The sequence below is a fragment of the Melozone crissalis genome, unplaced genomic scaffold, assembly GCF_028551555.1.
Source record: "Melozone crissalis strain CALT ecotype California unplaced genomic scaffold, PUWL_Pcris_2 ptg000019l_1, whole genome shotgun sequence".
Lineage (NCBI taxonomy): Eukaryota > Metazoa > Chordata > Aves > Passeriformes > Passerellidae > Melozone > Melozone crissalis.
Window position 1 is genome coordinate 28496890 of NW_026535797.1, and position 125252 is coordinate 28622141.

General features: G+C 40.4%; 2 protein-coding genes across 3 annotated transcripts in view; both read left to right on the forward strand.

Annotated features, from left to right (window-relative positions):
• LOC128937370 (protein NDNF-like) overlaps nucleotides 1–6721 on the forward strand; it is a 7437-nt gene extending 716 nt beyond the window's left edge. The window contains exons 2-4 of the mRNA XM_054277009.1: nucleotides 1473–1668; nucleotides 3355–3479; nucleotides 4454–6721. Coding sequence (XP_054132984.1) covers nucleotides 1481–1668; nucleotides 3355–3479; nucleotides 4454–5805 — 1665 coding nt within the window. The 5' untranslated portion in view covers nucleotides 1473–1480 and the 3' untranslated portion in view covers nucleotides 5806–6721. The remainder of the gene's footprint in view (nucleotides 1–1472; nucleotides 1669–3354; nucleotides 3480–4453) is intronic.
• A 20999-nt stretch (nucleotides 6722–27720) lies between these two features.
• BICC1 (BicC family RNA binding protein 1) lies at nucleotides 27721–117501 on the forward strand. 2 transcript variants are annotated; one of them, XM_054277315.1, is made up of 21 exons: nucleotides 27721–27922; nucleotides 60558–60604; nucleotides 72585–72654; nucleotides 94319–94398; nucleotides 95557–95715; nucleotides 96661–96714; nucleotides 97529–97723; nucleotides 98642–98893; nucleotides 100079–100210; nucleotides 101107–101293; nucleotides 102699–102857; nucleotides 103229–103425; nucleotides 103716–103857; nucleotides 104902–105058; nucleotides 106806–106971; nucleotides 108159–108198; nucleotides 108865–109019; nucleotides 110721–110874; nucleotides 112786–112946; nucleotides 113377–113476; nucleotides 114569–117501. In XM_054277315.1, exons 1-21 carry the CDS (start codon nucleotides 27721–27723, stop codon nucleotides 114697–114699), a joined length of 2940 nt encoding a protein of 979 aa, XP_054133290.1. In that variant the 3' UTR covers nucleotides 114700–117501. The 2 variants fall into 2 exon arrangements, with proteins under 2 accessions (XP_054133290.1, XP_054133291.1); XM_054277316.1 differs by lacking the exons at nucleotides 27721–27922; nucleotides 60558–60604 and adding an exon at nucleotides 88466–88666 and having other exon boundaries at nucleotides 72591–72654.
• The last annotated feature ends 7751 nt before the right edge of the window (nucleotides 117502–125252 follow it).

The window sequence follows — 125252 nt, forward strand, 5'->3', positions numbered from 1 at the left end:
GATCTGGTAACCATAATTTCCATAATCATCTCACTGATACTAAAGATGTGCTAAACTATGGGAATTACAGATTTTGTACATAAAAACCTAAAGATTTATTCAATGGCTATATTTAAATTCTGTTGGAAATGGATTTTAAAAGAAAGGGGTCCTTTTATAAAGTCACTTTAACTGCAATGGACAGAGGGTGTGCTGAACTGGAGATTTGACTGCCTAACATCTTCCACACTTGTACAGGCACTGTGGGGAAAGAGCTGATCTCAGAAAGAAATGAAAATCATAAAGAACTGAGCCTTTGTCTTGCATGTTTTCTCCCCTCCCCAGCCAATGATCAGATTTAACCAGGATCTTTACTCCTTGCTGCTTGTAAGATGCAATAGGCTGCTTTTCCCTCAAAAAAGGGATCTTGCACACAGAGCTCCCTCTGCTTTCCAAATCCCTGAGCTACAGCTGGCACCTGTATTGAATGTCTCTGCCCCTTCCACGTTGATACTTTCTGAAACTGACCATGGCAGACAAAGGAGCTGTAAGTTATAATCAATAACTGCACTGCCAAAGTTTCCTGTGCTAACTGGAGCTTCCTCCTCTGTGCAGCTCTGGGCAATGCACACAGCAGTTTAAATAATGTCTGTATTTGCTGGGGACTGGTGTAGTACTTTTTTTTCATAGAGTCCAAGCTGATAATAAAGCCTGTTGAAAAATAAGTGATTTTTTTAAAATTTCTTGCCCTACAAGACAGTTGTTATAGCTCCAGTGAGCAGAAAATGCTGACACAGGCTGGAAGTGATGTAGGTATGAGAATAATAAGCAACACAAAAAATCTAAGAACAAGATTATTGCCCTACAGTGATAAAGCTTTCTTCCAAATGAGATCCACAGAGCTTAAGATCTAAGCACCAGTTCAGGGATTCTTATCCAAGATTCTCCACCTTTGACCAAACAGCATCTTGCGCATCTCTGGATAAGTTACAGCAATCCTCTTGTCTACACATGCCTACTGTCCCAGTGGGCAAAACAAAAATTCAGTGATCTCTGACAGACCAGCAGAAGCAGGGTTTGGGACATAGGGACCTCCTGAAAGTTTTAAAGGGACAGTTCCATTACAAATAGCTCAGCCTTGAAATTTAGTAACTGAACATCACAAACCAGAAAAAAATCTTTTAAATGTGATTTTCTACTCATTCTGACAGCAGTAAAAAGATTTTTTTTAATAATTGTCATGGTGCGCTTGTGCTGCATTGACTACAATTTTCCCCCCCTCTAATCAAAGACTCCATAGCAATTTCTGCAATTAAATATTTGCTGAGAGATCCTCTGAGGAATATTTCTGTGAATTTTAAAGAATTCAGCAAAATGGAGACTTGCACTATTTGAATGCCTGGCTTGCTGGGATTATAACAAATACCAGGAAAGGCACAGAAAGAGAGGGTCACGTTACTTTCTCTGTTCACTTTTGTTATCTCACTTTGCAGTACTGAAGATGTCCTGGCTCTGGCTTTATCTTCCTCTCCATCTTCTCATGGCAACTTGTTTGTGCCATTCTATAAAAGCACCCACCAGCAGCTCCCAACAGAGCTTCAAGAGCAACCTCTTCAATTTCTACCACTCCCTGATACTTGCAGATGGTAAGGAAACTACAATTCACCTGCTGAAGGATATCCCCAAAAGGTAAGAGCAAATCAGCCCCTCCTATTCTCAGAGACATCCCCGTGTCACTGGGAATTGCACACTACCAGGATAAGCCAAGAGCCCCTGTGTACCTGCAGGGCTCTAGCAGTGCACACTGAAGTGCCAGAAAAATGCCCCACTCCTCAAGGGTCATTACACTGCCCAGAATCTGAAATGAAATTTAGATTGCTGTACACATTTCAGCAGCTTTCTGAGCTGTCAGAGCAGCAGCAGAATTGATACAGGGTGGGTGGGCTCCAGCAGCAAACAGCTGTGTGACAAGCAGCCCAATTTCAGCTCTGCAAACTGCAGCCATCCTACATTCATGGTGAGATACAAACATTTTACCTAGCAAATCCACTACCCAAAATCAACAGAATACCTGCACAGACATCTTATCAGGAAATCTGCCACTGCCCTGCACACTAAAAGTGGTTTTGCTGAATGGCACTACAACCTGCTAAGATCAAAAGTGCTTTGCATGTGAAAATTCCAAATTCTTCACCTTCCCAAAATATGTGAAAAGTCTTCTGCCATACCCAGATATGGAGGTGATCTAGATATTACAACTGGCACTGCATCTGGGTAGCAAAGATCAATCTGTTTGGGAAGAGATGCACTTTGGACAGAGCCCAGCAAACACAGATTTTGACACACAGCCGAGTGGCCATGGAGCAGAGGGTGAGCCAGATTGCTGAGCCTCCATGTGCACTGCACAGAAAAACTGGAATGTGGCACATGTTACATAACGTGACCATGCTCACAAGAGCAGGACTAGGGGCTCTCCTAGTTCAAGAAAAGGGGTGTTGAAACAATGAAAAGGGAATTTTTCTATGCTCTTGTGGCATAACACTGAGATGGCAATTAGGAAGTGGTTTAGCATGATCAGGAAGGTTCTTCAGAACTCCAGTCACCCAAAAGGGAAGACAAGCAAGGACAAGTTTTGGCTGAGAGTAAAAGACTCAAGAATGTGGAACTGATTCCAGGGAAGCTCCACTCTGGCACAGGAGCCATGCCCTGAAAGTAAGCCACATTTCCAGGCTGACAGGGTCTATCCATAGGGACTGTGCTTGTCTCACTGGTGAGCAACAAAAAAAACCCTTGGATTGCCAATTGCCTTCATTAAAGTGCAGAGCAAGGCACCCAAATCCAAACATTTTATGGCCAAATCCAAACATTGTACAGCCTCAAAAAAAAAAAAGAAAAAAAAACCACAAAAAAACCAGAGCAAGGCAGGAGGTTGGGCTTTTTAAAGGCAGGAATCAAAATCTGACCAAAGGGACTGATGACACTTTGTGGTACTCATGCATAGCAGCCTCTGACACAAAGGCAATCAAGACACAACTGGCAACAGGCAAATCGCATCCATCATCCAAAATAACCACCTAAGGATGAGATACAATGTTCACCTAAAGCATGGAAAAAAAACTCAGAGGGAAAAATATTGCCTTAAGTGGATAAAATTTCAGCAAATACATGTGGATTAAAAATAAACACCCCTCAGCCTGTTTTCTTGCCACAGCTGAAGACTGCAGACACTCATCATCCCCTTGTGTGGATGCACCTCAGAGAACAGTCATTTCTACCCAGAGCAAAGTGACCCATGTCAGAATGGCTGACTACAAGGAGTTTTGGGCAAACCTGAGCTCCCTGATGCATTGCCTCTATTTCTGTTCACATTCACAGGTACTACTTTGTTTTGGAAGAGGGCAGGGCCCTTGCCCCTTTCTCCATAACAGTGACTCCCTGTGATGTTCCCATTGAGTGGAGCATACTTGTGTACAAGCCTCCACCAGGAAAAGCAGCACCAGGTAAGGCCTTCAGGCTGCCCAAGCAGAGGCAGAGAAAACACAAGTTACTCATAAACAACTGTGTTACAGGAAATTTCCCACAAACCTATACACTTTTTGGTTCCCTTCTTTAAATTGCCATGTACTGACCCAGTCTCCATGGGTAAAACATGGACACCCATCAGATCCTGCCCTCAACACAAATAAATTAAGGATTAGATATTAAAATGTCTCCATCTAAAGTTAATATTTGGGAAAAACTGCAGGTCTTCCAGGCTGCACAAACAGAGCAACTTCATAAGCTCTTGGTACTGAGCCGAATTTCTCTCTGCTGCCTCAGTTATTTTTCTGTGGCTTAGGTCACTTGGGACAACTATTTGCTCTCCACATGAAGCAGACAAGATTTAGCCATTTATTCTTGGCACATCTGCCATGGCAGTGGCTACTACATTGCCTTAAAGGCAATTCCTTTCTCTTGCATGATTTTTCACATTAATTTTTCAAACTAAAAATCTAAAGGCTGCCATTAACAAGTTCTGACCCGTCAAGCAGGTACACCTGACATAGGAGTTCAAATTACACTCCTTTGAATTGTTAAGTTTTCCCTCTTCATGAGAAAATGGGCTAAAACTAACCCAAAGAAAAAAGCCTAGCATAGAAATAATGAGTCTCCTTAAAGTACCCTCAGAGATAGCAAATAGAAGAAAATTGTAGGGGCATCAGGCATGATACAAGCCAAGCTTTTGCAAGTTGTGGTTTTATAATTACAGTATTTTTGAAAACATAATTCTACAGCTGCACTGCTAAAATAAAAGCTTCTCAAATTTTAATTTAATAAATTGCCAGTAGCAACATATTTTAACTAAAACATATTTTTAGTTATAATTGCTGCTTTCAAGAAGAAAACGTAATGTTCCCTAACAGTGAAACTTGCATGATGTGCTTTATTTCACATCTTTTAAAGCAGAAGTTACAAGTCTGCCTTTTGCCTGCAGGTGACCATGATACACAAGAGGTCTCCAAATCTCACAAGGCTTCAAGCCTGGTGTCCACTATCTTCAACTACAAGGGAAATTCTGTAGAGACCTACATGGGAATGTCTTCCCATTCTGCCCTGTACCTGCTGGAGTTCCTGTCCACGGAGAGGGACACACACATCACTGTGTACCTAACAAGTGACACCACGTCTGGGCACCTGTACCCAGAGCTCCCAGGGGATCCACGCATCGATGTCATCGGCATCGGGCACACAACGGTGACCCTGGCCTGGAAACACAGCCCCTCTGTCCTGCAGCACAGCGAGGGCATCCAGTACTGCCTCCTGGTCAATGAAAAGCACAACTACAAGAGCTTGTGTGCTGCTGAGACGGCCATCAGATCCTCTGGAATGAAGCTGCCACCCACGGTAGCTCTGTCCCTCTCTCCATATCTTCTGGAGCCACAGCAAGTGATGATATTGTCCAACAGTGAACTGAGCATCATCAACAAAGTGAGCAGTGGGGAAGTCAGGCAGGTGTGCATGGGCACCAAGAACACCTACACAGTGCCCAACCTCAGCCCCAACACTCAGTATTACTTTGATGTTTTTATTGTCAACCTCCTCACAAACGCCAGCGCCGCGTACACCGGGACATTCGCCAGGACCCTGGAAGAACCTGAGCCCAAGGTGACAGAGCTGAAAGATGGCAAAGTGGTTCATGTGGTCCTGGATGGGAAAAAGCAGAAATTCTACAGTCTGCAGTACCAGGCAAGGCACAAGAAAATCCACTTCACCTTTCAGTTGTGTCGGGGCCAAATACGGGTTCACATCACAAGGAATGGCAAAACAGTGGCATCAGAAAACCTCTCTGGGCTGAGGTATTTCTCCCTGAAGGGAAAGCTGCTGGACATCTATTCAGTGCAGCTGAGGTCCACAGAGGAGTCTAACTCTTCTGTGAAGGTATTGGCATCCCCCCATTTCCACAAGCCCTTATTCCCACTTCTTCCAGAGAGCTTAAAGATCAAATCCTTCAGTAAACTGAGAACATGCAGGTCTGTGACCATTGCCTGGCTGGGAACACAAGAGGAGAGCAAGTACTGTGTGTACAGGAAAAGGATTGAGGAGGATCAGATCTGGAGGGAGCTGCAGAGCGCAGACAGGTGCTCTGGGCCTGAATCTCGGCACAAATCAGAGAAAGTGCTGTGCAAGTACTTCTATGACCTGAACCTCCAGCGAGCGGTCACCACAGAGACCATCAAAGGGCTGGAGCCAGGGACACTCTACTTGTTTGATGTTTATCTCTTTGGGCCGTCTGGCATCCCTGTCAGATATCACAGCAAAGTTGTGAAGACCAGGAAAAAGTGTTGAAAGTTTTGAATGAAAGTTTTGAAGTGAGTGAATGCAGGTAGTATCAAAATGTACTCCAATCCACATCAGAGCCCCTGCAGTTTGAACTGTGCTGACAAACAAAAAATTTAAAGCTAAAAGATTCTACAGCAAAACACATCTTAGGTGATTATACATCTTCTCTCCTGTGTAAGGTGGGGTGCATTTTTTCTTTCCTTGTCTCATTCAAACATTAAAAACAGAGTTGTGAAACACTCACACACATGGAAATAAAATAACCCAAGAGAACTCATGAGAAATAGACTGGTTACCTAAAATGTTTCTGAAATCCAGCAGAGAAGTGATGGGGAAATGCCTCACATGAAGCACATATCATTTCCCAAGTTCCAGAGAGTTTTCCACTTTCTGTAACTCATGCAGCTAATGAGGAACTGAGAGACCTCACAAATCAGACTGCTCTTGAGAAACAGATTCCTCACTGCTTGAACAAGAAAGGAAACAAAAAGAAATTGGAAAAAGCAGTGGAACTGATGTATAGCTCCACACATTGAGTAAAGCAGGCTGAACTACATCTTTCCCTATTACCTGCATGCTTGCTTGGTTTCATTCCTGCAGAGAAACTGTGCTTGGTTAGAAACAGACAAAATTCAGGCCAGGAACTGGCTCTGGATCTGGCTTTTCTCAGGAGTGGACAAATACACTGCTGTGCTACTGCCCACAGAGGAAAGCAGCAATTGAGGAATCTTGCCATGGAAAGATTCATCATTTACAGCCTCTGATATCAAGCCCATGTCTGTGACTCTGTGATTCCTGACTGTAATATATCCATTCTTTGCATCCTTAAGCCAGCCTATATCAATGAATGCATTGCTTTGAGAAAAATTTGATGTGGTTTTCCTACTAAACATCATGGAAGGAAAATATTTGTAGTAAAAATTCTGACAAACACATTTTGGTTGTCTTGTTTCCTTGATTACCTTCCATATATGACATGAGACAGTGTAAAAAAAAAAAAAAAAAAAAGACAATTAAGTCTTCATGAACTCCCTTAGGTTCATTTCCAGTTATCAGTAGAAAGTATTTTGTATGTAGGCTCTTGGCAGGCCTGGAATTTACATATAAACAGATACAACAGCTTCACTAACCAAGAGGGTGCCAGAGAAATCTTGCCTGTATTAATTCTTTTTCTTCTACAATTACACCAAACACATACATAAATGATTAAATCCATTATTGTGTATTTGAGTCATTCTCTTGCAATTCAGGGTCACTAAAGTCCCAGTTTAGTCCCAGTTTACTCTGAGCATTTATTCCAACCAAGTGTGTTTGGAGGTTCTTGGTAAGGACAGAATCAGTCCCATGGGCAGGACGAGGGTTGTATCTCCTGCTCCAAAGACTCTGCCCCTGTGCACCCTGTCCAGAGCACTCTGTGCCTGCTCAGCCCCAGATGAGGGGCTCAGGGCTCCCCAGGGACCAGCTGCAGTGTCTGGGCTTGGCTGGGCTTTGCATTGCTGCAGGCACTGCTCCGGACTGAGCAGGGCCACAGCAGGAGCCACGTGCTCTGCAGCCTCCTGCCCACACTCCACAGCCTTTTGGCTAATCACAGGGGCTGGCAGCTGCTCTGCCTTCATTCCAAGGCAGGCCCTCGCTTCATTTGCCTCCTGCCAAAAATAGTCTGAGCTCAGAGAGCAACAGAGGTCATCTCTACTTGGAAATCTCAGTGTTTTCTGCCTTCCTTCTCAATTTCAGGCACTTATATTGTGGATGAATTTCACTCAGATGCCCTACAACTGACTGTAATAACAACCATAACTATAATAGAGGAACAGCAAGATCTGTCTAACTGCAGATTCAATACATTCTTAATCCCCTGCCCTCAGTCTGGCAGAGCATTAACCCTTGCTTTTACCCTCTATGCAGAAATGCCACAAAAAATGTCTTTTGGAAGAAGATACATTGGCACCTTGACCAGCACCAGTGTTTCTACTAAAGCAGTTTTTTTACAATGGAACTGGCCTTGGGCTTCTCAGCAATATCCTGGTTTAAGGCTGTAGTCAAGAGATGTGAGGAAGGGATAGAGGGAGAGCCTGAAATAGGGCAGAGAGCTGAGCAGTCAGAGGTGGCACAGAAGCAAAGGCTCAGAGTTGCACCAAGTGCAACAGTTAAGAACCTGTAAGGAAGGAGTTCAGGTTGAGAGGACAGCAGCTATTTCAGAGGGACTTGGAAAAGAGCCAGGAGAGTCTCTTCTTCCCAGATTCACCATTTGCTCTGTACTCCTCCTCCCCCTGGCCACTGCCCCATGCAGAGGACTGGCTGAGGCAGAGCCCAGTGGGAAGCTCTGCAGAGAACTGGTCCTGCAGCCCAGGCTGGGAGCCGGGCAGGGAGCACTGGTGCTGCTGGGAGGGCTGATGCCATCCCTTACTCACAGGAGGGGCTTCCTCCCACACTCACCAGCCCCTCCATCAGCCGAGGCCCCCTCTGAGCACTCAGCAGAGAGCTGGGCTGCAGAGAGGAACATGCTGTTCTGTCACAGCAGAGCAGGTACCTGCCCTCCAGGCAGAGCCCACTTTGCTCAGGTGGGCAGCCAGCCATGCTGTGTAACAGAGCCCAGGAGCAGCAAGGCATGTTCCTCTCCACTGATCTTTCCACTGTGATTGCACCAGGCTGAAAACCTGTATTCAGTTCACTCACGCCTAGACCCTGCTCCTGAGTCGCCTCTGGGTGCACTGGTTTGAGCTGGGGCTCAGTGCTGTCCTGAAATTTTCAAAGGCTCTTCCACAGCAAAACCAAAGGTGCTGCATTAACCCTTGGTGCTCTTCCCTCCCCTACATAGCCAGCTGTTTGTGTGCACAGTTCCCTATCTTCAGCACCCACAAGTCCTTTTATTTCAAAGCTCTTTAGCATCTTTCCTTTTCCCCTCCTTCCATTTTGACTAGTCCTGGCCCACTAGGCCATATCTGACCATAAGAATTCCCCAAGCTACCTCCTTTGTCTTCATGCTTTCTGCAGTCCTTCCTGCTCAATTTTTTAGATGCTCAATGCCTTCAGCTCAGCCTGTCCTAAGCTGCCATCAGCTCTTCCCATCCCTGCTCAATGTGAGTCACACCAGAAGCACAGACACGTCTCTTCATGGAGAAGATTTTGGAACAATATCTTGTTCTTGTGGATCATTTAAAGCAAGCCATCAGCATTATTATCAGGCCAAAGTATTTCCCTGGCTAATGTAAGTCAAGTCCTGTCACAGCTGAGATCAAAGGCCATGCTTCTCCCAGCATTTTTACAGAATTGCTCCACTGCCATGACACCCCCTGCACGTGGGAAGTGAGGGTCAGGGTACCAAAAGCACAGCAGGAAAATAAGAGAGAACAGGTTTAGCTCCACATCCACTTTCCCTGTGGGCTCAGCCTCACAAAGGAAACTAGAATTGGCAAAATTAAGTGCTGGTATGGGAAACAGTGAGCCTAAGTTTACCACTGTGTTGTTGCAGCTGGGCACAAACCAGAACAATGAGGGGCTCTTCAGCATCACCTTTCATAGAACTGCTACTGATAGGAACCTTGAAATGTGACCCAAGTCAGTAACAATTGCTTGTTTAATTGATACACTTTGAAAGATACTGCTGTCCAAAAGCAGTGTAGAGGTTTCAGACACTGAGTTCATGGACTAATGTCATTTATGAGTTAATATTTAACTGACAACAAAAATCTTCTATATTGTTCATTCCTTTCTTATTTCCTGCATTTAACAGCCCATTTATTTATTCCCTGTTACTTTGTGTTTGCTAATAAATTTAAATAGCCTCCCAAGTGGACCTGATAGTTTAGTAAATTGTTCCCTATCTGCCCACATTCAGGGATGCATTCACAGCTTTAAAAGAAAAAAAAAAAAAAAAAAAAGCTTAATTTCAACTTTGTATCTTGCAATTTCTTTTTCTGGCTGATGCTTTCCCACTTGGAAGACTCCCTTCCAGCTTAAACAACATGTTAAAACATTCTTCCTACTTTGGCCTGTGGTGCAGAGGCAGAATCCTGCCCATTATTTGCTTTGAAAGACACAGAGCTCAAGTGTTGGTTTACACGCACACACACCACCCTCATTTTGGGCTTCCTTACTATTCCCTGTTGGGTTTTGTGGGTTAAGAATTTATGAGCCATGGACACTGCAGTTAAACATCCTGGCCACATGCAGCTTTGCACAAGGCATAAAATCTAATATTGAAAATCAAACAGCATTAGCACTGACAGCAAGTACAGACCAGTGACCCCAAAATGCCAAAGGCTTTCAGGTGCTGTTAGAGCAGATGAAGCTCTCTGGCATTTAGAGAAAAATGGATGACTGAGTAGTCATTCAGCAAAACAACCAGCCAGGCAAAACAAAATAGAGGGTGGCTTTGGGGGCAGAAGGGGAACAAAATATGTGAGGCTGCTCATCAGTGTTCCCTCTTCTGCACATGCAGGGCTGAGACACCAACAGTGTAACAGAGCCAGGCCAGTGTGCTTCTCTTGTATAGCAACAGGGATTTCATGGACAAGCCTGCCAGGGAATACTAAACAACAGCAATGCGAAAAAGGAGATCAGTGTACTAGCAGAGGCAAACAACGAGTGTGTCTCGCTGCTGCAATGCATGCCTCTGCCCAGAAATGCCACGTAAGTCAAGGATGGGTCTGGAGCATCCTGGGCTGCCAGCAGAGCATCCCGGGCAGCACCCGCTGCCACCAGAACTGCAAACACCAGAGGGCACTCCCCGGCTGCAGAAGGAGCTCAGAGTGTGCTCGATAAGGCTTATCAGCAACAAATACCTCAGCAAATTTAACAAGTCAAGCATCTTTCTAGTAAGATTATTAAGAGGAACAGATAGAAGAAAAAAATCCAAAGAGCACACATTTTATTTTCTTTTAGTCTTTTATGTCTTCCAAGCTTGAGGGATTTTTGTTAAAATAAACTGTGGAATAGTAAGAGACAAGCACTTGCTAGAAGGACCAAAACACCAGTAACTCCCACTGCCTCTGAGATGTCAAATCAATCACTAATGGGCTAAAACTCATATAAAACAAACACTGTGGTACTGAGGACAGTCAGATTTCATCATGCTCAGGTGGGGAGGCTTACTTCAGGCACAATCTGCTCAGCAAGTTCCTATCCCAGGGTCCCCATCTCTTCTCCTGTAGCACCCTTATACTGAGGGACCTTTCCTGGAATAATATTTCCCTGACTCACCAACATTTCAAGACTTAACCTGTCACTGGAGCTGGATGTCCCACGTATACTCTGGGACACAGGAAACAGACTGCAGTTTGTCAGGGCCCTTTTCTGGAGGGAATTTGGTCACTGACCTTGTGGCCTCTATAGAAGACCAAGGATTTGCTTACAGGGGCCAGGAGCCATTCCCAAAAAACTGCAGACCCAGCAGTTATAGTTTTCTATACTGCTTTTGCATTGAGGAAAGCTCTCTGAAATTCTGCTTTTCCACCTCAAGTTTACAAAAGCATGTGAACAAGGATAGGGCTGACAGCAGAGGGAACCAAGGATCTAAGAGCCAGAGATGCTGTTTGTTTTTGCAGACGTTGGTATCAGAGACACAACGGGGGCTTTGAGAAAGTGGCCCAGAAGCTCAAATTGTCTCAGACTCCCACTGTAACTGGCTCTGAAAGCAGAACTCAGTAGGAAGGGATAGGAAGGGAGACCTCCAAGAGCCAGGGTGAAAGGAGAAAACCATGAAGAATCTGAAAGTAATGAGGTAAAATTCAAATTTGTTAGAAGCTTCTAAGGAAACAAAGGGCCAAACCTGGATCCACATTTTGCATCCACCTCACATTTTTATAAGTTGCCTGCTATGGACAGGAAGCCAATTTGCCTGGACAGATTTGCCTGGACAGATATTCATTTTCAGAAGGGCTCTGCAGGAGCCTTGATAAGGGCTGCCAGTGGGATACATCAGTCCTGGCCCTTCCCACAGCATTTTCCAGACACCAGCACCATGGCGGTAACTGATACCAGCAATCTTTTCATTCTCCTTCCAGCAGCAAGAAGATTACATTTGATTGAGCTTCACTACTGATTAATTTCTGTCTCCAGGGTTCTCTGCCAGCACACAAACCCACTAAGCCCCTAGTTCTCCTTTAGCCTGTGACTCACAGGAGAGCCCAGCATGCAGTTTTTCTGGTCCAAGACCATGATCCTAAGGAAATACTCAATCTGATTCTCCTTTAGAGGCCTCTGAAAATAACCACACACAGTCCACTGTCAAGGTAACGTGCTGTTAGACCTGGATCTCACATCTGACATATCTGCTACATGAAAAACACCACAAAACCCAAACAGGGCCTCAAAGCAAATTGCCAAAATCTAGCTGCCCTACTTTTCATTTTCCTCTGGGACATACAGTTCAGAAATAAGCCCAGCAACACCCAAAGTGGTAGTAGCCAGCACAGCTAAGGTGGTACTAGTGTTAAGAACAACTTCAGTTTTAAAGGTAGGAAATGCCAGTGCTGTGTCCCACACTTTTTGTCCAGGCAGGTGATGGTTTTAAAGAGATTAAATGCAGCTCCATTCTGAGCTTAGGGCATGATCTGTCTCACCCAAGGCTGCAAACACAACCAGAGAGTCAGAGCAGAACTGTTGCTATTGACTGCAGTGCTGACAAGTGCTCATCTCCTGAGGCTTCACCCTCTCAACTCCCACAATCAGGGAGTTAATTCCTTCTTTCCATTCCCCATTCCTGACACACAGAAAGTGATCCTAAGCATCAGCTACTTGGCTTAACAGTACCTCAGTGTCATGACTTGGGGCCAGGTTCATGACTCTTAAGCATTTGGAGTTGACAGATACCCATGACTAGGGCTTATGAGCTGCAGATCATGAAAGCAAGAGCAGTTTGCTTACAGTGACAAACAGGAAGGATTAAGATGTTTCCTGTACATGGTGGAAAGCTTTAACTTGAATTCTTTGGCCTTTTTTCCTCTAGAAGAATCCCAGCCAAAGAGGGAGCCAATATTAAGCACTACAGTCAGTGACAAGTCCCTTTGAGGACAGAACCATCCACCCACAGAAAAGGATTTTTTTCTCCATCTACAACTCAGGGAAAGAAACACAATTTTATTATTTGGTTGGCCTGAAAAATAAAAAGAAAGTACTTCTATTCAGGCAGTTAGTTTCATAGTGGGCCAAACCCTCTGCTTTTGTAACATGGTACAGTCCTCAAAGCCAGATTTTCAAAAACAGAGTGCCAGCTTCTCAGCTCAGACTGAGAACCCACAAATTGGCCAGACCATCAGCAGTGTTTTGCACATATTATCTCCTATTGGGACAAAATCTTTTCAAATCTGCCTGTAACTCAATGAAACCACAACAGTTACATCTGCAAACAATTTGGCCCACAATATTTTCCTCTCTAGTCATGCTTATGCAAAGGGAAAAAATGCCACTTTCATAGTGACTACTTTATCCACATTATTCACATGTACTAATGCCCAATAGCAATGTTTTCTAGAATAGCCAGGAGAAAGCAGAAAGGTGTTTTATTTTATTCCTCCCAAAAGAGAATTTCCACAAAGAAGCAGTCATTTCTAACTCCAAAACACAACTAATCTATAGCTAAGCAGCGGAACAACTCACTTGGAAATGAAACTTCTCCAAAAGCAATATCACAACTCCCACTCATGCAAATGGTTTTCATTTGCAAGGGCGGTTGTTCTTGAAGAAAGGACTCCACAATGGAATGGAAAGGTGATGCAGAACTCTAAGTCTGGTGCTAGAAAGGGCATTAGAGTAGAAATCTGCAGCTCACATTGTGTTGGGCACAGACAGTTCTGACTAGAATAACTGACAATTACATTATTCAATAGCCTTTTGAGTCTTAGAAATTGGCAGCAAACCTAACATTTCAGCTATTTGGATAGAACTGTTTCTTGTCTCTAGGGTATTGCTGTTTATTTGCCTCAACTCTATTAATTCCATCTAAACCAGGTATTCAGAAAATGTGTGATAGCAGAATTGATCAGTCAAAACATTCCGAACATTCTTTTCCAGAGGATTGTGAAATAGCTCATTTAAGTGTTTTTTTGCAACATCTTTTGGCTACACTGTCCCTCCCACCAGCTTCTTATAAGAATCATTGAATTACATCTATTATTGCCTCACTACAGTTTTTTTCTACTTGAGATAAATTAACACAGAGTATTCTGAAAACACCCACAAGGATTATTAAGTCCAACCCTTCAGTGAATGGCCCATACAGAGATGGAGCACACAGCCTTGCCATCATTAGCACCAGGCTCAAACCAACTGAGCTAAGTATTCACAGGCATTTGTACTTTATTTGGAGCAGGAAGTTGCTACTTCTTCCCTGACAGAACAGTTCCCCACCCACTTCAAGAAAAGAAAGTAAACTGTCATAGCAAGGCCCCAGGTAGAACTGTAAGTGTGCTCACTTCTCACTGCTAGAGCATAATTAAATGAAAATAAGATAATGGAAAGACTAAATTTTCAAAGGAAAACTAGAAAGCTACCTACAGCCTGCAGACAGGAAGGAGCCAGATCCACGTGCCATAAAGGTTACTTTGGGCAGGTAAAGAGACTGGCCTTCTGCACAGGAGTGCTCCCTCCAGTCATCCACAACACCCAGGGGCTAAGGAAAGGGTGACAATGAGAGGCCTTGTTCACTTCTATCCCTACTGCATATCCCACAGCCAGAGAGGCATCTCCCCATTTCCTGGAAACTGCAGCATTGTGGCTAGAATATAGAAAAAAAAAAAATAAAAACAAAGCTATATCACAAATCTGAACGTTGGATTCCCAGTACAATAAGGGTGAACAGCATTTGGCTTTTAGGAAATTATGGGTTACTGTCAGAAGACAGCTTTGATTTAAACTCTAGTTGGTTTGGTTCAGGCTTGTGTCCAAACCTTTTAAAAACCAGTTCAGTTCGAACAGTTAAAGGAAGTACTATAGGGTTTACTGCACTTTTTCCTTTAGCAGTGAAATGTTTTGACTGGAAGCAATTAGGGTCAGAAGCCTTTTTTTTATGACATGCATATTCAGGCCACAACACTGATCCCAACGGGCCTAAGTGCAGCAATAAATGTGGTGGGCACCCATTGTTTATTCTCACTCCAGAGTAACTGGACAATTTTACCATTAGGTGGCACCAGAGAATATTTGAACATTACCAGGAAGGACCATTGGAACTGGGATAGTCTTAATTAAACATAGTCCTCTTTGCTATGCATATGAGCTCTTTAATTACTAACTAGAAGTGATACACAGCTCATCAGAACCCAAGTTGCAGCTACAGCCATGATTTACTAGCAAGTGGCTTTTAATCATACACGAGAAGTATTTAACATGAAATTGCCATACAGTTGGATTTAACTGAGATGAACGGCTTTGTGGGGTTTTATTTGTCTTACTGAAAAGAAAAATATATTTCTGCCCAGACAATTCCAAATGTGGGCTGTTAAAAGAGACCCTTTCAAGAATCCCTGTGCATATCTGGTACAATTCCAGCAAGGTCTATGAATAATTTACTAGCTAATGAGCTCTCTTCTGTTTATGAAATAATACTCTTAAGAATAATAAGGCAGGACATAAGCAGTAGCCATATGTTTCTTCTCAAGTTCTAGCCAGACAAATGACCTGAAAATTGCTGTTGCAAGAGCTTCTAAAGCATATGGCTAAGTACAGGGAATTTGTTAACTTCTTGTGTCAGATCCAAGAGTTTCTAATTATCAACAAAAGATGGCATACCAACCCAATTACTCCTGATATATTCCAGTCAAAGACGGATTCCAAGTAACCATAGCTGTGTGGGTGTATGTGGTTTGAAATAACAGGAATCACTGCAAATTTAGTGTAAATAAAAAAAAGTAGACCCAGAGATCACATCCAGACAAATGTGTCCCAGTGTGCTGAATGTACTTTCAACAGGAAGCAGGAATTTTTAGGCATTCTACCAACACTGATTCCGAGCCACCATAAACTATTAGAGGTACATTTACTTTCCAGCTCTACAGAAAACTCCAGCAACAGCTTATTTCATTTGTCAGAGAGGAAAAGAACTGCATCTTTCTTACATAACAAAACAAAAATATACCAAATAGTTGACAATTTTTTAACTATTAAATGCAGATTGCTTTTTAAAACAACATCCTGGTCCAGCTGGATAAACACCAGGACACTGGTACATTATGCATATTGCTGATACATCTGACTAAGCAATTGAGCCCAGTGCCATGTTCTTACTCACAGGAATCCTTACCCCAAAGCCCCGGACACAATGTGTTTTCATACCATGCCTGAATCATAGAATCTCCAGCCATTCTACTTGACAGCAAGATGGAAAAGCAATGATATATTCACAACAATGGAGCAGAAGTCATAAAACCTCTAGGGGAAAAACATGAGGAACCCATTTGTACATTAAACAATATTTCATATTCATACTGAAATTTATTACATCATCTTAAGAGCCATATAAACTGTCAGGGATTATTCCCACTGTACTGGGTCAGTGTGTCAATCCAGGTCAGCAACAGCATATTCTTCATTAAGTTAAGAATGTTTCTGGGTTAATTTTTGTTTTAATCACACATCTTGCAAGGAAGGTGAAGGTCCACAGGTCATTTCATGCTGTGTTTATGCTTGAATTCAGCATGTTGAAAGTCACTGCTTAGGTCCTTTTTTATTTAGCTTCCAGTGACTGACTGTCCAAGGTTTGTGGCAATAAACATACAAAATGCCAATTATCCATAGACAAGCCAATGGCTGGGATGCTTTCCTCCCCACAGCCCTGCAGGCACTTCTCAGACCTGGCTTCTCTTGGGTTGAGCTGCTCAGTCCAGAGCAGATTCCATTCCCTACACTGCAGAGCTCTGGCTTGCTCTAGGGGGGAGTAAAGCCTGAGTAGAGGCTGCTGGAGAATCCCTAACAGGCTACTGGCTGAGCAAAAAACCTGAAAGAAACCATGACACTGGTGAAGAGAGTAAAAATTCTACAAATCCCCAGAACCACCTCCTCTTCCTCAGGATTTCTAGCCAGACTGGTCCATTCCAACAAAAGTAAGCAAAATCCGTGGAAAACGATCCCCAAATACTAAGAACAGACTAAACATTAGAGTAACTGCATGGGCAAAAGATGTGTAAGAGTCTAGAAATGCAATCTTTTCCTAATGGCTCAAGTTTCACTTGCATGGAAGTGAAAAGTCACCAATTTAACTAATCCTTCCTTTATTATACTGTTTTTAAGAGTAGTACCTGAGCTATAAGTGTAAAAATAGGCTGTTTTTAAAAACACAACCCTGATCTAGTTAATGCAAAGAAAACAACAAGTGAAAATTCACATTTTGGACCTGCCTAAATTTCTACAACTACAGTAGAAAAAGATCCCAAAAAATGCAAAAAGTAATTCTGAAATTTGCTCTGTCCATGCTATCTGAGTGTACATGACTGATATATTTCCCCCAAACACAAGATTAAAACTAAACTGTTGTTCCTTATCACAGCAAATAATACCTGGCACTGTTCATAGGCATTTCCAATATTAACCCACCTGTAAACCAAAGAAAACATTTTCTCATAGCTCAGGAATCACAGTGCCACAGCAGCTCATTTCTAAGACCCAGGAATGCTGCCTGTGAAACTTAACCTAGGGTGAGCACATGGAAGCTTTTCAATGATTAGCTATTGTTTTATCAGCTCCATGAGAGAAAAAGACGAGTTTTCACCAGAATTGTAATGATACCTGACTCACAAAGTTGCCTCAAAACCAGAACAAATATAGAGAAAAATACTACAAACATAGAGAAAAATACTAACAAATAGTATTAGTAGCCCACAGGTTTTCCTAACTGCCATCATACAACTTTTTCCTACTAAAGTGTGGGAAAAGTGTTCAAATGCCTGTGCCCCCAATTAAAACACCTACTTATAAGCAGGCAGCAATCCACCTTCCAAAACCCTATTCCTCACTGTATGTTATGTTCCACTTGTCATGCTTTGTCTCTTTCAGGCTTGTGTATAATAGTCAAATACAAATTTTTATCTCCTTCTCATGCCACATTTTTGGGGATCATGCTTTACTCCTGAAGTGCATTGTTTCACATACCACAGCTGGAAGCAGCACTCCCTTCCAGCAGGAATTAAGCAGACACATGAATTCAGTCAATTAAGCCCATTGATTTGGGTGATTTTGTTTGTACACACAAAGCCAGGTTTAAGCACCATAGTGAACAATGCCTTAATCATCCCCACAGTGTCCACAATCATCCAGCTATGCTAATATCAAGGCATGAATGTACAATCAGTCAGCCTGAGCTACTTCACAACAGTTGTGGCCATAGAAAAATACTAATGAATATATTTATATAATAATATATAAATGTTATATAGATAATATATATGAAAATACTAATAAATATATGTGTCCATAGTTTTGTGGTATTAGCCAAACCCAGGTATCTGAACCCTGCTCTCCCTCACCTCCTGAGGCACAGGACATTGCAGGTGTGTCTCTGGACCACTACACTCTGCAGGGAGTTCTGGAAGTCTCTTCCCTACATCAGTGCTCAGCATCACTGCAGTAGTTGTTCAACCACTGGGGGAGGATTGTCTGTTGTACAGTATTTTTTTTTTTTAATACACAATGATTAAGTGCCTTTCATCTTCCCTCACCTCAAGTCCTGTACGTCCTTTGCCACTCCAGCACTTTGCAGTTTGTTACAGAAAACGGGTTCAGGAGAGGCACAGATTAGTTAAGGGAGCATCATTTGGAACACAGCACCTGTGCAGAACCCCTTGGGCTGCAATATTCTCAGATACACCTCATAACTGAGAGCCCTCACCTCCCCGCTCTTACATCACCCTGCAAAAATCACAATGCTCTTCCCAAACTCCAGCAGCTCCTCAGGCATGATGGCTGTGTGGAAGAGCATTGCTCTTATCAGTTGAAATCCCTGCTGCACCTGTTTGGATTGATGTAGCTCAATGCTCTCAGCCAGTGCTTTTGCACTACATTCAAAAGATTTCTTTTAAATGTCCCAACAGAGTCAGATAAGACACACTCAGCCCATTTCAGCGTAAAATGCAAAACATTCTTAGAGCAAAACGTGCAAAGCTCCCACAACTATTTAAGTTAATAATTAAAAGGCCTTCCCCTAGGGTTAACCAAGTCAAGTTAGTTATTCCTCTCATTTAAAGTGCATGTACTAGGACCAAAAAGGAAGACTGTTGGATGATTTTGCATTTCATCCATGCAGAGCTGTGCATTATAACCACATACAGAAATGCAATATGCTTTCAGAAAAGCACAGTATTGCTCCATACCTTGGTATTTGTGACATTGTGCAGCAAGCCACATACCTTGAAGCCATCCAAGCCTCTCAGATTGCTATAGAAGACATACCTGCATAACTGAAACTGCCCTGGTGACTGCCCCAGCTTACACAGCATGGCATTCACACAGAATGTAGGCAAGCTGCACATATAACAATGCATTTACAACCTTACTTGCACTTCACACCTGCTGTATAGACACCTTGATAGCTCACACCTATGGGGACTTGTGACCAGCAGTCCCAGCCAGCCACTTCTCCAAACAATGCTTTAAAAAAGCAAATTTACTTTAATCCCAGTGTTGGCCCCAGCTTTGCAGGAAGACTAAACCATAGCAGAAGGTAACACTCTTCCTGTATAAGGGCTACAGTAAATGACCACCCTTAAGTGACCATATTCTGAATAAAATCCATTCAGGACTGTATGCTATCCTGTGCCCACTACCATCATCCTGTTATCACCGGACTCCTTTTTTGGAAAAAAAACAAAAAAACAAGCTCTCAGTCAGGCAGCCCTTCTATCTTGGCACACTGCTGAAGGCAACAACAATTATTCCAGAAAAACATCATTAAAATAAGTGCTTAATTTTAGAAATTTACACTACATTACAGCATAGGTATTTCAGATGATTCTAAAATGTAACAGAATCTTCTGAAATCTCAGGCTTTTCTTTGTTCTTTGTAGCCTATTCATGCATAGGATAGAGAGCATTCCTACATAATTAATCTTGCTAAAAAACACATTTAGAGGCACCCTCTATTTTATTAAGGGCAGTATAAACATATGCCCAAAAATAAATACAGCACAGGTTTTTTTGGTTTTTTTTTTTTTTTTTTTTTGGCAGCAACTCTTTAAAAATTAGCATACTAGCATTTTGAGACTCAGGTATTTATTAGGCAAACTGAAGCACACGCTTGATGGCATTATCAAAGAGCATCCACTACACTGAGATGTCTGGATCAAATATTTATCTGTTTCATGTCCAAAGCCATTTACTCCAATATATGTGTGTAAAAATCCAAGAGCAAAATGTATTCCTACATGTCCACTGGAGTTCTTGGACATTTACAGTCACTGACCTGACAAAACACTATTACAGACTTGTTTTAGGAATGTTATTCAGTCCTTTCAGTGCTTCCTGTCTCTGCCTCTGTGGACTAGTAAACTTGACTTGAACAGTTTGGTTACTTTAACCTAGCTTTCCTTGCCATTACTATGATATTTTTCTTTCTTGTGAGTACTGTGAGTCATTTCCTTAAATCTTTGCTGGTTTGGCTGCAGCCTGCAGGATAGTAGGAACTGCCAATGCTCCTCTTCTGCTCCTGGTGTTAATTGTGCTGCGTGCAGGAACCATTGCTCTATTAGAGTAGATTTATCTGTCTCGTTGAAACAATTACATTTTTGCCTAATGCAAACCACTGAAGTTCAGTTGTCATCATAAACTCCTCAAAGCCATATGAAGTTCCAGGTGTGGACAGTCTGAACCCAGTGTTTTGTGACTATTCTGACAAAACCCCTCCAGATGAGCAGCAAGACTTTATAAACATGGCTATACCACTGTATCCTATCATGACTTTATTTAAATAGAACAAAGTCTTTACACCTAATTATATAAAGTCTACCAATGCAGTCGTATGCTCAAATACTCCTCTGTATATTCCTAGGCCTTGGGCAGAGGAAAACACACACACACACAAAAATGAACAAGAAAACTCAATGGGTGAAACATCCATCCAGGGAGATTCTGTGGTTGTAACAAGAGGCAGGATAGAAAACCACCTACCTGTAAGCCCAGAATCAACATCCAACTCTCCAAGGCAGGAACAGAGCAAGAGCCCAAGAGCCAGGGAAGATCAAACCAGGACTGAGCTCTGGGCCAAGCTTAAATGGAGCTCCTGAGCTCATGGGTAGAGGGTGTGGTGGGATCCAGCCCAGGTGGGGCTGATCAGGGCAATGAAAGCCTGGTAATTAAAGCCCTGGCACTGCAGCAGAGGGGCTTCCCAGCCTTCAAGGATGAGTAGCTGTGAGAAATAAAACCAACCGTGTTCTAAGTGCTAAATATATCCAGGTGCTTTTTACAGACTAGGGACTCACCAAGTGCAAACAATTTTATAATAATGAAGCCACATATGAAACCTCTATGAAAGAAACAAAGTAAAACAAGCAATCCTCCAATCCCATATTTTGTTCCGTTTCTGATAGATAGCCCAAGCCAATCTGAGCAGCTATCAGCCTTTATTACTGAAAGGGAAGTACATTAATTACTTCAGCCATTATATACAATATAAAGTCTTGAGAGACTGAAGGAGTCTCTGCAGTGTAAAGGAGAGTTTTTTCTTAGTTGAGGGACTACTCTAATAATTAAATCTTATCTGTTGAGACAAAAAGAAGAACAGATTTTTTGAAATGTATCACTGTTAAATGCAGCATTTTAGCTATGCAGGATGCTAAGAAGGATGTACACTCCATCGTACCCCAGTAAAAGGAAAGAAAAATAACCAGAATATTCCTAATAAAGAAGGTTGATCCATTTGGAATCTGAATCCAGAAAACACTTTTACCTATCTGTAATTTTATTTCCATTAGTTTTGGAAGAAACAGAGAAAAACTGATTCAGTATATATTTATTTTAAATCAAAGTATTGACTCCAATTGTAAACTTATATCAGAATTTAGTTCAGATGCCCTCTCCTTCAATAAAACCACTTTTTCCTGTTTGACACTTTATGTGAGTGGAATAGAAAGAATGTAAAACACCTAAAAATCACCTATGAAGATTACAGTGTAAAGAGGCAGTTTCAAAACAGGAATATTTTTTCTTAATCCAGGAGAGCTTTTTTCTAGAGGCTTCTAAAGACAAGAGAGAACTTTTCTTGTTTTTAATTAAGGAGAGAACATGGTTATCAGGTTCAGGATTTAGATTAGAAACCAATTTTTCCTTATTTATAGATTAGTAATGCAGTTCCTTTGACAGCAATGCAGGATGTTGACATTTGACATGACAAGGAGATTGCCAGTGCAGGATCATTGCTCTCATCCTTTTGGTTCTTTAGAGTGCCATACTCAATTCTAATTCATGCCCTTCTTCATCAGTTACTCTCCTTACAAATATCAGTTTTCTTTCTCTAATTGGTAATATTTAAACCTCTCATTATAGTGTTTTCTAATTAGATTTAGAGTGTGAACTATGGCTTTGCTTCTGAGAGCCAAAACAGACAGGTTTTGCCCTTGCCAGAAAGAGCCCGTGCCATTTCCAAGAGTGAAAATTCCTGGACTTCTGAGCCTTGTACATTTGTTTCCAATTCTCCTAACATTTCTGAAAAGACAAGGTTCACATAATCCATCTGTTAAAAAATCTTCCAGAGATTAAGATGTTTAAAACTGCATAGCTCTAATAAATAACAGTGCATATATAAGGTTATACAGCACATTGAATGTTACCAAATGTTAACACCTCATGTGTGATCAGTCAGACTTTTAAGCTGAGATCCAATGGTTTTCTGCAAGGTTCACCAAGGCTGTATTTATTTCCCTGCTCATTCTCACAACCATTAATGACTCTCTTTAAAATCCTTTGGTGAGGGGTGAGGTACCAGAAAACAGAAGAAGGTCAAATGTGGTGACTGTCTGTAAAAAAGGCAGGAAAGGAACCAATAAATTCTAGACTAGTCAGTTTAACTTCTTCCCACAGAAATATTCTGGAGTAAAAAACGTAATTGGAACAGGTAATTGGAATAGGTAACCTAATAACAAGAGTCACACACAGCAAGTATGGCTGTGACAAGAATAAATCCAACTAGACTAATGTGCTACTGTAACAAACCAGGAATGTCTCTAGCATGGCCATAACTCCGGACTTCAGCAGAGTTTAAATCCTATTTCCTGTAACATTCCCATAAAATACAGCAGAAGTTGTCAATGAAACAAAATGTGCAATAAGCATCCCCACACAGGACTGTTGTGACCATTAGGATGGAAGGATGTATTAAAATAGATATTCTATCCTGGGCCCACTGTGTTCTGTGTTTCACTGATGGTTCTGTGAGAAAACTGAAAGGATGCTCTGAGGGGTGTAAAAACTGAAGCTGCAGAAGTACAGCATTAGTGCAAATAGATGTCAAAAGCCAAGAACACAATCTTTCAGAAAAACCAGGATCAAATTCATTTGGGACAAGACCAGGAGACCATGCTGAGCAGCAGAACTCAACACCAAAATGCACCAAAGAACAAATAGCTGGACAATGGTATTTTCAGAAAAGGACCAGGGGGTTACAAGCCAGTAATGCCATGCAGACAGGATAAGTACTGGACAAAAATGAATATTCAGGAGTACAGGTTGTGAGGCAGCTGGTAAGATCATGCAGTTCTGTCCAGGCCTCAGCTGGGGTACTCCCTTCAGTTTTGTGCTTGTATTTCAAGAAGGATGTAGCTTACTAGGGGAAGAGTTTGTTGCAGACCAACACGCATCATGACCTCTGAGAATGAGTATCTAGCTTAATGAAGGTAACTATTAAAGATTAATCAATGCTTGATAAAAGTATTTATAAGCACCAAAGTCTGATAGAAAGAAGAAATAATTCATTCAATGTGTCCATGTTGGACAGGACAAAAACTAATAGCTTTAAGTTGCAGGAAGAATAATCCAAGTTACTTATTAAAGGGAGAAAATACTTCTTGATGGTAAGTGAAACACAGGAATTTCCTGGATAGGTTATGAAGACCTCATCATGAGAAATTGCAAAGGAGTGAATAAACAAATATCTATCAGAAATGAATTCAGCATACTTAGGAGATGAACGAGATAACATTTTTTGTTATCTCTTTCAATCTTTTTGTTTTATGGTTCCATAATTCTGTATCACTAAAAAGATGATTCAGAATCTCTCTGCCCTTTCAGTTAGAATTTATCTGGGGAATTTCTAGGAGTGGAAAAGTTTCTGTAATGGCTGTGGAAGACATTTTATTTATTTTCTGGTGGGTGCACACTACTTTAGAACAGAGTAAGACGCATTATATTATTCTGAGAAATTTAAGTTAATGGGACTTGTTTGGGGAATATGGTATAACATCATGAAAAGACAAAATATTATAGGCTCTTACTTCTGTAAAATAGTGAATGCAATAAAGCCTTTCAAAACACCACCAGCATTAATTTTCACTAGCAATAACCTCTCCCAAATAACAAACCCCAACTTTAGTACTCCTCCTAGAAAAGCATTTCTAGATACTACAGATGATGAAAGAATCTGTGTGCCACCTTCTCTTTCCCCACCCTCACTTTGCAGCTTTCCAAACCACCCTTTCTGCACCCACCTCAGGGAGTTACAGAAAAGAGCACTTTGCTTCATCCTGGTGCTGTGAAGTAGAGAAATTTGAGATGAAGAACAATAAATATATGCAAGCTCTGCAATACAGACTGTGCTGTATTAAGGGTCAGTTACACTGTCAGACTCTTTGTTTATATTTCACTTCTCCCTCCTGGGCAGACACACCCAGCCATCAGCACGATGCACTGGAGCTGAGCACATCCAGTGATGATCTCCGCATGGTGACTCTAATTTCCAATCCCCAGGGCCAAGGACAGAGCCACACCATTCCCAGGAGAGATCCTGCACTGCTCTTGGTCTGGGGACTTTGTGCAGCCCCAAACATGTAGGACTTATTACAGTGGATCACCCAGTTCATGAAGTTCCTTTAAATTCCAGGATTTCACCCCAATGAAGGTGGGCTCTGCACAGAGGCTGAGTGTGACAGTGAAACATTCTCCCGTTCAGTTATGCTTCTTCTGAGATTTGCAGATATTATGTGTGAGTGTGTGAGGTGAGGGAAAGAGACCAGGAGGAAAAAAGAAGGCACAGAATGTAGCAAAATAGACATGGTACACCAGAATGAAAAAGATCCTGTTATTCTTTTCTTTGATCAAGCTATTGGCCCCAGAAAAAATGTCCAACATAAATTATATATGCCAAAGTCAACTTCAGCTGATGTTCTTTCTAGCCATTTGATTTTGTATCTGCCAACTTCCACCCATTTCCCCAATTTTATCCACATGTAATAGTATGTAGCCATTAAAAATGTGTTTTTCTACTTTAGTTCAAGTTTTCTGTGTAACAGGCATTTTATTCTTCCCCTGCAATATACTAGGAAAATAAAATGTCATTTATTCAATTGAAGTGGTAGAGTACTGAATTGTAGAGTAGTCAGTAGTAGAGTAGAGTACTGACTACCAATAATAATCCCTAATGACTGTATCCTTTTAAAAGCATTCATATGGATTTCAGGAGGAAATCAAAGAGTTTACTTCTTATTTTTTAATCTTCAAGCACATTAAGAAAGGGTTCCTTTCAGCAAATAAAAACTAAACTGCGGACAAAATTATTTTTAAGAGGTCTTTGAATGATTATATTATTTTTATGGCTACTAAAAAAAAGATTACTTTTGGGTTCAAATAACTGATTTGAAAGGTTTCTGTGGCTGTATTGAAGGAATGGATAAACACAAGGAAAGGGACCTCCTACACTGAGAATTTCTGACTGTAAATCTCACTAATTCATGAGTGGAAAATACCCAAATAATTGTTTTGCTCAGAGGAGCTGAGCACCTGTAGCTGTTGTGGATTGTACCTGGTGCTGTCAACACTCACCACTTGTGAATATTTGGATTGTGCAACTGACAGGTCCTGGCATCCAGAAGACACACAACTCCAGCTGGTGTTGCTCTGGGGCAAGGCAGCACACTTCGCTGAATTTCAAGTTGTTTTGATAAGAACAATGTTCACTTTCCCATCTACCAGAAAAAAAAAAATAAGTGCTTGATGACTATAAACTTCTCTGTCTTTCCTAAGACTGCCCCACACACCTACAGTGAGATCACACAACAAGAAAATATTAAGAAAAAGGGAGATTGCACTGTTTTCAAGACCTACATTCATATTTGGTTCTATGTTTTTCACTTTAGATACTTTATTTCCTGGGGCCATGGGAAGTATCAGAGGACCTTGTGAGCAGTGTGTGGTTACCTGCAAGATGCTGGCTAGCATCCACAGAGGCTGAGAATGCCTCACTCCATGCACGTAATGCACGACTGGAATCCTGGGTGTTGTAGAATTCATACTGTCATGGAACTAAGTGGGAAATATGTGAAAACTTGGAAATCCCAAACTGGAACTTGGTAAAAATGAGTGCATGTTGAGACTGGGCACAGTGCAGGTCCCTGGATCTACCTGGAATGCCAGCAAATCTCCTCACAAATGTTAGCATGGTCCTTCAGGCTGATGTTATCAACGAGGTGAGTTCACTGTCACACCAGCTGTAAGTTTGTATTGGCATCCAGAGTGCATCCTGGTTTGGCCACCAGAAATGCATGGATGCTGCAGATCTGGAGGAGAGAGGCATCTACAGCAGTGTAGGATACCTTGAGGGATTCCAGACCCAATGCTGCTGGATCATCTTCTATCTAACAGACTGGAAACCAGCAGAAAACAGTGATCAATTGAAGCAGAAAGCTTTTCTTGGAGCGTGTGGTGTGTAACTTTTTGTGTCAGAAAGAATTTCTCTGATTCAGTAGAAACAAAGCAGACCCAAAGAGAGTGGGATGTCCGTGCTTCACTCTTTGTCCAGGTGCTTTGGACAGTCACACTTGGGCAGTGATGGGCCTCTGGGCAGCGTCTGGCTGAGGGAACAGCAAAATGCCACTACTGCCACCAGGCCAGTGTGACAGCTCATGCTGACTCCTCTCCACCACTGCGTGCTTGTGGGCTCAATCTGTTTGCAAAGCGGCATGAACTGTGCCGGAGTACACCCAGCTGGGATTCTGGATAAACGCAGTTCTGTTGGAAGGTGAGGGATGTGTAACCCAGTCTCTTGAGGTGCAGCAGCACAAGGCACTGCTCCTTCAGGAGAATTCATGCAGCGAAACGCCCGAGCGGGGATTCGGGGCCCTGCCCGGCGAGAGGGGATGTGCCAGCCGCGGCCCCACGGCCGGCTGGTCCCTGCCGCCCTCACGGGCGCGATTCGGAATAGGCTCTGGGCACGGTGCGGCTCAGGACCGCCACCCGCCAGCCCTGTGTGTCACCCGGCACCGCACGGTCACTGCCGACCCGCTCTCAGGGTCGGGGGTCGCCGGCTGGCAGGGTGATCCCGGCTGGCAGGGTGATCCCGGCTGGCAGAATGCCCCCGGCCGGCACAGCCCCCGGCCGGCACAGCCCCCCGCCTAGCGCCCGCATGCGGGGCGGTGACGCTGGGGGCGGTGGCATCTCCCCTCTCCTCCCCTCTCCTCCCCTGCCCTCTCTCCGCCCTCCCCGCCCTCCTGCGGGGCCGCGGCGCTGCCCCCTCCCGCCGGGGATATCCCCGGCCCCTCCCCGGCGGGCGGCGGCCCAATGGAGGTGGGGATGCTGTATGGGCTGCGGGCGGGCTGGGGGCGCCGCCGAGCCGCGGACGCCGCCGGGCCGGGGCCGCGCTCACTCGGCGGGGAGCCGCGGGCAGAGGCGGGCGGCGTCGGGGCTCGGTGCGGCGGCGGCTGGGATGCGCCGGCCGGGCGGCTCTGGGGGCAGATAGCGTCCCGCGGCGAGGCGGCCGAGTGGGGCCCGGGGCGGCGGCCGCCGGGCAGCGCCATGGCGGCGCAGTGCGACCCGCTGAGCGGGTACCTGCCCCAGCCGCTCTCCGACCCGGGCTCCAACAGCGAGCGCAGCGCCGACTCGCCCGCGCCCGGCTCCGAGGAGGACTCGGCCGGGCCGCCGCGGCCCCTGCACAGCCCCGAGTGGGGCGAGGAGCGATTCCGGGTGGACAGGAAGAAACTGGAGGCCATGCTCCAAGGTGAGGGCGGGAGCGGCGGCCGTGCCCGGGGGGCGCCGGGCGGTGGCGGCGGCCGGGAGTGGCGAGAGGGGCCCCGGTCCCCGCCGTGCCGTGTCCCGGCTCCCCTTTCCCCGCCGGAACGGGATTCCCGTCCTGTCAGCCCCTTCCCCGGTGCTGGACGCGGGCCCGGGTCGGCGGGAGCCCCGTGGGCCGGTCCGTGCTCCGAGCGCTGCCGTGGCCTCTCGGCCGGGGGAAGCGGCTCCCTGTGCCCCGGAGCGGAGCCGAGCGCCCCGGGCCCAGCCCGGACAGCCAGATGCCGCTTGGGGCCGGCCCTGGTCGTGATAATGCCGCTGCCCGGCCCCGCGGGGCTCGGAGCGTCCCGGTCCCTCAGAGTTCCGTCCGTCGGTGAGGAGGGGACGTCCCGCCCGGGTAGGCGCTGCGGGCTCTCGGCTTTCAAGGAACGGCCCAACTCCCAAGGAGCCGCCGGAGCCCGGCGTCCCGGCCGGAGCAGCGGGGATGGATCCGCAGGGCTGACAGCGGCCGTGGGACCGGCTCGGCCCTTGGCTCCGCTGTCTGGGTTTTTTTGAAGGTTTTTTTCTTTCCTTGAGGCTACATATTTTGTCCCAGTATGTTTTGAATTATCTGCTCTCAGTGGAAGTTACGTAGGCAGCCTTTGACAAAACAGGAGTAGTAATTGCTGGGTTTGTTGCTAAAGAGCACATGAGTGGGTTTGAACCAGCTAAGGATGCTCTGAGCGGGGTGATTCCCTCGGGCTGTTCCCGGCTGTCTGCTCTGAGGAGCCCGTGAGAACCGAGATGAGTTTCAGGCCTTAGAGTGTCAAATCTCAGGGTGTGTCTGGATCTACGAGAAGAGACGGTGGTGGCTTCGAGAGGGCGCTTTTCCCTTTGGAACTAGTGTTTTGTAAACATTTAATGTTACACTAACACGGTAACTCACATATTTGTGTACACTTTCAGAAGAAACCCTTGACAAATGTTTTACCTGGCCTGTCACAACGAAGGCGTTCTGGTCACTTACTGGAAGCTTTAGGTGCTCCCCACATGAACATCCCCTGTCAGGGACCTGCCTTCTCCCTTGCTGCAGTGCGAGGGAGGATGTGGGAGCGAACAGGAGAGCAGCAGCTGGTGAGCTGGGTTGGTCACTGAAGAGCTGCGGCTTGACTTGGTGACTACAATGATTGGAATTTTTTTAATTGAGATGGTCTCTCCTGGGGGTGAGTTAATCTTTAATCAGTTAATACTTTAGCGCTAGTAGAAAAATCTCATTATGTAATGCAGTAAAGAGAAAGGCATTTGGAGAAACAGAGCAGCAACAACTATTTATAAAGATGTGCTCATCAAAAGTGTCTGAAAACCAAAACCACATGGGTATTTCTGTGTAAGAAGTGGTAGAGAAGGGTCAAAAGTTTGAGTTCTGTAAGAAGATGAAGGTTGCCTTAACTTTTTCCTCTAATAGCCAAATAAATTTCTATTATCTCATCCCTCACACAGTCCTTTCTTCTACTGCCTGAGGTAGTAAGCCTGAAGGGGTAAACAAACTCCCAAGCAGAAGACAAATACTCTGTAGGTTGTGTGACCCAGTAGTAGCCAGTGTCAAAATGTAAGATTTTTCTTTTCTCCTTTTTCAAATTTTATTGCTTACCTTTGTAAGAAAAATAAAGTAGTAAAAAGTATATGAATGATAGAGCATAGTGAGTAAATACAAGCAGAGTACTGCCTGGTTTTTGATGTGAGATTTCTGTATGCTCTGTCTAGAATACACATTCTTCTGGAGATGGTTTGAGGAGGGTTTGTACCAGATGTCCTTGTTGTGGTGGGAAGTTTATGTTGGACTTGGAAATAAGTGGCTTTATGTGAAAATCTGAACTGTCTGGCTTACTGTTAATGAAAAACTGTTTATTAGGAAGCAAGAAGCAAACATAGCAGTTCTTTATGTGAGAAAACTGAACTGTTTGGTAAACATTTTGTCAGTTTCTGTCAGTTTCCTCTCTGTGCTTTACAAGTATTTGTCTCATCTCTGAACTTACCTCAAGCACCAACCAGCTCTGCCAGGGAAAGCATCATGAATCCAGATCTGTACTTGGTACCCAGAAATTCAGTCAGCTGTGCTGCTGATTACAAGCCAAACTTGATTTTATTTTTTAACTTCTCCCACTCTCCCCACCTTTTGTTTGTATCCGTCTTTTGGGAGTGAAGCTTTGACTTGCCCTATTAGGAAAGTGACAATGGAAAGGAAGCAGTGTGAATCATCTCCAGGAACAAACTACAGTTAGACAATTTGTAGATTTGTGTTCCCTATGGCTTCTAATACAGATCCTTTACTGGAAGTTCTTAAAATATGCAGAAATTGCATCATGGAAAAGAAACATCTTTTCAATCTAAGTGATGATGAGCGGATTTCTTATTTCCAAAAGTTAGCCAATTTTTAGGCTTTTTTTTTTTTTAATTTCAGACTGGTGTAAATACAGCTTTTTGTTTATATTAGATGCTTAAAGAATCATCTTTTGCTTTTACTAGTTAGCTTGTTTACATTTGGGAAAGTTACTTTTTAAATGATTAAAAAACTTAGAATGTCTTCTGGTGACCACCGCACCTTTCTTATATTATGGAAGAGTGAGAATGCAGTATCTTTAGTTCAGTTGTCTTTACAGCCAAGTTTGAAGGAGCATCTGTTGAAGGAACTTATCAGGAAATGTTCTCATTCTTGCTTGGGGGTGCCTTGGTGGGTTTTTTTTCCCTCATCAACATCTGTTGTTTACTGAACTAATTGTGAAATGTAAGAAAAACTATCTGGGAGAAAGAATAAGCAGCAGCTCCATGTTCAGCTCAGTGCTTCTGTTACTTCTTGCATTGCTGAGTTTTGATATGTGCTGCTCCTGCTGTGGTTATTTTCATCTTTCCCACAGTTTGTGGGCGGTTTCCTGAAGGCCAGGGCTGATCCCAGCAAGGCTCACCTGGGAATAGCAGCCTCTGCAGCTCCTCGGAGGAATGGGACACCTCCCTGTGAGATACAGACTAACTGCAGTAAGTGCTGTTGCAAGAGCTCTCAGTAGTTCTCTTTCAAAAAAAGAGGAGGTGCAGGTAGTTTGCTACCAGTTGTATCTGAAACAGAAATCAAATCTGACTTGTAGTGCCAAAAAAAATTGATAATTTGAGGATGCTTCTGCTACCTTTTTTTTTCCTCCCTCCACTCTTAAAAATAATTGCATTGTTATTTCCTTAATGGTTCTGTTTCTGGAATATCAGAAACTGCAAAAGCTGTGGTAAACCCCTTGCCAGTAAGGACTATTTTTTCCTTGTGTCCATGTTTGTTTCACTGTTTCATTACTTCATGCACGTAGATGACTGGAATTGTGTCCCATTAAACAAATCTCAGTCTTTACAGTGGTGTGTAAGCTCTCTTATGCCTCATGTCTTCATCAGTTTCTTGCTTATTATTCTAGAATATTTTTTTTTCTAGGAGGCCAATATGAGTAAAACAGATCAACTTTTCAGCAGTGACAGAAGATGGTATTTCCTAGTAGCCCAATTAATTGGAGCTGCTCTGCACAAATTCTGGTTAATGCTCAGGTGACTTCATATTGTGGGATGATTTACTCAGTGTGTGAGTGCCTGTTACCATAGGAGCTGAATATTATTGTAAAGAGGCAGAACAGTAAACTTAGGAAAGCTGTCCAAAAAGTATAATCTATCAGCTGATATTGCAGCAATCAGTAGGCTTAGACAAGTTGGCCATGAACATAGAAAAAAACCCAAACCAAAGAAAGTAACACCTTTTTTTGCTTGTGTGGTGTGTCTCATTCTTGGTTACACAATGTTATGCCAGTCTTGCATTTCAAATAATCCTCTTTCTTTGTCATGTTCTTTAGCAGATGTAGGGGGTTTTTATGTGGTATGTGTGGTTTAAGCACTCACAGTTAAATACTTTTTGACTTTATAATGTACTATCACACGATAGTAGTTTGCTAAAAAAACAAATCCATGCTTTTTTAATAAGAGTCTAAATCTAGGAATGGTATGTGGGCCCATATTATGTATGGCTCTTTCATTAAAGTACAAAACTGTGCTAGTTAAAATTCTGTATTTCTTCACTTGGTTTTGTATTTTTTTTGTGCATCATCTTTCATTTTGAGGACTCCTTAGGGTAATTTTAATCAGGGATCTAAAACTTTATGGGTGGTGGTTTTTGTCCTGGTTTCGTTGAGATTTTTTTCCCTTATGAGGTAATTGAGCATTTGCCTGACTATTTATTGATAAGCAAATACATGAAGAAAAGCACAGAGCTGCGTGCCCAGCAAACTCTGAAGAGCACCCAGTTTGCTCTAGAGCTCATCTGACTGAGCAGGTTGTGTTGAGACCAGGTGGGCACCTTGGAAAATAGCACTGGGTGTGGTACTGGCTATATTGGTTATGTCACAGGTCAGCTGGACTAGGCTAGAATTAGAGGAATCATGTGAATTCTAAAGATAATAGTGGATCACTGGTTGCTTTCCAGGCAGGAAGGACAAAAGTGCTGTAACAAATTCAGCATGAGCAGTCAGTGAAAGCTGCTCATTGAGGTGCCCTTGTGTAGCTCTGTCCTGCCATTGCAGTGTTGAGAGAGCTCTCCCCCATCCTACTCCCTGTTTCAGTGCTCTTTGCCTGCCATGGGGAGCTAGAAAAATGCTCAGCTAGTAATTTTCTGCCCAAAACAACCCCTGATTTTCTTAGAGGGAGGTGACATATTTACTTAGATAACTTTTTTTGCATGGTTTAATCCACATGAAACTTACAGTAAGTTGTTCATTCCTTTGCCTAAAGGTCACCCAGAGACCATTGTCAGATCTTGATTGCACTTATGCAATGCCTCTTTCTGATGTCTGGATGATAACCAGCTTTTGTTTGCTGATCCATCAGGTGAAACTTGTGTTTAAACAAGTACATTTTCCCTGCTTAATGCATAACTGTAGGAAAGCTTGCTTGAGTACTTTTCATAGTCTTCTGCACTGGTTTGTTTCATCTGCAGAGAATGAGAAATCGATACGTGTGGCAGGCAAAGCTTGGGGGAAGTGGAGTGGGGGGAAGAAAAGCACTTTTATTGGAATGTACTAAAGAACACAGATATTCTAAGAAACCCAGGCTTCTGCTGAATGCTACAAACAATGGTTTTATTAGAGGCTGGACCCTGGAGATACACATTTTGAGCAATTTGGCTGCTTAACAGGCAATTGTAATGTTCCTGTGATGGTGCCTGCGCAGGGAGGGCAAGTTCCATGTTAAATTTATTTTGGGGTTTTATATTTAGATGGCTAAGCAGCAATTACTGATATTCCCCTGGATTTTTTTTGTGTGTTTATGATGGTAGTAGAAATCTGTCCAGTAAAACTTAGTGTACTGGGGTCCTTCAAATAATTAGTGTACCTTGCTTGCAGCTGAAGTTAGAAATACTCAGAGTGCTGGTGATTTATACTCCTGTTTACGGTACCGATGTCCCTCTTGGAGCTCCAAGGGTTGTGAACTACGTCTTATCTATGACCAGATTTGTACTGAAATATCTTACTCTTTATTTTAGTAGGTCCTAACCACAGTTGCTTTTCCTAGAGGAAGAAAATATTGGGTTTTCCTACTAAATTGTGAGATTTCTGTTGGTGGTTTTTATTATATTTTGTTCCTTGTAATGTGTCAGCATAACCTATACAAGGACATAGTTGTGGGGAAATTGGAACCTTCCTAATAGCATTTACATTTGGTTTTTAACTTATATGTAGCAGGAAAAAAGAATCCAAGTTCTTTGTCAGGTTTTCAAATCCCCAAAGTGCTGAATAGTCTATTTCTACAAAAAATAAATACATGAAATGAATTTGTGTGACTTGTAGTTCTTGCATTCCACTATTAACAATTGTAATAATACCACTTTCTCAAGTTTCAGTGTTCAAGTAGTACAAGGGACTATCATGGTTTGGCATGAGCTGCTGAGTTAAGTATTGCTGGCTTGCACATTCCTGTTGGTTATATTGTAATCTTTACCTCCACTGGAAAATATGTCCTATTTTGAGTACTCCTTTCAGGCTCTTGGCTTTATGCCTCTCAAACAATGAAACATGCTAGTTTTCTTTAATTTCAAACCTCTGTGTCAAAGAACTAATATCTTTTTTAAAAATATTTTTACAGTAGTGACTTTTGCTGTGAAGACTCTTTGGTGACTTTGATGAACTTTGAGCTTAAAAACTGGTGTGACTACGTGAGTTGGAGTTCAGCTACAGAAAATACCCACACCTAATAAGCTATCTGAAGGAACAAGCGCTTGATTTAAGGTTTTCTTTAAGATGCTACCTATTAATCAAGGTTAATTCTAAAATAATTTTGACTTAAGCAATTGAAACCATTCTTTGACCATAGCCTCAGCTGTTGTTCAGTCTTTGTTTTTGTTTCTTGCCTCTGGCAAAAAGCAGAATTAGTGTATTGCATGAGGCAAAGGAACTCTTCATGTGTCAGTGACTTTTATAGCTGATTTATGTCGAGATATCTGCAGTGATATCCTCTTTACTGGAATAAATAGAGTTAGAATTCTGTTGATGTTTTGAAGGAACACTCCAGAGTGAGAGTGTTATCTCACTAGATAATACAGTCTAAGGAATCTGAGTAATCAACAGATTCTCTCATGTGTGAAAGCAGGGTTTGGATATTGGGTGGAAAAGCTCTTGATGTCTGCAGAAAAAGATGGTGTGATGGATAGGGGATTGAAAGCAAATCTGAAAACAAATCCATAACTGTGAACACTTAGTGTCTGGATAAGTCCCTTGCCTGGTAGCATAACTCCATGTAATTTTTCTGCTGCAAGCCAGATTTCGTGGAGGGGTTGATGGGCATGTAGCAACACTGTTCTGTCCCAGCTTTTCTCCTGCTGTGCAGCTCTGCTGAAGTTACAGACACCAGGGCACAGAAACTGGGAAGGCACAGCATAGGTGTGTGCCTGCAGGACTGTTCCTGGAGAAGCTTTACTGGAAACCCATGGGTGTGGTACATCCCTGAAGCTGCTGATGGTGATGCGTGGGTGCAGACAGGTGGAACTGCAGGGCTCCCAATCTCCCTGAGGCTGGGGAGGTGTGGTGGGATCGCTCTGGGGACTGGAGTCCTTCAGTGCCAGGGTCTGTAGGGTGCTCAGAGTGGGATGCTGAGGGGGAGGTGATGCTCTTTGATGTGGGGGAGTGGCAGGATTGCAGGGAGCTCTGCCTTGGAGCACAGCACCAGCCATTTGAGAGTGCAGGCTCAGGAGTGCTGGGTGGTTTTACAGGTGGCTGCTGCAGGCCATCTGGGTGGGAAGAAGCAGCACATGAGGCCTTCAAACAGCTGGAGGGAGGCTCCTGTTTGCAGTCAGTCCCCATGGAGGAGTTTAACCACTCTGTTCTCTGCTGAGACAAGAGCCTGGCAGCACACAAACCATGGAGGAAGTTTCTGGGATGCATTTTGTGACAGCTTCCAGACAGGTGATCAAGGAACTGACAGCAGGTTTGCTGGGATTTTTCCTCACTTGCAAGGAAAAATGATTCATGAATGTGAAGATGGAGGGCAGCCATTGAGAGGGACACTGGCAAGCTGAAGAAGTGGCCCAGAGGAATTCCATGAAGTTCAGCAAAAGGGAGCATGAAGGGCTTCTCCAGGGGAGAAAACTGTCACAGGTTTGTGCAGCCCTGACACTCTGTGCTGCCCTGGTGAGACACATCAGGAGTGCAGGGTCCAGCCCTGGTTCCCCAGTGGCAGGGAGATATGGGCATTCTGGAACAAATCCAGCAAAGGGCCACAGTGCTACTGGGGGACTGGAGGGGAGGCTGAGACATCTGGGACTGTTTAGCTTTAATCTTGAGAAGGCACAGGGAACACCGTATCAATTGTGTGTGTCAGGGGATATAAGCAGATGGAGCCAGAGTCTTCTCAGTGGTGCCTAATGACAGGACAGGCAGAAAAAATGTCATCTTATGACTTTTCCTCTTTTTGTGAAAAGGAAATAATCTATAAAATCTGGAGGCTTTCCAGTTTTTGCAGTGTTCAGTGCTGAAGTGAGGTCACTGCTGTCTTTTTTGGATAGCAAAGGAGTTAAAGAATTCTTAACTACAATTTCAATTGCTGAGTTAAAATACTAAATCTGAGATTGGACTGTAATATTAAAGCACAGTGTTTATTAATGTTAGGTATTGTAGATTACTAAAAATACATTTTTAGGTAAATCCTTGCTCAGACAGCAGTATTAAAAATAGCAGTTTGCAGCCTGAAGCATTCTCCATAGTTGATAACATTGTGATTGAGTTAGGGGTCAGTTTATCTTCCTCAGAGCATTGAGAAACATCTGCTGGGAAAACTGGTCTGTAGAGCCTGCCTTTGGCAGTCCTGGTAGGATTTGGTTGTGCTGGCCCCTGGAAGATCCCTGCAGATGCTGGCTGGGTCAGGCAGCTGCTGCCAGAGCAGCTGTTGGTTCCCATGCACATGAGGGGTGCTGGGGGCTGTGTCTGGCTGCAGATGGTGGTGTTGGGGTGCTCTGGCCCACAGGAGCACAGCTGGAGGCTCCCTGCAGCCTGGCTGGGTGAGCTGGGACACAGATCTGCCCTGGCAGCACCTGAGTGCTGCTGCTTTGCTGCCTCCAGGCAGCTTTTGGGATGCTGGTCCTACAAGGATGTGGCTGTGGTTATCTCTGGGAGCCTCCCACCTGCTGGGCTTTGCTGAGGCTCTCAGGGTTGGCTCCAGGGGTGGAAAACTCACTGGGTGCTCGGGGCTGAGCAGTGGGAGCTGCCCGTGGGCTGCATGGCCTGACTGGCCCCAGGGGTGCAGTTCAGGGATGCTGTGCTCTGGGTTACACCACATCCTCCTGAGCTGTGTGTTCCTGCTGCTGGTATGTGAGCAAGCTGTGAAAACAGGACCTGAGAGTGCAGCTGGGCTTGGAGCACAGTCCTGTTATCTCTGCTGCTTGGATTCTGTTGTGTAAACCACAGAAGGACATGTTGCTCAATTTATCCTTCCTGGAAGTGTCTTCCTTGCACATGTGAGTGACAGCAAACAGGAAATAACTTGTTCTTTAGGGTTCTTTCCCTTCGAGGATGAAAGGTTTTTCAAAAATATATTTGTAAATGTATCACTTGTGGTGAGAAAGACAAGAATAGATGATGCATTTAAAAGGCATGAGATTTCCAGTCATTCTGACTGCCTCCCAAATGGCCAGCTGCCAGCAGCTGTGTCTTGATTTTGGCATCTTGAGATCAACAGTTTAGAAATGCTGTGGAGTAAAGCTCCTTTTTTCTTCTATTTTTTTTTTTTTTAATAATTGCCCAGGTTGATATATCCTAATCCTTTAAAGATTAGATTTTGTCCCATTGCTTTAGGGGCTGTGAGCTTTGGGGCACACTGGTGGCTTGAGGAGGTGCTTTCCAGGACACCCACACAATCTGCCATCTGAAGATGTAGTTAGCCCTTGATAAGTGATAGTTTTGTATGCGGCTAAATGTTTTAGCCATTTCTAGAAGGGCTCCAATGCAGCCTGGTAGAAATTTTACTGCACTGTAAGGAATATTCTCTGGTTTGCTGCTTTGAGACACTGAAAAAATTGCTTTTCTTTGCCCCATCTGATTTGACTGCTGAGCCTTTTCCCAGAGGTAGGAAGCTGGTCAGTATAGCTGGTGCCAGCCACAAGGCAGCTGCATTCCCCATTCTGTTGCAATTCCAGGGCTTGCCTGACGTGTAAATGTTGCAATAAAACTTGTGAAAAATACTACTTATGTATAAAACTTGATAAACTTGTGTGGAGGAACCTTTTCTCAGATATTAATGTATGAAAATAGTGATTCCCCATTCCTCTTTTGGCTTTTTACTTGTTGGGAATGTGTAGCTGCAAGTGAGACATGAGCAATCCATTTTCCATTTACTAACCTTCTCTGCAGGCCAGGTCTGGGAGGCTTTGCAAAATCTTGGTTCCATTTTCCCCCAGAACTGTGTGATATGAATCAGGTCTGTAAGAATGGTTTTCGAGGAAAAATAAGCAGCAATCATGGTGCTTATGTGGTTATTGCCAGGCTTGCAGTATGTAGATGCTGAGGAATGTTTTTTACACTGGGGTTTTATAGGTAATCCTCCTCCCTCATCTCATAGAAAAGTTTTTCTGTTTGGTTGGTTTGTTTTCCTTTGTGCCTGCCCAACATGTTAAAAAGCTACGGGTTGAGAATTCTTTTAGGACTTTCAGCCCTTCTCTACAGCTTTTTAACTCAAAAAATAACTTCTGTTTGTAGGAGTTAGAATGGCACAGGATTTTGATTGGGCTGCTAAGATATTAAAGAGGTTTTGAAAGCAAAATACGAGAAATAAGAGTGCCAAGGAAAGAAAAAAACAGAGCCTCGTTCCAGATCATTCAAGTGAAATATATCTGCAAGTTCAAGTTATGTACTTGAAAAGATTGAGCTATGTGTTTTCTCACTTACTTGGCACAAAGTCTGTGTAAAAGCTTGAATGATTGTCCATTCTAGTGATGAGATGACAAGCAGAACAAACCCAAAATACCATTCTGCTGCTTGTGGAACAGCTCAGATCATGGGCTTCATCTGTTTAAACTTTGTTCTTGGAAAGGATTTATGCTAGATTTCCTTGTGAGGAGAACTTGCAACATTTTTATAATCAAGCTGAGCTAAATGGTCTCCAGTACAACATATCTGAAAATCAGTATTAAGCCAAGTAAATCTGGTCTGAAAGAAGCAATGTGAAAAGATAACTGGAGAGGGAAGTTGGTAACACTAATGATTTATCCTGTTGTTTTGAAGTGCTGCTTTTGTTTTCTGGAACATGTACACATATCTGTGCTGTTCCTAGCTCCCACATCCTAGAGTGGGTCAGGAAAGGAGCACAGGGGGTCACTGGTGCTGCCTCCCTGGAGCACATGGCACAGAGCTGTGTCCAGCTGGGTCTGGAGCATCTCCAGGGAGGGAGGCTCCACTCCCTCTCTGGGCTGTCCCAGTGCTCGGCCACTGCACTGTAAGGAAGTTCTGCCTCATGTGCACATGGAACTTCCTGGGCATCAGCTTCTGACATTGTCTTGTTCTGCCTTGCTATGTAAACCTTTAAATTTTTTGATTGTTTTGATAGTCTAAAGTTCCATGGTGAGGTTGCCACAAATACCCAAGTTTTAAATAGATTTTCACCTCTTTCTTTTTTGTTTATAAACCATTTTTTAATTCTGCGTACAGGTGATGATTCTTTTTCTATATTTTAAGCAAACTTTGGTTTGGGGAATCTGTGTTACCACTCTGAATTAGTGGTTTAACCTTTAAGTGTGCCTTTTACCTTATTGCAGATTACTTGGTATGAATGGAGAGCTTTGATTATGTCTATTTTGATTGGCTCTGTTCTATTCAGTGCCTGCAATAAATTTATGGCTGTTGAATATACAAGATTGGTAACTTAAAAGCAAGCATCTTGAGAGATGGAAAAATGAAATTCATAATTCCAAAATAAATATTAAGTCCATTATAAGTGATGCAGTTAAAACAGTTTTATGTTTGGTTACATTGATGTCTTCTGAAGATATTCCCCATGTTCTTTATGGTGAGATTGTGTTCCTTGAGGGTGTATAAACTGGGATGCAGAGTAATTAAACAGGAGCTTTGTTGTCAAGGAGTTCTTGTGCAGAGCATTACACTGTAATGGTACAGAGCCATGATGAGTGAAAGATGAGTTCTGTGCTGAACAGAAAGGGGTTAAAATCACCTGTATTTAAAACCATGTCTCTGTGTGTTAAATACTTAGATTTAAATGGAAAAACACACATATAATTTATGAAATTAGGGATACATTTGCATGTCACCCTTGCTGGGATATGGAAATCCTTTTCATTGAGGGAATGTGAGACTTGGTGTCCCTTTCTCAGGATGTGTGAGCACATCCATGGGTGAGAAGTGCTATAGAGCGGTGAAATATTAAATTGCATTAGATGGCCTTTGTTTATATGCAGCTGGAGCAGTTAAAATAGCAATGATTTAAAGAGTCTGGATGTGGAATACATTTTTTAAATACTGTTTTATATAGTGGAAAAGAATCCTGGTATGTCTTTAGTTTTTTAGTTAAACAAACACAAGTGCTGGTTTTGCTTAGTAAATTTGCTTCCGGAGTGTGTATAAAATAGTGGATAAGAGAGAATCTGTTTCTAATCTGTTCCATGTGCAGAAACAGTGAATAAATTTGATCAAATCTTTAGTTCTTTTTAAGCAATTCCTTTTTGAAATAAGAACATATTCTGCAGAATTTTCTTTCCTTCCTCTGTGTGGAAGACATTACCATCATTAGAGTGCAGAATACATGGACTCTCAATATGTGTGAAATTTTTCAATGCACTAAACAATTGAACATGTAATGATGTTTTTTGGGTTGCTTAGCAGCACTCAGGTTTTTTACTTTAAGTGGTCTTCAGTGACATCTTTAGATTGTTCAGAGACTTGGCAGAAATAAAAAAAGTCATTCCAGTGTTTGAGACATGAGGAATCGTTTAAGCTGTGGAAAAAAAAAAAGAGTAGGGTATTGCAAAGTTTTGTACGTATTTAAACATTTACAAAACTTTATATTCTGTGTTCTTGTAAATGTTTGGGGTAGTGAGAGCTAGAAGATTATTCTGCTGGATGTTAAGTATAGTTTTAGGCATTTATCTCCTGAAAGATGCAAACTTAGACAACAGATGAATTTTACCTTTACAAAGGCTATCTAACTTAATGTTTTACCACTCTATGGATCTGCTTCTCACCCATGGATGTGCTTACTCATCCTGAAAAAGGGACACTAAGTCTCATCAAATTAAGTTTTTTAAAATTGGTTTATATGTCATTGGAATTGCGTTTTCTACGTTTATATAGAGAGCTGAGGGTTCCTGGTGTTTTGACTTGAGAATATAATGCAAACCAATTAAAATGTAAAACGCTAATACACTTTTTTTTTCTTAGAGGATAGCAGCTGCATATTTACAGGAATCTTTTCATTGGGTGTCTCTCCTGTATCACTGCAGAGCTTCTGTTGGCACTGCCTTCCCTCCAGGCTTGAAGAGCCAGCAGAAAATTTGAGACTGGTTTTAATAATGTGTTAAAGAATTAAGTGCTGTCAGCTTCGTGCTACAGCTCTGTGCTGCCTGAGGCTGCTTTTAGTGTCTCTTTCCCTGCTCCTGCTTTCTGCATTGCGTGAGTTGGAGGAATGTTCATCCTCCAAGTGAGCAGTGCAGGGTCTGGCCAGGGCAGGAGTGAGCGAGGCGTGGGAGCAGCGAAAGGAAAGAGTGACACAGCTGCCCCTGCAGGCTGGCCAGAGCACAGAGAGCAGGGCAGCACAGCCAAGCCTGCCAGACAGATAGGAAACTTCAGAGTGGGAAACCTCAGGGCCCAGGAGGCGAAGGGAGACGTGACTAAGAGGATTATTCAAGTCCAGTAGTTTTGGATGAGCACAGGAAGGATCTCCCCATACATTGCACGGCAGCCAGGCACGCTGGCGGGAGAGGAGCTGCTCAGGGCTTCTGTTCAGCCTCTCTCCTGCTCTCCTTCTGTTTGAAGTGTCTTCTGAGAGGAGAGGAGGAGGAACCACTCACCAGCTCTGTTCTGCCCCCTCCCAGCAGCCTGATGGATCGAGATCACTTGGAGCACGTTCAGCATTTCTGCACCTGGTACCCAGACTCTGGGCTGCTCCTCTTCATGGGAGTGAGAGCCGGCCAGGGGCAGGCAGGGAGAGCAGGAGCCTGCAGGGCTGGATGGACACAGCCTTCTTCCATCCTCTCCTAAATGCCCTTTCAGATACAGTACAGACCATTGGTGAACATTGCATTTGAGTGTAGGCTTTTGTGTAGATGCTTTGCCATGTCCCTACCCAGGATGGGTTCTTTCTGTGTCATGTGTGTCCCAAACAGCTACTCTGGCTCATCAGGCCTGCTTCACTGGAATGGAGGCAGTGTCAGGATGGTTGGGATGTTTGGCATTTGGGTGCATTTTGTTTGCTGCAGTAAGGCAAAGTCAGATGCTGCAGTGCATGTTGGCTTATGCATTAAAGATGTGACCTGGAGGACCATGGTGTGGAGCTGCTGGCCAGCATGGATTTGTATTTTTCTGAAGAGAAGAGCCACAGCCATAAAAGAGTTTTTGCAATCTTCTGGATAACAGTAGAGACTTGAGAAGTGTAGTCACTTTGTGAGGGATTGCTGTTGTGCTGTTTTACTCATCTTAATTATTTCCAAATGATTAAAAAGTGATTGGAGGAATATACGTATTTGTAAAGAAGATGAATTTTACCTGGTAGTGTGAAGGTAATGGTAAACTTATAGATGGGGCTTCTCATTATGAAACACTTGAAAGTCCTTTGTATTTAGCATTTTGTTGTAATTCAACCTTTCTTCCACCATTTAATAATCAAAGGAGTAAGAATGTGCTCTTAGTAAGGTCTGAGTAATTTTATATCCCATAAAAAGGTTTAACACCAGCCTAAGTGAAAACATGCTTCTCTGATTATAAAATATAATTATCTTTGTGGTCTCTTGTGATTCCCAAGTGATGTTGTCTTCTCAAACGTTCTGCTCTTGGGCTGTATTTTTTTTACTTCAGAAATACAAAGTCAATTTCTCCTTTGAAGTAGTCCATGATTTAAACCTTATTGAATTTAAAGGGAGAGTATCTCAACATTTTTAAGGACAGAAGTAGAGGTGAAGAGGGTATTTTGGAGGAAAACACCTTTTCTGATAAGTCCAGTAACTCTTAATTCAAATTTTTAAATGTGCTCTAGTGACCTAGTTGGTTCTGATGTAAGTGGTGGTTCCTGCTGCAGGTGGAACCCAGGTCAGCTCCTGTTGCTCAAATACAGACTGGTTCGGGGTGTTTCTGGCAGGAACTGGTTAATTACTGCAGTATAGAGATTGAAGTGAACTGAACACCTTGGGGACTGCTGCTTGGGCTGTCTCAGGCCCCTGGTGCTGTTTCTTCAGCAATGGAAGAATACTTTCCTTTTCTGGAGAAATCTCTCTGATCTGTGGGCAAGTGGGCTCCATGGAGGCACAGTGAGAGCTGGTTAACATTTCAATATGACAGCTTAGGCAACAGAAGTTTATTTGCTTTTTTTTTCTAAAACAATTTTTTACTTCTGACACCTTAAATTTGATGGCTGTTTTTCTTTAGGTTGCAGAGAAGATTTGTATCAATTTCTGCAAATGGGTTTTGCCAAGGCTGTGGGTTTGAGGTAGCCAAGCAGTCTCATGATTTCAGGGTAGCAACTTAAAGAGCTGAAAAGTATTTTATGGTGAAATCCAGTTGAGCTGTAACAGAATACCCAAATTCAACCAAAATCAAAACAGAAGAAAAAAATGCAAACAGGAAACGTTGCTTTTTTTGGCAGTCTTAATAATAATGGTTTATGAACTCCAGAAATGGAGTACACCCTCCAGACTTTCACCTCTGTTAATTCTAGATGGTTTGGGTTTGGTTTTTTCTTTATAATTATGGTTGAGATAGGCAGAGACTTTCAGAGTCTAGTGAGCTTTTTGACTGTAACTTCTGGCTGTTACAATGTCCTTTCTTCCACAAGAATAATTTATAAATTTACATGCTTGCACTTACAGAACAATCTACTGGTCTCCATATCACTTAATTAGTGCTAATTGTATGCAATGCCTCATTGTTTTTAGTAATGTGCCAAAAAAAAAAGCCAAACAATAGCCAAATTCTTTTTTAAAGGAACAGCTCAAATAATTGAAATAGCTCTGGTAAAAAAAACAACATGAAGGAAGAAGCATAAATTAAGGGATAAAGTCATTGTTGGCACAGCAGGAAGCACAATACTGTCATGTTTATCTCAAGAACAGCTTGAATTGTGAAGATTGGAGCCACATCTGACGGATCATGCTTGTACTATTTCATCTATGCAATAAACTATATGCAGTTGTGACTTCTGTATTATTTTTGAGTTCAAGAATAGGTGCTATTGATGATGGTATGTATTGTTTTTAGAGTAAACAAGGTCTATGTATTTATAGTTTTGTTTTTTAGGATATCTGGGTTTCAGTATCAGGAGGTGGTGTTTGAATCCTGGGCTTGCATTTCTCTGAGTGTATGGACTTTTTTCAGCTGCAAAAACAGGCTTGGTATAAAAATGACCCAGTCTCTGCAGAGTTAGGAACTTGGAAAATTCCTAGGGATTAATTGCAACTCTAGGAAGACCCAGTTAAATAAAGTCAATAGTAGGAGGCTTTGCCTAATACTTATCATGTGTGGGTAGGGCTGTGTTTGCCATTTTTCTGCAGGAGGCATAATGCACTTTATTCGGAGTGGATGCTGTCACTGTGGGGAGGATTTTCCTGGGCTGGAAAAGCCCATTTTCCCTGGTGGTGTTTGTGTGTGCTGTGTGACAGCAGGGCTGAGTACAGCTGTAGGTCTCTCTGTGGGGACTCATTCTTACCCTTTCTCAATGCATTTGTGATTTAAGATCCTGACTCTACCAGTATAGCTTAGTGTTTAACCTCCTTCCTCTTCCAGTGCAGTTTGCTCTGCTTAAAAACTCCTGAAACATGAACTTTCCAAACATTCAGCAGAGGAACTAGAGCAGCAAGTCCTCCCTTTTTTTCCTTTTCTGCTTGGTTTTAAAGCTAATCCATTTTAACTGCAGGAAAAATGTAATTTTACTGTTGACTGCTTTGGACTGCACAAAGCTTTGGTTCACGTTGTGGAACATCTTGAAATCTATATAATTGTAATGGAAGAAGAATGTTTGGAATCTTTTGTGGACAATTTTTTTTTAAAGCAGAGCTTGCTGCATGGCTTTTTAAACTTTTCTATTCCTTAGTAGCAGGCATTTTCATGTTCAAGGCCTCCATGATCTATCTTCTCCCTCCTTTCTCAGGAAAGTAATTGTGGGGTTGGCAATTTTGAGTAAAATACTTAGCCTTAAATTTTCTGTTTTCAGCTGGTGGTACAGCTTTGTTTTTATTTTTCTCCTGGATGGCTTTTTGGCTTATTCAGCATTATTCCAGGCTTTGCATAGTTCTTGAAAACCTGTAGGACTGCTGACCTGGCTTTTTGGATCCCGAGTTGCTCTGTGTGATTAAAAAAAGCTGAAATAAATGTCAGAGGCTCAATACAATGAGAACGACACAGTTAAAGAGGTTGTTCTGTGGAGAGGTTTTTTGTTAAATTACAAGAGGAAGAATCATTAGATGTTATTTGGGGTTTGTTATATATATATTTGCTTTTTTTAAAACTTAGAAGTTAACTTAGAGAATTTCCAAGACTTCTAAATCTCACTCAGTATGTGAAAGATTTCTTTCCCAAGGGCTTGATAAAGCTTTGAGGAAGTGATGGAGGACTTGGAAAATTACAGGTTTTTCTGTGATTGTGATACTTGCATGCATGCATTGCAGTTTGGTGTTGTAAAATTACATGGCTTGAAATAGTCATCAGAAAGAAAGTGAGGCTGAATTACAGCATGTTCAGTTCTTACATAAACTGTGATTTTTATTGGGGCTGTTTTGTTCCTGCTATTCATTGTTCATTCATCTACTCCTATTGCCCATTTTGATAGAGAATGAAAACCTAAAGCAATCCTTTTAATATTTCTTAACTGGGACTTCTTAGGACTTTGTTGGATGCTTTATTTATTTTTTTTTTAATGAGCTACTAGCTGGTGTTTACTGGAAACAGTAGCCAAATGGGGGCACATAAGGGGCATTGACCAATCTGTGCTCCAGGGTGGTGATTGTTTTTCACTGAAACACAAAGCTAAGATCCCCTTGGCTGTCAAGTGGCACCAGTGCCATTATATTTTTACAGCAAAACTGAGTGCTTGAGGCTTGGTTTATTGTTAATTCTGTTGAACATAAAGCACTCACGTGGTTCATTTTTGGTTGCAGAAACTACTGATGGGTACTGCAAGCACACAAATATTCTTTTTTCACTGATGGGTAGCTCATTTCTTTTGCAGAAAGCTGACCCCAGTACATGCTTATTTATGTCTGGGAATGCTGACTTTGAGCTACTTCCCCCTGTTCTCAAGTGGACTGTATTTCCTTAGGAAGGTTTGCAGTTCAAAGCCCCCTTGCCTGTTGGAAACAAAGCTGTTGTTTGAGTTAGAAATGACGCGTTTGCACGGCGTCCTTGTTTCCCACATGCCAGCACACAGATGTGGTTATTGTAAATTAAATATGCCCTGTTTGTAGAGCTGAACTGGAAGTACCTTAATGTATGTGCCTGCTTGTGCTTTACATCATATGAGTCACACACAGTTAGGGATTTCTCAGGAGCAAATGTGGCTCCATAAATAAATAAAAGAACCCTTTTTCCTATATTGGCTGTCTTTATCATTCCTAGCTAGAATTATTCTCAAGAGCAATCCCTTCTAGTGTTCCCTGTGTATAGCTCTTGCCTGTGCTTATGTTAAAGACCTTTGGATAGTATTTTTCCTTTTGCCCACCTTCTTTGATGTGGGCATCAACATAAGTTCATGTTTTATACTACTTATTTCTTGGTCTTTTTGAAAAGAACCTTATCACTCTTTAGTAAAAGCTTTCCTGTGGTTTCCAGTCTAACTTATCTGCTACCATAGCAATCTAATCATTATCTAATTATCAGATGACACTCTGCTAAGATTTTTTTGACCAAAAACTGGCTGTGGTTTTGGTTTTATTCACTATCAAGTCCTGCGAGTGACATACCTTTCTGATAAAAGGTACTGTAAAATTGCTAAGTGTACCGTGTCAGCTCAGCCTCAGCAGATCTGGATGTGTGCATTAATTACATTGGTTAATTATGGTTACTCCAAAGAACACCAATTGCCAGGTAACAGGGAAAGTAGCAAGGTTTGAAAGTAGACTTGATTTTTCTCTTTGGTTCACTGACATTCCTTCCATATTACTAAGCTTTCCATGTCACTTGAAAAGTGAGTGTTTTGGCAAAAGCTTTATGAAAGCATGAAACACATGGGCAATATTTATAAAAACAGGGACATTTTGCAAGTGCAACATGTTGAGGGATGTTACACAATGCTCAGCCCATAGTGGTTTTTATGAATAGGTGGTAATGTCATTCTGTGTTTGGTGATAAAGAACTGGTTTTGTATTTGTTACTGGAAAAGGAGACACTTGTTGACGTAATGCAGGAAAAAAAATTGACATAAACTTTTATGGAAAAGATTCAAATTGGGTAATGTTGAGCAAAAATGGTAAAAGAGTCCTGAAAGCAGCATTGCATTAAATCAGCTGCCCAAACATCTTGCTACTTAAGCCTCTTTTTGTTTGCAAAAATATGGTATTTCTTCAGCTAAAGCCCCCACGCAGGAACTGGAGGTAGAAGTGGGCCAAATATTAGTTCCTTACTTGTTATTGTTTGTTTTTCTAGATTTTGGCAGAAATTGCACATTCTTTGTTTTAATTTTTCACTTCCCCACACTTGACATTTTATATCCTTTAAGTTTACAAGTTTCTTTCCAGTTTATTTTGCATGGAGTTAAGGGGTTTTGTATTGTATCAGCTCTTCTAAATAGAACTTTCCTGAGCCTTTAACATAAAAAAAGGGGAATTTAATATCAGAAATAGTCAAGGTTTCTAGATAAATGAGTTGTGTAACTCAGAATTACAGTTGTCTAACCACAAAACAATGCTTTCTTGTTTACTTGTGGTCATTAATTTAGTTTAAGCATTTCCTGCACTGTATCACAAGGTTGTGTAAATGCAGCTTTGTAGAGTTTTCCTGACTTATATATTTCTTGTAAACAGCAGTTGTAGAAATAGCTTTGAGTCCATAAAAATACAAATTAGATAGCAGGGGGCCAGATGCAGGTCTTTGAGGTTGTACACTGGAGTCAGTGATTTGCTTGTGCTTGAGAAGAAAGGAATCTTAGGATTTGAGGAGCATATTTTGGGCCTGTTTGTGTAGGCAACATAACTTCAGCTCTGCACTTCCTGCCCAGTCCTTAAACTCGTTTCTTGGTTTCATAAGGTTTGAATAAAGGGCTCAGCAGCCCACAAAGGCTGGCTTTCAATTCTTAGGGTACACACTCCCCAGTGGTGTTTATTTAGGGTTAGTCTGATGCCCACAGCAGAGTTGGGATAGGTTTGAGCAGTCCAGGCCTCTGCTGGGGCTTTCACCCCTCTGTGGGGTTGCTTCCTGGGTACTGAAAAGTGCAAATAAAGATTCCTCTTGGCTCACAAGTGTAGCAGCTCAAAGGTGTTGCCAGGAATTTGCAGTCCCTTGGGAGAGTTTCAGCTACCCTATAGCAGGACTTGCCTCTAGGAGGTGACAATCACAAGGAATCCAGTGGGTAATCCAGCTGGATTTCTAAAGACTCATCTCTTTAGAGCCTTTGGGTGAAGAGAGCTGTGCATTTCTATACATATGCCCTGTAGCCAGAAGATACAGCTTGGAAACCAAGAAAAATCAACTTGAGTGTGTTAATTTATATGAAAGCATGGCCTGAAAATACATACAGGATTTGACAGCTGAGCTATAAAGTTGTTCATAATCTTTATCTCGTAAGATGTTAATTTATTTTTATTTAAGCACTGCAAAATTTGCATCCTTGACTAATTCTTTTTTGAGATAAGTCCAAATTTGGGAGGAGTCGCCCTGTGAAGAGGGCTGACAGCCTAGATCAATGCTTTAAGGTGAAGGGGCAGTTAAAGCTTCTCTCAGCGTGTAGCCTTTAGTGATGAGTGCTTCCAGCATGTCTGTGTTCAATTTCAGACTGAGCTTTGGGATCTTTGAGGGGCAAATCTCAGTAGCATTGAGGTATTTGAATAAATATCACTGTGTGTTCTGCCAGATAAGATTTTGGTTTGGGTTTATTTTAACCTTTAGGTGACTGACTTGTGGTCTCTTTGCTTTGACTCTCATACAAAGCCTGAGCTCCGTTGTGTAATACTTGAGCCATGGTGCATTCTTTGGAGTGTAGAGCACTTCTCCATGAAACTGTAGTGAATCTGTGACGTTGTTGCTTGCTTGTGTAGCTTGAAGTTCCACTTGTCGATGCGAGCTTACCCATGGTTTGGCAAGAATGCTCAGGTTTTCTCAAGGAAAGTATATGACAAACTAAATACAGTATTAGCATGATTTATCCTCAGCTATTCAGCTCTTCTTCCACTGTAGAGAAAACTGTTATAGGTTTTCTGTAGTTATGGATGAAAATTGAGGAATAGATGGTGAAAGAATGTCATTATTGTCTATTTGAATTTCACAAGGATGTGCTACCATTCAGAAAACTTCTTCTAGAAGATGATTTAGTTTGAAAAACGATTTGGTAATAAAAAAAATTTCAACCAGTAGAAGTGCAGAATTTCCTGTGGATTTGACTCTTTTTACCCAGAAGTGGCTTGCTCCTGGTGCCAGCTTAGAGCAGTGTTTTTCTGCATACATACATCTGCTAAGTCTCAGTCCTGAACTGTTTATATGTGTAGCGCTGCCTCAGTGGAAAAGCAGGTAGAATTTCCCAGGTGGAGTAATTTCACTTAGGAGATACAAACTAACATAATTGGTTGAATTTCTTTTTGTATAACACCCTAAAATCAGAATGCTCTTGCTTTTCTTAAGGTAGCTGTCCTCTTTTTTGCTAAACAGTCCACAATTCTAAATTGAAAATTAACTAATTATTCTTAACACCTTATGCAGTCCACATCTAATGTGGCATGATTAGAGCTGGTATGGATGCCAAGCTTATCTAATGTGGCATGATTAGAGCTGGTATGGATGCCAAGCTTCTGGCCAAATTTTACCACTGTAATCTAAACCAATGCAGGCTTTTATCTTACTGTAAACTGTGTCTAGAAATCCTAATTATACATCTTGACATTCTTGGTTCACTGTGAAGGTGTATGTTTTTGTTTACATGCATGCACATAAATGGAATAATTTAATGCTTTGCCAGCTGTATATACCGGTTGTGTTTTTTTAATATGAGAACTGTTCATAAGAAAAATTCATGTAGATGATGAAAATGTGGACATAAAACCAGCTGTGAAAATAAGACTTGTTCATCTTTACCAGAAGGGTCTAGACTTCTGTTGTGCTTTGATCTTCTTACCTAAACAATTACTTCATTTCCTTAGTTTCTTAAAGGCAGAAAGATCTTGGTGTTGTGAGTAAACTTGAGTTTGGCAAAGTAACTTATATCACTGTATTTTTGTCCTGATACATAATTTGGATTTCATGCCTAACAAGTGCATGGAACAATGGGTGACAAGTTGGTGCACATTTTGTTGTGGTGATACACAGCTCTAGAGTGGATGGATGGGTGAATTTACTTCCTCTGCTTTCACCGTTTGGGGGGGATCCATCCCACTTTCTCTTTGCAATTTCCTCAGTGATATTACTTGAACAAATATTTTTGGTTCTTGGGTCAAACTGATGAACTTGCCTTCTTCCAATGTTACATGGATTATGATGGTGTCCAAGAATAAACTGGCACTCTTTTTTCCTGTCTTTAAAGCTATGAATTGAGACATAGGGTGTATTCCTGAAAATGGGATTTTGTGTGATTTTTACCTTTATCTTCTTTCTTTTTTTAATTAACTGAATGCATCGGTGCCTTGCCCCAGTGCTTCTGCCTGCACTTCCTTACATTTTTTTATCTTATGCTTTTCTTCTTGGCTTTTTAAACTTTTTGTCCTTTGCTACTTAATGCTGGTTTATAGCTCAGTTATCCTTCTCATGAAGTGTTTAAGTGGGTTTACATTTTTCTGTATGTATATTTAAACTGGTGTTTTTCATTTAGAGGGAGTAAAAGATGCAAAAAAGATCCAATTTACTTTTTGCAAATACACAAGGTAACAGCTGATGTCAAGTGGGCACTGCTTCAGTAGGTAGTACTGTCAGTAGTGTAACATATTACAAATTTAGTGTACAAGAGTGACACTCAATTTTATCCTGAAGTGGAAATTGACTGTTCTAAACTGAACAGCCCTCTGCTAGAATTCCTCTATTGCCACATGCCTTAGAATCTGGAATTAAAATATAGCAAGAAGCCTGAACTGGATTTTTGTCTGGGGAAGAATTTACAACTAAAGTGATCAGTATAGTTTGAAACTGATGAATGCAAAACAGAAGACAGCAGGCATTCAAAATTCTCAGGTTAAGGGAAAAGGAGGTGCCAAGCAGCCTTGGTGTGTGGATTTGCAAATGTTACCAGCTGTATGGATGTGCAGGAACAGGAGAGCAGATGCCTAGAAAAGGGTTCACAATATGTGTCATTTAAAAACTGAGGCTGTTGGGTTTTTTCCTCTGATATTGACAGAAATTAGGAGTGAGTCGGGTTTGGACAGAGAAATGAAACTCTTGTTTTGTTCTCCAAATATTCCAGTTTCATCCAGGAAGCTGGAGAGTGTGGAGTTGGTTGAATTTTAGAAAAGCAGGAGACTGTAATTCCAAATAATGTGAGTTTTTTGTCCTGTCAAACGTATTCCAGAATCTTGTTCAGCCTAATGGGCCCAGATTCAGGCAGTGTCTCCTTACTGTTGGAAAAGGCCTTGGAGCTCAGTGTTTAACCTGCATTGCAACAGACTTAAACTGGTTTCCTGTATAAAGCTTTGTCTTTGACTTAATCTTGGCTTCTCTCCTTGAACTCCACATCTGTGAATGACTCATAACAAGCAGGACCATCAGAAAAATATTGTGTACATTTTTATCCAAACCTGTAGGGTTTTTGTTTCTCATTTTTTTACAGCCTTGCTGCATTCTCCCCTCCCATGCAATGAATCATGCAGTGTCTGTACTCATACCTGACAGGAAAAGTGCATGAACATTGAGGGAAAGTTGAATGCTAAACAAACAGAGAGAATATCCCCAGCCATCAATCTGCTGAGAGCAGAGCTTTTGTGTTTGGCAGGTATCCTCAGTCAGCCCCCGGGGCACTGCTGATATGATGATTTTCTTTCCTCCTGTAAACAGCAAGCCTTGTTAAATGGATGCTCTGGCTTGGGGCAGAGTTGGATCTGTCAGGCACTGGCAGCAAGGGAGGTTCTGCCTCCTGAGGCACTCAGAGGCTTTTGTTTTGAGCTGTCTCATCCAGAGACTCAAGGCAGTCCCACTGCAGAGCTTTTTAGAAGAATGACAAGCTTTACATGTCTTATTTCTCCTGCCCTCCCATGAATGCTTTGGCCCATTTCCAGACGTGTGACAGCACAGGGGCAGCTCACTCAGCTGTCCTGTCCCTTTGCAGTGTTTACAGTGGCCACACTGGATGGAAAGGGCAAGATGCTGCACCCTGGGTCCTTGTCTTCCATATTTTTATTTTAAATACTCTCCTAGGAAACCACAGCCTCCATATTTAGTGCAGATAATGTGCATGGCAGCTCACGCCCTAATAATAATGGGGTGTCAGCTGAGTCAGGCAAGGTGGGAGAAGGGCTGGAATGGCTTCATCCTGTCACAGTGTTGTGGCCTCTTCCCTTGTGTCAGACAGGAAGCCTGGAGTAGTGGACAAGTGAGTTGCTGGCATAAATATTCATAATTTTTATTGCTGTGCAGAGAAATATTTTATGACAGCAGTATGGTGTGATATGGTGAGTTGGTGAGATTTTGCTGCAGCTGTCTCCTCCAGAACTGCCTCTCTTTGGGTAACAGGTCAGGGAATTGATAACATCTAAGCTGTGTTTGAAGTGCGAGAGTGCTCTCATGGCTGGCTGCACACTGCTGCTGTCAGTTCTTCACTACAAAGGATTCAGAACAAATTAATACAATGTGAATTTTTTTTCTGACCAGCCTATCATTTTGGATACAGAGTTCAAAATCGAAAATTGAAATGCTGAAAGGCTTGTTTGACGGTAGGGAGGCAATTAACTGACTCCTTGATGAAAATAATGGAAGCTAAACCACAGCACCTTTCCTCTACACATCTCAGTATAGGTGATGCTTTTTGGATGTGACTGATAACACTTTGCATCTCTCAGGGAGCTGCTTGGCAAAGAGCAAAGGAAGACTGAGGTCACAAATGCTTTATTTTTTTATATATAGGCAGCAAAAATGCTTTATAAACATGAAAGTCATAGAATGGTTCTCTTCCCTTTTTATTACTGCCTCCAGTAGTATTTCAAAGATGTTTTTCTCAGAACTGGGGGAGCTGTAGTGCTTCAATGTACTTAATGTAAGGTTTCAATCAGATTTCACTCATGCTCATAGCAATGGATCTTAACAGAGCTGTCTCATAATTCACCTTTTGATAGGCTCATTTGTAAAAAAAGTGATTATCTGTAGCACAGATGGAAGTTTTCTGTCTTAAGAGGACCTATTGATAGGGTATTCAACTTGGCTGTTATTTAGGTGTCAAAAAGCCATCTTCATCCATTGATTACAATGGAAGAAAAATGTAGCTTGTGATTCTAAATCTGAGGATAATGGAATAATTTAATGAAAAATCAATGTCTTTCTTCTTTCTTCCTTGGAATTCTCATCTTCTTTCCCCCAACCTGGCAGCTGGGTACAGTGTTTGCTTGGATATTCTCCTTTCAAAGTACCATTAAAGTGGTTACAAACTTGAAATGGAAAACTTGTGTTCATTTCAGACTGCTTGTACTTTGAGGAAATCCTAAGTGAAGTTGTTTTCTTGTTGACTTCAGTTGAATTTTATTAGTTAAGCAGTTTCCAAGAAGCCCTCTGCTGATTCCAGAAGCAGGGTCATTGATTTACTCTGTCAGTCATGGGGATGAAGGCTTCAGTAGGGCTTTGAAAATCTGTTTGGAGGCATCAGTTGCCATATCTTCTGTAGGAAATAGCAAAAGTCCTTCAGTGCATCTGAAGGGTGAGGTAGGAGACTTCCAGCAATGTTTTACCCAGTCAGAGAGATGATGGTGCATTTGTGGCTCTAACAGTGAGCAAGTGGCAGCCAGCAGAGCAGTTTTAATCAGGTAATACAGTGCTGACAGCTCCTCAGTTTCCCTGGCTTTGTTCTGGAGGGGCTGGCAGGGGGCAGAGCAGTCACTTCATTATCCTCATTAACTCTTCAATGCTGTGCTCCACCTCCTACCAGGCATTGGGCATGAGCTGCACCCATGTGTGCCTCTGGAAGGAGAGATTTCCACCAAGGAACCCCGGCTCCACTGCCTGCCTTCAAGCTGTGACTTGTCTCTAAAAATAAATAAACAAGCTGACTTATTTCTATGCAGAATCTTGGCAAGACAGCTTTTTCCCTAGGGATAAATTTGTTTTGCCAAATGAAAAAAATCTGTTAGATATCTTGAATTTACAGTTGTTATGTATTAAATTATTGGTTTTAGAGATAGAGTTTTGGAGTTATACAACTCGAAAAATATTGATGGTGGAATGGACAAGGCAAGTTGCTTTCTATATAAACCAATTATTTTTTCCTTTTTTTTCCCTTTCTATTTGTTTTTCCCCTTAGCTTTCAGTCACTAAATCTGTTAGGTCCCTACAAATACCATGAGGAAATCTCTAGGAATATTTGTTGAAAATCCTTACAAATACTATGAGGAAATCTCTAGGAATACTTGTTGAAAATCAATGTCCTTTTGGTCCTCAGAGTATATGTGTTGTTTTTTTCTTGCATTCTTTCTTGTCAATGCATGCAGAGCTAGTGGAAGCAAATGTAGTTTATTTTAAGCTTTCTCTTTTTCTCTCTGATGCTGTTCCCTTTATTCATCCCAAATGGTGGGTGAAGCTTCCTGAGTTCTGGTTTTAGTTATTTGCCGACAATCTTAATTTTAGTATCAACGATTTAATTTAAATATAGAATTCAGGGGAGTTGAAAAGATAATATTCTTCTAAGTGAATATGACTAATGTTAAGGGGAGAATGACGATGATGGATGTGTCCCCTGTCTGTGTTTACAGTCACATTCTGATGGTGCCAGCCTTGATCCAGGGAGCCTCCTCCAGCCTGGGGACCCTGGATGGCCAAGGGGGCTCATTGACCCTGTATGTCAGCAGCAGGGAAAAGCACCCCAGACTCAGCCTGCTTAGTTCCCAGCACTGGTTTGGTCTGTCAGATGCTGGAGCACAGCTGGGCTTTCTGTGGATAGCTCAGCAGTTGTGTATTGAGTTCCTGCTAACAGGAGGAGGTGCACTGGAACCCACCCAAAACTGTCCAGATATTTGACAGGCTACTTATTGTCATTTACTGAGCATGCTGAAATTCTTCCAGTTCTTCCTTGGCTGCTCTAACAGAGGAAGAATGCTCCCTTACAGACATTTTAAGTTGGTAGCATGGATGGTTTTGTTTGGACTTACAAATTTTTTTTTATCTGACTTCTTAATGAGAAGTGACACTTTCACATTCAGTCCAAGAGTCCTGTTGTCAGAAAATACATAGATTGATGATAGTTTCTGTAATATTCCAGATACCATGTAGGTCCTGACTTTGTCATTACTTTTTTTGTCAGCATGCTGTATGGACAGGTGTAGTTTGCTCTTTTGTCTTTTGTTGAATGTTTCTCAGGAATTTCAGTGTTTCTCAAGTAATTTCTCAAGGATTTTGGAGCTTTTCCCCCTTTGCTCAGTCTCCTTTGCTGGTACCATCAGTTGACTTTGACCTGTCTATAGTGAATGTCCTCAAAACCTGAAGATTGCTCTGTATATAAGTTTAACAACATTTGAATGTCTGATTTTCATTCATCAACTCTGGAAAACTCCATGAAGCCAAATAAGACTCCAAAATAGTGAGATTGCTATGTGTAGCAGGTTATTTAATGCAGTTTATTATCATTAATAAAGTAAAAAGAATACATAATCTTATTCCAAAGTCAGCTAATACATATTTGGATTTTTCATGCAGACTTCTTGCTTGTTTAAGCCTTGTTACTTCTCTTGCCAGACTGTATATTTTAGTTGAGTTGTCTCTGAGACTTCTTAGTTCCTAAGCTGAAAACTGGAAGTGAGACTGGCTTTGCAGTTACAACAAAAAGGGAAAATTATTTTGTTTGAATTTCAGCAAATTCAATTTAAGGTCAGATTTTTTTCTTTAACAATGTACGCTCTATTTTTTTATTCCTAAAGGCATATTTTCAGCAATTTGGCTTAACTCTCTGGTCATGGGGGTGGAATTCTTTATCTTGGCTTGATATAAGCAAGCTTTCAGTGCATGTGTGGGTTAGTGTCTGACTTGGTGCACAGGAGAACACAATCTCTTTATCAGGTGGTTTCTGGTTCAATGAAACAAGTTTTTGGTTTGGTTTCTTTGTGTATGACAGCAGCTTGGTAACTTGGGAGAAATAGCTCAGACTTTTAGTAAATAACTGTCCATTCCATTAAAAAAGTTAGGAGTAAATAAAAATCAATATTCTTATGTAGCTAACATGTTTCCATGACAGTTGGAGTAAAAAACTCAAATCTAAATAACACGAGGATACTCTTGACATAAAGGTTATGAAATCTTTCTCATGCAATGGATAGGAAAGGTAAAGGAGAATTGAGCACTTACCTTCTTACCTGTATTATTCTACATCTTCTTGAAATCCTGTTGATTTGTCTTGATACAATGAAAATAATATGTAGTTATCTGTCATGTTAAAGAGTATTTTGATGCTGGGAATGATTTATTTTTTTTCAGCATAGTTGAGAGCTAAAGAGCAGAACATGCTTTTTTGTTCTCTTAAAAATGTAGTCTTTGAATGCAGACAGAGGAAGGAAGACAGTTTGGACAGTAATCAGTATAAAGGCAAAGTCACCAACTCAGTCACACTCAGTTACCCTGGGTTTTTGATAACTTAAAGAGTTTGGAAAATAAGACACAAAACTTTGCTGATGTGTGAGATCAGCAAAGTTACAGTAATTCATTTAAACACTTGATTTAATCAGTGTTTCTTGGGTTCCCTTCCTGTAAAATATGACCTGTATTGTAATAACTTTTTTAATAACTGAAATAACATTTGAAGTGAAAGCTCAAATTCATTTTTTCCATGTGAACCTGGAAATTACAATTGGGCCTTTTTATGATTTGGTGATTGAGTAGACAAATGGTGCACTTCTTGGGTACCATAACAGTTAACACCTGTTTCAACTGTTTCATATTTGTATTGGATGGAACCACAGCAATCCAATATGTCTTGAAAAGCAAAAATCTAATATAAAATATTTCATGGTATGGAAGAAATTACAATAAACAGAGTATAGCTTAAAATATAAAATGCTTGTTATGCACATTTACGTAGGTTTCATCTGTGTTTCTGAAACCAATGTAGCCACCTTGTGTAAAAGTAATCCTAGTTTTTGGAGGGTTGGTTAAGTGATTATTCAATACCATAAAGTAAATACTGTTTTCTAAGAAAACAGTATTTCCTGAGTTGGCAGAAATGAAGCAGTTTGTCAGTGAGAAGTCAGGTACAGCTGCATTAATTGGCATTTGCTTTGTGATTTGTCTCAAACCTGCTTTGGGGACAGGGACCACTGGCAGAAGGGTGGAGTGGTTTCCTGTGGCACATGCCAGGCAATAATGTCACTTCTTTATGCTGTTTGTTATTGGGGTGGTATTTTGAATTCAGTAATTTCAGAAAATGTGGAACTTTGCTCATTAACATCTGAAAGCTTATTTAAATTTAGTAGAGATGGACTCTGTTGTACCTTCCATGCAGCTCAGGTACAGCACTGCTGGCCCCCTCAGCCTCCCACAAAAGGCTTGTTGTCTGTGGTGTTTGGTAACTTGAAAACTTCCTGCTTTTCTGGATAAAGCTTGGCTTGAAAATCGAATTATTATTGTTAAGATTACAAAAATAGTTTGCCAGAGTGCATTGTCAGATGTAAATATCGTGAGCTTCTTAATATGATATTTCAAAGCTGAAGTTTATTTTGAGAGTCAGGGTTAATACTCTCAAGATTTGTTTAGAAAATATGATCTTGGCATGTGATGACCTAGGAGATTTTTTTTCCTAAACACGAATTCAAGTTTGCTTTTATCTCAGTTTATCTGATTTGAGGTAAACCTCAATGCCTTTACTAAATTGCATCTGCTTGTAGAGAACACTGTAAATGATTTGCATTTTAATGGCTTCTGCATAAATTTCATAACTCTGGAATGCTTCTCTTGCTCATTTCCCTGCAAAAGATGCTGGGTTTGTCTTGCTGTAATAAAATCTGTTTAGCTTTTCAATTATAAAAGAAATACATAAATTTGCCCTTGGTTTTGGCTATTCCTACTCTTTTCAGAATTTTCAAGACTGCCTTTATCTACTTTAGAGAGCAGAAAGGCTTCAAGATTATTTCACATGAATCATACAAATTTCAGACACGTGTTGGGAGCTTTCTTAAACATAGGTGCTTGGTTTGGGAGTACACATACATGCAAATGTAGCTAATGGTGGGTAGCATCACAAAATTCATAAACTACTAGTAGAATTTAAATTTCTTTAACTGCAATTGCTCCTCATAAAAATCAGAGGAAATTTAGGAAGTAAAATGAAAGAGTAAGTAGATGATTGGTACAAAGAATTATATGCTATGAGGAATGAGGGAAAAGGAGACAATAGCTGGAAAATAGCTAACCTCAAAAGAAGCATAATACACTGGTTTATGTAGTTTGTCTTCAAGTTTTTAGGCTTTTTTTCCCCTCTTTTATAGTGAAATATATCATTCTAAGTGTAACAAAATATTTTAAGCCACAGTTCTGAGCATCTTTCCCCTATTAATTAAATGCATAATGGAGATGGTAATGACTAGATCACCTTAATATAGAAAAATGAGGTATGATCAGAGGCATACCTGTTCCTGGATTAAATAGTGCTGCATCTTGGACATAAAGTGACAAAATTCCAACAGATTGCAGTATCCCTTAACATGTGAAGAACTCTTCTAAGGTACAGACCTTTGAACTGAAAAGCTCTAATGAAAGACCGTATCTGTGTAATGTGTTATAACAACTAAACCTACTAGTTACTAACTAAAGGTTTTTATAAAGTGCCATCTGCTCCAACTTTCCTATTGTCTCTACTGTTGTGGGTTTTTTTCCTGTGAACCCATTTTGGGATGTTTTCATTCCCTCTTCCTTCCCACTTTGTCCATGCTTGCTGGATTCTGTCTGTTGTGCCATCAGTTGTTGGTGGGGCCAAGCTGTAAATCAGGTCACCAGAATGATTCATATTAAAAATAAACCTACAATAAAAAGCTTGGAATCCTCTTTGTCAGCGTTCTGCTTAATGCCCTGCAGAGCATCACTGCTATTATCTTAAGCCATCTCTTGTTTGTGTTCAGTTTGGAAATTATGCATTTGCAGCTGGAACAAAATCTGTCTCTTCTCAAAACTGCAGCTTCAGCCACACATCTGTCACGTTCTCGTCTCCAATTTATCTTGGGTATCATCTGATTAAAAGCATGTTGGTCCCATGTTCCACTTGAAATAGAGTGGTGGTGCTCCTCCCTTCCCAAAAGCATTTCCTATCTATTCCTGAGTTAATGGAAAGCATGTCAAGAAACCTGCACCTATCAAGGGGCTGCTTCAAGGAAGTTGTGTTTTTCTGCTTGTATCAGTAGCTTGTAAATCTGGAAAACAAACCTTCCCCAGTTGCTTTCTCTGCTCCCAGAAAACCTTGTTCTGGTGAATATGAACCACTTTGCTCTTCTCATGCAGGCACCTATGGGTTTTGAAGGTGGAGAGGGCTTTTTTTTTTTCTCAAGCTTGTGGAACTGGGGAGTCTGGAGTTGCTCTGCAGCAGGATGAGTGCTTGACAGGCTTTATTTGCTGCCTCTGTTCTGGCTGCACTGGAGCTGAATCATGAACTTGTGAACTGTATTAGATAAAACTTGCTAGTGAGCTCTTCTCTGTGGTATTTAAGTGTTGTTATTGAGGTTTTGAGAAGCTTATTTCAGATGTAGTGGCACTTCTTCCTCTGGGGTAGAAGCCATCCCATGCCTCCAGCCTGTATCTGCTCGCTTGCATTTTGCTATCATATTGCATTAGCTGAATTGACAGTTCCTTAAGAGCTTAGAATTGGTTGTGTAATTGGAGGAGGAGGGCAGAACAGAGTAGTTTAAACACAGCTTTGAAGCCAGGGTGATGGGGTGAGCTCGAGGGGTCTGTTTTGTACATGAGAAATACAAAGTTGCTCCAGTAATCCTCTACCATTCAGGAAACTCTTCTCCACCCTCGGAGTTGTTTTTGAAGGCATCCCTTTCTCCAGGGAAAAGGAAATTATCCTCTTTGTCATCAGTTTGAGCTACTGTGTTCTGAACTGCCTGCTAGTTCCACACAGATAAACTACAGCATAAGCTGTGTGCAAACACTTGTATTATTTTAAGTGCAATAATTTGCATTAACTAAACTTGCAGTTATGGCTTTAAATACAAGTGGGAGATAATCCAGGCTGTGGTCTTGACATCACTGAATAATGTGATACTTGATACAGAAAATCTTTTGCTCTCCTAGGTTTCTTTTGATCCTGCAGTTGGTAGAATTGCAGGGCAAGTATGCAGTGTGACTAAATTGTTACACTTAGACCATGTGTATTTTGTAACTAAAATATCTATCAGTGGGTTAGAGCTCGAGTACCCAAATACAAAGGACTCAGACTCTGTCCTTGGCAAGTGACTTGTAAAAGGTTAATCTGGGTGTTAGTCAGCTGTTGACAAATGTTTATTGCATGAGAAAAGATACCCAGAGTTGTTATTTTACAGTAGCATGTACTGAGTGAGAATTTCTATATGCAAGCCTGCAAATTGTCTCCTGTGTATTTAGTAACCAGGTCCCGCTTTTGTTTTACAGCTGCTGCAGAGGGCAAAGGGAAAAGTGGGGAAGACTTTTTTCAGAAGGTAAGAAAGATATTTCAGTTCTATAACAGCACCTGACTAGAGAAAGGAAAAAAAAATTCATGCATGTGATCGACTAATTAAATTTCATGCACAGTTTCCACCATATTGATCAAATTTTTAAAGATTTTGTCATTTAGTGTCTCCTTGCTACCAGCCATGCATGAAATGAGATGAGAAACAGGTTCTTTGGTGTATGCTCCTGTCATCCCTACACAAAAACAAATTAACAGTTTTACCAGTTATTTAAGTGAAATTGTTAAAATGCATGTGATGTACATTTGTTATGCTTCATTGTTAACCCAGATGATGTTGTGAGGTATACTTAAGGATATTGTCAGTGGATAAATGCTGCATCCTGTTATTAAAATACTGCTTTGCAGCTTACTGTGATATTGTTGAAAGCATAAATATTTGGTTGAGAAATGCAGTGGGCTTTTAAGAAAGAAATGCACAATCCACAAAATGATTCAACAGTTTGTGGTTGGACAGAGGCACGGAAGGACTGGAAAAGGGAGTCCTGCAGCAACTAAACTACAAAGAAAAACATGGTCAAGAGTAATGACTTGCAAATTATTTTTGCAAAACAGCATAGTACTAAGGTTGTTTTTTTTTTTTTTTTCAAAAATTGTGTGAAGAACATTATTTGTGTTATTTTAATGAAAATCTGCATGTTGCAGACTAATAAAAATGATGAGCTGTTTTTTCTTTAGTACGGAGAAGAAAGACGGTGCAAACTTTGCTGTATGCTGAAACACCTTGACACTCCTTTTGAGTCATTGTCCATTGAAGTAATTTGCTGTATTTTGCTATAATATTAAGTGGTTGTTCCAGAAAGGAAGATGTTGAAGGTTGCTTTACTCTGCATGTGACTGTGGGATGCCTTGATAAAGGCTGGTGAGGAGGAGTATATATGCTGCCAAAATGTTTGGATTTTCAGATTTATGTTGTTCTTAACTGACAGTGAGAGTTGTTTTTCCAAATGTGGTGCTTAACTGTCTGATACTAGTGAGCACAGGGGACAATGTGTCAATAGTGCCTCCTTAGGATTTTATCAAAATACTTTGAGGTTTTTTTACTTGCTGAAACAAAGCTAAGCCATAGTAGCCTATGCTTTATTCTGAACATTATTCATTTTGCCACAGTGTTTTCTCTCTCAAATCTGCTCATAATTCTTAAAGGTATGGATAAAATGTTTCTTCTTGAGTTGCTTATCAGTTTGACATGTGTATTTGATTGCTTGATTATTTACTGTAGATATGATGTACCTTACAATTATGTAGTCACTAGTGTAATAGCAGAAAATGCTGTGTTGAATTTAAGAGGAAGACAAAATATGCTAGACTTCAAGTATGTCAATGAATGCAACTCTTTACCCACACTGATGATACAGTGGCTATCCTGGCATTTAGATCTTATCATATTTGTGCATAATTATTATCTAGGCACAGTGTGGGTGCTGCAATAGGTTAAATAAAGCTGCTTCATTTTAACTGGCATTCTTCTTAAAGTATCATCAACTCCACAGTGTGGATTTCTGTAGTTTTTGAGCACATACACACAATGCTACAGCTAATGAAACCAGATGGAAACTATCTCCTTTGAGTTCTCTTTTGTTGGAAGAAATCTCTGGACAGTTGCTCATAGCTTACTCACTGTCTCTGTCTGTGCAATTTCCTTTAATTAGAGTTAAATTTTTCCTCTCTCATGTGAAATGAATAAGGCAGAGTATGTGGAGGTAAAATGAAGACTCATTTCATGTGTTTCAGGTTGGTGCAGTGAGGAAGAAAGTGATTTGTAGCATTAGGAACACATTGCCAATGAAGGCAGCAGGACACTTCCAGAAACTCAGTGTAAACTCAAAGCTGCAGCAAAGGCATTTTTGTAAAGCAGTTCAGATAATGAGACTTCAGGACATTATTGGCAGGACTTTGAGTGGAACAGGGAGGGAGAGGTGCATCCTTGAGAGGCCGCATCTAGAACATGGGGGCATTATTTGCATAAATCATGCCATGTTTGGTGGATTCTGATGGACTGCCCTCATGTGCTGAGGTTGGCTGTTGTCTGGAAGTGGCTTTTGAGGTGGAAGAAGTTTCCATAGGAATGCTGAAATGGCAAATGACAAGGCAAAAATTCAGGAAGGTCATTCTGTATGTCAAGGCATGAAGACCAAGAGGGAAGAAAGAGGAGGCTGTGCCTGGGCGGTTGGCAGAGACTCAGCCTGCATTGTTAAGCTGCAGAGAGGATTTTAAAGAAAGTTAAAAGTTAATACAAGGGTTTGGTGCTAAGCAGTCTTCTGCTGGCCTCCAAACATGTGAGAAAGCAGTGTTATTTGGATTTTCATAATCAAGCAGGATCTCAGTGGATATGAGATGGTGGTCCTACCAACTTTCAACTTCCAGAGTTTAATAACAATTTAAATGTCAAAATGCATAATTTTACTGAGCATTTTAGCAGAAACAAGCACATGCAATGAAGTTGCTTGTGGAGTTACAGAATGAGCCCTAGTTCTTGGTGAATTCAGGTAATTTTTCTGCCCTGTTGTGTCAGGGAAGATCAGGTGAAAAATGCCCTTTCCTCTGGTCCTGAATTCAAATGAAAAGTAGATAAATGTCTTTTGGTGGTGTCATTTTTAAGAGTCCAAAAACTTTATCATACTTTCTTGTAAAGTTTCTAAGTTGCAGTGCTGCTTCAGGTAAGGGAAAACCTACCATCTCCTAATCAGGATTTTTCAAAACCACTGGGAGCTACTAATAATTTAGCAAGAAATAAGTAAATAATGGCATGGTTTTCTCTGTAGAGCTCTTGGATCTGCAGTTCAGTAACAGGTAATCCTAAATAAACATGCGTTGCTCTGCTGTTGTGTTACATACTATTTATGTAAAAGATCCTTGTGGGCCTTGCTCTCTAAATTGTTTTTCTAATTTATTCTGTGAGAGGAATACCTAATATGGAGTTATTACATGTCTTTGATCCAGAGCCCATTTTCAGTTGATGGTGGATTTTTTCCACCAAGTTCCACAACATCTGGTTCACGCCTCATAGGAAGCAAGGCCCTTTCCCCAGCAAAGCCAGGATATTGTTCCAGGGAACAGATAATTTATGTGGCCCTACAGAGGTGTGTGGCACTCTTAGATAAAATGTAAGAAGGTGGTGATTCCCTGTCCTGAAGAGTTCATAATCCAAAACAGGTGAGGGTCGGCCCTGTGGACCAAGAGGAATTTCATGCATCATTTTGGTTTGCTTTTAGCTCTGTCATCATCAAGTTTGTTTCTTTTCTTCTTTTTAAACACTTGGGAATCTCAGTGCTGATGGTAATCTTTCATTCTGAAATTTCTTTGGACAGGAGTGTATCTGTAGCCTTCTCCAGGGCCTGTGAGCAGAGTAGGGTGGGTGATAGGTGAACACTGTGGCTTTAGTGGAATTTGGGTGGAGTTCTTGGGACAAGGTGGGACTGCACATGCAGAAGGTGGTGACTGGAAATGATGCACTGCACAGGTCACATCCAAGCTCTTTATTTCAGCGTGCATGTGTTAGTGTGGGCTTTGGGAGAATGCCTGGAGGGGCTCCTCAGCTCTGGCTTTCCTGCCTTTTAGAGTTCATTTGCAGAGCTTGGTTTTGTAGGAAGCACGGAATACTACCAGCCAGCTGTAACTTGTATGTTTTAGTGGTCCTGAGTGTTTGACATCCTTTTATGTTTTGTGTTTAGGATTTCTTCTGTACCTTTTTTTAAGCAAACAGAAGTGGTGTTTGCATGCATTTGCCCAGTTGCAGATACTTAGGGGTTTTTGAAATATCTCTGAATTTAGGCAAAAAGTGTATTTAAATGCTTGTGTTTCTCTCACTGCAGAGTCTGTTATTCCCTGAGGGAGAAAGGAGTGTGCTTGGGGCTGTGAAGTTGCAACTGGACAAATGTTTCATGTGTGTACCAAAATCTCTTCTGTTAATTATTAGGAGCTTATGAGTGCAAAGGAAGACTAGTGGTTTCTTTTCATTTTCCTTCCTGTGCTTATAGGTAGCATGTTTAAATTGTAGCTTCTAATTTTATTAAATAATTTGCACTGTAGAAGTTACTGAGGCCATTTTCAAAGCATGTGGTGAAACCGTCCTTTAAAAACAAGTGATCTTTCAGTCCAGGTATCTGGAAACAATAGTAGCAAGAGACTAAGAAAGAAAACAAACAAGCAAATGCCCAACCAAAGCCAAAAAGTAAACCCTGTGATTATTGGAAGATGTGAAAAACAGCTATATCTGACTGCATCTTTAATCATATTTCTGTTCAAGTCCTCTATGCAGTAGTCGTTAATGATTGTGCATTTTTATTTATTTAGGAGGCTCTGGCAGCAAAGGCAGCAAGGAATCTTCCTCAAGCCCTGTTTGCTTATCTAAGACAGTAAAAGAGCTTGGTTTGCAACATCCTGTGTTTTCTCTTGTATCTTTGAAAAATATCTTTTCTGTTGTTCTGGGACAAACCTTCTAACTGTTGCAATATTCTTACTTGTGAATATATTAATACAGTGTTGATGTATGCATTTTTTAAGTATAGGTAGTATGTTCTGATACCAAATAAATTTCATTTTCTCTTTGCAGTAGGTCAGGCTGGAAGTGGATCAGTCTCACTTTTTAAGCTCTGAACATGAAGCATATATATGGCTTCAAATGCAAGTGGCTTAGGGCATTTTCAGGCATTAAAAATATTAATCATTGACCTGAGACTAAGATGTCTCAAGCTAATTATTATCCACATTCAGGACTAACTTCTGAAGGGCTTTTCATGTGTCTTCAGCCATGACTATTCCCCAGCTGCCTATTTATAGCTGTAGCTCCCCCAGGGCTGTGTTTCCATTTCTGATGGCAGCCACTGAGGTTCTTGCAGTGTTATTTATCTGGTGGTGAGACCTCGTGAGCTGCTGCTGATCAGACATTATCATGGCTCTGGTCTCTGTTTCAACCACAGCAGCAGCTTGGAGCTGCAGGAGCTGGTTCCACACATTCCACTTTTTCTGGGTAGGAATCAGGATCTGCACTAGCATTAAAGTAACCTCTTGATGTAGAGCTTGGCTCATAGCATGTGACAAGGATTTATTAAGGCCATACGTTTCCAGAGCTGGCTTCAAGTGCCTGGCTGGGATGGGAGTGCTGGCATCCAATTTACCCTGAGCTTCCTCTCATTTGGCTTCCTGGGAAGAGGAAGTGACTGCTTGGAGAGGGCAGCATGGATTAGGGGGCTGAAAGAATGTCAGTGCAAGTTAACATTTGCAGGAAATCTTGGGATTGAGACATTTGTCTCCCTTTTGGCAAAACCTCACCCAGTGGAAAGGAGGCTATTTAGGTTGGATCAGTTTCTCTGAAAAGGTAAATCAAGAATGCTTACTTAACTTTTTGCTTAGTTCAGGCAGAGCTGAGTGGTGGGAAGGCTTCATTTTTGTGGAAAATGGCACTCATCCCATCTGTAGTATAGTGACCATTCTGCTAAGGCAATGGAGTAATTCCAAGGATTTTTGTTTTTTTTCATTTCATCTCCAGTTTCTCCTATGCTGCTTCTGATACAATGGGTACTAGCTTGAGACTTGACCTGTAATATCAAGTTAGTTGATAAAGTTCAGCTTTATGCCACTATATTGCTATACTTAACACTGTGCAAGATCTCTTGCATTGTAAAGCAGTAGAGGAGGAGTGGTTTGTCACCACCATCTCCACTGAGGTTCTCAGTGCTTTTCATTCTGAGTTAAATCCTCCCTCAGAAGAGAGGAGGAATTTCCTTCTCAGAAATGTTTGTACTTTTACCTTGAGGAAAAAAAAAACATAAAGGAGACAAGTATGAGAATGATTCAAATCAAGAATATACACTGGGTTTCTGGCTTGTAAGGAGGAGAATTGCTGGTTTTGATTTCAGAGAGGAGATTTGGATGCATACTGGTGTTTTGAACAGTGTTATGGGGTTTCATTTTTGAGTGATACTTAGAATTTTTATATTACTTGTGTAATTCATTAATGCTGTAGAGACAGATATTTCTATAGATACTTTTTTGCTTGCTTAATTTTTTTTTGTTTTATGCTTTGTCCTGTATTTAAAATAAATGTGTTACCTGTGACCTTTGACTGGTATTTCCATTGAGAGTAAAATTAACTTTTAAATTAAGTGAAGGACTTCAGTGTTTCTCGATAGGTAAGGGCATTTGATTGATTGATTTTTACTCTCAACTTTTTTGCTGTACTTGTAAATTAAGTACCAAGTTCTGTAAACAGTTTTGTTGCAGAAGGTTTACTTAATGTAGCTTTTGGATGCAGCAACAATACTGCAATATTTTCTTAAACAAGACCCTTGTTTTAAGAATCATCTTAGTTGTTTTCAGGTGAAGCAAAGGTTAAAAAAAGATGCAGTGTGTATGTGCATGTATGCATTTGTTCTCACCCTTTCTAGGGTAAAAATCCCTTACTGGAAATGGAAACAATAAAAATTCCAAAGCCACGTCCATATAGGCAGCTTTCCCAATTCCATCTTTAGTGATTTAGAGCTTTTATGTGCAGTCTGAAAGTTTCATTTGTAAAACTGACGTCTTTTACTCTGCTGCCTTTATTGCGTTTATACATAATCTGTTCGTTAGTTTTAGTATTTAGTATAAAAGTTTGGATACACATTGATCAAAACTAAGAATAAATACATTGCCCATGATGTTAACCTTGACCTTTAATTTTAGCTTCAGGACCTCTTCATCCTGCACATGCTTAATTCTTGGTAAGTTCTTTAGGAATAACTGTGAATACTTTGTGAAGGTAGTAAATTTGTTAGAGTCAGCATGGGCTAGGATTAGTCCTTGACAGCAAACAGCCTGTTTGCTGCTCTGGGGAAGCCTCAAACTGCACAAAAGTATTGGCCCTGAGAAGTTGTAGGGAGGCATTATTGGTGTTCTGCTTAGCTTGACATGACACTGTATAGCAGTATGCAGGTGAGTTTGCCTTCTGTTCCCTTTTTATTTATCAATCAGAAATGCATTAATGTTTTTTGATAGTTATTTTAGCATTTAATAAAAACTTGAAATAGAAATCAGTTTAACAGAGATGGACAAGTGAGTAGGTGAAGATCAATTTCCTGCAGTATTGAAGCAAATGACTTGCTGTGGAAGCATGAACAAAAACATATGGGAGTACTGATCCTTATCCATGCTGCTTATTCCAGACAGTAATGTCTAAAATAATTTACATATTACCTTTTTCCAAGACAAGTAAAACTAGGGAAGAAGGATTAGCTGAGCAGTCACCTTTTCTGAAAGTGTCAGAGTTTCTGACAGTTGGGCTATAAAATGGGAAAATGAGGAGCCCTGCCCTTGAAGACACACAGGCACTCATGTCCTTGTGTGTGGAAAGGCTCTGTTGTCCCACTGCTCCTCTCTGTACGGACTCACAAGTGCAGCTTGATCCTTGTCCTCCCTGTGCATCCTTTGGTTGTGTGTTTTAAACAGATTGCACCTACATGTGTGCTGTCAGTACTGACAGACTGCAGTCACAGCAAACTTGCTAAAGCATTTTCTGTATTTTATGGTTTTAATTCTGGTCTCTGCATAGGAGATGAAGTTTTTTGCCACACAGGAGCACAAACTGGAAGCTCTGGACAGTATAGTCTGGAATGTAGGGTGCCTGGGGCTGCGTGCCATTGCTGCTTCTCAGGAAAAGCCCTTCCCCCTTACCTGCAGAATTAGGGCTTACACAAGGGATCAGGCTGTACTGTCCAACCTTGAGCACTGGTTGTAACTAACTGTGAATTCTTGATTGGAATTGTTTGTGTAGATGACCTCAGGGGGGAAGACACCACAACAGGGCTTGGGATGCAAATCCATTGCTGTACCCAAAATGTTGGCCAGGCTTCCACAAGAGCAGCGTACCAGGCTTTGGACTAAGTTTTGTAATCTCTTTTTTAACTCCTTATAGTCCTCAGATTTCCTCACCTAACCAGTAGTCCTTGATGCTGCCCTGCTGATGGGCTCTGGCAATGCAAGTGCTTTCTCTGGCCTCACCAGTTTTGGAGTTTGAATTCCCAATGGGTAACTTCACACAAACCTCTTTTGAGTCTCATTCTTCCTTCCCATCCTTGTTCTTGCCTTGCTTTCTCCTCCCCCCAAACCAAAAAAAAAAAAAACAACAAACCATTAATATAATAATTCTGGTTCCAGCTACACCCATGGCTGTGTTCTTGCTGCCAAAAGTCACGTCCAGGGATTAGTCATGCTCTCAGATTGTGCTGCATCACCTCTTATGGACTGCAAGAGATAGAACTAAGGATCACCCCATGCAGAATTTCACTTGTCTGCTATGACTCTTCAGGTCTTGTCCTGTGGAAATATGTTTTCCTTTCATTTTTATCTAAGTTATATTCCATGATTCAAATAAACCATAAGAATAAACTTGTTTATACAGCTGTAAATGCATTTAAACTGAGGGGACTAAGACAACTTCTCTGAAAGCTGAAGATGCAAGATGAACACTGAAAGTCTGTGAAACCCAGTATTCCAAGCCTAGGCATAACATCTTCATGGTGTAAAATGACATTGCCTCTGAGTTACTTTCCCACATGGTATTGAAGTCCAAACTGATTTAATTTTGTTCTTTTCCTCGCTTGCCTGTAAAAAGAATTTCACTTGAGTGGGGAAGGAATTCAGACTGGGTAACTACAGAGACCCACTAGCAGATGCAGATTCCTGTCTGACCCATTTTTCCTTTCACTGTGATTAATACTGGAGGCAGAAAAGGCCAAGATGCCCAAATCCCAAAGGTGGGAGGGTCAGAAATAGCTATCTTACCAACACTAACTATAAAGAATAACACTTTGATTTAATGTGCCTGCTTTAAATGAAGAAAAGTCTATTATATATGTTGTTCTTGTTCATCCACTGTGTGTAAAATATTTCCTTTGAATTCTGAAATACTTGTGGGCTTTGGGGGAGTTCTGTTTGGTTTTGTTGCATTCAGGACATTCCAGTTTGCATCCAAAATCAGCTAAACAAAAAATATGGCATAAGAAAAAGTCATTTCTTACTGTCTTAATATAAAAACTCCCCAAAGTGCTGAAACTATAAACTTTCCAAGCTGGAATACAAGGAATCCAAAAGCTTGTCTTCCAGCTGCCTTACAGTTAGAATTTTTTTTTCTTGAAGGCCCAATGATATGCAGCTAGAGCCAGTTTTTTCAGGGTCAGAGTACAGTCTGATTTGTTTTGTTGGTGTCCTCCAGTGTCTTGTCCTCTTCTGTTTTTTCTCCACTGAGAATAGCTTACATATTTTGGCTTGTAAACACTACAATTACACTTGGGCAAAGGGGAGGAAAGAAAGTTGTAGAAAGACAATTTCTTAGTCTTTCTTTCATTTTGAGAAGAAGCATGAGGTTATTTGTTGGGGATTAAACCTTGCTGACAGGAATGCCAGATCTCTTTGGTCAGTTGATCCCGCAAGGCAAGCACTGATTAGTACTCGCTCTCTCTCTTATTTTGTGTGGAAATAAGGGAAGCCATGCAGAGGTGCCGTTCTGCAGAGATCATGAACTCTGAGTCATCCCTAGGCTGAATTTCCTCTGAATGTTATGTAACTCAAGTATTTATACAATTGGAATGCATGTAATATAGCTGGAGCACTTGAGAGTTCTCTTTTTCATGTGAGAGCAGAACCCCTGTTCTCAGGGTATGTGGCATAATACTGATTTCACTAATGAGCCAGTTCCATTGCAACATGAACTTGAGGTTGTCATGGAATTATTCCAGATTTTTTAGGGAAAAAAATAAAGTCTTGTCACTTAAAATTGCCTGGCTTTGAATGGTAAAGCTGAAACAAAAAGTTGATGCAGCAGTGACCTATGCATTCTTCAATATCATCTTTACTTTCAACTTTAACTGCTCTCATAAAAACTCAGTTCCAAGTTTTCCAGAGCTTTGTGACACTCTGCTGTTATAATAAATACAATACAGAAGTAATAACTTAAATTATTACTTCTTAAGTAATTACTTACTTAAGTAGTTTAAGAAGTAAGCAGTGTAGTTTAATTTTTTTAAGTGTTCTTAGGAAAGTTCTGGTTTATTCTAACATTACAGCCTGGAGTTGAATGCTAGCACAGACTGAGCATTTTGATACTTCAGTAAATGTACTTCATTTAAATGCATCCTGACTTTTTTTTTTTTTTTGCCTGTCTAAGATAGGAGATAATCTTGTCTTTGTAGAGACCAAATTGAGTTATCTTTTTTGGTCTAATGTGGCAATTTTTAACATTACAAAGAGCTTAAGGATAGTAGATGGCCAAATCTCAGTGGCTGGCAGTCAGACTGCTTTTCCTTTGAAGATCTTATATGCATCTTTCTCATATGTCCCCAGAATGTGCAGCTGTGAAATTGTGGGCTTTCATTTTATTTTAGTTTATCATAAGAAACGGGGAGGATTTAATTTCTCCAAGACAGAAGTCTCCAACCTTTATTGAGAGGGTAAAGGACTGATGGGATGTAACACTTGCCTTGAATAACATGCATTCTTCTTTTGTCTCCTCTCTTGTGGTTCCTTTCATGTTGAATCTTCTGTAACTCAGTCCTGCACTGTTCTCTGTTTTAGCATCTCTCTTTTGCTTTTACCCAATGCCTTCCAATTTTCTGTGTATTTCACTGTTGCGCAATTTAAAAAAAAAATCCTCGCCCAAAGCCTTTTATCAGAGACAAGTGAATTCTTTGAAACAGCTTTTTTCACATCTGGATTGAAAAATGGTGAAAAGTATATGTATGTTGCTGGTAGAATTTCACCCTCCTGGAAATGTTTTATTTCAGCTGTAAATTATTATCCAGTAGTGCTGAAACCAAAAATACAGTATAATGAAGTCGGCTGATGCTTTGTTTTTCCACATGGCACGCTAATCTGGAAGTTGTTGTGGTGTCTTTGGGATTTGGATGTAGAAGATAAGAATTAGGAACTGTTAGAGAAATCTGTCTTAATTCTGAATTTTACTGTTATGGAAAACATACTGGTATTGTAGCTGTTTTCTTAATGCATTAGTCTTCTTCTTTGCTAATTATTTTGACATTTTAATTGTTTTCATTCCATCATGAGTATGATGAGAGGTATGAGCTCACCATGCTTGTTGATGAGACCTTGGTATAAAAGAGAAGTCCTTTAGCCTTAGTAGACATGCCCAGCATTTCTAGGAGCTGCATTTCCATTCATCTATCTGAAGTCCCTGGTGTCAAGCAATTCCTTCTCCTGTGTTACAACTGAATGGGTTGGTGAAGCTCTGCAGCTCTGATGAAATTTCAGTATAATCTGCCTGTAATAGGGCTGGTGGAATTGTCACTGAGCCCAGGGCAGCAGCAGAATGAGAGCTGACACTGAGCTAAATGACTGCCTGGTTTTCGCAGTGTGAGAGTGTGTGCATAGTTTTTCCCTGTTGGCTGGTTGGAGATGTACAGATAGGTTATACACTGTGTCATAATAAATAAAGGCTGTCAAATGTCTGCTCTGACCTGCTAAACTAAGTAAAAATTCTGGAGTCTGGATAAGCTTGTAATGAAAAGCTGCTTTTGGGTAAAAGTGAGGCAAACCAATATATATTGACTTATGGAGACTCAAAAAAGACTCAATTTAAATTTGATAGGCTTTACTTAAGAATCATTTTAAGGTAGCTGAAGAAATATTTGTGTTGTAAAGATTTGAAATTCCCTCAGAGATGGATGTGGAGTCTGCTGTAGCTATTAGTGGTCATTTGAACTTCATGGAAGCTGCTGAGCATTTTGGGTTTGCTCTGTGGAATTCTTTTGAATGATCAGAACTCAGCCATGCTTATTAACAGATAAAAGTTCTCAAGAAAACCAGAGAAGCAGTTCATGGCTTGTGCTATTTAAAAGTAATAATAGTTAACAGTTTTAAAAATGGTACACATCATCTTTTCAGAAAATGAACATTTGCTTTTGTAGCAGAAAAATAAAAACTTAATTGTTTGAAAATGCTTTCTTTTTTAATAGATTATGGAAGAAACAAACACACAGATTGCTTGGCCATCAAAGTTGAAGATCGGAGCAAAATCGAAAAAAGGTATTTTATTGTGTTCTTTTTATGGGGTGGGATTTGTTGTTAGCATAGTGAAAACCACAGAAGAAAGAATTGGATTTTTAGAGTCACACATCAATACTGGTCACCTGAAGTATTTCCATTTTAGTCTGCTGTTTCTTACAGAAATTTCTTGTTGAAGTTATCTTGGCTTTATATAGGTATTTGATACACCAAGCCATTTTAAGGAGCTTGCAATTCTGTGAGTATTTATTTAATCAAAACTGCTGTATTAAGCATGTGTGCCTTCTGCTGTATGATTCTGTATCTAATCAGAACAGTTTCTTTATTTTACAGCAGCCAAAACCAGTGTTCCTGGTAACATTTTAGATGAGTGGGTGTTTTGTGGGGTTTTGTGTTTGTTTCTCTAGAGTACAAAGATGAGTGTTGGCCAAGCCCAGCAGAACAGTAAATATTCATTGTGTCCCTGACAGGGACAGCCTGCACACTTTTTTGGGTTCTCTAAGAAACCTAAGTGGAGCTATTTCTTAGGAATGACCAGTATTGTGGTTTAAATTATGTTTCTTTTGGAAGTCCGGCCTATTAGTGTGAACTAAGTATACAGTCTGGACATCTCTCTTTGAAATAAACCTTCTTGTTCTGTTCTTAAGGAGTCATAGCTGTGACTGATTTAAAGCAACACCTAATTTCTCTTCTGCATAAAAAATTAAATTGGGAACACTGCATGCATTTCTGACCAGGCTGATACATATTTAAAAACCAAGAAAATGAACTTCAGATAATTTCTCTTCATGTTATATATAGAATGTATAGGTGGAGGTATGGGCTAACCTTAGTAAATTAATAACATCTCTTGGGAAGAAAAATGACCTTTTTAGAAAGCTGCAGGATTAATAAAATTTTTATGGTGTAAAGTGAGATTGTTTCTGAGGTACTTTGCCACATGGTGTTAAAGCCCAAATTTATTTCATTTTTTCTTTTCCCCACTTGCATGGAAAAAGAATCATGCTAAAATGGGGAAGGAATAAAGACTGGGGAAAATGCAGGTGTTCTGTATATAGGCATTAATGTGTGGAACTAATATTTCTAGTAATGCAGGAGTGACAAGGTCTCTGTGCAAACCTGAGGAGTTCTGTGTGCCCTCTCCTTGGGGTGCTGGGAATTGATGCACACCTGATACTCCTCAGCAAGCTGAGGCACAGAGGTTGTTTTTCTTCTGAGGATAGAAAAGATGAAATAAAGTGGTGCCTGTAACTTCCCCCCCCCCCCTAATTTAAGTGGGCTTAGTTCTGAAGATGAAAAGCATGAATGAAAGGTAAAAAAAGAGGGGTAAGAGGTGGTTGGTTGTGTTTCTGCATTGGTACTTGTAGGTGCAGCTTTAAATTAAATTAATTTAACCTATTTATTAGTGACTTCAAGTAAAAGATAATGTGGTGAAGCTCTATCAGTACATGGAATGAATTGAAGTACCATGGGAAATAAAACAGCTAAAAGAGTTATGGGCTGATAAAAGTAAAAATTGAGGAAAGGGAACACATATTCCAGCTGGGCATACTGAGTGAATCTGCAGTGGGAATGATTATCCTGCAAAGTCCTTGTGCCAAAAGAAACTTTAGATAGTGAGATAGTAATGGGCTGTAAACAAGACATTTTAGCAATATGCTGAACTATTAAAAAAAGTGTTTCAAATGCCTGTGAATTTCAGGGTGGCTCTAAAGTTAAGACTTGTACTCTCTGGCCAGCTCTGGTGTGCTGGGTTGTGTGTATATACACCTAAGATAGTAAATTACAGCCTGTGTTAGGGGCTCTTTACAAAGAGCCCCTTAACCCTGAGGTTCCTATTTCCTGTGAAATAAGGTTCAGTTTATATGATCTGCTTACACTTAATACCAATTGTTTGCAATTCTGTGAGTTTCCATTTGCAGCTACAGCAGCTGTTTATATAGGGGTAAATATTCCAAGTGTTTAACATTATCTTAGCTTCACTTAATGACATTTTCTGATTGAGAGGAGAGTCTGCAACAAATAACTGGCTGGCTCTGCAGGGCCTTGACCTCAGAACATGGTCTGCCTGCCTCCTTGGCTGGGGCTGAGCCTGAGTCACTCATGAGGGAGCAGCAGCTATGGATGCACAGTGCTTTACCCCAGCCCCACGCTGCACCCAGGCATCACCCAGACATCCCAGATTTTTTATATTTTTTGTATAGTTTTGCAATATAATCTGCTTGTGGTTTCAGCAGCTTCACATCCTGTGTGTTGTGGCCTTAGGTCATTCACAGCTTTCCTCCCAATACAGGTGAAAAACAGTTGTTAGGAAAACATTGCTTTTCTTCATGTGATATTGGTCAGTCTGTCATGAAGCACTCAGGGCTCAATGGTGCCATTCTTCTCACTGCTGGTGACAGTTTTAATTAGACACTACTGATACTAAACCAATAAGAACAAACCATGTTTTGTTTTGAATTGAAACACAAAGGTATTGAAATTTACAGTCAAGGTGTACATAGTAAGATTCAGCAAGGATGAGGATGAAGAATAAGTTCTCTAAAAGATCCAGAATCCTTTTGTGATCTTTTAGAAAAAAATGTGTTACAGTGAAGCTGAAGCACCAAGAGTAGATGACTTGTGAACCTTTGTATCATTTCTTTTCTCTTATATGGATTACAACTTTTAAATTGATGAGTCCAAAATTCTATGTTTTAAGTATCATAATGGTAATTCATTGACTTAGACTTGATAAATATTTTCTGATGGGGTTTTTGAGTTGAAAAAGATTAATGTCTGAATTAGGCATAAGCGGATTTAAAAAATTAGCTAATTCAAATTCATTATTTAATGTGTTTTCTAAAACACATCATCACAAAGCTAAATTAAAAAAAAAACTATTATCAACTCTCAACAGTTTCATAAGAGCAAAACAGGAATTTCCTGGTTTTAATGAATACCAGATGCTGTAGCCTTACTCTAGTGATGCACAGGGTTAAAGCATTTTGAAATAAATGTTTAGAAAACACACAAACATATAAATCTTCCACAGCATCTTAAAGCAACCCATTTGTTCAGGTTGCCAAAGAGATCCCATAACATGAAGGATTTAGGGAGGGAAGTGAACAATTTAAAGCTCTTCATGACTGATTCCATCAGTAATGAAAGAATTGGCACTGGCAGGGTTTGCTCTGCTTGGCACTGGTGCTGTAGAGCTCAGGGTGTATCAAAGCCTCATGTTCTGGAGGTTTGGGATCTTCTCTAGTCTGGTGAATTAAAGACCAAATTGAGAGACAGTGACTTTGGCTCTCAACATGCTTTTTCACTCTGTTGTAGTTACTGTTCCTTTGGAATGCTGTTAATTGTCTTTTAAAGATTTATTCAGTGGTATGCAAGCATGAGTAGATTGCCAAATGTACTCATTAAATCAGATGCTGTAGTTCCACAAACATTTTCCAAGCAGGCATAAGATGATGGGATTTTCCTTCTCCCTTTCTGAAATACTGTCTTGTTCTTGTTGTCCAGCCCTTTCTGCTGTGCTGTCATTGGTGCTCACATGGGGGACCAGAGTGACTGTTCCTCAGATCTAGCCATGGATGATTTTTACTTTTGCAGAGGGGGTGGTGTTCTTCAATTGCTAGGTGTCTAAACCCTCACTATACATGCTCATGTGTTTCCCCATCTGTTTGTATGGAACTGGAATGCTGAATGCCTTGAAAGCAGGTGAATGTCATGTCAACCAGCAGCAGTGCTTGTGGATGGGTACTGAAGCTGTTCTTTGGGAAATGCATGTATGGGAGTTCAGATTTCACCTACATTCCCTACTCTTTTTATTTCTAAATTTTCCTTTCCCCATCCCCCTGTGTCCCTTTGCATTGCAACAGCCATAAAGAGGTTGTGGGATGTGTGTGCTCAGAATGCAGCTTGGAATAGCTTTTGGGGAACAGCCACCATAAGAATCCCTTCAGCTCTTGGAAACTTAGTGGCTCTAAGCAGCAGGATGGTCAGAGAGTTGGAGCAAGGAATATTTTAGGATGTTAAAAAAGAAATGGGGAAATGCAATATCAATTGAACATGCAGAGCAGATAGAACTCTGGGGTCTCTTCCACCATTCACTTTTAAAGACTTTTCTTGCTTCTCTTTTCTTTAGTCTCCAGCTCTTTTTAATCTGTATCATATCTTGAAATTACCAATTTATTTTATTTCTCTCTTGAACTTCATTAACTTTATTTTACTTCTTCTCTTATTTGCTGTTTCTGGCATTGTGACTTTTTGTTTTGCTTTTTTTCTGTTTTTCCTCTCTTATCACCGATGCATTTTAAGTTGGTCAATAAAAATCTATTTGTACTTTTTCCATTTGATTTTACTTTTTACCAATTCTTTCATCTTTTTTTAATAACTTCAAAAAATTTAAACTGGCTTTTGTTATCAAGGCATTTCATACATGCTGTTTTTCATTAGCATATGTCCAGCACAAGTACAGAGCATGTTAAATTCATATCCAAGGAGAACAGCAAGAAACATAGGGGTACTGAAGGTACTGGAAGGAAGGCAGCAATAATTGTGCATTGGGCACTGCTGGCATTCATTGCCTGGCAATTTGGTTTAATTATTTTTCATTTAACTTTGCTTTTTGCAAATTATCTGTCAAGCCAAGTGCAGCTGTTTCCCTCTTTGCATCCTGAGCTGTGAAGGTAACGTGCACAGTGAAGTTAACTGTAATACCACACTTGAGGCAAATAACCAGAGAGACTTCAGCCAAATCAGTAAAAGCTGACTCTGGTTTATTGGAATGTTGTTTAGGTGCAAGGGAAGCATTCTGCCTGTTTCAGGAGGCGTTGTGATAAAAGGTAGAGCCTCCCCTTTTGTTAAAACAAATGTCACTGCTTAGTGAACTCAAGGCCAAACTTGTGAGTTACTGCCTTAGATATCTAGAGTAAGCTAAAATGTTTGTCCTTTCAGACCTTTAAATCAGCTTTCAGTTGTTTCCCAGTACTGTGATAGAAGCTGAAGTTAATATTTTCAGATGAAACAGGGAGGGAGAGAACCAAGAACTGTGGTGTCAGGCTGTGCAGCCTTCGGAAAGTGTGCAGATAAAATGCCAGGTGATCTCTTCTTTTGCCATAGGCTTTCTGATAAATCTGATTTTGGGCTTTTTAGATAGTTTCTTTCCAAAATTCCTAATTTTCTCAGTTCAGTTTCTCAATACAATATTGTTTGAAAAGAGTGTGAACTGCTTTTAAAGCTAAACCTCTAGCAGTACAATATCCCAGGAGTGGTTAATCTATGAGTAGTTCAGAGTTGTGCCTGCCAGTTCAGCATCCCATTGCGAGCACTTCATCATTTACACACGTGTTCCATGGAGGGATTACATCACTGCTTAAAGCACAAGTGCATCATAAGTTATGCAATATTGCTCTTTGTGCTGCAGCTGAGCTGAATCCCACATTTGTACAGAGCAGAGACTGCCATGCAGGAATTCCACACTGCAAAAAACCCACCTCAGATTAATGGATGTGAATAGGACTTTGTCAATGCTTCTGTCCAAACCCAATATTTTATTATTAAATATCACTGATAATGAAAGAGTTAGTAACCCTCCACAGCATCATTATGTAGAAGTCTTGTGAACTTTAAACATCACTGTAAGCTCTTGTAGCATGTCTGGGAGTCTCTAGAGTTTCCTTCTCCCCAGGAAACACCCAGCCAATCAGAAACCACAACCCCAAAACCTCCGCCAAACCAAAACACCCCTAAGCAAACCAGAGAGCTCAATGAGGCAGATGTTGAGAAACTTGAGTAGAGGGAAAAGAACTTGTGTGGTATCAAGGGGGTTTGGACCTTTTCTTCAGGAGATTCTCATTGCATTGATGGTATTTTGTAGTAAATGCAAAGTTTGGTGGAATTAATAGATTTCTCTGCTTTGTTATCACTAGGATTGCTGAAACACTGGAAGGATTTTGGTCTAGGCCACTAGATTTTCATTACATACCTCATCTTTTCTAAATACCAGGTGTCTTGGTGTTCTTCAGATGCTGGCATGTCTGCAAAGGGCAGTTATATAACCTGAAATTTCCCCAAGAAATTAGCCAAGTCCTAGTTTAGTCAAATAAACATAAAAACAACTAGAAAATTCCTAATAGTTTAGGCTATTTGCTTCTTTGTCTTATGCAACTCCTAAGCAGGTAATGCTGTGCTCTGTGTGGTTGTGTGCATATCTTCCCTGGAGGAGTGGTGCAGAATTGGGAAATTGGAACAGGGAAGTGGTGGAGTTGCCATCCATGGAAGTGTTAACAAAACAAACAATCGGCAGTTGTGGCACTCACTGCCATGGCTTAATTGACAAGGTGGTTTTCAGTCAAAGGTTGGATTTCATGATCTTTGAGGTCTTTTCCAACCTTAAAAATCCTGTGATTCCATATAAAATAATGACTCTTAGGTTCACCTTATTTTTAGATCTTTGGTTTTTTTCCTTTTGTTTAAGGCTTTACATACATGTTACTCCTTTTTAATATAGTTGCAGCCATAACAGAGGGTTTCAGTGGTTTCCATAAATTACTTCCTTCTCTTGGGCCAAAGAGGCATTAGTTTGTTTTTTTTTTTCCTTTTTCACATTGTATATCTATTATGCCTGATTATAATTTTGTTAAAAAGTTATTTGGACCTAGCTGTATTATGGAAAAACCACAGAAATTAAAGATTGGGGATTTCAGAGATGGTTTAAGTCGCATGAAAACATTTTCTTACAGAAGCTACTTTTCTTAGTTACAGTAGATTTATTCCTAATTCTTTCAATATATAAGTGAATCCTGCTACTTTCTTAAAGACTAGGCCCAAGTAAAATTTGAGGTAAAAGTACTCATGTTACTAGGATTAAAAGCCCTCCTATAATTTCATGCACTTCTAAAATTGCAATCTTTTCCTTTGTAGCCATATATAACCTCTGAAAGTGCATTAAAATGTTGTAAATAATAGGAAACAGAACTTCATGTGCTGGAATTGCTTGTGTGCCTGCCACTACTTACCTGTGTTGCTGATTTATCAATCTTAAAGGAAAACACTCTACTGTAAATTACTGTAGAAATTGATGTTTTGTGTTGCTTTAAATGCAGCAAGGCACTAAGTTTTACTTTGCACCTGAGTCTTAAATGGTGAATCAGCCCCACCTGGGAAGGTCACACAGCATCCCAGGACTACCAAATGCTGTTAATGAATTAAGGACTCTCAGAGGTTTTTCATAGGTTGGGTCAACTCCTGCTCTTGACCTACTTTCATATCTTTGTGTGCTGTTTCTAGTTACAATAAAACCTCAAAACCAAACCTGATCAAGTGAATGTGGGATATAATCAACTAATTTTCCTACCTTAAATTCTGTGCTATGAATAGCCACTTAATTGATTTAGAGCCTTATGCTCCAATTAAAAAAAAAAAAGGGCAGGGGAATTAATCAGGTCCTTGGAGACCTGCAGTGATAGGTGGAGTTTTTCTGACAAACTTGAGCTTCTCACCCACTAAGATACTTTTGAAAACTGTGCCACCTGAAAGGCTGTACCCTAACTCTTGCTAGAAACCAAACATGTATGGAGTGATGACTCTTCCTGTTCCTTTAGCTAGGGATGAAGGGATGTAGAGTGATGGAGAGAAGAGAGCATCTAAACCTCTCAAGTGCCTGGATGCTTAAGCACACAGAGGTAACTTTTGTATTGGTCTCTTATTAAGGTTTAATGTGTTTAGTCTCAGCACTGATTTCAGTGTGGACATCAATAGAAGTGTTGGCTCAGCTTGCCCCAAGTCATCCTACGGCTTACAGAGAGAGTAATGTGCTTTATCCCAGCTGGAGCTCTGCCAGCCACTCAAACCTGCTGCTGCTCTGGAGCCTTCCTTTGCTCATGTGGCTCCCCACCCTTAAAGCCAAGGAAACAGCCCCTGTCCATACCTGGTGCAGTGAGGTGAGGGAGGTGGTGGTTTGTTGGCTTCTATGGGCACCTGTTCCCTCAGGAGAGGAGCTTTTCACCTGGTTACACAGTGGGCAACAGAAAGGTGCTGCAGGATGGGCTTTGGAGTTCATGAATTCCAAATGGAAAGGGGATCCCAGTGCACCAGTTTGAGACACCTTCATGTAATAGCAGTAGGTACAATGGGTTTTGATCACCAGACCCCAGGACAGCTTTATTCCACATGTGAATAATGACTTGGTGCACTCACCTGTGCCTTTCCCAAGCACTTGCAAAGGCAAGACTTGTAACTACTTCTGCTAGAAACAAAATCAGGGAGACATAATTGTTTTCACAGCTGGCAAACAACACAATTGTGGTCTTCCCTCTCTCTCCTGCCTTGCTGCATGCTTCCAGGCTGTCCCCTGCCTCCATGGCTCCCTGCTAGGCAGCTCAGCCCTGCAGCCTGGCATGCCCTGGTGCCAGTCTCACTGACGCAGGGGGCATTCAGGGCCGCTGGCTTGTGGGGGCCAGTGCTCCTTTGTCAGCAAAATTTTTCCTGAAGCTGCTTAGTTTTGATTCCCAAGGTGTAAAGTTTTGGGTCTGACTTTATACCAGTTCAGTGAAGTTTTTCTCAAAAATCTTGGCATTTAAAAACCTTTTACTTGTTGGTGCCCATGACAACAGAACTGTTGGTTTGAGTATTCTGTGTCAGCTCTCTCTGTGTGCAGCAAAATTCCTTTGCAGCTCTTATTTGACCTCACTAAAAACAGGAAAAAAGATTCACCCTGTTATGCAATTGTCCAGCTAAGGACTGTGTATATAAGTAGATTTCTTTATAAAAAATTCTGCTCATATCTTCAAAGTAGATGAATTGCACGTATGATTCTGCCATGCAATTGAAAGTTGCTCATGTCAGGAGATAAAGGGTGCTCTGCAATGTTTCTTGAGAATGCTGGCAGTGTTTGGGGAGGGGGGAGTAACATGGTTTCTTATCTATGCAGTTGCTTCACAAAATAAAATTTCAGTCAGATCTGGTAAAGGGTCTTGGAAGTTACAAGTTTTTTCTGTTCCTTAGAGTGACATTAAGCTTATTTTTGTTCGACCTTTTTACAGCAAAACTAATGCTATTTGTATTACTCTAGTGCTTTTTCCTTCAGAGACAGGATTATTCATCCTCTTGAGTATTTTTCATGAGAGAAGATGAACTCTTGGTGTTAACTGTCTATAGTACATTTTTGTTCTTTTGTCACCATGTACTTTTTCTTGGGTTTGGTTTTGGAGAAGTGTTAAAAAAGGCTAAGTGTCATGTTTCTTTTTTTTAGAGTATGACATACTCCTGCTACCATGTGTTTCAATCCTAATGGCTGAGAAGGCATAAAGGGATGCTGAGAAGTTCTTGCTGCCAAAATAATGCATTACTGAATGAAAATATCTGACACTAATATGAGTAACTGAGGGTGCTAATTTCAACACACCAATGATGCATTAAGCACAATTAAGCATTATTCAGTAAGTGGCAATGATATGTCAGGTTAGCAAACAGGACTTGAATTCTTGTTTTGGTTTGGAACAAAAAATGCTTTGAGTGGAGGAGGCCAGAACCCTCCAGCTCTCAAAAGCTTAGAGAAACAAAATGCATGATGAAAATCTACTTAAGAGTCTTGTCACAGTTTGAAGGGAAAAAAGATCATATGCCCTTGAATATTACTGGAGAGAACACTACTTTTTTATACTCTGAAGCAATTATACCTAATGTGTGATATTCTGTAGCTGACAAAAAAAAATTATAGTCTTTTCAGGTTATGATACAGTGTTTCTGTAGCTTCCCCAAAGAGGCTTTCCAGGGGACAGGAGCACTTTCAGGTAGGGCTGGCTCCTGCATTCCCTGCTCCAACCCTGATGAAGCCCTATAAACCTTCTGTAATTACAGCGTGCATGAGTATCATCCTCCCCCTGCAAATTGGATGTATTACTAGTAAAATTGTGATATTTTTGTCTGCTTTGATTTCAAGCATTCTTTATACTGTGCATTCTAAATATAGACAGAGTCTGTGCCAAAGGCAAAGTGCAAACTTACAAAAACATCATTGATAGAAATTCTGGTCTCTTTAATGACTTCCTCTGGAAACTGTAATTTGAATCATAGAATTTTTCTGAAGTAGCAGTAGGAGGGAATATCTGAAGAATAGCTGTAATAGAGTTTTCAGAATTTTAGACTTTTCATCTGTACAAACTTAACCTTGCATAAAACTGTGCTGGTCATTTAATTCCATGATTACTTGGCAAGATTATTTTGTCTGTAAAGGAAGTCAAATCTAAATTGAACAAATTCCTGGGCATAGCTAGTGTTCTGGTGATTTTTTTGGTCCAGATTTTTAATGTTTAAAAAACTTTGTGTTTTTATGGTAAATGCTTTTTAAGGTAGTTTTGTCTTTGGAATTGGGGTCGTTTAGCTGGGGAGACCAAAACCATCTGGCAATGCTCACCAGCCATGGCCAGTCTCAGAGGGCTGCTGGCAACATCTTCCCCCTGTATTAACTCCTGTGAAAGGGAAAGGCAAATGAGTTCTTGTTAATGGGAACAAAGCTGTGGGAAAGGACAAAGTTGGGAATGAAGTGGAATGGAGAGAGACACGGAGAGGAAATGAGAGGCTGATGAGGAGACTGAAGCCAGTTGGAAAGAGGTAGGTGGGATGGCAGGAAATATGAGGTTGGAGTGGGAGTATTAAAGAAATGAGGGTTTTGAAAGAGTAGAATGATAGAGTTAGTGCCAAAGATGGTGTAAATGGGAGAACAGATGGGAGGTGCAAAGGAGGAAGGTGGTGAAAATGCATATTCCAAAAGGTGAAGGGGAGGATTCCAGCTTTCTGTTCATAGGTGCCTGGCATGGATTTCCAATACATATCCTTGTCTTGGAAATCAGATCAGACACAACTCTGAGGTTCTTACTTAATGAATATCCTAGGGAAAAGCTGCTAAATGCTGCTGTATTGATGTGTACTTTAATTACTGTCCTAAACCAGTGATTCAGTGTCTAACATGTCACCATTCCCATTTGATGTCTTTGTGCAGCTTCCATAAAGTTACGGTTTTGATGGCTGCAATTTAAATTTCTTAAACATTTACCAGATGTCTTATTTTGCATCAAAACATATGGATGACTTAAAATACCAGGAATGCAAAATATGAATTTGTAGTCCATGGGAGCTGAGGATATTGGCAATTTCTACTAAAAGAAATCACAGTTAGAATGTGTGCAAGTAAACCAAGATGGCAATAAAAATGATTAATTTTGAGTGCAGCTTTCATCCAGCTGATTGGATTTGTGTCCAGTGCAATGTCAAATAATGTAAACTTGGTTTTGCAGTGCTGGAGGAGAGTAGTAGCCAAGAAAGTAAGCTGTGAAAATACTGGGCTTCAGGAAAGTGCAAGCTTTTTTTTTGTGGAATTGGCTTAAAATCCTCTAATGCCAAACACCCCCACTGAGATTTCCAGCAGTAAATTTGTAGCTATATGTGCGCAAATTCCTGCTCATGCTCAGCTCTCCTTCCTCTGTCACGTGGAATGTTGCAAAGGGGGATTGACTTTGCTCATAGATGCACATTTGGTCACATCAAAAAAATCTGAATTGTCAGATTGAATGTGTGCTTTCTGTGAGGGGAATAAATATGGAAAGTGGCTATTTGGGTGCATAATTTTTTTTTATTTTCTTCTTGTGGATTTGCTTACTGAAGGATGCTACAAGAAGGAATCCCTGTAGGAATGCCATGACAGTGTAGATGGATGCATTTGGGAGGGGAGCAGATTTTGGATTCCATAAGTAAGATGGAGTTAGTTCCAGAGTGATGGGGTTGGAAAAAAATAAACCAAAAGAAACTACTACAGAGAAGTTCATTTATAGAATGAATTACTGGTGGAGTGCCAGACCAAGATAAGAAAGCTACTACCAAATGGGTTATGCTTTTAATCAGCTGACTCATTATATAGAAAATTGCTTCTTAGCAGTGTAAGCAGCATATCAGCCAAAAGAAGGAATTATCAAGAATTACGAGCCTCTTGGCCATTAACTCTCGTTTTTTCTTCCTAACATACATTAACGGACACAGATATTTTTTGCATATTTTCTGCTCCATCTTCTGTTATTTTTGCAACTAAAACTTTAACCTCACTCATTGCCAGCATCAGCAGCAACTGAAAATGAACATCTAGTAACTCAGACCTGAGTGCCTAAAGTGCAATTTCTAAACCTGTGTCTGCAAATGGTGCCCTTTGCTGTTGTGCTCTCATCTGAAGGCAGGGAAAAGATGTGAGCAAGAGCCGTAGGGAGAGGTGATGCTCTCTACTGCTGATAATGGTATGAATTTTCTTGCTGACTTCTTTCAGTTGCCAGTGCCTTAATCAACCTCATGGCACAAGCTGGTTTTTTCTTCATTTTTTCATGGGCAGGCTAAATGTTACGCAGAGAGTGAGGTATGTGAGGCCTTAGCTGCTAACTAAAATATTGACATAAACCTATGCCCAGCATTGCCATTCAGGAGTTAGACTGGCATGGTGGAGTATGGGCAGTTCTGGGTCATATTTTGTGGTTTCTCTCAAGCAATTCTCTGGTTTTTAAGTCTAGTGTTTGCTGATAATTTTTCAAGTAACTCTCATGCCTTGTATAATACACAAGTATTTACAGAACTCCTTTGATTTAATGCTGGTTGAAATTTACCCAAGTAAAATCAGTTGCAGGCAACTTTATGAATATAACATAAATATAGTATTGATGGAATTAGCAATTTTTAGGGTTTTTCTTTGCTGTACTTGTGAACTAGAATTTGATTTTGCTACAGTTACTGTAAAACCTGTATTCTCCCACAAGTATTTAGACAGATACACTGTGGGGACAATTTTCAGCTGACTTATGTGTTCATCCACATCTGGGACTACATTTTCCTGTTGCAAATTGGTGGGACGTGAAATGTTTGTAGGAGATGGCTGGAAAGGGACTGTAATTATTTTTTCTTTAGAGAAACAGTTACTGGAAAAGTAACACAGGGATTTTTAATTTTTTTTCTTCGAGCTGTGGATGTAGAACTTGAAGCAAGGCTGATTTTCTTTGATTTTTCTCAGTATTTCAAATGGAACAGCACTGCCATCATTTTTCTGAGTGGACATGCTCTCTATCTGGAGGCTCAAACTTCCTATGCCTCACTTTCTTCTAGTCTGGTTTTTTGATAGTTTGCCAGGAGTGACAGTGTTTACATATTTTGCCATTTGAAATGAGTGCATGCATGTGAATTATCCAGTTTTTCTTTGGCCAGTGGCTGCTCTCCTCAGGGTGAGATGTAAAGGTGGAAAAATTCCACTGTTTTATGTGTTTATGATGTTTGGCTTGTGAATATTTTGAGGGGAAACCTCTTTTTGTTTAAGTACCTCTCCCAAGTATTCACTTTAATCAAATACTTGGGAGAAGTACTTTTCCTAATTAACCTATAAGGCACCTATTGCAGCTGAAGGATTTCTTACCTCAGTGCAACTTTGTAAATGGTCAATAATTTCTGTAATGTGTTGCTGTTAATCAGTCTGTAATTGACTTAGAGACTTAAAGTGAGTCTCTTGCTGACATTGTGTTGATTGTTTGGAGTGCCAGATTAATTGCAGCACATATTGTAGTTGTTGTATTGTGACCTCCATCTGCTTTTTATTAACTTTCTCTGTAAATGAGAAACTGTCAGTGCAGACTCCTTCTTACATTCTGAAGAAAAATTCCCCCAAACCCCACAACTGTGTACTTTAAAAATTAAAGAACCGTTGTGTTTAGATCACAAGTTTGTTTATTTCTTTTGTTTCTGGAGCAGCTGACTCAAGCACAGATGACTCCTCCCTGTTTTGCAATAAATAAATGGACAGAAAGACCATCCCAGGCCATTTGAAACTCTGCCACAGGAGTTGGTGTTGGTTCTCTCTGATCCGAGCATTTGGACACGCACAAACCCACAGCATCCCTTGTGCCAGCAGCTGGCAGCAAATCCCTCATTTGCTGGAGTCACTTCTCCCAGACTGCTGCCACTTCAGAAAGCAGCCCCAGCCATTAATTCTGCAGGGTAGGTGACAGGCAAGGAGGCTTTTAAAGAAAGTCACGTTGGCTTGAGCCTTTTATCTCATTTCTGTGTGCCTGCAGCCACCAGAGCTTAAACTCATGGATTTGTACTGGCTCAGAGGAAGATAAAATGCGTTTATGGTCACATTGGTGAATGTTTCACGTTGATGAATGTTTTAAGGAAATTCTAGGTAGCAAAGGAGCCAGCAGGTGAGCATTGTACTGTAACTACACTTACACAAGAGTGATTTGAACTTTACTCTTTCCTGTAAGAGCAGGAAGATTTTGGGCATTTCTGGTTTTGATCAGGGCTTGCTGTGTTTATTTGGGAAGAGCAGTGATTTGCTTACATTTGGCCAGACAAGGGAGGGGTAGAATACAAACACAGTTGTAATATGAAGGGAATTATCAAGGGACTTAACATCCAGTGAGTGTGCTTGGCAGTAACTATAGTAAAACTGAAATTTCAAGCCCTGGAATGTAGTTACATAAACTTATTGCTGTAATTAAATTACTTGAGAGTACAAATTTGTCATGATCTTTCAGTGAAAATTGGAATTAGTTGGATTTGGATTTTTAGGAGCTTCTAGCAAGCAGATACTTTGCAATGTGCTCTGCACTGCATTTGCAGGTAAACTGGAGACTCAGTGTTCTACTCTGATGGCCATCTTTCTATTTAAACTCAATTTTTGGGACACCAAATGCAATTTATCAGAGTGACTGCTGAATTTCACATTGCAGAGATGCTCAATAGGTGATAAATTTCCCAGAGGTGAGTTTTGCTATTAATGTAATAGTGGGAGAGACAGATGGACAGAAGTGATGCAGAGAAAATTCATCTGAGAACAGTTCAGGAATGACTTCTTGATTTGAAAGGCAACACTGGGCATCTTTCAGGTGTTTGGTGCTGTTATTTCTCAGTATATCACAAGGAAATTACCCTTGCAGAGGAGCAGTGTGGGCAGTGTTTGCTTGCTCTGAATCCTTCCATGAAAGGAAGTTTTTAAGTCGCTGTTCTTCAGGAGATGAAGGTTCTCTTCCCAGATCAGCTGCAAACTGCCTGTTCTGCTGGTGGTCCAGCCCCAGAATTCCGCCTTGCAGGGGCTGTGTCCAGCCCAGCTCACACAGGGGGTGCAGTCTGTCAGAGCAATCAGACACTGAAAGCTGCAGCCAGGGATTGGATGGGGGAGTGCTGCAAGGAAGGCTGAGCCTCAGGCAGGAACTTCAGCTCACGAGTCAGATGATGTTTTTTATTTAGAAAAAGGAGTCACAAGGACTTGTTTGAGAATGTGTGTGAGAGAAACTAAAATTATCTCATGATTTATGCATCAGAATTGCAACCCTGAGTCCATGTGCAATGAAGATACAGTGGTGTTATTTCTGACAGGAATGTTGTGGCTGTTTTCTAGGTCCTCTATTAAGCTGATCTTGCAATACTATAGCTTTTTTTCCTCTCTGTATTGCTTATTTTCTTTCCCAGGCATTGTGATTCTGTGTTTGTGCTTTGAGATGCAATGGCAACAGACATTTAAGTCATGAACTGTGAATTTGTTGTGTCCGTGCTGGAAAAAAAAAAGCCGTAACAGGCTTTGTGTCCAGCTGAGAGATTGTCTTGCTTTGGATGGCTGCTTGGGCTAAAGGCTGAAGAGCAGAAGGGCTTCATGATATGTGCCTTTTTGTAGCTGACTGTATTTGCAAAATGTCCCTGAAGGCTCTTTTTGGAAGTAAAAGAAGGAATTTAAGCTGATCGTGGTGGTAACTAAAGTTGTGTAACTGAAATGGAGTGTCTTGGTGATTACAATTAATTCATTCTCATTTCTTCTTTTCAGGTTTTCTTCTCCACCTTGGTCTTCCCCTTCTCCCTTGAAATCTGGTCACTTTTCTGTTTAAATTGACATGATCTGTTACCTCTTCCTTGTCTTCCCTCTTTGCTTATGCTTTAAGAGAAGTCTTTTCAACTTCATTTCCTCTGTCAGTGGTCCGAAATCCAGTCATCAATAGTTTAATTCTCCAAACGTAATGTTGTACAGGTAATCTATTTTTTAAAGCTTATCTGATGTTTCTGGCTAATTTTCATTTAATTCTGGTCATTCTGAACATGAATTTTCAGTGTTCTGTGGGGATTTTTCAAAGCTGCTAGGAGATCCAAATGTGGGGTTCAGCTATGATTCATGTACAGGCATCTCATTTCTTTTAATTTGTGAGGCTTACATCAAACAGATACTTCACTCCAAGAGCCATTTTAAGTAGCCTATTGCAGATATTGATGCTTTCTTTTGAGCTACACTGAAATCTTTGAGGAAGAAAATTCTTTTCTCTGCTCTACCAGATGCTGTGCTGCATTTCTTCAGGTTTCTGTGTGCATAAGGTTGGTGTGTCATTCAGTCTCTGCTTTGTGAATATCTATATGTCTGCCTGTGTATGTAAGTGTGTCACTATAAATGGTGGAGAAAAGCGAGGAGGGGATTGCTGGCTGCACATCATGCAGTTGTTACAGGGCAGGGTTGAAAAGCAGTGCTCTCTCTGGCGGTTAATGCTCCCCAGGTGAGAGCAACCAAACTGTGACAAGAGTGAAGGGCTGTGTGTAAACTGCCTTCCCTGGAGGGAAAAGTGTGCAGAACAGTGCAACAAGTGCTTTCTCAGCTTCCTTCTCATGTCCTGAGTTGAACAGAAATTCTTCTAAAGATGGTTTGGAGGTAGGTGCCAGTAATGGGAAAGTTAAGAGTGAAAAAATGCTGAGAAAACAGTCCTTCAAATGTGTGCTCACATATAGGCAGTGGCTCTAGCTCCTCCCAGGGACATTTCATAATCAGTTGTTTGTCCACAACAAACAGATCCCCTAGAATGCCCAGAGCCTCAGGATATGTCTCCTCTGAAGACACTTTTAATTGCTTGCAGCCCATCTTGAGGTTTATGATGCTCTGAGTAGGCTTTTGATCATGCCCAAGTTAGCTGGGTGAAATCTCCTGCAGACAAAATGATGCTGCAGTCTAACTTCAGCTTAAAAGCAAGAAAAAAGACAAGCCACAAGTGAAAAAAACTACTTGTTGTTTTTGAGTGATACCTCTGAGAATACACAGGAGTCTGCAGTAGGAAATGGCTCATTGCTTTCTGCCTTAGTACACGAGTAGATTTTTCCTTCTGTGGTTTAGGCACTGGGAGGAGAAGTGAGTGCCATGACTTGTATTGGAGAGAGAGTAAGAATTCTTTTAAACTGCTAAGCCAACAGCACCAAGTGCCCAAGTGCTGAATTTACTTTGTTATTCAGTCAAGCTCCTTTGCATGTGCCTTTACTCCTGAGCATTTGCTCCATGCTTTTAGCCTTCATGTTGCTTTTCCATGAGCCATTTCAAGTCTCTCTTTGCTATTACCAATCATCTACTTTGGTGAGGGAATGTCCACTCCTAAAACTGTACACCCAGTATTTCCTAATTTATGGGCGTTAAGTAAATGGTTTCAATTTAATTATCCTTTGTTCCATATTAATAGGAAGCCTTATTTGACCTTTTTGCTTAACTCACTTGTTTTATAGGTCTGTTTTTTCATCTTATTGTAGGGTGATCAGTGTACTTGCCCTTTCAGATGAGAACATACCAACTTCTATGTGTTAATTTGTTGTTTGTTTTTTTTTTTCTTTTTAACTTCTCACATAGCTTAGTGTGTTTTTGTTGGTACTTTTGGGACAGACACTGTCATAACTTGTCCCTTAAAAATGCTGGGTCTCTTTTGTCTTTTTGTTTGAATGGCTCAAGTTCTGTAATACTCTTGGGCTATTCAGATCTTAATCAGCCCCTCGTTAAGAATGACTGTCATCTGCCCTGGTGTTGCCCAGTTGCCTGGCTATTTTTAGAGCAGTGGTATTTTGGTATTTGTGTTACTTAACTTAAGGCTGTTCATCCTGTAAACAAGCTGGATGCATAGCTGTAGTCTGAAGAGCTGCCCCAGACATTAAATGTAACACTTGAATTTCAGGAGAGTCCTATACAGTTAAATGGCTTCATTATTAGCAATATTTCTTGCCTGGGAGAAGTTGGTGTAGATGCATTTGCACTGGCACAAATATACTTTTGCTTGGAGGAATTTTGTTTTGTTTGCTTGAGTGTCACACACAATAGTAGCAATAAAGCTGGAGGCTTGCTGGTGTAGCTGTGGACAAAGACTGGGGAGAGGAAACTCTGCCAAAGTGTGGAGTGAGGAATTTGAGGATAGGAGCAATAAAAGACCACTTGAAGGCAGGAGTCTGGCAACATGAAGACTGTTGAGAAAAATTTCCAGCAGTGTCTGTTGCCTAACTTCAGCTTTCTATTCTATGTGAATATTCCTCCATTCTTGAGGTGGAGGGGGAAAGCCTGTTAAAATGAATTTTATCTTTTCCATTCCTAAAGAAAAATATACTGCCCTTCAAAATTGATGGAAAAGATGGGTTACTATAGAATGGCATTTTTAATAGTTTGCATGACACTAATGTTGTTTCTTATGAGTTAAAACCTTTTCCAGGGTCTGATACTACACTTTAAATAAAGTGTTAAAGCCTTATGTGATTCTAGTGCACAGACCTTTGTTCTGTGTTTGCAAATAGCTTACAAAGCTTTGGTGTCTCTTGTCTTTATTTGTGGTAGGCACCTGCTCTTTGCTCTCTAGTTTTATATGGAGCATACTCCCAGTTATATAGAGGAGCTTAAAGAACAAGGTCAGGTTTTTTTCTCCAGTAAAAACAGGTGTTCCTTAGGGATGGCTTAGCATCACCTGGACAGAAGTTGATGGTTGTGGCCCCAGCCAGGGGAGTTGTTTGATTCAGTGGGTGCTGGGTGCCATGGCCAGGTGGCTCAGTGGCAGTAACCACTGGAGGGCTGCTTTGTGCTTATCTGCACTGTCACTTCCAGACATCATCACACTTGGCACAGTTTTGTGCCTGACAATCCTCTCCACACTTCTGAGAGTGTCATGGGGATTTCTGGGGGCTTTGACAGTGCATTGCTGCCATCACACCTGTAGGTAACTCAAATATTAAATATAGAGTTTTATCCAACCAAGATTTTTGTCTTAGTGCCTAAGACATGGTAGGATTTTTTTCCTAAATTAAATGTAACTGTTAATCCATGGAATCAGCTGCAAAGCAAACAAGCTGTTTGATTCCATAGCTATATGAAGAAATTAATTTTGTTTCTGTAATACACAGAAAGTCAGGTTATTATGATCTAATTGTCTCTCTAATTTCTTAATTGTTTGCTGAAATGATCTGTTTGTTGATTGCTATTTGGGTACCTGTGAGTTTTCCTGCAGATCGTCCCTAGTTTCAATGTGCTTTCAACTCATGCAAGGCCAATTCAAACACTTCAAAATATTTTAGTTACAAGTAATTCTTTTCATGCAAAATTTGATGAGGATGTTGTATTTAATTAGTTTTTCACTGAAGGAATGAGGGAACAACACTCACAGTAAGAATATCTTTGGCTTAAAATGACCTGCTTCATATCCATTTCCAACCACTGTGTCCTTGAGATGAAATCAGTTAAGGAGAGGGTACTTAAGACCAATTTTAAAAGATTTGGTAGCATATTTTAGAACAGTCTCTGGCATCAATGGATTCTTTTTTACTTTGTGGGTTTTTTTATTTTGTTTTTAAACTGAGCGATTGAGCTTTTTTTCATCTTAAAAGAACAAACAAGTGTAGAAATACAGGATGTTTGGCTGAAGCTGTCAGTATCAACAGAAAAGAGGTGTCCAGCTGAGATGAGAAATGGAAAAAATAGGTACTCTAAACTGTATTTTCACTCATGAGTGAGCAAATAATATTATGGAATGATAGTAATCTCCTTTAGTACTAATAAGATGCCAGGCTTGATTTCAGGTAATTTTCCTACATATAATCAAATGTGTATTTAAATACAATGTTTACAAATATGTGAAAATCATCTCCACAGTGGTGGTGATGGTCTGGGCTTGTGTTTTTCCTGGTTGCAAATGAAGAGCACTTGGAGCACACACAGTGTGCTAGAATCTGCTTCTGGGAATTTCTGACTGCAACATCCACTTCAAATATCATTCACAGCTTAAATGCATTACAACCACATGGCTTCCTGACAACTTTAAAAAGAAAAGAAAATTTGCCCGTAAGACTATTTAGTTGGGGTTTTGTTTGACTTTGCTCCATTGTGAAAGGCTGAAGCAGCAGATTTTTGAAGCCTCTGTAGGTTCCATGTGCGTACCATGTTTTTGTGACTACGGTTTTTCCATTTTAAAAAATAAAATATATCTGTTTCTCAGAACTCAAAATGCTGCATTTTTCTTGACTTTCATGAAACTTGGCAGCAAATCCTGTGTTCCTTCAGTGTTTTTGTATCCCCAGCTGAATGTGCTCAGGACTTCTCAGTGGTAAAGACTAGAGGCTTATTTTTACTGTTGGAATGAAAAGAGTATCCAGGCATGACTTAAAGAGTTTCAATTTTCAATTAAATAGAACAGGTTTACAGCCTAAAGTTGTATTATTTCACATTTCTTTAGCAGGGAAGTGATTTCAATCATTCAGATGCAAAAGGCAGATCTGTTGTGTTACAGCTGTTTTCTCCTTCCATTGAGAATATATTTATTTTTATATTCCCTAAGATGTATGTATTTGCCCAGCATAATGAATTACATTAATTCAAGGGTCAGAAGAGGGTTGAGAATTTTTGTTTTAAGAGCAGTTCATTGTAATACAGGAGAAAAACACACTGCAGAAGGGCAGAGGGCTCAAGAACAGGGGAAGAGGCATCACCTGCAATGTCATACCCTTGTTTCTAGCACACAGAAACGTGGGTGGGAGTTGGGCATTTCTTGGTTTGCTGTAACTGAACTTACATTTAATGTTCTGGGGGTAATTTTGCACAGTGGCACTTTGTGCTCCTGGACACCAGATGGTGCTGCTAAACTGGCTGATGTGTCATTTTCACACTTGCAGTAATTGGTACTTGATTTACTTCCAAAGCTGGATCTGTACTCTCTGACCAGGTATATATTATGGGATGCAGAACTGCACCTGATAGCTCAGCCCAACACCTTGTGTTGTTTAAGGGCAGTGGTGTGAAGATTATCATGTAAACCAAGTGGGCTGTAGAATAAATATTTTAGATCTCACTGGGCAAAACCCCCCATCAACTGGTGTTCCTGCTGATTTATGCACTTGAATTTCAGCAATTTGCTTTAATAAATGTCATTTAAATTTCATTTGATAACTGCAATCAGAAACTTTGGGTGGAGACACCTTTAGTGCCAGGTTAAAACTGCAAAGAGTATTTGTAGAGACTAATTAAATAGAGCAAAGTGATGATGAGGGAGGGTTTGAGTTTGGTGGCTGCCAAAAAGCTATGAGTTGTCTGTTGTTACTTTTGGTTTGAGAAGATATGGTGGCTTAGCTATGTAATTGCATTGCAGACAGTGTTTATGATACTGTGATATACATTTGGAATTTGATTTCTGTTTATTTTAAGTTGGTTCTTATGTTTATTAAATTCCTCTGGTAATACTAATTGTGGGGCAGGAGGGATGGAATAAGACATTTTGGCCTTCAGCTGAATCCCAAAGGCTGGTGGTATGGTTTATCAGTGGATTATGAATAATGGGCTCAAATTTATTGGAGTGGTGAGGAAATTTTTTTATAGGTATTGTACTGTATTTTTCTTACAAGCTTATTTCTTTTATAGATCCCCATATTAAAGTTTCTGGAAAAAAGGAGAACGTTAAGGAAGCAAAAGAGAAAATCATGTCTGTCTTGGACACAAAAGTAAGAAAACTTTCTTAGAATGACACCTTAGCCCCTAATTTTGTGGTGACATTGATATCTTTAATGGGCGCATTTCAAGAGGAGGTATTTATGGAAGCTCTGAAGCAAAGTCTCCAATAAATGCCTTGCAGATGTTGATATTGGTGTATTCCCACATATTTAAACATTTTGAGAGAAAAATACTTGCTTGAAGCAGCTTTTCCAGATCTGAATTATATAGAAATAATATTTCCTGCCATATGGCTAAAAGCATGAGTGATTTGTTCATTGAATTGGAGTTTTACTTCAAAATCTGAAATACAGCTTCACTGCAAGCAATAGATTATGCAACCACTTCAGAGAACCTAAAATTTTGTTTCTGTTTGAAATTTGATTTTAGGAGCATTTATGCTGTTTTATGTTTAACAGTTACTCTATTCTTGCACTCTGAAACATCAGGACCAGAATTTCTAAAACATCTAGATTTTGGCTGAGGTCTCTTCTGTTCATCAGATATTATTTTTATTCAGCAGCAGCTCTTTTGGGGCAGCGTGTATGGCTCTTGTGTACCAGTTTGGCACCTTCCTGGCTCTCTGAGCACATTGCCAAGAGGAGCACTCCAGTGATAAGCACCACTTTTTTAACAACTATTGACAACATTATTGTGAGCTGTTAACAATAGAGCTTTTAAGAATAGCTGTAGGCAGTGTTTGTGTGTTTTAAAAATTCATGTACCAAAAAACACTGTTTGAGGAAGAAAAAACAGTTACTTGGTCCCATGGCTTTGATTTGCAAAGTCTTCACAATGTATTCCTTTCAGATCAAACAGGCATGCATTATTTCATTCAAAAGAGCACAGAATTAAAAGAAATCAGAATAAATTGCAGAAGGACACTTATGTCACAATTGATGAAAGTTCAACGGTATTTTAAAAGCATTAGTTGTTTTTGAAGATGGGTCTTTGGGGTATTTATCTCCACTATTTATTTCCTCACTAGAAAGAAAACAAGACCAAATTAACATCCACCTGATTCCTATTAAAAACACCATCCTTGAGTAGAAGTTTAAGTAATAGCAAAAATACTTTGGAAATACAATTTTGAAGTATGTTACTCTTAAAAAACTCAAATATTGGGATTCTGCTATGACCAAGTCAAACTGTGGCTGCTTGATTTCCAGAGCAATCGGGTAACCTTGAAGATGGATGTTTCACATACAGAACATTCTCATGTGATAGGTAAAGGTGGCAATAATATCAAAAAAGTGATGGAGGAAACAGGATGCCATATCCATTTTCCAGACTCAAATAGGAACAATCAAGCAGAGAAAAGCAACCAAGTAAGTGTTGTTTAATACTGAGCTCGTTTGTGTTGTAATTCCTGAGAGTATAAAACATTTCTAAACTTCTCTCATCAATATGGGTTTTTTGGGGATGGTGTGTTCATATTCAGGGAAATAGATTTTTGTTTTTCACGCTGTGTGGAAAGTACAGAGCTTCCTAAGTGAGCAAATCTTTAAAAACAGATGGAAACAATTTGTGATGGCTCATGAATCATTTTAATTTTTTTAAGCTAAAATTACTTTGCGCATACAGAAGTCAGCAACTTAGTGTGAATAGTAGAGAAGTGGTATGAAAAAATCTGCTTTTGTAATTTTTTTTTTTCCTGTTCAACACAATGACTTATTCAGCATGTTGATTGATTTTTTGGGGCTTTTTGCTTATGGTGTAACTTTGTTGAAGACTAAACTTAGCAAATAGCCAGCAGAAATGAATGTCCTATTGTAAGAGTTCAACTTCATTAGAATAAATCATTGAGCCTGAATTGCTCATCTTTTCTAGTGCTAATATTGGTGGAATGTTTACTTTCAAGTCTCTCATCCTTGTACTTAGAATTCCCACTTGTGCATCCTAATGGCTGCTGAGCAAAATGCAGTAATTTCAAAACATTCAGGAAAATCTACTGTTGCCTGAATATTAGCATTGAGCACATGTATGCAGTAGTAATTCCATTATTTAACCTAAAACACTGTATTTTTTGATGTATCCTTTTTTTCTAGTTGCTTAAATATATATAACATAAGATGCTGAAGCATTTTTTTAATATTGGCTGCAGTTCTCAACTAGTGTTTAAAGAACAATTAGGATGTCAGCAAGTGTGAAATGTGTTGATTTTTTTTCTTAGATTTTTTAATTTTTTTAAGGAGAGCACAACTATCTGAATAACTTCTCCATGCCTCACTTGAAAATACGATCCAATGTTTTTCACATTTTTGCTTTTCCAGGTGTCTATTGCAGGACAGCCAGCTGGAGTGGAGTCTGCAAGAGTCAGAATTCGGGTAATGCTCTAGCTCAGTGTAGTGTACCCCTAAAAACAGGGAAAAAATGCGTAGTTTTGACAACTCTAGTTTTGGGAACTCCTGTCTGCCTCTGTCTGGTGACAGCAGAAGTGTAGGAACAAATGTGAGTATCCATATGAGAAATATGCCAAGGATATTAAAACAGTGATTCACATTCTGGCTGAATTTTTAATTGGCCCAAAGTGGGTCCTGAACACGAAGTCTACACTCTAAGCAAGATGTAAATTAATTCCATACTGTGTAGAAAATCATATCTTAACTTACCTACCACAGATGGCCTGTGGAAGCTCAGGCATCCTGTGTGAATCTATGACTTGGGAAAGGCAAAATTTCTGCTTCTCACATTTTAACCATTTTCATGTATAATTTGTGTAAATAATTCAGTGTCATTCTCTTGGAGCTATTTTCTATCTTTTCCTTGTAGTTTCAACTCTTCTGTGTATTTTGGCATGGATAATGAAAAATCAAAAAAATTACCAGAAGCTTACAGCAAATTTTAAGCCAGATGTGTCACACAACCTTATTCCACATGCTCCTGCTATTTTGGAGAAAAAAAATCAACCAAAAAAAATTCAAAAAAGCCTCTGCATAAAAAAAAACCTGCTCTAGTATTCCTGGAAAAAAGAGGTGCCTTTTTCCAAATGACAGTATATTTTTATCCATGAACTCTGGACAGAGGATGTGTTTTATCACTTAAGTCATCACTGACCAGTGCATCATGACTGAGGAATAAAGTTGTTGTAGTTTGAGTAGCGATCTGGTTTTCAATATCTGTTCTTCATTGCTGTTGTAGGAGCTGCTTCCATTGGTACTCATGTTTGAATTGCCTATTGCTGGAATTCTCCAACCCATCCCAGATCCTAATTCTCCAACCATTCAGCATGTGTGTCAGACATACAACATTTCAGTTTCCTTCAAACAACGCTCTCGAATGTATGGTGCTACAGTCATTGTTAGAGGGTCACAAAACAACACTAGTGCTGTGAAGGTAATTCTGCTCCTAAGAAGGCTTCTGAATGTCATATATTTATAATTGATATGTCTAAGATGGTATATCTTGCCTCATCAGCACATGTTAGTGTGTAATTACTTGCAAACCCTGAGGGTTTGAATTTTTCCTATACATAACTTATACAGGTGAAGTGTAAAAATGCATAGAAAATAGTTTTAAGTTTAGGAGTTAGCATTGTTGGTGGTGAGGTTTTAATCCAGTGTTCAACTCCTGCACACTTGCTCAGGTTTTCAGCAATTCTGGAATATGTGCTGGTTGTACCCATCTTTTAATTCAAAAACAATGCAAACAAAAAAACATGAAATACACCTCCCATCTCAAATTGTTCATGCTGAGCTCTTCTCAACACGCACACAAATATATAACCTTGAAAGCTGCCCAATCAGTCAATAAAACTGAATCCAGCACTTGGAGGTGTGAATTTGACAGCCAAGGCATGGAGCTGCCAGGAGCCTGTTCATCTTAATAAAGTAAAAAAGTGTTCTTGGTAGGAACTGGAAGTAGGAGAGATTAATACAGTCCCAGATGGGTGGATCCCAAGGCAGTAAGAACATTTGAGCCCAACATCAAGAAGAAAGTTTTGCAAGTGTGCCTACCATGATAAATCTCTGTTGACTTTCTGACTGCCTTTGTGGCCACAAAAGGTCTGTTGGGACCAACCCATGTGGCATTGTCTTACTGCCTGTTACAGAGTGGCAATTAAATGCTGCATTTGGCCATAAAATGGGAGTAATGGGCAGAGTTTTGTTACCTTTAACAAATCGATCGTGGTTTTAAACCCAACAGCGTTTTCTAATCTTGCCTGTGGAGCACATGGCAAGAAAGAAAGCAGTCTGAGTTCTCCTTTTGCGTGCCTGTGGGCCCTGTTTCACTGGTTTCTCCCCTTTCCCCCAGGAAGGAACAGCCATGCTCTTGGAACACCTGGCTGGGAGCCTGGCCTCTGCCATCCCTGTGAGCACGCAGCTGGACATCGCGGCGCAGCATCATCTCTTTATGATGGGCCGCAACGGCAGCAACATCAAACATATCATGCAGAGGACTGGTGCTCAGATCCACTTCCCTGACCCCAGTAACCCACAGAAGAAATCCACTGTCTACCTCCAGGGCACCATTGAGTCTGTCTGTCTTGCCAGGCAATATCTCATGGTAAATACTTTCAGTGTAGCTTGTGTGAAAAAATTGCCAGATCATAGAAAATATGCTTGTTCTGCCTGTGTTTACAGGTCGCATGTAAATTAGCCTTAGAGAGGAAGGATTGCTATTACACTGCAAACAGCTGATTCAATTTTTGTCAGGGTTTGTCAGTATTTGTAGTTATTGAAAATATTTGTAATCTCTGGTAACATGACTTGAAAAATAACCTTTTTAATATAAATCCGACATAAGTAATTTAAATTTACAACAATATGCCTCTGAGTAGAGGCAGTTTTCTGAAATACTCTGTGGGTGTTGGGTGATGGGTTGTGTTTTATTTTGCCAACCTGTCTTTTCTATGTTTGTCAGGTAATTAGGTTTCTTGTGAGGGAAATGTCAGAAATTTCTTAGTTCCCATGTAGGCAAGTGTTCAATGAAATTGGGAAACCATAGGAAATAATTACTTGTTTTGATGCCTTACATTCTTTGTAGTACCACAGCCACAATTCTAGAAGGCCTTTTATAAACACAGCTCTGGTGATGAATATCATTATTTGTGGAGATTTTTGTTATATTGGTCTTTAAACTTCACAGCAGCCTTTAGCCATTATTGTAGTACTGAAGTATCTACACATTTTTCATATACGCGAATATTGAGGGACAACATGTGTGAGGACTGGACCATTCAGTTTTTGGGGTTTTTACTCTAACTTTAGTATTTCAAGTGTGTTACAGATGTTATTCATATCAGTAGGAAATAGCTATATAGCTGATCTAGAATGGGGAAGAAAAAGGTAAAAGTTAAGACTTAGGCAATGGTGAATTAGAGATTTTTTTACAAGTGTTTTTCCTTACTTCATACAGTTTAACAGGAGACTTTTAGTATGGGTGTCCTGCCATCATTTCCAGACAAGACTATGCTGATTGGAATGTCAAATATTCAGTGAATCGTTTCACCCTTGTGCTACCAAACTCTTTGTTCAGAGTCCTGGGACAGGAAGATACACCTGTATTCTTGCATACAAGAAAATGGCTTTCCCTAAAATGTCATCCTTGCTATTTTTTCTGAACTTACAGAAATTTCCTTATTTCATGGTGTGTAAATGTTACAATGTCTGTAGTTCAGTTTATTGCTACCATTTTTATGGGAAATGTCCAGTTACAAGTGCTAGGAATTTTTTGTGCCTTCTTTTTCAGGGTTGCCTTCCCCTTGTGCTCATGTTTGATATGAAGGAAGAAATTGAAGTAGAACCACAGTTTATAACACAGCTAATGGAGCAGTTAGATGTCTTCATAAGCATTAAGCCTAAGCCAAAACAACCAAGCAAGGTTTGTGCAAAGCTAATATTTTCCTTTTAGGCTTCCATGGCAAAGTTTTAGAGCTGATGAGTTGCTGTGTGCTCTTTCCCCCCAGTTTAACAGTTCATAAACTTGTGGAAGCCATATGTATTTTCTACTTGAAATACCAGTTAAACGATCCAGCAGCTCTCATTTAGGGTGATTTGACTTTCATTAAGTGCTTAATAATAAAGAAATTAGCTTTTGTATAGAATACATTGATAAAGTAGGAGGTATTTATTGTAAAATATTAGGCCAGTGTAGATAGGGCACTCTGTGTTGTATAAAATGCTAAAGCAGGCAAAAGTTCTAAAATTTTAAATGATAATTCCATTGTGTCAGTATGTGAGCTTCCCTGTGAAGGGATATATTTAATCAATACAAAGAAACATCCTGTAGAAAACGTACAAGAAGCAATTGGGTTTTGTAATTTAATTTTCCAGGAACTTATTACTTTATTCTCAGACAGCTATGAATTTAATGGTTAAATTTAAATGAACAATTGGGGTTTTGTCCACTTCAAGGTGGACCAAAAGTAAAAGGTAAAAGAGAAGATATTAATTGTTGATTCAGTTATCTAGCTCTTGAGGTGCCTAACATTTGGGCTACCAAGTATCACCAAGGTACTATAGCAATTCATTTTCTTGGAGAGGTGTTCCATCATTCTCATTGCAAATCCTTGTGAAATCCCTAGTCTTGCTCTCCTGAACTTCACACCCCTGAATTCAATTAGTTGCTAATGGATGTTAGCTCATGCTGTCTCACACTGCTGTGGTTGTGGTAGCCATGCAAAGGTATGAGGAAGAATTATCTGTGTTGCAGATCTGTTATGGAGCAGTGTTACTCACTGGTTTTCCTTTTTGTGTTGTTGTTTTCTTTCCCTGCAGTCTGTGATTGTAAAAAGTGTTGAACGAAATGCCTTAAATATGTACGAGGCACGGAAATGTCTCTTGGGACTTGAAAGTAGCGGAGTCACCGTAGTATCAAATCCCTCTACTGTCTCCTGCCCTGTTGGTCTGTCTTGTCCTGGTTTGGATATTTTGTCCTCAGCAGGACTAGGACTCACTGGGCTTGGTATGCATTCATTTTATTTATATTTTCTTTAATACAGTTTTGTTTTAAACCTAATTCACTTGTACTAGAAAAAAGTACCAGAGGTGTGTTTTGTGTAAGTAATCGGGTTAAAGGGTCAGAGAATTACAGCAGCCTCTGGCCTCTCAAGGGCTTGTTGTTATAAAACTTCTCCAAGGCTTTTGTAATCAGGCGTGGGACTCATCCCTGTAGAAAAATCTCTGGAAGTGTGCAAACCACTCAGCTGAAAGGGAGGGAAATACAGGTGAGGCAGGGTATGGCTTTTACAGCTGCTTTGGCTGTGTGATGTCCCAGGCTGTCCTGAATTTGGGTGGGTGCTTAAGCCTTGCAACAGTACTGGAAAGGTAACATAGCAAACACCACATTTCAGGTCAATATCTCACTGTAATTGAGGGGTCCATGTGCTTCTAGTTTAGACATTACCAGTAGGAAATTTAGGACAAAAATGACTAAACTACTCAGCTTAATTTTATAGAAGCGGCTTGTAGTCCAGACTGAAAATACCATTTTATTTTCAAGCTCTGCAAATACCTTTGTATCAGAAATGTATAGATAGAAAAACCAATTAGTCCCAGAAGAATGTCGTGACAAATCTTGACACAGGTCCTAGAAACTGAGTTCTCATGTAACCAGCACTGTCCCTTGTGACCTGCCATGCAGGAGCACTGTGTAGTTCCATCTCACATGTTTCCCTCGGGTCACACAGGAGAATGTGTTTCTGCCATTCGACTGTGATTTTTGATGCTGTTTCTGTGGCTGTTCTTGTCATGCTGCGCTTTGCAGGTTTGGGACTTTCACCTTTTCAGTGTGTAGTGCTGAACTGCTTTGTGAATGCTTTTGCACGAGGAGCTGGTTTGGGGGAATGTTTTGGAAGTAATCAATGGATTTGGGGGATCGCTTGCAGCCTGTATTGAAGGTGCAAAAAGAAATCGAATAGTTGTTAGTGTGCAAGTAGTGGTTGATTCACACAGGAGCTTCTGAGCAAAAGGTTATTGTGGGAAATGAAAGTGAGGTGGTGCAGTACAGTTACTTTCTTGTGTCTGTGATGCTGCTTTGAAACAAACCATCAGAAGCAGCAGAGGGGATACAGAGGGAAGCTGGGGCTGAGAAGCAGCCAGTTCAGACTCTGTTATGACAGGAGTTAGGGTCCAGTAGAAGGACAAAAAAGATGCTCCAATTCTTCTTGGATATATGATGCCCAGTTTAAGAACAAGAATTCTTAATGTGCACCAAATGAGCAGCAGGTTTAATGTTAAAATTGGTTTGTGAAATACAGGCTGGTGCAAATTACCAGGGGGGTTGTTTGTTTCTCTTCAGTTGGTACTTGGGTGAAAAATGCTTTCCTGTAAGTCTAAACTAAATATTCATCTTGCATAATTTTTTGCAGGCCTTTTAGGTCCAACAGCCCTGTCAGTCAACACCTCAACTACTCCAAACTCTCTGTTGAATGCCCTTAACAGCTCTGTGAGCCCTCTGCAGAGTCCAAGTTCAGGCACGCCCAGTCCCACACTGTGGGCAACATCTCTCGCTAACACAAACACCACAGGTCAGTGGAAGTTTAATGGGAATTAAATGAACTGTGCCACATCAACTTATTAGAATTGCAGTTGAAAAGTTGAGATTAATTAATTATTTGGAACCTTAATTCCTACACTTACCTTGGCACGGATGAATAAATATGCAAATTTAAGGTTATAACCTAATATATAACATGATGTCAAAGGCAGTGTTTTCATCTGTTTTATGTAGAAAACAAAGTTAACCTACCCAAATAAAGCATTATGGTTTTGGCATGCAATTCCAATGGAAACTTTTTAGTAAAGTATCATAGCTACATAAAATTTTAGGTCAAATAGTGTAATGCCTGAGGAAGTTAAATGAGACACTTTAACAGAACATAACCAAACTTTATTACAGGTTTTTCTGCTATTCCACACCTAATGATACCATCTACTGCCCAAGCAACCCTAACTAGTATTCTGCTGTCTGGAGTGCCTAATTATGGTCAAAACACTCCATCTCCACCACCAGGCCTGACTCCTGTTGAAGTCCACGTTAATGGCATGCAATCAGAAAGTAAAAAAGCTTCATCTTCTTTAAATGGTCATGTAAAGGTAAGTGATACTACACTGGAGAATCTGATTTCTTTGTCCTAGACCTCTACTAAGAAAAGCTGAAAGAGAAAAATAGCTATATTAGTAGATTTGTAAATCTTCTAAGTTTAAAAATACACAGCAATGTTTTCGAATATAACTTAAAGATTGAGAAATAGAATATTCAAACTTACTCTTCTGCTGTACCAGGAATGAATTCCTCATTCTCCTGCACATATAGAAAGGCGAAATTGTTTCAATATATCCTTGAGCATAAAAATCACTTCAGTGATTTGTGACACTCTTTTCAGGCCTCAAATATCAAGTATGCTGCACTGTCTGCCACATCGCTGGGAGAAAACGTGTTGAGCACAAACCACAGTGATGGAGTAAGGCAAACAAGTGCTCATGGTGCCTCAGAACAAGTGGCTGCCAAGGCAAATAGTGAAGAAGGTGAGATTTTGACACTGCATTCCGTTGTCTGGTAGTGTTTGTACAGTCTGTGTACAGTTCACGATACAGAAACGTAACAATATTCTCTCTGAATTGGTTTTGCAACCATGTTTAGGGAAAATATTGCTGGATGTCCAAGATTCATTGTCAAGGAAAGTAAATAGAGCCTGTAGTAACTGAGTTGTTGATAGAAAAACCTTAAATCAACATAAATGTACTTGCAACATTTTACTTATTCCCCAGGGAGATAACCTGTGAGGATTTTAGTATTTTTTACAGCACCTCAACTAAACTCTGCTGGTTTAAATGATGTCTTATTTTTTGCCTTTTAACAAAAGGAAATAATGTTACTGAGAAGGTTTTTTGCAGAAAATTATGTAGCTCTAACCTAGATGACACTGGGAAACAATTTTGTGTGTTTTGCAGCAGCATTTCAGCTATGCTGCCCTTTAGAAGCTAAAGTACTTAACTGTCCCCATCATTCTTGGAGGGGGGAAAAGCAGCTCCACTTCAACTTGAGCAAATATGTGTAAAGGCCTTGTTTCCCTTGTCAATACTGATCAAGGAGATCATCTCTTATTTAGGGTGGTGGTCATTTGAAATGCTGATTTGAATAAAAGGAACATTGCCAATTTAGGGTGATAAATATTTCTAGAAACATGTTCTGAAGATATTTGAACATGAAGTGGGGGGAGCTCTTATTCCAGCAGAAGTTACTTGAGCACCTGGTAAAGTCCATTAAAACTGGGTATAAAATCAAATTTCTTCAGAATACTTAGTCACTTTGAATTGTCAGTCTTCACATTGGTTATTAATAAATATTACTTACAATATTTTAAGAAAGAAAATACTTAGTGTGACTGTCGATGCGAATACGGACGCCTTTTTTGTGCATTTGAACTTGCACATCTTGACTGCTTAACCTTGGCCTGAATACAGTCCTGTAATGAGGAAGAGGAGGTTTTCTCCCACAGCTCATTCCCCCAGAGAGCTCCCTGGAGCACAGCAGGGTGGTTGTTGACGTCTCCTTTCTTGGCCTGGTAGGTTGCAATGACGCTTTTGTGGAGGTGGGCATGCCTCGGAGTCCGTCGCACTCAGCCAACACCAGTGACCTGAAGCAGATGATGAGCTCTTCCAAGCAGGCCTGTGCCAAGAGACAAACGGTGGAATTACTGCAAGGCACCAAAAACTCCCACTTACAGTAAGCTGAGTGTATAAACATAGATCAGTGCAACTTCCACAACATAAAATTATTTCACATGCTTTTATACACAGAATAGGTGCTTCAGTCATAAGATAGTCAAAGAACTGATTTAATTTGGCCTTGATTTTCTATCACTTTAGGTGTTAATATAGCCCCCTGTTTGTCTGGTAACTGCAGACTTTGAATGCTTTTTGTTCATCCTGTTTGCCTTTGGGTTCAAAAATGTCTTTGCTCTTCCACAAAAGAATGGAGGATCCTTGTTAGAGGTACTTTCATTACCTGTTTCTAAAGTATATGCTTTTGCTTCTTTATTGATTGCTTAGAGAATGATTTCTGACAGCTTTTTCCTTTTGTACCTGAGGCTGTTTTCTTCTTAGGAAAGCTGTGCTCAGGGCATAGCAGCATGTTCTCAGACACTTGTCTCAGTGCTGATTTTGGTTGGGTTGGCTCTTTAATGACCCAGCAGTGGGAAAGGGTTGTTTGAGTCATAATACATCTTGGCAGCACAGGTTTTGTTCATAATGCAGTGTTTTTGTCCAGTGTACTCATGTTCTCACTGTTTGTTTGGGAACTGTTTATCACCACTCTTTTGAGACACATATTTTCTTTTGCTTCATTTATTTACACTGTCAAGGCTATGATATGTATTTCATTCTGCTTTCACAGTTTAAAAATCCAAGGAATCCTGCTTACCAAATTTGGTTGTTTGTGTGTCTTGTTCTTTTTGTTGAGGACATAGTGCTCACAGTTTCCTTGGGGATAGTAGTTTACAGCTTCTAAAACATGATGACTTTTTATTGTATTTTTGGGGTACCCCTGTGGCAGGGAGGAATGATCAATTTGACGCCATGTTCTCAGAAGGTTAATTTATTATTTTAGGATACTATATTATACTAAAGAATGCTATACTAAACTATATTAAAGAATACAAAAAGGATATTTACAGAAAGCTAAAAAGATAATAATGAAAACTCATGACTCTTTCCAGAGTCCTGACACAGCTTGGCCGCAATTGGCCAATGAGTGAAAACAACCGACACCAGAAACCAATTAAACAATCACCTGTTGGTAAACAATCTCCAAACACATTCTAAAGAAGCAAAACACAGGAGAAGCAAATCAGATAATTATTGTTTTCCTTTTTCTCTCATGGTTCTCAGCTTCCCAGGAAAAAAATCCTGGGCAAAGGGATTTTTCCAGAAAATGAGAATGCCACACTTTTAAAATAAGAGTTTATACTGTTCTGGAGTAGCCCTAAAATGTGGCTGAGTTGAGGGAAAAAAAAATTGCACCAAGAGTTAATGTAGGCATGAAGAACTGCAGTTATTGAAGCTGTGAAATCAAGCAGAGCCTATGTCAACTCTCTTAGTTCCTATTATGCAATCCCTTTTTATCTTACAACAATGAACCTGTTAGAACTGCTGGCCTGAGCAAGGCTAAACAGGAAATCACACTGTGTAGGATTGCATGCAATAATCCCAGATACAGCTGAAAACTGAATCTGTAAGCTCTACCTTGTATTTGGTGATACGGGAAGGAGAAACACTTGTTTTCCTTCACTGACAGGAAAAGGCACAGGAGAGCTGACACGTTTGGAAATATTGCTAAAAACGCTGAGCTCTCTGTGTACAGACACATCTCAAACTTGGCAGCCGGGCTGCTCAGGGTGAAGCTGATTGGCAGAGCTGCACTGAGGTGCCCCAGCCCGAGGTGTCCCCGAGCTGACAGTGTGTTTGTCCCGCAGCACCGCGGAGAGGCTGCTGGCCGAGGCCGAGCTGGGCGCCCCCGAGAGCCCCGTGGCTGACAAGAAGGCCCCGGGCAGCGAGCGCGCGGCCGAGCGGGCGGCAGCCGCCCAGCACAACTCCGAGAGAGCGCGCCTGGCCCCGCAGCCCTCCTTCGTCAACATGCAGGTGGGTCCCCTGGATGAGGCCAAGGAAGGGCAAATCTTGATAATTGCAGAGTGAAGTTACCGTAGAATGCAGAGGTGACTGGCCCTGGAGACTGAATTGTCATTACCAGTTCAGTAAAAGCATTCACAGCTGTTTCACTGAGGAGTGGGTTGTCAATGAAAAGTCTTGAAAGCTGAAAAGCTCTTCTTTTCTGTAAGAAAAATTTAAGTACAGAAAATTGTGTGGCTGTGTTTGTCTCCACAAGCATCATTTGCCTGTTAGAAATTTTACATTGTTGTTTGGAGAACATTATAGCTACAAAATACATATTACAACTTTTCATGTGCAGTGACAGCTTGGTTAATTACAGCCTACAAATATAAACTACTGCCATGGTACTGCAATCTTCAAAGAGGGAGGAGACCCCTTTGTCAGGAAATGGTAACAGGGTTATTTTCAGACTAGATCTGTTTAGGTGTGGGCATAAGTGTATGGAGTAGTGGAACAAGAGGCAGACTAGCATTTTGCAGCCCTTTTCTTCAATTATTCCTCTAGTTACTTTCAGAAGAGAATGCAATACCTCAGGCTAATACAGCATTTTCGTAGTTTTGTGTTTAGATTTCCGAATTTGTAATTCAGCAAAGTGTAGCTTGTTTAATCAGGGGTATTTAAACTTTGCATCTTACATTGATATAGGTAGAATGCAAGCAAAAGTTCTTTAAATTCTCTCAAAACCTACGTTCTTTTCCTTTCACAAGATGACTGCATGGAGGAGAACCAAACCTGGAAGATTATTGAAAATAACTGTGGTGCCCAGATTTACAAAGATATATTATCTTTTTTGTACTGCTAAGGAATGTCCTAAATGCTAAGAACAGATAGTTAAGGAAGAGAAACTATGCTTTAAAAATATCTTATTTTAAAATATTGAAGACAAAAATTCTTCCTAAGCTGTTTGTAAATACTGCTGCAGCCTCACTCATATGGAAATCAGATAGTTATTAAAAATCTTTATCTATGTTTGAGTGAATTCTTTAAGTAACTAAGGCTCTAACTGGGCTACCATGAAATTATTGTGCAGTATTTCTGGTTTCTCCTAGATGTATTTTCTGGCCACTTTGAAAGCCTTTGTTTTCATGGAGTTGAGTACTGGAGTGACATTTAGTTAGAATTGCAATTAAATTATCTTCTGTATGTTTAATTTTTAGGCATTTGACTATGAACAGAAGAAACTACTAGCAACCAAAGGTATGTGGATGAGCAGTGACTTCAGAAAAGTTTGTTAGCACATGGATGAAATTATTTCCTGAAGTTTCAGTTTTGTAATCTGATTTTTAATAAAATCTGAAAGTGGTAGTGAAACGTTTGTATATTAGCTTTATGTTCCAAAAAATTTCTTCATACCGACCTAGTATAGAATACAATATAAGCAGCTTGCAGATAGGATGTGTAAGTACATCCATGTGCAATGATCAATATGGTTTTTAGAGAGCTTATTTCTCTAATACTTTATTTGGATGCAACTTAAACTTTAAGGTGTTTGCCATATCATCTAAATGGCCTCTCATTTCAGGGATAAATTAAGTTGTAGAATTGGTAAGTGACTTAACCATATTTTTGACCTTGTTATAAAATAAACCAAATTACCTGTTCACCAAAAGAAAAACAGAAGGTCCTCTCTTTGAAACAGATGTGATTTTTTTTTTTTTAGCTTCCATGCAGCCCTGTGGGATTTAACTATCTTCTGGCAGAGTAGATTGCTTTAAGGAAGGGTAGGATTCAAGATATGTAGCAAGTGGAGGTGTTTAGGTTTTGCTGTTTGCTGGGTTCAGGCTGTTAGCAAACATCACTTCAGTATTATCTTCTCAGTACCCTGACTAAGGCTGAGATTTACTGATTTGTCTCTATTTTCAGCTATGTTAAAGAAGCCAGTTGTAACAGAAGTGAGAACTCCAACAAATACTTGGAGTGGTTTGGGGTTCTCTAAATCAATGCCTGCAGAAACGATCAAGGAACTAAGAAGAGCAAATCATGTATCATACAAGCCTTCCATGACAACCACATATGAGGTATATAAAAGTATACTGTAATGAAAGTTTACTTTTAGTGAATGATACAGTTGTTTCTCTTGAGAAATGTCTAACTTCTGTGAAAACAAAGCCTTGCAGATAAATGTTGTAAATATTTTTTTATGGTGAAAAATATTTCTTACACAAATATTAAGGCATATGGAATACATTCAGCCCAACACACAAAGTTGCATCTGTTTCACAGATAAGTCATAGAGCATAGATATCTGCTTCTTAAAATATATTTGTTTAAAGGAGCTTTGAACAACTTAGAGGACCAAACATCTCAGAAGCTGCAAACCAGCAACCGGGAATTTGCAACCTAATGAGAACAGAGTATGTATGACAGATAAACTGTATCATGTGTATCACTGCATGGTGGAGGAGAACAGCAGAACCAGCATCTCATCTTTCCTGCTGTGGACAGAACTGGAACAGCTGTCTCTTCTTGCACTATCCACCGAGCTCAGAATTTTCCTAGGCACAAGGCAAGAGAGTCCAGCAATTCTCTTCAGAGTCCCAGCATGGGAATCTTGCAGGGAATTTGTTCCTTTCTTCTCAAAGGCATGCTGAAGTTGTTTTTTACTGTGCTTCCCTGCTTAAATCCTTTCCATCTTCCATGAAGACACCTTTTTCTCTCCTGCTTGTGTGCCCCTTGAAGAAGGGGACTTCATAGTTCTCTAGGATATACCTGTCTGTTAATGCAAAAGAAATATTCAGGTGGGATAAAAATGTGCCTTGGTGTTCTCCACTTGGCATAGCAACTTCCTGAGCCATTCAGCTACATGTAGTAGGCTTGGCTACACAAGATGCAGTAGTAACTAGGGGAAAGAAAAAACTGCAACCAAAATCTGCAATTTTCTTTTGCATACTTTCCTGTCTTGGTTGAGCTGGGGTGGGGTTTTCCCCAAGGCCTTGATGTCTAAAATCTCTAGATAGGTCTGTGATTCTAACCAAGAAGAGTGTTTCTTCAGGGCTGCCAGTTTTACTAAACAGTGTAAAAGATTGCCTCCTAAGTGATGCTTTTCAAGTGCAATTTGGTAGGAGTGTATAGAATTAAATTGTTCATTTCCATAGTTTTTAGCTCATGTAAGTATGTGATATCTACAAGGCTGATTTCTTTTGGGTATGTTCCCATGGAATACTGCTGCCTGGTATTGCTGCATTCTGACTCACAGTGATGAGAGTTGATAATAAGTATTTCACAGGTATGTGAAAATCTATTTAAAAAGACCCCAGACAAAACAACTACAAATTCACATGGCATTGCAGAATTGTTGTTGTAGTATAGTGTGCAAGACTGTTGTCAAGTAGTGTGTACTTGATCCACTTATCTTCAGATAAATGTTCTGTTATGTTCTCTTCCCTGTGAAGGGATGTAGTCAATAGACTGCTTTGTCTAGAATTTGTGTGGGAATTTGATACCATGGAATGTTTTGGAAACAAACTTGGAAATACTGAGCAATTTATTTTGAATCATGTCCTTTAAATAACTTCTTCTTAAAAACTGTAAGCTGCACATGTTTTAGGCACACCTGCTGTTTTTGTGTCCGGTTTGCAATTATTTGCCTATTGATCAACTGCCAGAAGAATGTTTGGGAGCGTTAAAAGCTGCTTTTCAAGCAAGCTGCTTCAAAGAAAACATCTGAGTCACAATGAAAGCTCTGTTTTCAGCCCAAATTTTCTGTCTGTGGTTTGCAGGGCTCATCCATGTCTCTGTCCCGGTCCAGCAGTCGGGAGCACCTGGGCAGTGGCAGTGAATCTGATAACTGGAGAGACCGGAACGGCCTTGGACCCTCTGCTCACGACTTTGTCTCCTCAATTGGCAGCCCCAAAAGGAAACAAAACAAATCAGGTTAATAATCCCTTATAATCTGCTTAAAAGAAAATAATCATTTTGATACCAGTATTTATTTTGAAATGAATGTATCGTGACTTCACAATGGATTTAAATTACTGACACCTTGTAATTACTGTTTTTACAAATTGAGAAGTGTAAGCTTGTATTGCAGCAGGACACGAAATGAATGACACACACAAGCTGAAATGTTTAAGGTAAAAAGAGGGTAGTTTATTTTCAAATTCTAATATTTGTAGACTTCTTTTAAAAGTGACTATGGATTGGAGGATGAAATTGCTACTTTTCCAGCTACACTGGTCAAACTAATAGTCTTATCAATTTTTCTTCTTCTAGAAAGAAATGTAAAACAATTATTATTTCCATTAAAATGTGTAAAAAGTTCCATTATAAAAATGTAAGCATCAGAAAGCTTAGTAGAACTTAGAAAAACAAAGCAACAAGCTTTTGTAACATGATAATCCAAATAATGGTCTGAAAGGAAAGCTTTTAAGGATATTTGTTAAATGCCAGACATCCGTGCTGAAAACTCTTTGCTGTCATGGAGTGGGTTTTTAAGGCGTACCAAAAGCAGACCTGTAAAAAGGCTTATTTCTAGATCACTCTCGTTCTGCTCTGTTGCTGATGCAACAGCAGCCAGGGCTTTGGGCTGTTTGCTCACTAGTGAAGTCATAATCCATGCTGAAACTGGATTTTAAAGCATGAGTCTCCTCATGGAGATAAAATTTACAAGAACGCTGTGTAGTGACAGGACAAGGGGGAGTGGCTACAAAGAGAGTAGGTTTAGCCCAGATATTATGAAAAAATTTTCCCTATGAGGGTGCTGAGGGTCTGGCACAGGGTGCCAAGAGAAACTGTGGCTGCCCCTGCATCCCTGGAAGTGTCCAAGGCCAGGCTGGATGGGGCTTGGATCAGCCTGGGATAGTGGAAGGTGTCCCTGCCCATGGCAGGGGGTTGGAATTAGATGATCTTTCAAGTCCCTTCCAACCCAGGCAATTCTATGAAAAGAAGCTTGTCCATGTGTTTGGCATGGCCAAGCATGATTTTAAATACTGGTTTCTGTGGATACAGGCTGTATGTTTTGCAGTGACTTTTTAAACATTGTTGGACGTTTAAAAATTGTAATTTTACTTTTAGTTTTACTCTTAGAAACTATATTTTTTACTAAGTTAATTGATGCCTTTCTGAAAAAGTGAGAACTGGAGGTCGAGAGTACTAAGTCCATACTGCCTATCTGCTTTATGGGGAAATAAGTACTGTGGCTGTTTATGCTTTTTTTTGTTGCTTTTTCTTTTAAAAGTGAATAAGCCTAAATCTCAGACTCAAAGTACACACATAATAAATTTCGGTATGGTAAGAAAGGATAGCTCCAATTAGAAAAAATATTCACGGTTTTAAAAAGCACATTAGTTGAGCTGTGAATGGCTGCACATCGTATTCTAAGTACTTGAAGAACTGAAGAGATGACAAATGTATTTGAAATCAATCTATTGATGTTTTCAACCTAATTGGACAAAACTGGAAGTTCTAGGTTAATTAAAATAAGTAAGGATTAAAAGTGTGTTTACATGTGTGTTAGAAGAAAATTAGAAACACAAATACATTGGCTGTGAAGGACAATGTTCTATGACAGCTGTAGCTTTCCCAGGAAATAAAATGTGTGGATAAAGGATAAAAGAATCAGTGATGAGTTGGATGGACAAAAGTAGGGCTATAGAAAACAAACACCAGAACATAATTAATGATAAGATTGCTTTATGTTGTTCATTCTCTCAGACCACTGGGAGGCTTTTTTCTGAAAAATAGATTTAAATACTTTGTAAATGTAATGATCTAGCTGAATACAGTGTTGGTGGGAAGCCATGCCCTTCTGTGATGTGTCTGAAAAGTGAACTTGTTCCCTTCCAGCTGAGCACTATCTCAGTAGCAGTAACTACATGGACTGCATTTCCTCGCTGACAGGAAGCAATGGCTGTAGCCTCAACAGTTTGTTCAAGGGATCTGATCTGCCTGAGCTCTTCAGCAAGCTTGGTTTGGGCAAATACACAGATGTATTCCAGCAGCAAGAGGTTGGTGTTCCTTTGAGAGGCAGCTTTGTGTTGGTAGGATGTTTTCCAGCACTAGTTGTGCTGTCTCTTCACCAAAAGCCACTTAGAACTCACTTTGTGACAGGGTTTTCCTGAGCTGTTCTTTCAAAGCTGGGTCATACATTTTACAATTGTGGTAAATACTCAAAACCTCAAGACTCATAAATAAGACTAACTGATTTTCTCTGCTTTTCCTGAACTGGTTACTTTTAAATTTCTCCTTTTCTGTCACAAGTGTAGCAAATTGAGCAACTATGTGAAGCAGCCATTGAAAAGCCATGATTGCTGCCTACATGAGTAACTGTAAAATGGAGCAGGGGGAAAAAATGAGATTGTTCTGAACCACGTTTATTACTTAATACTTTTGTGTAAAGACTTGTTTTGCATAGTTTTCCTATTTTTTTAATTCTAGATTGATCTGCAGACATTCCTCACTCTTACTGATCAAGATTTGAAAGAGTTGGGAATTACCACTTTTGGTGCCAGAAGAAAAATGCTGCTTGCAATCTCAGGTAAAAAACTCAGAATGCCATTTATTGATTTTAAGCACTGTTTGTATTCTTCTCACTCAAATTGTGTATTTGTAGCCAACAAAGGAAATAAAAACCTTGGAAAGAGTGAAAAGTATGCCTAGAATCTATAGAGGTACTATTAGCTTGCCCTTCACCAGAGGTGCTTAAACCCAGGCTTTATAAAGCTTTTCCCTTACCTAATACCAGCTCACTTGCAGGAGTCCTGTAAAGCTCCAGCTTGGTAGAAAGTTCATCTCACATTGTGAAGTTTAATGCCCCAAAATTGTGGGTCCAGGAATTTCTGAGATTACAGGCACTGCAGGACCTGAACAGCACTACTTACCAGTCACAACTGGCATTTTCAACCTTTTGGTTCCCTGTCCTCCATTTTATTGATTAGCAGAGCAGTCATCCTACTGGGAAAAAGTGCCTACTTGCAGGGGGCTTTTGGGGTTTTTTTGTTTTGTTTTTTGATTTGCAAAGCTACTTGGTTCAGTAGCAGTCTTGAAAATCTGTGTAATCTCTCAGCAATTTGTATCTAGCACAGAGTTTGTTTACAAGAACAGGAAAGATGGGAAAAGAAGAATCTTTTAGATGAGCTATTACTAACACAAGATTAGGGTTCATGTTTAAATGAGAGGTGAGCATCTGTTTTTTTCTGAAAGTCCTTGTTAAAATACTGCTTCAGTTTTATGTTTGAAGTAAAGAATTGTCATTGAGAAATGATGAAGTTGGTAACAAGCATTTCTGTCAGTCTCAGTCTACACTGCATGGTTGGGCTTCCAGGAAGATTGCAGTGTTTGAGTATTGTAAGAGAAACTTTTTAAAGTTTCAGCTATGTCAGTTTGATCGAAATCAATATTGCAAAAAATTATCAGTGCCAAATAAGAATTGTCCCAGGTAGAGCCTCTGAGCCTCAACCTGATGCTCTTAATTATCCTGTTGGACTGTTTGTTAATTGGAGTACCTCACAGATATTTTCAGTGCATGCCCTATCTGCCTGAAATACTTTGTTCATTCAAACAGAAGTTGTGCATTTGGTTGACAGAAAGCATTAAAATGGGTTTCTGTGGGTGTGCTTGCCCCCTCCAGAACTGAACAAAAACCGAAGAAAGCTCTTTGACCCATCCAACATCCGTGCCTCGTTCCTGGAAGGTGGAGCCAGTGGGAGACTGCCGCGCCAGTATCACTCGGACATTGCCAGCGTCAGCGGGCGCTGGTAGCAGGAGGCTGGGCTCAGAAAGCAGCTGGAAAGATGGACATGGCAATCCTGTGGACAGCCTTCACTGCACACCACCCTCTGCACTTTGGTAGTTTGGGTGTCAAGGACCAAAGCAAAGTTTTGTCTGCACAATCCTGTGCCAAAAAATCAGAGAGAACACGTTTTGTCAGTTGTCTTTCGAAACACCAAATGTGGGTTACGTTTTACTCATGTAGATTGGACAGAATTTGCAATAATAATAATATAGGGTTCTTTGTTTAGTATTTTATTACCTATAACTATAATGTATGCACTGAATTTTGTACTTTGTTGAATGAAGGAAGAATGAAGAGCTGGGATGCCAGAGAGCATAGATTTGGCTTTATCAAGATGGATTTTTCTGGTACTGCTTAAAATAATTATTGAGGTCTTTCTGCACTTTACATGTTCTGATTTCTTGTCCTGTGGAAATTTATTTCTCTTTCATTTCCATATCAATTTTTATATTGGCACTAATCAAATTTTTTCAGGTGTTCCTGCATTAAGTCACATCTCACTATAATGGTACTAGAAACTGGTTCTTATGCAGATTTTTGTTTCTCCTCTCTCTGTCTCCCAGGTAGTTATCTGAAGAGATTGTTCCAAAATCAAGTCACTTGGTAGTGGACCAGTCCTATTATGCTCTTATAAAGCAGTCTAATACTGCCTGCAATAATACTCACTGTAACAAATGCAATGAAAGACCAAAATGGACCTTGCAATATTAACCCTTTTCAGTCAACATATTTAACTGCTGCCTTTATGCTAAAACTGTTTTTAATGGTTGTCTCAAAGCAAAGGGCTATTTTTAGTACCCTGCCACTAAAGGACACTTATTTATATCAGACTTTTATTTTTAGATTCTATACACCTACAATACGTAACAGATTAAACTGATCTACTGCAGATTTATGGTAGAGACCAAAAGGCATTCATCAAACTAGAGCTCTGTGCTGTCAGTTTGATTAAACAGACAACTAATCTAATTTGACAAGACAGCACTGTTGCCATTTAATAAATGACACATATTACTTACATGACTATGCATGCAGCAATGAAGTGACCTACATAAAATAGGTGTAATAGCATCTGTTTTGTTCGATCTAGATTTGTAATTGTCAGCTGCAGAAGTGTTTGAAACTCTGGAGATGAACTATTTCTGAAACAAGTTATGTTCAACAGAAAGAGTCCATGTTATAAGTGGCTAGAGCTAAATTTTGCATTCTTATACTGTGAAAGTCCGAAAGAGATTTGGCAATGTTATTCCTCTGTCTTTACAGGTGTTGTGTTATGGGTTTATGAAGGGTTTCAATGTAATGAAGGAATCCATTAAGTGCCTCTTTTTGCAATGCTATGTATAGTTTCCAAGCATTAATTGAAAAGCATTCCCATGAGAAATATTGTGAATTACCTTACCTCTACTGTAATGTATTATTTATGTTCAGTGTACAAGCCTTTTGAGATGGACATAAACCACTGTGCTCTTAACAGAAGGCATTAGAATAACATTTACAGTAGTTGGGGTTTATGTAAAAATGGGTGAGAGAGTTTTGACACTTTCCATGGGTAATTCTTTCTTTTAAGGTGAGAATGCAAAATGATCTATGGCAAAAATTGCACACACAAAGGGAATTTCAAGAGACTATTATTTGAGGGCATAGATGATCAAGCAATAATATAAAGTCTTGTGGTTAGCTAAAAATTGCTGCTCAGTGGTCATTTCAGCCATATCTACTTAATGGTGTATACCTGGGTGACTTCCCCTGTAGATCAAGTAGCAGCTTTGGTTTTCAAATGTCACTGCAGATGTGACTGGCTAAAGCTGTATCTGGTACTCACACTTGTTCACAGCAGCTTCCTCTGCTCAATGCCAAGAGTCAATATCCACATGTCTAGGAGAGATTTGTGTGTGTGTGTGTTGCACAGGCAAGAGCAACTTCATGGAAACCCTCTTGGAAGCCACCACTTCTCATTCTAAAGCTATTTACACTTGTGCTTGCTTCTAAGCATGCAGATAGTTCCATTCACACAGACTATTTATGTGCTTACAGATAAGCTGTTGTTTAAATGTTTGCATTTGCAAGCCCAGCGCTTGCAAATCAAATTGTATTCAGACTCCTTATTTCATAAAATGTTTTTAATGAACTAAATATTCAGCAGCACTTTGTACAGAATTTTCTGCAACCCCTTCTTGCTTTTTTTGCCTAAAATTAAAAGCATCCAAAAGCTTTGCACTCAAATTTTTAGCCTTTTGTAGGTACGTGCTATCCATCCAGATGGTACTATACTCAGAAACTCATTTTCTTACAGTATTAAGTTGATGTGGTCTTTTGCTGAGCAGTGATTATTTCATCTACACCAAAGTGAAGAATTTCCCATGAACAACATTTTTTTTTAGTAGGGCTTCACATTAAAAAAAAAAAAAAAAACCACACTGGAAGTAAATTCTCACTTACTTTGATTCCACAAAGGGAATATAACAGTACAGTGTATCGTATTGTTAGTGTTACATTATGCACAAATATTTGACTTGCTACATAAAATGTTAGTTTTAAATCTGTGCCTTAACAGTGACCAGTTATCTGTAAATATAGAGCAGATACAGATTGTATTTTTGTGGGTTGTGTCCTTTTAGTGATTTTTTTAAGAAAATGAAAGTTGAAATTAAAACATTAAAAATGGAAATTTTTCAAACTAATCAGTGTTGCATAAAATAAATTTATATAACTCCCTTGTATTCTGATTGGTTCATGAAATATTTTTATATAGACCCAGTTCCAGGGATGCTTGCTTGTTAATAAAATATAAAAAGCACTATTTGACATAATGGCAACATGTTTCTTTCACATGGTAATGCTTTATGTGTTTTACTGTTCTATTTGTATCACATATATTGTCTTTGTCTGGGTTTTAAATGAGAATGCTTTTTTGGGGTGCCTCTCCTTAATCTAAGAGGAGTTAAATTATGACAGGTTCAATTCTGAGCAGATTTTAGTGGTTTGGCTCATGAACTCTGTTCTTTCTTTGGTCTTCCCATTTTAATGACTCTTTTGGTCAGGTTAGCAGAGAGTTGTGTATTTTTTCATTATGGCCATTGTACTGTCACTTCCAGTGTAGGAGCAAGTGGTGGGGAGGGGAAAGGGAATTATTTCTGCAGGCTGCTGGGGCATGACCAGTCAGGCTGGCCAGAGGCACAGCTGTGACACTGAGGTGACATGCACACAACAGGCACAGTCAGTCCTGTTGTTTGCTCTACAGCTGCTGGTACAGGTTCAGTATTGCTCTGGTACAGGTTCAGTACTGCTCAACCTCTCCACGTGCTCTCAGGCATCTCGTTTATCCGCTCCTGACATGGTCTCTGCTCCTGGCTCACTGACTTTGCAAAACTCAGAGTTGTTTTTCTGAGTACCTCCTGAGAAGTGCAGGTGTGGGAACAAGTCTGTGAAGGAAATAGATCAACAAAATGTTCTGCTGAGGACATCTGAAGGGTGTGGTGCTGAGCACCAATTTACCAGGCTTTGACATAAATTACATGGAAATTTACAGGCAGATGGGCTTGCAAATTGCACAGTGTTTCTGTTGTCTGACCTATAGAGAGCTATGAGGGTCTCAAGCAAGGTAGTTTCCTTTGTGGACCATTTATTTGGGCATATTGCTTCCAACAGCTTTAGTCAGTAGAATGTAAAGCTGGTGTGGGACAGAGAAGGTGACGGAGCATTAGAGCTTGTTGGCTGCTCTCCTTATGGTGCAAGCAGTGTTACCAGCAGCTGGCATGGCGCAGCATCAACAGGATTGCTCCCTGCACAAACGGGGCATGTCTCTCTCTGCTATCAATCAGTGGAACAAAACTGGTGATTTTCAGTCTGAACAAAAAGTTGCATTCTAAGAATTTTTGCTAATACACAAGAGAAAATAGATGGAGTCTCCAAGCTCTGTAAAGATTAAAAGTAAGGCATCTCTCTTTGCTGTTGAATCCCACTCCAATCTAAAAGTTGCTGGAGGAATCTTGTTTTTCCAAATTCCAGAAAACACAGTTACACCAGTTTTATGAGTGCTGTTGTAAGCTGGTCACTACAGGTGTGATGGGCAGGGGTATTCAAAAGCTTGTGCTCACACTGTAAAGTAAGCCCAGGAGTATTTGATTCCAGGCAAGTCTGGACACTATTGGAGCTACATTTTGTCCTTGAAGAACCACCTTCCTTTCTGACACAGATCCTTGAGCAGAAGGAAGGTTTGGTTTTATCTGGAGTTGCTGCAAAATTTTTGAGGGTGTCAGAAGATGTATAAACTGGGGAACTTGTAGAAAAAATTGCAATATGAATGGTTGGTGTCTGTTATGTTGTTGACAGCTGCTTTGAAAATGGTGAGCTGTAAGGATGTTTAAGCAGGTGGAGGGGTGGTATTTTAGCATGCCTAAAGATAAAAGAGCTCTTATTTTGAACTAGGTGTAGTTGTGAGTGAGGACTATCTTGTAATCTGAAAAGCACACAATAAACTTGTGCTTTATAAAATTCCTTTCTTTTTATTTGGGTTAAGATAGCATCTGGAGCAGAAGTAACAAGCATCCAGAAATTATAAAAAGCTTTTTGTAGATGATATATCTTGTATTAAGGAAAATTTGAGTTTTATCTTTGTTTCCTGTGCTGCAGATGTACTTTTTTATAGTGTTTATAATTTTAATATTTTACATGCTTTCATGAGTTAGTAAAGCAGACTTTAAAAATTAAAGTAGTAGAACAATCATACTTGCCAATTTTGAATACTGACACAGCTATTAGGAGTGGTTAAATGTTAATAAAGACTCTTTTTTTCCTGTCACTTTGAAGAAAAGGTACTGTTAAAGAAACAGACTCAAACAATGTAGAAAGTTTTTGCATTATAGCATCATCTAGTGTCAAATTTCTCTGCTCTCTTTAAGGAGTAAGATTTGGGGAATATTTTCTCTGAGAAATGCAGACTGATTCCAGATGTTGATGAAAATATGAAGAAAGATGAATACATTGTGATGGAAATTCCCAAGTTTGTGCCAAAACTGTGTTGCAACTTCGTGGAAACTAACAGATGGAAAAAGCAAAACATAATATGAGGAAAAAAAACCAAACCAAACCTAAAATAATTATCTAATGAAGCAAAAATTTGTCACTTCTAACAATGGGTGATTAATGTTTTAAGAAATAATGTTGCTACTAATTTAATAACCCCAGGAGCATAAACTGATATGGATGTTGCTACACTTCTTTGCTGTGATAAACATCATGGTTTGTCACCCACAAAGGACAGAAGAGTTGAAGAGGCCTGAAATGGACATGGCAGTAACTTATGGTTCCAAAACTAAAGCCATCCATGGGAACTGCAGTCTCATGCTGTGTATATACAATACCAAAGTGAAGAGAATGTGAGTATTTTTGAGATTGAGAACATAAGAAATTTTCTGTAGACAGTAAAGCTTACTGTATGTTACATACGAATATACTAAAGGAAAGGAAAATGGACCCCAAGGATAATTTCCTTTTGCTTTCAGGTGATCCAAAGTTCAGATAAAACAAAATATTCACAACCCTTTGCTTTGGCAGGAGTTTTTCCACCATGCAGCTGAACAGTGTTTTGGTTCCTCAAAAGTATGCTTCTGCTTTAATGCTGAAGCTCACCTCAGAGAGAAGTTGACAATGCCTGGTCCCAAAAAAAAAAACCCCTTTCTTTGAAGTAGCTTGAATAAGCACTGGGTGCTTAGCACTGACAGTTCAGTACTGAGTGCTGATTCTTCCAACACTACAGGATCTCTCTATGTAGCCCAGCATCTAGAAATCACTACAAAGAAAATTGACGTGGTAAAGTTAAATTGCTGAAAGATTTGAATCTTGCTTGGAAACTGGATGGGAAACAACTAGGTAACTAATCCCTGTGGAGCAAGAGATGTTTTGGTGTGGCTAAATTAAAACTAGCTTTTTGCCAGCAGTGTTTCTCTCTGAACCAAATGGTGACAAATAGCCAGCAAACTGGAATGCTGAAGGCATCTGTCATGTAGGAAGGCTCGTCCTGAGCATGCCTCCAGCACTGGTTATCTTCCATCTTCACTGAAATTGGTTGCAGATGCTCCACTGTTGACTCTTTCTTTCTTTCCTTCTCTCCATTGTACTTGGACTCCAAATGCTACAAAGGGCAAACTTTTAAATTTTGCATGTGGCTTGATGAGCTTTTTGCTTGCACAAGCATAATGCTTTCTTCTTTTCCTAGGAGTGATTAGTGTGGACAGTATCCAGAACCACTAGAGTGGATGAGAGCTTTGAAAGAATTTTTTTTTTTTTAAGGGATTTAAGAACCATGAGTGGAGACTGGAAATCACACTTCTGGCACCGCTGCCTTTCCTGGCCACTGGTGGTGTCTGCTCACCTCTCCTAGATCTTGGCTCTCCCTGCTTGGCTCAAGTTTCTGCTCTCTTCTGATCAGCACTCAAGTTTCAAGCAAGTACTTCTGGGAAGTTTGAGGCATTTTAACTTTTCAGGCAGACTAGTGTTTGCTTTTTGTGTTGGACTTTAAAGCTGTGGCAGTGAGGATGCAGGTGCTAATGGTCATCTTCGGCCAGTGTGAGGTAATAAATTTGTAAGCACAGCATAAACAGTACGTTGTGGTTACAAGGCTGGAGTAGATGAGGGCATAATTTCTTCTTGTGAGCAGTTGTTTGTGAAGATTAAGTAAAGGAAATGTTAGTTTTCTTGCTTGATTCCTTTTTTTTCCTAACATTCATAGAAAGGAACATCCTTTTGCATGGTTCTTATTACAGCTTAAAAATGATTTTGCAAGAGTGATTCCACAGGGCCTTTGCCCTAACCAGTAATAAAAGCACAGTTATTCATAGACAGAAGGATTCCTAAGGATCCATCCACTTCAACATTAATTATTGGAGTACAACATTTTTTCCTTTTTCCCACCTGCCTGTAATATTTCTCCTGAGGCCAATGCATCCCTGTTCTTCAGTTGCATTTTTTGTGTGGTTATTCTGTCCCTGGCTCTGTTGCAGATACAAGGTAATGAAGCCCCCAAACAGAATTGCATCTGATCTAGTCCCTACTGCATCTTCTCACCGTGTAAACACATCAGGAAGTAGGAAAGCATTTCTGGAGTGAACAGATGTGTTGGTCTGCTGGAAGCTTTGAAACCCTGTATTTTCAAGTCCTCCTTAATCTTTGTGATGAATTTGTAAGCTTCAAGATGTTTTACATCTGGTTCTGTTTGTCAAATTCCTTTCAAGTGTTCTGTTTTTTGTGATTATACCATCTGTGATAAAATGGGCCTTAAATCAAATACTACATAAAGATGCATTGTCTGTTCAAAGCTATACTAGAAAGGGAATATTTGGTATTTTGTATATTTGGTCTATTTTGGGTTTAAGTGAAATTTTATAGACATTTCAGAATTTGTGTTTATACATAAAACCCCAAATTGTTATGACAAAGAATCACAGACTCTGTTCCTTCCACCTCCCTTCCTGAAAGCAGATAAGTCAGTGTTTCATTTTAAAGCTTTTTTTTAATCTAATTGAGATTTTTCAAGCTCACAAAATTTGGCAGAAAACAAATCAAGTTTTTTATGGTTCCTGAAGGCAAATGACTTTCTGATAAACACTCCAGTGTGTCTTCATGTGCTATTCAACGTGGGAGGTGTGCAGAAATATCAAAAAGATGTTGAAAGCTTTCTTGCTTGACCCCTTAACTCTTCACCAGGTCAACTTTTCCTTTGGCTTGAATCTGGTGAAGTTGTTCAGTGTTTAAGCACAGACTAGAAATCCATGGTAGAGCAACACTTCCTTCCTCAGTGCATGCTGTGACCTTGCCTGCCTTTTTTGAAAACAAGTTCTCCAGGCTTCTGGACGTGATAGAATCCTGTTTGAAATGTCTAGTTGCTACATGTTCACCTGCTCAGAAATGAGAGGCTTTGCACTCCGTGGTGAATGGGCTTTTAATTTGTGTACCCAGGGGAACCAATTATTTCACGTGTTTCATGCTCAAGCATGGAAGGGCAGTACACCAAAACAGTATAAATGTTCAGATCTTCCTTTTCCCATAAAAGCTCTCTCTTGCTATGCTGCTTTGGTGCAAGCAAAGTTCCTTCAGTTCCTGGTAAATAAAGAGGACTGCCACAAATTTGTCAAAACAAATGTTATGGTTTATCTCCTGGCAGCTACCCAAGTCTCCATAAAACTGAGTTTTATTCCATGGGGACCCATAACTGAGCCAAATAGAGGTGTACACTTTCTTAATGGCTTATTTTCCTTTTGCAGCATTTACACCTCTCATTATGTAATAATCCTAATGAAGAATTGAGCAGCACAATTTCTTATTATTTGGAAGTGTAATATTCCTATGTCACAAACAAAGTGAGGAGCAGGATGGTCAAAGGTAAATTTGAACAACTATTAGAAAAACTGTGGATCACAGTCTCCACATTTGACTTTGGGAAGAGTTGCAGCAACAGGTCTTTAAAAAAGAGAAAATATTGCAAACCTTTGCTTTGCCATTGCTTATTAGTTGGAGTGGTAATGCATAATGTTTAGTGGAGAAATCTGGGTGTGTGGTGCACCTTTTAAGAAACATCACCAAATCACTGCTCTGAAGAGGAAGGTAATGTTTTATTAATGCTCTTCATATCTCTTCATTAACTATTAAGCCTATATAATATAAAGTGTGGGTTCCTTCACCTTCTTGTGTTTGAAAGTTTTCAATTAGAGATGACAACAAAAATCTCCACTTTTCATTTTCAGTGATAGGCCACTCTTCAGTGGGGTTTGGAATAGACAGCTTCTCTTTTAGGCAAAAAGTATAACCTTTACTTTAACTGCAGATAAAGTCGGAATCTGTTTCAATCCACTTCTGAATACTTGTAATATAAATTACGCGACATCATACCTTGGATTTCCCCAAGGAGATACTTAGGTTGCAATCAAGCCATGCTTTGATTTCTGTCCTTGTATGTTGGCTAGATGGGGTTTTTCTCCTCTTACTGGAGGTTTTAGGATCCCTGTAAACCTATTGCCCACCTTTTCCATGGTCTGCTTGGCTGGTTTACGTTCCCTCTCACTATCCCACTTTGCAGGGCTTCCAGGTAATCCATCCTGTCCTAGCCCCAAGCTGGGTGTCTCACAGGACATGGTTTATTGCTGGGATTTGGGTGTCCCACAGGACAGGGTTTATCGCTGGGATTTGGGTGTCTCACAGGACAGGGTTTATCGCTGGGATTTGGGTGTCTCAGGGGACACTGCTCACAGAGGGTTTGTTGCTGGGATTTGGGTGTCTCAGGGGACACTGCTGACCACAGGGTTTGTTGCTGGGATTTGGGTGTGTCAGGGGACACTGCTCACAGAGGGTTTGTTGCTGGGATTTGGGTGTCTCAGGGGACACTGCTGACCACAGGGTTTGTTGCTGGGATTTGGGTGTGTCAGGGGACACTGCTCACAGAGGGTTTGTTGCTGGGATTTGGGTGTCTCAGGGGACACTGCTGACCACAGGGTTTGTTGCTGGGATTTGGGTGTCTCAGGGGACACTGCTGACCACAGGGTTTGTTGCTGGGATTTGGGTGTCCCACGGGACACTGCTCACAGAGGGTTTGTTGCTGGGATTTGGGTGTCCCACGGGACACTGCTCACAGAGGGTTTGTTGCTGTGGTCGGTACAATATGTCCAAGCTGTGGTGGGCCAGCTCTGGCCAAAGTCAGGTGCCTGCCTCAGCAGGGCCGTGCCATGTTGGGTGGCATCTGGTGGGTGGCAATAAAAATGGGGACATTCCTCACTCTGTACCATCACATGAGAAATGGATTCCACCTGGGGACAACTGACTCCATTTCTTGACAATTAGAATACCTTTGGGTGGTGAGGAACAAAGGGAACTGAACCCTGTTTCTGCCTGTTTGTTCCCGCTCAGGCTCCCTGTGCCCCCCAGTCCTGTGCCCCAACAGCCGGAACCGGCCGGAACCGGCCGTGACCCGCCTGAGGCGGCCCCGCGCTCCCCTCACAGCGCCCCTCAGCCCAACTGCCGCCCCCGGGACCTGCTGCTGCTGCCCAGATCCCACCCTGGCCTGGCCCAGCTGTGCTCTGAGGACAGCTCGGACACAGAGGACACTGCAGGGACCAGGGGGTCACCTTCAGCCACCGAGGGACGACGCCAGGGCTGCTGCTCCCCTCACGCCTCAGGCCTGGAGCCGAGAGCACGCAGGTGAGTATGGCCCAGCTGCCATTTGGGAGCCCAGGTGCACCTGGAGAGGAGTTACCCAGGTGGAGGCCATTTAGGGGATGAGCTGCCCCACCCCTTTCCTTCCCTGGGCAGGAGGGGGTTCCTCAGCACGGTGGTTTGGGTTAGGGTTAGCAGCTCTTCCATTGCCACGAGCGGCCGCCTGAGTCACCTGGTAAAGGAGAGTGTTGGCCCTGGTGAGCAGAGCACAGCAGGAGGGGCAGAGCACCCACAAAGGTAAGTCCTCTCTTATAATTGTGTAGATAAACAAGCTGGTTATGAACCTGTGTCATCAGGCAGCATGGTCCCTCTGAGC

Coding starts and splice junctions, on each gene's coding strand:
- BICC1 (XM_054277315.1), top strand. CDS start 27,721: ATGGCGGCGCAGTGCGACCCGCTGAGCGGGTACCTGCCCCAGCCGCTC. Junction 94,399..95,556: donor TGTCTGTCTTGGACACAAAA/GTAAGAAAACTT, acceptor CTTGATTTCCAG/AGCAATCGGGTAACCTTGAA. Junction 109,020..110,720: donor CCATGACAACCACATATGAG/GTATATAAAAGT, acceptor TGTGGTTTGCAG/GGCTCATCCATGTCTCTGTC.